The 118227-nt window shown below is 40.2% G+C and overlaps 1 long non-coding RNA gene across 1 annotated transcript; it reads right to left on the bottom strand.

The window, feature by feature from the left end:
- Positions 1–18172: 18172 nt before the first annotated feature.
- LOC122917660 lies at positions 18173–72997 on the bottom strand. The gene is made up of 3 exons (XR_006386422.1): positions 72832–72997; positions 57374–57542; positions 18173–18215 (listed from the first exon to the last, which is right to left on the bottom strand). It is a non-coding gene; the product is annotated as an uncharacterized LOC122917660 (long non-coding RNA).
- Positions 72998–118227: the final 45230 nt, after the last annotated feature.

The following is a 118227-nucleotide window of genomic DNA, read 5'->3' as shown; positions in this document are numbered from 1 at the left end:
ATCCTTCTGTTCCTACCAACGTTTCCGCAATTTTATTGTGACCTGTCACAAAGACGTTACTTAGTATGAATTATGTCACCTCAAGTAAACAAGCCACAGGAATGCTCTTTTTTTTTTATGGATTTACTTTTCATGTTAAAGTTCTATTCTGTCTGGAATTTGGTTCATGTCTGGTATGAGTTGTAGAATTAACTTTACTATTTTTCTAGTTGTTCTAACACTGGTTATTCAACTATCCCTCCACCATGGATTTAAATGTCACTTTTGGCATATACTCAATTCCTCTCTGTATTTGGATTTATTTCTGGACATTCTAGTCAATTCTATTAAGGAATCACATTTTGAAGGAACTCCTGAGTTTATAAAAAGATTCCTGAAGTTCCTAGTGGGTTGCCTTTCATAATTTAAGTGTTTTTTTGTATACTTTGTACGGAAAAGGAGGTAATGAAGCTTAAGACTAATTCATTAGGCACAAGTACAAATTGACAACCATCTGAAATTGTCATGTAAATCAGTGAAAAAATAATTGATTTATAGAAAGAGTAAGGAACCTACAGTTTATCTAAAACATGAGATGCTTCTGCAAAGCCAGTCACAAGTTGCTGAAGAATGCTTTTGAATATCTTCAGCAATATACTCAGGGGAAGGCCAGGGTTATATAATCTGTCTCTAATTTTTTCAAGAACGAGGGAGAAGAAAGAAATAGGAAGCATTTCTTTTCTGTTCTAGCATCCAGAAATAGCTAGTGAGAAATTGGAGATAACAGAGCAACCTTTGAGAGCCAATGAATTGGTAGGTAAAGAGAGCTTGCCTGTATTTATTAGCATGACTTTGAGAAAGATCAGCTTGCTCTGCGGCTACCAAAGGATTTTAAAAATCAGAGATAATCTTGTTAGAGTGTGTTTCTCAAAACAGTGAAAAGATATTATGTTATCAAATACACTTCTAAAACACAAATAAATTGCAAAAGAACCCTACTCTGCCCCTTCTTGGATAAGATAAAGAACTAAATAAAATATTGGGCATTGCTGTATTACATGAAAAACCATGGTGCATACAATTAAATATGTATAGCATATAAAAGGAAAATATTCTCATATTTTCCTATATTCTATAAAATGACTTGGCGGAGGCGGCGCAGGCGGGAGCTGGTCTCCTCAGGATACTGGCAGCTTCGGAGGTGCAAGCGGCAGCGGCGGCAGCGGGAGCTCGAGGCCCAGCAGCTGAGGTCAGTCTGAGGTCAGGCTGAGGTGGAAGCTAAAGACCACCTTGCTTAAGAATGCTTGGAGGGGCGCCTGGGTGGCTCAGTGGGTTAAGCTGCTGCCTTTGGCTCAGGTCATGATCTCAGGGTCCTGGGATCGAGTCCCGCATCGGGCTCTCTGCTCAGCAGGGAGCCTGCTTCCTCCTCTCTCTCTCTGCCTGCCTCTCTGCCTACTTGTGATCTCTCTCTGTCAAATAAATAAATAAAAAATCTTTAAAAAAAAAAAAAAAGAATGCTTGGATCAATGAGGAGATCAAAGAAGAACTGAAACAATTCAAGGAAACCAATGAGAATAAAGACACTTCTGTCCAAAACCTATGGGTTACAGCAAAGGCAGTCCTAAGGGGGAAATACATAGTCATCTAAGGTTCCCTCAAAAAAAAATTGAAAAATCCAGAATACACCAGCTATCTCTACACCTTAAAGAACTGGAGAATCAACAACAAATTAAACAAACTCCACAGACAAGAAGGGAAATAATCAAGAGTAGAGCAGAGATCAATGAGGTAGAAACCAGAGATACAGTAGAACGTATCAATGAAACCAGAAGCCGGTTTTTTGAAAGAATCAATAAGATCGATAAACCATTGGCCACACTAATCCAAAACAAATGAGAGAAAGCCCAAATTCATAAAATTATGAATGAAAAGGGAGAGATCACAACTAACACCAAGGAAGTAGAAACAATCATCAGAAGCTATTATCAAAATTATATGCCAATAAGCTAAGCAACCTAGATAAAATGGATGCATTCCTGGAAAACCATAACTCCCAAAATTGAAACGGGAAGAAATTGACAACCTGAATACACCGATATCTAGTAATGAGATTGAAGCAGTGATCAAAAACTCCCAAAAAACAAGAGCCCAGGACCGGATGGATTCCCTGGGGAATTCTACCGAACTTTCAGAGAAGAAATAACACCTATTCTCCTGAAGCTGTTTCAAAAAACTGAAGCAAAAGGAAAACTTCCAGACTCTTTTTATGAAGTCAGCATTACCCTGATCCCCAAAAAAGGTAAAGTCCATACCAAAAAGGAGAATTTCAGACCAATATCACTGATGAATATGGATGCTAAGATTCTCAACAAGATCCTAGCAAACAGGATCAACAGTACATTAAAAAGATCATCCACCATGAGCAGGTGGGATTCATTCCTGGGCTACAAGGATGGTTCAACATTTGCAAATCAATCAATGTGATAGAACAAATCAATAAGAGAAGAACCACATGGTCCTCTCAATTGATGCAGGAAAAGCATTTGACAAAATCCAGCATCCATTCCTGATTAAAATGCTTCAAAGTATAGGGATAGAAAGAACATTCCTGAATTTCGTCAAATCTATCTATGAAAGACCCACAGCAAATATCATCCTCAATGGGAAAAAGCTTGCAGCCTTCCTGTTGAGATCAGGAACACGACAAGGATGCCCACTCTCACCACTCTTGTTCAACATAGTATTAGAAGTCCTAGCAACAGCAATCAGACAACAAAGAGAAATAAAAGGTACCCAAATTGGCAATGAAGAAGTCAAACACTCTCTCTTCGCAGATGACATGATTCTTTATATGGAAAACCCAAAAGACATCACCCCCAAACTACTAGAACTCATACAGCAATTCAGCAATGTGGCAGGATACAAAGTCAATGTACAGAAATCAGTGGCTTTCTTATACACTAACAATGAAAATACAGAAAGGGAAATTAGAGAATCGATTCCATTTACTATAGCACCAAGAACGATAAGATCCCTGGGAATAAACCTAACCTAAGGGGTAAAGGATCTGTACTTGAGGAACTACAGAACACTCATGAAAGAAATTGAAGAAGATACAAAAAGATGGAAGACCATCCCATGCTCTTGGATCGGAAGAATAAACATTGTTAAAATGTCTATACTGCCTAGAGCAATCTATACTTTTAATGCTATTCTGATCAAAATTCCACCAGTATTTTTCAAAGAGCTGGAGCAAATAATCCAGAAATTTGTATGGAATCAGAAGAGACCCCGAATTGCTAAGGAAATGTTGAAAAAAATAAAAATAAAACAAGGGGCATCATGCTACCTGATTTCAAGCTTTACTACAAAGCTGTGATCATCAAGACAGCATGGTACTGGCATAAAAACAGACACACAGACCAGTGGAACAGAGTAGAGAGCCCAGATATGGACCCTCAACTCTATGGTCAATTAATCTTCGACAAAACAGGAAAAAATATACAGTGGAAAAAAGACAGTCTCTTCAATAAATGGTGCTGGGAAAACTGGACAGCTATATGTAGAAGAATGAAACTCGACCATTCTCTTACACCGTACACAAAGATAGACTCAAAATGGATAAAAGACCTCAAGGTGAGACAGGAATCCATCAGAATCTTAGAGGAGAACATAGGCACTAACCTCTTCGATATCAGCCACAGCAACTTCATTCAAGATATGTCTCCAAAGGCAAAGGAAACAAAAGCAAAAATGAACTTTTGGGACTTCATCAAAATCCAAAGCTTCTGCACAGCAAAGGAAACAGTCAAGAAAACAAAGAAGCAACCCACGGGATGGGAGAAGATATTTGCAAATGACAGTTCAGACAAAATGTTGATATCCAGGATCTATAAAGAACTTCCTAAACTCAACACACACAAAACAGGTAATCATATCAAAAAATGGGCAGAAGATATGAACAGACTCTTCTCCAATGAAGACGTACAAATGGCTCTCAGACACATGAAAAAATGTTCATCATCACTAGCCATCAGGGAGATTCAAATTAAAACCACATTAAGATACCACCTTACACCAGTTAGAATAACCAAAATTAGCAAGACAAGAAACAACATGTGTTGGAGATGATGTGGACAAGGGGAACCCTCTTATACTGTTGGTGGGAATGCAAGTTGGTTCAACCACTTTGGAGAACAGTGTGGAGATTCCTCAAGAAATTAAAGATTCCTATGACCCTGCAATTGCACTATTGGGTATTTACCCCAAAGATACAGATGTGGTGAAAATAAGGGCCATCTGTACCCCAATGTTTATAGCAGCAATGGCCACGGTTGCCAAACTGAAGATGCCCTTCAATGGACGAATGGATTAGGAAGATGTGGTCCATATGCACTATAGGGTATTATGCCTCTATCAGAAAGGATGAATACTCAACTTTTGTAGCAACATGGACGGGGCTGGAAGAGATAATGCTGAGTGAAATAACTCAAGCAGAGAGAGTCAATTATCATATGGTTTCACTTATTTGTGGAGCATAACAAATAACATGGAGGACATGGGGAGATGGAGAGGAGAAGGGAGTTGAGGGTAACTGGAAGGGGAGGTGAACCATGAGAGACTATGGACTCTGAAAAACAACCTGAGGGTCTTGAAGGGGCAGAGGTTGGAGGTTGGGGGAACAAGGTAGTGGGTATTAGGGAGGGCACATATTGCATGGAGCACTGCGTGCGGTGCAAAAACAATGAATACTGTTACACTGAGAAGAAATTTTTTTAAAAAAAGGAAAATATTCTTCCAGAGTTAATTGACATATTATTCTCTCATAACACACTGAGTGACTCAAAAGTAGATTGCAATTTACCAATTAGGAATCTCAGGTAAAAGTTTAAATACATTATAAACAAATAGTACAATCTGGCAAGAAAATACCAATATTTAAAGTTTTATCATTTTTTATTTTATCATGGGGGTTAGAGATGTTTGACATACAAAAATGGATTATTTTTTATAAGATCTCAACACAGTGCCATGCAATTATTCCTGATAGTCTACCTCTTAAGTCAAAAATAATTTATATCTTGCTTTAATTGGGAATATTTCTGGGCATATTTAACATAGTATATTGTTAATGTCTTTATTACTAGAAATTCTATTTTCCTGAAAACATTAGCATCCTATAATACTTGGACTCTTTTTAAAGTCTCTTTTATTTTGCACAAGTCAGAGGTGACAATGGAGAATCTTCAACCTAAAAAAAAAGTGAAAAGACAAGACCCCCAATTATGTGGAGTGGAGACAGGGGAGCCTGGATTCTAAGCATGGTAAGTGCATGAAAATTATTTATGTTAAGTACTTTATATTTCTCAAGGATAAAGATAGCATCTAACTTGAGAACATCAAGTACATTTTAAAATTTTGTCGCCTTAGTGAGGAATGGTGAGAATATCTGAAGTTGAAGACCAGCTGTATTCTGAAGGAAAGGGTATGTTCTGTGTTACTGTAACACTCACTGTCCATAAATAAAGTTTTATTGGAACACAGTCCTGTGCTTTACTTTCACGCTAGACAGGCACAGCTGAGTAGTTGCAATAGGCACAGCTGACCTGTAAAACCGAAAATATTCATTCTCTGGCCCTTTACAAAAGGATTTTTCCAACCCTACTTTATGTGAAGTAGTGAGGGAAGGAAATGTCTCACATATTCTCATAGCACAAGTTAACAAAATGTTCTAGCAAAGGATCTCCTTGTTTTCAAACTAATCCTCTACCTTGTGCTTTTAAAAATTCTTCAAATCCAATATAAACATAATATTTCAACTTACAGGGAAAGAAGTGCATTCATCTCACAGCAATAGTGGTAGCATGAAGGAAGAATGCGGAAACTCTATCAATGGTGACTCGTTTACCATTTTTTTAAAATAAAGAAATACTGACCAGACAGAATCTTATGCAATCAGCTGATATGTATAACTGCTAAGGTTTTTAGTTTCTTAGTATTGTAGAAGAATCCAGCGATAAATTCTTCTCAGGATGTATTAATTTTGCCATTGGTAAAGAATTGCCAGGCCTAGTTTCAGAAGGTGAAAAGGGCCATGATTTTTATGGTGTTTCCCATTTTGCTTTCCCTGCCAGTAGCTCCAACTTGAGTCTTCACTCACCTTGACCCCAGTTCCATTTCTCCTGTTTCTCTACCTGGTTTCTGAGCAAACATTTTTTTACCATAATTTCAAATTGCTCAGCTGTGTGTGTGTTTGTGTGTCTGCGCGTGTGTGTCTGTGTGAGTGTGTGTTTACCTATTAAAAAAAAAAGTCCTAAAGCCTTTGGAAAGGAGGCAGGATTAAAAATTGGGAATAACTGGGTGCCTGGGTGGCTCAGTGGGTTAAGCCGCTGCCTTCAGCTCAGGTCATGATCTCAGGGTCCTGGGATGGAGTCCCTCATCAGGCTCTTTGCTCAGCAGGGAGCCTGCTTCCCTTCTTTTCTCTCTGCCTGCTCTCTGCCTGCTTGTGATCTCTCTCTGTCAAGTAAATAAATAAAATCTTTAATAAAATAAAATTAGGAATAATTATAAACAACTATTATGCAGTTGTAAGCATTTTAATGTTGATGGTATTGGAACAATAATCATGTCAGTTATTTCCTTATTAGTTTACTACTTGTTTTGTTGTTGTTGTTGTTGTTGTTTTAAGATTTTTTTATTTATTTGATACAAAGAAGGAGAGGGAGAGAGCAAACACAAGTGAGGGAGCAGCAAGCAGAGGGAGAGGAGAAGTAGGCTCCCCTCTGAGCAAGGAACCGGACATGGAACTCGATCCCAGTACCCTAGGATCATGACCTGAGCTAAAGGCAGACATTTAGCAGACTGAGCCATAAGGTGCCCCAATTTACTACTTGTTTGCCTGCTTCCCTCTCTCTCTCTCTCTGCCTGCCTCTCTGTCTACTTGTGATCTCTGTCTGTCAAATGGACAAATAAAATCTTAAAAAAAAAAAACATTATTTAGAACTGTCTAGGACACACTCAACTTTCTCCCAAACTTACTTTCTAACAAAAGACAAATCATGTCTAAGATCACAATGGATTTCTTCTTAGGAAATCCTATAAATTTGATCTCAAATGCTCAAAAATTACTTTTAGCCTCAGGGAATGCAATGTGTGCATTGTTAGATCAGAGACACATTTATATTCATCAAAAATAATGGAGAAATGTACATTTCTATGTGGCATGGAAGTTCCCAATTCTATAACATGAGAAGATGTTAAAATATTAATCCTTTTTTTAGACTAACAAAGATTAAAGCTCCTGTTTCCAGAAGTACAAAATGAGACAAACTAGATCAGTCAGACTGAGATCTATAAAACTCTAAAACCCTTCCTATTCCTCTGGAAACTATTCTATAATTCAGTATTCAAAGGATGAGATATTCAAATAAGGCTCTTTCACCAATACCCCAGAGTCTCAGCTTAGCAATGAACTAGGACACTAATTTTTTACTGATGTAGTAATTGGAAATACAGAATCAGGATTTCTAACCCTCTTACATGTATTCTTTATTTTATTTTATTTTTGCAAATCTTTAATGTTAAAGAAGATGGATGAATAAAGTGAAATCTAGCTTTAAAAAAAAAAAGTTAGAGGTCACATTTGCACCATGCAATGAGATATTAGAATAACACAGAATTCTTTGCCCACTAACACATTTGTGGAGGAATGCCATACCTTCAGGATTTTGAAAAATAATGTAAATTCCATTATGTCTTCTAAGTTCTCAATTCATATTTTTAGTAATAAACAAATTATTGGTTAATTTTTATAAGACATAGAAAATCAGCAAACTGAATTTCCTCAGACTGTTCCATTATTTTGATTGTTTTGAAACCTAAAAAGTTCCAGGGTTCCATACAGAAGTATTTGTTCTATGGATTCCTCTATTTCTTGAAAGATTAACTCATTACAGAAATCTCAGATTTCCTCCAAAAAATTCAGATTTCACAGAGGAGACTAGGATTAATCAAATAGTTCTTGAAATATGGGACATCTGAAATAGTAGTTTCAACTCCCAAAACTCCTCAAATGTTTTTATTTCCCTGGTTTGTATATCACTCAGGTAAATGATATCCCAAGGACAGAGACCAACATAACTGAAAAGTATCTAATGTCCCCCAAGTATTTTTTTCCTGAACTTTTCAATGAATTTCAAAGTACCAAGGAACTAATAAGATTTTTGTGCTATATGAGAAGTCATGAAAACTTGGTTTGGTCTTAAATGAAGTTACCAGAAGCTATTTTCTGGGAAATATTTAATGATAGCTAGAACTCTGTGTTGATAAAATGGAAACAACACTGAGAATTTATAAATAATAGTAATATAAACATTAAATAATAAACCAATGCACAGCTGATATCAAGTTTTCATTTTGTGATGACATTTAGGACTGAAAGAGAAACAAGTGGACAAAAACAATGTTCTCTTACCATCTACAGTTTTCACAGATTTTGAACCACATCCAGGGTGACATTCTTACAGAGACTGAGTATCACATGTTCCAAACTAATGTGACAATAATTAGCCAATGAACAAACTCTGGAAAGGAGAAAGAGAACAAAAAGTTATGAGGATAGATAGTGAAGTGTACTTTTTTACGAAGTTTTCAAAAACTCAGCCCCCAAATTTACCTTGGCCTTGCATGTTCATTAACCCCACACTACCCCTCCTCCCTTACCAGTCCTGCCCTCCCATCCAGACAGAGACTGCAAATATAGTTCCCTAAAAGAAGCACATGCAAAAAATGGGCAGAAGATATGAACAGACACTTCTCCAATCAAGACATACAAATGGCTCTCAGACACGTGAAAAAATGCTCACCATCATTAGCCCTCAGGGAGATTCAAATTAAAACTACATTGAGATATCACCTTACGCCAGTTAGAATGGCCAAAATTAACAAAACAGGAAACAACATGTGTTGGAGAGGATGTGGAGAAAGGGGAACCCTCTTACACTGTTGGTGGGAATGCAAGTTGGTGCAGCCTCTTTGGAGAACAGTGTGGAGATTCCTCAAGAAATTAAAAATAGAGCTTCCCTATGACCCTGCAATTGCACTCCTGGGTATTTACCCGAAAGATACAGATGTCGTGAAAAGAAGGGCCATCTGTACCCCAATGTTTATAGCAGCAATGGCCACAGTCGCCAAACTATGGAAAGAACCAAGATGCCCTTCAACGGATGAATGGATAAGGAAGATGTGGTCCATATACACTATGGAGTATTATGCCTCCATCAGAAAGGATGAATATCCAACTTTTGTAGCAAAATGGACGGGACTGGAAGAGATTATGCTGAGTGAAATAAGTCAAACAGAGAGAGTCAATTATCATATCGTTTCACTTATTTGTGGAGCATAACAAATAGCATGGAGGACAAGGGGCGTTAGAGAGGAATAGGGAATTTGGGTAAATTGGAAGGGGAGGTGAACCATGAGAGACTATGGACTCTGAAAAACAGTCCGAGGGGTTTGAAGTGGCGGGGGGGTGGGAGGTTGGGGTACCAGGTGGTGGGTATTATAGAGGGCACGGCTTGCATGGAGCACTGGGTGTGGTGAAAAAATAATGAATACTGTTTTTCTGAAAATAAATAAATTGGAAAATAAAATAAAATAAAATAAAGAAGCACATGCAATGAACACACCTAATAAAATTTCCAGACCAAAAAACAAAACAAAAAAGTAAAGATGACAGGGGCTATGATCTAAGATGTTAGATTCTATTTGGAGATACTTAGAGAAAGGGTAATAGTAGATAGATCCAGAGGGTTATTACGGTGTTGCCATTTTGATGGATATTTAGTTATAATGAAGTAAAAGTGATCGTTATCTTAACGTCTGGCACCAGACTTACTCCCAGAAGGAACCTGTCTTTGTTTGGGCTAATACTGTGCTAGACGTTTGTAGGAGGAAAGGGCCTGCAGAACAACACGTGATAGTTCTGCCACTCTTCGTGGACAGGGATGGGTTTTTCTTCCTCCTGACAGCTGGGTAAAGACTGTGGAGTGGGGAGAGACAAAAGCAGAAAATAGGGCGAGGCCAGAGCCGGCAAGGTGAAGTTGACGGGACACTTGAGGATGAGAGAAGGTGTTCTCTTTTGTGATGTAGGCCTTTCTTTGGGTTCCCTGAAACATTTCTACTGAGGTTTATTTCACTCACAACTGAGATAGAAGAAGAGGATGAGTCACCATTGCATGTAAGAGGGAACAGGACCCCAAGAAGCACAAGACAGGAGGGGACCTAAGAGTGTAAGTCCCACTCCAGGATTTGTCAGAATCATGAGCATGGAATTTTGGTAACTTTGGAGAGGTTACCTAGATCTCGGGAGTAAAATGTCTTCTCCCAGGACAAGGGATCCATGTATAACCTAAATTGTTAGTCCTCACAGGATGACTCCTGGACCAGCAGATTCAGCATCACCTAAGAAATTGTTAGAAAATTTGGGGGAGAGGGGCTTCACTCCTGATCCACTGAATCAGAAACTACAGGGTTGGGGCTCACCAGTCTGTGTATATAGGGGTGTGTGTGTGTGTGTGTGTGTGTGTGTGTGTGTGTGTGTGTTTGTTTTTAAGATTTTGTATATTTAATTGAGAGAGAAAGGGAGAGAGAGAGAGCAGGAGCACATGGAAGGAGGGACAGAGGGAGAGGGAGAACATCTCCAGCAGACTCTGCTCTGAGCACAGAGCAAGACGTGGGGCTCAATCTCATGGCCCCAAGATCATGACCTGAGCTGAAATCAAGAGGTGGATGCTCACCTAAGTGCCCCACACCAGTCTGTGTTTTAACAAGTCTTCTGAGTGATCCTGATGTACATAAAAATTGAGAATTACTGATCTTAATGATGGTTCACAGCCTTGGCCACACAGCAGATCCACCTGTGATCCAATGATTAGCAAATATGGATGTCAGAGAATCATTGTCAGTGATTCTACCAATCTAAACAAATTGTATTTCTAAGAAACAGATTACTGAAAATAAATCTATAGGTTAAAGTAAAAAATCTCTGGGAAGCAGGATTTTTTACTGACCTTCTAGTTGGGCTCCCTAAAAATCGTAATTCTGCTTTAACAGAATCCATATTCAGTATTTGTGCCTTCTGTAAGCATTAATTCTTCTGTCCATTTCAGACTCTTCTGTTAGGCTAGTTACCAGGTCTCCATTTAAAATTGGGGGACTGTGGGAAGGCAGGTAAGAATGAGGAATAGCAAGAAGGGGGGAAAGTTAGGGCAAGTAGGTCTGTAGCAAACATATTCCCACTATCCCCAGAACTGTTGGGAAATGGGACAGTCATCAGTGTCAGAAACATGAGATGGTCCCATGGAGATAAAGCCATGCCAACGTTAAAGGCAAAGGAACTTTCAAACTTAAATGCTAAGTATTATCATCTTTGCTCTCCAGATGTAGACCCAGATAGTATATGTGGCCTGTACTCACTATCAAAGATGATCTGGTTGGGGATATTGAATATTTCACATAGCATACCATGGAGAGGTCTCCTAATGTTAACAAGGGCAAGGGGTAAAGCTTCCTTAGACAGTCCCTGAAATAATTCCCCATGTTTCATACTGGTGAAAGCACATATCTGTAGTAAGAAATCTATGCTTTTCAATGTTAAAAGAACATTATACATACAAAAAACTCCACAATTTCTGTCCTCATCTTTAAAATGGACATTATCTTAGGGCACCTGGGTGGCTCAGTCAGTTAAGCCTCTGCCTTCTGCTCAGGTCATGATCCCAGGGTCCTGGGATCAAGTCCCACATCGGGCTTCACTGCTCGGCTAGGAGATTCCTTCTCCCTCTCCCTTTGCCCCTCCCCCCCCAACTCATGCGCTCTCTCTCTCTCTCTCTCTCAAGTAAATAAGTAAAATCTTAAAAAAAAAATGGACACTTTCTCTACTTTTCAGTTAATAACAGAAAAATCAGAGGACTTTAAATGTCTTGATAATATCCATAAATATTGAAATTCTGGTATCTCTTTGGGTTCCAGTGAATGATTAGGCCAGTGCTCACAAGTCTTCCCTATAATAATTATGAAAATTCAAAGTTCTTTACAATGGGTTTATTCAAACTCAGTAATAATGATCATTTTTACTTTCTAAGAAATAACCACCTTAAATAAGTAGCATGAGTGTATGCATAGTGAATAATACTTATGATTTGAATAAAAACAATTTAAATGGTATTTATAAACAAATAATAATACCTAACACAGAGTGCTTTTCATATTCCGGGCCCCTAAATGTTTTCCTGAGTTAAGTCACTTAGTCTCCACGAAGACCCTAAGGCAGGACCTATCATTTTCATCTTCATGTTACTGATGAGGAAAGTGAGGCACAGAGAGGTTTAGTATCTCATCCAAGGTCACCCAGCTAATAAAAGAGCTGGGGTTGGGGCCAGGGAATTGGGCTCCAAAGTCCATGCTAAATCAATCTTTCCTCTCAAATGAAACAAATGATTTAGACTACTTGCCCAAGAAGAATTAAATGAGTGTTTTCCTGAACGTTTTAGAGATCTTATCACTTCACAGAAAAAAAAAAAAAAAGAAAAAGAAAAGTAATCTGCTTCTCATTCCTGAGAGTCTATTAGTAAATGAGTGGGCAAGACTCTGTTTTTTTTTTTTAAAAAAGATTTTATTTATTTATTTGACAGAGCGAGATCACAAGCAGGCAGAGAGGCAGGCAGAGAGAGAGGAGGAAGCAGGCTCCCTGCTGAGCAGAGAGCCCGATGCAGGGCTCGATCCCAGGACCCTGAGATCATGACCTGAGCCAAAGGCAGCAGCTTAACCCACTGAGCCACCCAGGCACCCGGCAAGACTCTGTTTGATAATTGTTCCTGTTCATTTCTGGTCCAAACCTCAATGATAATATAAAAACCACAGACGCAAACCCAGGTTTCTGTTGCGTGTTTTCATGAGCATGAAAACAGTGTTTCATGTTTTCCTCTAAGAAAACAAGTTCACTAACGTGAGGAAGGCAATGTAAGGACAGGTTTCACATTGCTATAAATGTTTCTCTCAGGCTATTCAACCACTTTCGGAAGTCCCCATCGCTTTCAGAATAGAAAATTCCTTTCTCTTACAATCGAATAAATCCTGCTCAGATAGGCTCTGCTGTAGAGGTACCCGTGCTCTGAGAGATGCAATAAAATAATAAGACACCCACTCATGTCGTATATTTGCCTACTTGATCACCTCTCTCTAAATTAAGCTACTGAATGGCTGGCTTGGGGGCAGTAAACAAGGCAACATAACTGGTTTTGAATTCACATTTGAATTAACTGGATGTTTTATTGGAGACAAAGTAAAATAGAAAAGGAAGATCCTGAGGCGGCATGAAGCAGGTAATCCAGTAAAAGTGCCAGGAGAGCCAACAAAAATGGGGGTGTTGTCAGAGTTACCAATAAACACACACACACACACACACACACACACACAGCCTACAATCTCCATGTCGGTAAGATAGTGAAAACCAGCAAAATAAGCTCTCAAATCTGGGGTTGTTCTCTCCTCTGTACTTTAATTAGTATGATCCAGCCTTTGGAGACAAGCCAGAATGAAAAAAAAGAAGTCTGTAATTCTGCCTGTTAGTAGGTTCTAGCCTTATGAAGCCCTCTCTGAAGTGAAGCCTCTGGTACATATCAGTGTAATTAGGGACACAGCACCCTTCTGCCGTGAAGGTAGTCTCCTAATTAGGGAACTGACCTGAGCTGTGTATCATTCATGCAGGCCCCCCGCCAACAGTAACACAGGAAAGACTTGGGTTCCAGTCAAGTCACACTTTTGTTAGTTCTGTATTACCCAGATGAGCGACTTTTGTCTCAGAGACAAAATCAGTAAAAGCTAACAGTGGCTTATCATTAGCCCAGCTCAGTGTATATTCACTTTTTTCTTTGTTATATTTCAGCCAGAAGTTTATAAGTGAAATCCAAACATGTATAGTAAGCTGATTAGTGGTATCATAAGCACAGTCTTTATTCAGGTACAGATAAAAGGCAAAATGAAAGAAAGGTCAGTGGGGGGTGTGTTTCCATCTGTACTGTGGCTTAAGCATAAATAACAAATTGGGCCTGAAGGAAAAGCAGCCTCAAGGCTATAATGAAGTACACTTATGATGTCTTCCTCTCTATTCTATTCTACTGCTTTTTCCCACGTAGAGATCTGTAGGATCTGACAAGCGTCCTCTGTCTACCAACTGCGGCATCCATTATGACGATCATAGACAGACGTGATTAGCAAGAGGGATGATATTGGTGAAGTTGCAAAGAGGAGAGGAAGCATGTCGGTTCTGTAAATCTAGCAGAAGTGTGTGTGGGCCCAGTGGTCTGCTAACCCAAGGGCATAGATCTGCGGTAAATACTGTCGTAAATGAATGGAAAAGACCAGGGTAGTTTGAATTCATGTCTATTTTACTTGCCCCTCTTATTTCCATTTGGACCCATTTCCAGACCCTGCATCTAGTATATAGATGCGGTTCCACAGGAGGAAACCAAGTATAACCTTTATATTTTTTGTAGACCAACAGGGGGTCACACCCTAAAATACCACCGCAGAACAAATGAATTCGATAAAAAGGGCTTCGTGTGTGACTCTTCCAAACTGATAAATGATTGTCTCATATATTATCTTTAATCAGAGATTTTAAAATTCAACAGATGTTAACTAGACTTACTGTGGTGATAATTTTGCAGTACATACAAATACTGAATTTTTATGTTGTATGCCTGAAACTCATATAATCTTAGTTATCAGTTAAATTCCAATAAAAATAATAAGTAAATCAAGCAGTTTAGCTCTAGAAAAATAGGACAGTATGTATTTATCATTGTAACACATTGTAAAGTATGTATATTTTATACATACTTATGTATTCTACTTTAAAATGTATTCAGTGTATCAAGAAAACCTGAGAATCACCTGGAAAACTTTTCATGAAATGGTATACTGGAACAAATACTTACAAAATTTTTTAAAAAGTGATCATCAATGCCATAATATCTATAAAGAATATTACAAATCTATAAGCTACACATATATATGTTTCTCTTTGTTTAAGATTTTATTTTTTTTTTGAGAGAGAGAGAGAGAGCGCGCAAGAGTAGGGAAAGGGGCAGAGTAAAAGGTAGAAGCTGGCTCCTCGGTGAGCAGGAAGCCTGAAGCAGGTCTCAGTCCCAGGTCCCCAACATCACAACTCTAGCAGAAAGCAGCCGCTTAACTGACTGAGCCACCCAGGCACCCCCCAAGATATATGTTTCAATAGTACAAAGGGAAATCCCCCAACACAGAAATAAATAAATGCAAAATACCATTTAAAAAAGGGGGAGCCTGCTTTTCCCTCTTCCTCTGCTGCTCCCCCTGATGGTGCTCTCCCTCTCTCTCAAATAAATAAAAATCTTTAAAAAATATATTAAAAAATTTAATGTCAAGAAGCATCAGCAAATCAAATCAAAATAAGATACGCTGTCCATAACATTGGCTCTGTATGTACCAGGGCACTGAGGTCTCCACTGGTGAGGCAAGGCAGGGAGGTCCACACACCGCTGTAGGAAGAATGCACTGTACAGCCTTTCCGAGAGCACTTTAGCAATATTAATTTGAAAGCCTTAAAAATGTTAATTTCCTGATTTTTTGAACTAGTAATTCTATTTTTTAGGGCTTCCTATATATGAAATAATCAAAAATGCAAATATTTGCATACGAGAATATATTTTACTATGTTATTTTTTATAAAAAAAAAATCAGAAGCGGGCGCCTGGGTGGCTCAGTGGGTTAAAGCCTCTGCCTTCGGCTGGGGTCATAATCCCAGGGTCCTGGGATCGAGCCCCACATCAGGCTCTCCTCTCCGCGGAGAGCCTGCTTCCTCCTTTCTCTCTCTGCCTGCCTCTCTGCCTCCTTGTGATCTCTCTCTGTCAAATAAATAAATAAAAATCTTAAAAAAAAAAAATCAGAAGCAATCTCTATGCTCAACAATAAGACAATTTTTAAATTAAGTATATCATATTTATATAATGGGATATCAAGCAAACATCAGAATAATATTTTTGAAAATTAATGGTTCATTAGGAGAACATGGCATAAGTTTAGATGGAAAAGGGACAAACAAGACTATATTTATGGGATGTTTCATATTTAAGTATTTTAAGTGATTTGTAAGGAAGCTTTTGGCAAATATAACCTCTTTTTTAAAAAATCACAATATGAAAGAATTTGTTCTTGACTAGACTTCCTTTTCCTCTCCTCTGCCCACCTGAATCCTACCAATCCTTCAAGGATTATCTGAGGTTAAACCATTCTCCAGAAGTCTCCCCCCTCTTAAAGGATGTGTATGCTATTTAGATTTTTGCATGTGTGTGTGTGTGAGAGAGAGAGAGACTTTTCTTAAATTAGGTGATAAGTACCTTGAAGAAGTACTTCTCTGGAATATTGTTTTCTATTCCTTACTGCAAACAACTCACCTAATTATTTTGAATTTATTATCTATTTAAAGTATGCCAATTAAACTCGATGGCAGGAGTTTGTTGCGTCTACTCCCGGAATAGTCAGCTCTTGTGATTCTAAGGAGTAAAGACTTAACCACAAAGCAATCACTTATCTGAAAAATTTTAAAGATATGTACCAGTAAGAGCAAATAGGTACAAGAACATTATTTGATGTCTCCAGGAAAATAAAATGCTTCCAGTAAACCATTACCCTGTCCTACGACTTCCCTGCAAACGAAAAATAGTGATAGTAATAACATCTAGAAGCTGGAGAATCTGTTGACTTCTTATAATCATTAAAAAGTTGATTCTCTGTAAGTTTGATTATTCTAAATCATTTTATAGATATAAAATCTCCATTTTCATGAGATGAAATAATTTAAGCATCCTTTACAATGTTGTAAAACTTCAGACAGTAATTATTAAAGTGCGTGTGACCTTTCATATTTGTACACATTCCAAGCCAATATCCCCTCTATGTTTATTTTATTGTTTTTAATTTTTTTAAATGTTTTCAGGTATCTTTGGCAAAGAAGATGCTTTAAGTAACCAACCCTGATTTGGAGCTAACCCACTAATGACCCTGTGGTGTACTAAATGTGTTAGGTGTTATGAGAGATGGAATGAAGTACAATTAATTCCTTAAAATCTTTGTTTGATGAGATGGCCCATTCAGAGCTCAAGAATATATCTGTTCAAATATACAGCTATAAAAGCAACCAGATGTGATATATGGGCTTAGGCAACAACTGTCATCAGTGTCTTACTCAGAAAGTGGAAATAATGCCAGCTCTGAACACTTCTCCATGAGTTTTAGTTACATGGTGTATACCAAGTTATCCCCAAACTTAGCTTAAAATAATAATCACATAATACCTCTGTTTCTCTGCCTCGGGAATCTAAGTACAACTTAGTTGAGTGGTTCTGGCTCAAGGTGCCTCATGAGATTGTAGTCAGACTGTTGGGAGGGCTGAGTCTCATCCACAGGCTTGGCTGTGGGAAGATTTCCTTCCAAGCTCACTCACATGGTTATTGTTCCTTTCTGGCTGTTGCCCAGAGAATTTAGTTCCTCACAGTGTGGACTTCTTCCCAGATTGCCTGAGTAACTGCTGGCTCTCCCACAAGAAATAATGAGAGAGAGAGAGAGAGAAAGAAGAAAGCTGCCCTAGATGGAAGGCTCAGTCTTTTATCACCTTGTCTCAGATGTGAGATGCTATCACTTCTGCTGTGTTCTGTTGGTCTCCGAGATTAATGCTAATACAGTGTTGGAAGGACCTACACAGGGCATGAATTCTAGGAGCTGGGAATCATCGGGAGCTAGTTTGGGAGCTAGCTACCACAATGATAGAATATCATGTATCTGTTATTAACTGTGATCAAATATTAAGAGTCACCGAAATAGGCATTTTGTCACATCCCTTGACTTGCTTGGGGCCCAGGAATGCCATAAGCAGATTCAGATTCCTTTTGGCCTACCACATCATAGTCTACATTATAGGCTGCATTTAAGGTGCCCTTAAAATGACGAACTGAAGTGGATAATTAACTCATGATTCATTTTTGTAAAGCAACTGGATAAAAAAGGGCAATCTCATTTCCCTACCCTCTTTTGCTTATTCCTGTAGAGCTGAGGTCTAGATATTTGGGCTGGCGGCAGCTTCTTGCCAACACGTGGATTCCTGCATTGTAATCTGTCGGTTTTCACTCACATCGAGATACCTGTAGAGTTTGAGTAAAAAGGATTTAGTAGGGGCTTTTCATAAATGGGCACACTCAGTTTCCCCTTTCTTAGCTAGCAGATCAGGAGTTGGTGTTTCTATATGGGGAAACATTAGTGTCATATTTAACTGAGTCACTGAGAGGAAAGGACACTTCACTGGAATTTGCCGTTACAGAGAAGGCACACATCGACGCAATTCAGATCACATTGTCCTTTGCCCGAGTCTTACTTTCCTAGAGATAGAGGTCTGTCTACACTGCCCCCCACATCTACTTAGTTAACTATCATGAGCTCTAAGTATTTAAACAAGTTTAGTCTTAACCTAGAATTTCATAGATTGATCTGATCATGAGAGTTATTTTAAAAAGCAATAAAGATAATATAAGCAAGATTTCTATGACCAGAGTTCAAATAAAGCTCAAATGTTTTTGCAGCTTTTATTTAAGTATTTTTAAGTGTCAAAATCAAGACATAGAATAAAGAGGTTTCTAATCAAAAAGCTATTTGAAAAATCATTGTCAAATTTTTGCAAGAGCAAGAACAGCTTCAGCTTTCATAACAGGGAAGGGCTTGTAATATAAACATCTACTCAGATATGACAGTAACTAAATTTTAACATTTTATTATTTGTATTATTTATATTCTTTGTTCTTAATCTCTTTTTTTGTTGTTTAATGTCAAAAGTCACCTTGGAGAGTCAGTTTACAACCCTTTAAGCTCATGAGACAAAAATCACTTCCAGGGTCTTCTCTTCTAGAGTCTTACTTCCAGAAACCACCACAGGTTCCCTGCCTGGCTTCTCCAAGGAAGCAAACAAGCATTTCAGAATGCCTTTGCTTGATTTGCATGAAAGCCAGCAATAGGTGCCCATAAAAAGGGGTGCATTTCTAGCAGCAAGAATGGCATTGTTTGCCTTTTACTCCCTTTTCCCTCTTCTAAAGGAAACAGGTCATTCTTAAGAAATGAAAGTCTTGGGGCACCTGGGTGGCTCAGTGGGTTAAAGCCTCTGCCTTTGGCTCACGCCATGATCCAGGGCCCTGGGATCGAGCACTGCATTGGGCTTTCTACTTGGCAGGGAGCCTGCTTCCCTTTCGCTCTCTCTGCCTGCCTCTCTGCGTGCTTGTGATCTATGTCTGTCAAATAAATAAATAAAATCTTAAAAAAAAAGGAAATGAAAGGCTCATTAGACAGGTACAGGGGCTGGAGTCAAAAGTGTGGGTTTTGTGTCCTTGTCCTCTGATGCATCCCATGACACTCAACCCATCCCCTCGCAGCAGAAGGCAAATTTCCATAGAATTAGGGTACCCTTATCTACTTATGTTGCAAATGAAAGATTAAAACCAGTTTCCTGTTGGGGAAAATACAACATAGGATGTGTAGCCAGATGACTTGGTGTGGAATCCCACAGCGCCATTTACTAATTATGCAAATCTGGACAAGTTACTTAATTCTTTTAAACCCCTGTTTCCCTTGGGGAAAAAAATAATGGGAGTAATTGTTTATCATTTAGTTATTATGGCGATCAGTGTATGTGTTTATGAAAGTGCTACTCTGATGGAAGGCAGTATTATTAAAGAGGTGACATATTGCTGGATTTCCCAGCTCTTCCTCTGTCCCCCATGTTTTCAGTAGCAGTGGCAGTCCCTATTCAGTGCAACTGTTCCTGCTGGTGGTGTCATCGCCCCTTCCAAAGCTCTCTTTCGTCAGAGAGAGTAGTTTGTAGTGAGCGACGCTCAGTTGCTAATACTCATTCGTTCTGATGGAGAGAGCACTTGGTGGTCAGATGACTTGGGATCTGATCCCAGTCCTGCCGTTGCCTGGCCGTGTGAGCTTGGGCAAGTCACAGCACCCTCTCTGGGTCTTGATACTATCCTTATTATTTAAAGAAGTGTTTGGATTAGGGGAATCTTTAAGGTTTTCTTTGGCTCAAAAATTCAAAATCTATAATTATCGTAGACGTTATATCATAAGTTATTAATATTTCCTTAAGTGCTTCAACTATACAATGGCCATTTTTTTTAATGACTGTAAAACTTTTTGACATTCCTTCAGCTGAGAGGTGAGCCTTCCCTATAAAAGTGGGCACAGTCATTATGTACGTGTATCAGTAGAGCACAGAGGAAATGATACTATGTGAATTCCAAGGCTACGTCATACAGAGGGATACAGCTGCCTCCTTGCTTCCTAGGTACTCCTGCTAGAGCCGTGAGCTTCCATGTAGAAAGCTGCACTGTCCTGGGCAGCCATGCCATGAGGAAGGAAGGCCAAACCATAGGGAAAGGCCATGTGTAAGCTCTTCGGAGGACAGTATCCATTCAGTCCAGAGTTCAAGTCATCCCTATCCAGAAGCCAAACATGTGAGTGAGAGATTATTCTAGACCCTCTCAGTCTTCCCAGTTGAGGCCCCAGATATTACAGAACAGAGATAAGCAATCATTTCCATACACAAACCACAGAATCTGGGAATTTAATAAAATGGTTATTTTTGTACCGCTTGATTCCAGGGGCGGCTGTTATACAGAAATGGTAACTGGAAGAAAGGCTAATAATACCATATAAAATAAAGATAGGAGGTTGTCCTCCATGTCCTTTGCAGCTGTGGCATTCTGAGTTAAAAGAATATAGAGAAACTGGTCATGAGATGGGAATCAGTTAAGCACACAGTGCTGTGGCTCAGACCTTTCGAGCATCAGCTTTAACACCGTGCCTCTCCCTAGTGAACACTCTTGGCTAAGTGGGCTTCTGTTATAGATGGTATTTTGCCTGACTGCTCTGCCTTCCCTTGACTTCTTGTCACCATCACCATTATTGCTTACATTTGAGGGTAAAAGGACAAAGAGGTTAGAACTATTTACTGCTGTTGTTAAGACAGGCCTGTTAAGGATATAGAATGGCCACTGTGCTGTTGTTGGAATCCTACCCTAAATTTGCCCTTCAAAAAACCTTTGATTAGACCAAATCTCACACTTCCTCAAACTAAGCATCCAGTCCTTTCTGTTTCGTTCCATTCCAGTCAGTGTTGATGGGTCAAATCCCTTCACAGAATGATGATCCTTAAAACAACAACCCTCCCAAAATTAAAAAAAAAAAAACCATAAACCATAATTCTAAGCCAATCAACAGAAGAAATTAAAAAGGAGGCAATCCTTGGAGAGTCTTCTTTTCACAATATCTGTAAAGCTACTGAAAAAGATTGAAGAAACACTGAGTCCGTCTGTGCAATAAAAGGAGATGACCAACATAAGAGATCCTTTAATCAAAAAGCTATATGTAGTGACAAAGCACTTGATAATCAAGGTCTGTTAGAGAAAAGGAGAGAGGATGAATCTGTACAAATATACTTGGTGGTATTAGTCCATTCAAACTGCAAGAAATTACTTCCTTTATCTTCCCATAGCAACAAAACCTCAGTGACAAATCCTGGAAAATTATTTGCTTCATCTGATGAGTCAATTCTGTTTTCCAAACAATTATATTCTTGGTAGATGGCATCAACTGTCAAACCTCTCACTTAACGCTGTATACTTTTTTTTTCTTTAGCTAGCTAAAAGCTTTATTTCAAACAAAAAATAAAAACAAAAGGTTGAGAGTTATTTCCCTGGGTGCCAGAGCAGGGAGGGATCAGGCCAAGGAATTCTCTGTGGCTGGCTGATATCCTCACACACTGAAGAGGTTGTGATCATTCCCTTCCTTGCCCCTGGGATGGGGATCCCTCTGCAAGCATGAGACCCTGCACCAGAGCCCACCTAGCAAGAGGAACTCGGCCTGGGCCAGTCGTTGGGTGGAGACAGAGCCGGGGAGCAGGTAGGCCATGGCCAACCACAAGATCAGTCCTGATCAGTCCTGAGTACCAAGGACTCTCCCCACCCTCCCCACCCTCCCCACCTCCTGGGACCCCAACAGAGTAAGGTTGGCCTGTGGGAAGGAACGTCATGGACCCTGGCCAGTAGAAGAAAGAGAAGATAGTCCCAGTGCCCCTCACATCGATTACCTCTGCTCTCTAGAGGGCAGTGAGCCCTGTCTGGGTACTTTAATACAGCTGACAATGACATTAAAATATTGTCCACTCTCTAAAACCAGCTAAATGTTCAAATTAGTATCGGGACACCCAAGTAGTATAAAATAAAACAGGTCACATTATTTAATACTTGCCCACAACCAAAGCTAGCTTGCCCTGGACAGAAGACCTCCACACCCTTCCTGTACTTTCAAACACCAATTTAGTGCTGAGTGTAAACAACAGTTCAGCTAAGAGGAAGAAATGAAAGCTTCACATTTATGGACTGTCTACCTTGTTCCAGGTAAATGAGTTTCATAACTTATATTGTTAATAGGGAGGAATATGGGGTTCAAGAGCTGTTTTGTATCTGACTCAAGCTTGAGCATTAAAAGCGTCTGTAAGAGGGTAAGTTTCCACCTTTCATGCTCTGTTTCTTTTTGCTACTTCCAAGGCCACGCTGAGCTTTACTTTACCAGCCAGATAGTCAAAGTATCGGCCACTTCCCTCCAATCTTGAAGAGTCATAAAAAAGAAATTAGTCTCGAGCCCTGAGGACCATTATGTTAAAAGTGAAAAAATAAAAAGTGAAAGACACCACCAAGCCTGGAGAACAACATGAAGATGCACCAGCTGAAACTAGCTTCAACTTGACCCATCCAAGGTCACTGAGAACTGAGAAGGCATACACCTTGCCCCTCTCTCCTCAAGCTTATTTTTCAAATCTTAATCCCCCTCAATGTGTTTTTTTCATTTCCACTTGATAAAACAATTAATCTAACTGAAAATATTAACCCAAAATAAAATTCTCCTTTCTCACCCCGAATTTACCGTATAATTGTGAATAAACTGTAAGAGAAAAGCTTTGTGTTTTTAAAAAGAAAATTCAAGGCATTATATGGCATCATGTAATTGAAAGTACCTTGAAAACTGTTTCAAGGCCTGTAAACATTATGAAAGTATATGATTACATTATTATAGATCCCGGGCAATTTATGGCAAGCAAGTGTGCTGCTAGGGTATAAAACCTGAACCTAATCATAGACGGGAATTTTGATGATAAGACTGCATAACAGTAAGGACCAACAGAGTCTTGCTAGTGAAGCAAGTGGGATCTTGAGCAACAACACTATAAAGAACCAGAATATCTATATTAAAAATCTGTGTGTTCAAAAACACAGGTGAACCTCAAAGCATTAGGTTGAGGGAGAGAAGCGAAACGCACACAAAAAATACACACTGCTCTTTAATTGCATTTAAATGAAGTTCAAGAAAAGGTAAAACTAAGCTATGGTGATAGAAGAATAAAGAATGATTACTTCCAGGGAGAGAGATGGTAGCTAAAGAGAAACATTAGGGAGCTTTCTGGAGTGATAGAATATATCTTAATGTGGGTGGTGGTTATATGGATGTAGACACATACTTTCAGTAGTACACTTAAAGCTTTGTTCATTTTACTCCATGTAAATTATACTTCAGGAAGACAAAAATAAATAAATAAAAATCATTGCATTAAATCTGAGTTTCATAAAAGGGATAAACTTACTTCAGCACAGTATTTCGAAAGTTCATGCTACCAAGTCATGGCTTAAGCCAGAGGTCGGAGAACCAGAGCCTACAGTCACCATATTTATTTCAAAAACAACAACAACAACAAAAAGTTGAATTGGAACATGGACACACCCATTTGTTTATAGAGACTATATATTCTTCCAAGCCTAAAATATTTACTATCTGGTGCTTTCCATAAAAAAATTTGCCAGTGGGGCACCTGGTGACTCAGTGGGTTAAGCCTTTGCCTTTGGCTCATGTCATGATCTCAGGGTCCTGGGATCGAGACCGGTCCTGGGATCAAGTCCCGCGTCGGGCTCTCTGCTCAGCAGGGAGCCTACTTCCCCCTCTCTCTCTGCCTGCCTCTCTGAATACTTGTGATCTCTCTGTCAAATAAATAGTCTTTAAAAAAACAAACATTGCCAAGTACTGACCTGGGCCAATAGTTTGTAACTTCTGGGGGATTCATTTTTGTCTCAGAGAATCCAGTGAAAGCCATAGATCATCTCCAAAGGAAAATATACAGGTTCTTAAATATAAAATATTACTTATAATCTTGGGAAGTTCTACCCTCGGAAGCACAATCATCATCCCCAACTTGAGACCTCCTGTTTGAGGTTTCCATCACCATCTACTAAACCACTGTACTGAGAAGAGTCCACAGGTTGGCTCTATGAACCACAAACGATTGAACTTCCTCTTCACATTCTCATTCTCTCCATGGAACTACGCAGGGTATAGCCAATAATAAAATAAAATTGCCATATCTAGTCCTGCATCAGTCAGCGTATTTTGTTCTCCTTTTAGGTGACAGTCTATATACTAATTAGCCTTAAAATTTTTTTCTAAAAATGTCTAGTTTGATACCAAATTAGACCAACAACACCAGAAGTGATGAACTGGTGGTCCTTAGCCTCAATACTAGAAAAAAGCACAAAGTGATAGCTTACAGACAAGGGGTGAGCAATCTCACATTCACATGTGAAGATATTGTCATGCTTATTCAATAGACCAAGGATAGAGAGGAAGTAAAAACATGGGGACCAAACAATGGCATGTATGTGGATACCCTGAGCTCTCTCACAGCAGGGCCATCCCCACACATCTGTTCAGCCCCTGCAGCACCTTGAATGTTGCAGGAAACTCATAGGCAATAAAGAAATGGATAAATTATACTAATTTATAAAAACAAAAGTCATTATTTTATAAGTGTTTCAGGCTTCCTGGGAGCAACACGATAGTTTAATTCATTTTGCATTGCATAAAAAGACAATTATGAGTGAGGAACAGCCCTTGTGTTTCTGTAATGCTTATTTCATATTAATGTGCTCACACAACATATATCAAAGGTCTAGTTGGTGGGAGGTCTGCCAACTTATTAGCACTACTTACTATCCTAAAAGAAAGCACTCACAGAGTCATTTGAGGAGGACATGGCATGTTTTGAGCAATTCCTAACTAATAATAATATTATTATTATTATAAAGGATCTTCACACAAAATAAAAACACTCCAGTCAACATGATCTCTGATCTAATGCTAGTTCTACAGTTTTTCATTACTGCCTTGATAGCGGCTATACCAACAGTGGGTGGCATTCTACAAAAGCTGATTAATGCTAGGATTTCAAACTGCTGAATATTGAAGGAATGTGCCCCATGCTGATAATTTGCTAATCAAAAAATCGTCATTTCTATCATTGTGCAAGGCTTTAGCCTATCTTATTTTCTTCTCAAATGCCATGTTATATATTCTCCCTTCAATGAAATTGAATGTTTTCCTAACAGTAAAAAGGCTTTATGGGTTCATCAGGAGGCTAAATCTGTCTCATTCCAATGAATCAAATACCAAAATGGAAGGAATATATTTCTGAATACATTTGCTATTTTTGGTATCAGGTCAATAACAATCCACAGATCTGTGATGACACAGACCTCTTAAGTTTATCAAAAAGGCATTTTATTACCCACGCAATTATATTTTTATAGAAAATTAAATGTGCCAGTTCATTTGTGGTCATTAGAATTGTTAAGGCTTCAGAGGTATAGATCATCCTATGCAAAGTGGCCATCTCAGTGTGGACAAATGATGACTATCAGAACTACCATATTTAGAAGCCAAAATGGCTTCTTTAAGACTGACACTAGTCCCTGTGGCTCTTAAGCCACAGGGGACATGGGCCAAACTCTCAAAGTGACTCTCCATCCCTTCCCCCATGGCTTGAAGTCAAGGTGCACTTCCCTCTTTCATTAGAGTATACTGCTAACTTCCTCCTCAAAATCCCTTCTCCAGCTCTACAACCTTTACTTCTCCTACAGACTGAGAGTAACTGCCAATCCTGCAGAACTAACCTTACACTCTCTTAGCACGTCCTCTATGGGTGGTCTGGCATCTTAATTTAGAATGAAAATGGGGGTATTTTCTCAAACCTTGTATTTTAATGGCAACTCAGAGGACAGGATCTAACACCCTAGCAAACATAAGAAGAAAGGAGTCAGAACAGAAATGGGCACATAGAACCAGGATCTTAAATGTCTCTACCTTCAGTAAATGAATAAACTGGGCTCACCCCCAAAAAAGGAGACACCACAGAAAGTCTCCATTTGCCCTTCAGTTTATAATCACAAGTTGGCCCTCACACTCCTTGGTGCCCTAAATTTGTACCACTTGTTTGATCTGAAAAACCCCAAGTCCAGATTTTTTTAAAGTGATTCTGATTTAGAACCAGGAAAAAGAAAGGGCAAATTCTTACTGGAGAAATGTACATTTACCCTGTCCTCCTGGTGTTCTGAAAGGAGCTTGAAACATGAGCTGACATTAAAAACTCAGAAGCCACATGAGAAACAAGGCACCATGAGCAAGAATTGCCAGAAACAACAAGTGGCAAAGTCAGATGCACAGAACCTGAAGATATTGGAATTTTTAGTTACAGAATATAAAATAAGAATATATGATTTTTCTAAAGAAATTCCAGAAAATATTAGAAGTATGTGCAAATAATGAAAAACTATCAAACTTGGATAGGCAGATTTGAAGAGAAAAAAGAAAAGAAGAAAAGCGAGAAGGAGGAAGAGAAGGAAAAATGAAAAAGGAAGGAAAGAAGGAAAGAAATCTAAGCATGAAAATGTAATAATTAAAATGTAGAATTCAGGGATGCCTGGGTGGCTCAATAGGTTAAGTGTGTGCCTTCAGCTTGGGTCATGATCCCAGGGTCCTGGCATCCAGCCCCTCATCTAGCTCCTTGCCCAATGGGGAGCCTGCTTCTCCCTCTGCTTGCTGCTCCCCGTTTGTGCTCTCTCTCCCTTTCCCTCTGACAAATAAATAAATAAAATCTTTTTTTTTAATGTAGAATTCAATTGATGGATTATATGGCAGGCAGTGGGAGAGTTAATGAGCTAGAAATCGAGATGATGGTTATATGCAGAATGCAAATGTTTACAAATTTGACAAGACATTGATCTTCCCAAGTAACATAACATTTAAAAAAATTTTAATAAGAAAATTTCAGAGAGAATTTTTGAAGGAAATTGAGAAAACATTCTAAATATAGTCCAGAAAAATGGAACAGGAAAGAATGGAGAATAAACTGTTTAAAAATAAAATGAAGCACTTCTCCTTTAATTTAATAGAAATATAATAGAGAAACGTGATGTTAACACAAGAATTGGCAGACACATTAATGTAATAGAATGGGTAGACTTTCTATGCATTCTGATGAGGAGGAAAGCTTACTATCTAATAAAGCTTCTAACCCAACAAGATACGATTTAGAAACATATCTAATACTACCCAGCGAATGGTATTAGAAGACTGGCCCCTCTCACAGAAGTCATTCCAAATCATCACTTTCCACTAGTGACTGGATTTTTCCTTCTTGCATCTTTAACATTGAATCTCTTTTCCTAGTAGCCAATGAAACAAATGACCAAAACCTGAGAAAAGTGAAAACATCCACAGCTCTTCAACAACAAATCCCCAAAAAGCAAAAGTCATTGAAGGTAATACACTTAAAACACCTTTAAAAGGAAATAAATAGATTCAGGAGGCAAGAAGGGTCACTATGACTTGGTTCCCAGTCCCACCTGCAGCTCCAGGATTGGTGCTGGCAACAAAATGCTGAGAATTCTCAGCAATTCCTAAGAATTTGAAGAGCAAAATGATTTCTGCACAATGAGTTTGCAAATAAGATGACTTTTTCTTTGAAAAGATAAGAAAAAGGAAGGCAAAAAACAACACTAACAGCAGATAGTTTGGGGTGTTAAGAATACAGGAAATTGTATTTTCTTAGTACATTTTTAGTTTCCTGAAAATAAAATCATAAGAGTTAATTGGGAAACACATTTTAAAATAGAAAAAGTGGACAAATATTAAGTTCAGGGCTTTTGATGCCTTTTTAAAACTAAAAACAATGGAAGAAAGCATAAAGGAGATTAGTATAACTAAATAGTTTTTATAAATCTGAACATAGAAGTTTTTAAATGTGAATGGCAACCTGGAAAAATGCTTACAATAGCTGTAATGGAAAGTTAGTGCCCCTATATCGAGAGCTCTTAAAGAGAAATAAAACCTCTGAAATATGAACATATATTTCACAGAATAGAGGCATATAATAAACTCGGGATAAACAAATGTTCTATTGGAGCCCCTGGGTGGGTCAGTCTGAAGGCTTAGCCTTCAGCTAAAATCATGATCCTGGGGTCTTGGGATCTAGCCCTGCTTTAGGCTCCCTGCTCAGCAGGAAGCCTGCTTCTCTCCCTCTGCCCTTCCCCCTGCTCATGCTGTCTCTCACTCTCTCAAATAAATAAATAAATATTTTAAAATTTTTTCTATTAATTGTTTAACTGCTATCAAAGAGCAGCAAATCAAAATGGTGAAATTAACCTAACTCTATCTGAGAAGCAAAAAATTTTATTTAAAATTATAATAATGCTCAATGCCAGTAAAATGAGGTTTGATTGATATTTTTACATTCTGCTGGGATACATACTGTTACCACTTTCTAGAAAGCTATTTTACAATATTTATGTTCATGCCCTTGATCCAGTAATTCCACCTCTAAGTCTCTATGCTAAGATTTTTCATCATATTACATACAATAACAAACATCCAGAAATCATCCAAATATCTATTAGTGAGTTTGTACATAAATTTCATGCAACCATTAAAAGTTATTCTTTCAAGGGATATTTAATGAATTGAGAATATTCTTTCAATGCAGTCAATGAAAGTAAAAACTACAAAACTATCCTTGTGATCATGGTTCCATTTCAATTATTTTTTTTAATATATAGAAAAAAGGCTGAAAGAAATAGATCACATGTGAACAGTGCTTCTCACAGGGTAGTAGAATTAAGGGCCATTTTTACTTTTTTAAATCTAATTCTATAAGTTTTAATTTTTTAAAATATACATTATTTTATATTTTAAAAATAAGCATTGTGGGGCACTTGGGTGGCGCAGTCAGTTAAACGTCTGACTCTTGGTTTCAGCTAAGATCGTGAACCCAAGGTCCTGAGATTGAACCCTGCATTGGACTCCATGTTCAATGTGGAGTCTTCTTGTCCCTCCCCCTCCCTCTGCTGCTCTTGCTTTCTCTGTCTCTCAAATAAATAAATAAAACCTTTTAGAATAAATAAAATAAAGTAAGTGTTGTATTTAAAAATCCCTCTGGGGGGGCGCCTGGGTGGCTCAGTGGATTGAGCCGCTGCCTTTGGCTCAGGTCATGATCTCAGTGTCCTGGGATCGAGCCCCGCATCGGGCTCTTTGCTTGGCGGGAGCCTGCTTCTCTCTCTCTCTCTCTGCCTGACTCTCCGCCTGCTTGTGATCTCTCTCTCTGTCAAATAAATAAATAAAATCTTTAAAAAAAAATAAAAATAAAAAAAAAATAAAAATCCCTCTGGGTTTAAGAGTCAGTTTTCAATAAATATAGAAGAAATAAAATAAAATATAGATATAATAATCTAATATCTACAGAGAAAAGAACTGTGTTATCTTAAAAGAATAAAATCTTTGTTATTAAAAAACACTATGCCTTCAGTAGAACTTGAATGGAAAATGTCCACATGAAGAAATGCAAAGAGCTAACATATGAATCAAGATAAAACCAAGTAATGAAAAACAGGAGTATTAAAGGAATCATGCAACATCTTTTTCTCCCTATCAAATCAGTGATGCTCAATTTGTCCTCAGCCCTCAACTCTCCACCCCATCCCAAACAACAGAGTGACTGGCCAGAGTATCATGAGCAGGCATTCTGTTCTACCATTGATGGAGTATAACTTGATGGAATCCTTGAAATCATCTGGAAATGTGAATCAAGATTTCACGGTATTTTCCTGTAGTTGCTTAGACCCAGAAATCTCCCTTTGGATATTCTAGCCTAAATACATAGTCGAAGAAGGGGAGGTAGGAATCTCCATGCAGAAACATCATTGGAGCTGTATTTACTTCCAAATATTAGAAACTGTTAACTGTTCAACATTTGAGAGATGGATAATAAATTTTGGAAACACTAAACTGATTTTAATCACAAGTTTTCAATAATGTAGGAAATTGTTTTCTAAAATGTTAAAGGCAAGAAAGTTAAAACTATTAAAAAAACCTGTGTATTAAAAACAGTTAGAAGCAAATATATGCAAATAGTAATACCTAAAACAAAGGAAGAAGGAAAATACACTGGAATTTTTCTAAACTGAAGGATTAATATTATAGAGTGAGTGAAGGTGAAATTCGAAACCAGCAACGGGCAACATTTTGGAAATCCCTGCCAAGACTTCATTTCTAGTTTTATCTTTCCACTTAATGTTGACATATGTCAAAATTATCCAAGGACAAGGACTCAAAAAAATGAGATAATTCAGAGAAACCACAGCCTGCAGCGAACTTATTCAAGAAATGTTGGCCTTCTTAATTTACTCATACACTTGCTAATCAGAATTCAATTTGATGAGGTTTTTATTGGCCAGCTGCAACCCTTTTTTTTTTTTTTTGGTTTGTTTGTTCGTTTTGCTTTATTTGTTTGTTTTTTTAATCACAAAGGGCCATGCTCCTTGGTGTGTTTTTCTACCAAACAAGCTATTACACAATCCACAGCCTGTTGACCTTGGGAGGATTCAGGGTATTCCCCCAAATTATCCTGTGTATTGTGCCAGATCCTGCAAGTGCAAAAGGTAGTCTTGCTTTAAAAGTTGCTTATGGAGACAAGGTTATCATTGTAGAAATACTGGGAAATAAGCAGTGTATGCTACAGGCATTCAGAGAAGGGGATAATCAGTGTAGGCTGAAACAAAGGGGCATTTATTGAGCACCTACTAAATACCAGTCACTGAGAGTTGTGTTTTTTTTTAAATAAACTTTCTCTTAATTTTCATAACAGCTCTCCCCAATAATCACTATGACCCATATTTTATAAGTAAGGTAACTGGGGCTCAGAAAATATATGTAACTTTCCTAAATCCACATAACTAATGAGCAGGCTTATGATTCCATTTTTTCTCCTGCTACTTAAAGAATGCTTCACAGAGAAAGTTTGGCGGGGACGGGGAATAACATGTCAATATGTAAAAGGAGAGATATTCTGTAAATAAATTATAACCCATCCATTACTCCCTCCTCACAATAAGTTGACCAATGACTAGAGTCAATTTAGTAGAATATTTTTCTCCTTATAAAGTAGAAAGGCTAAGGTATCAAAAACAACCACAGTTTTAATTAAGCAAATATCTAGTTTCTCAATTACTCTTTCCAAAACACAATATTAAACTGATTCATATGCCTTGTGGTTTATGAAATTATAAGGAAGAGAGTGAATTGAAGTGATGTTTCAAACAGATCCTTGAGAAAATATCAAACGCCCAATTCACATCACACTCCTTATTTGCCATGTTTTTAATACATTTTCATATCTAAGTACTATTCAGTTAGACTTTCCCAGGCTGGTAACATTGGGAAAATTTATTTTTTTTTATGGACACTGAAATACAAATTGAATAAAATGTGCATGTATCTCAATAAATTGTTCTTATTTTGATTTTTCCTCCCATTTTATTTTCCAGCTATAATCCTTTATTAAACTTCAGAGAACAACCTACTTTAATATTAAATGTGTATGGGAAACTTTGTTTAAAAAGCAAATAAAAAGTTGAAGAAAAAGCAACAGGTTCTCTCCACAGGGAGTGGTCGAGATAAAATCCTGTTTATCCAGAAGTTGTTCATGCCTGGACTTCAGTGCCCTCTGGTCCCCACACTGGGCAAGACTCACCAGACTCCCTTGGCATGTCCACAAATCAGAATCAGACTCAAACTCGAGGGGAAAAATGTGTCGCCCTCCAAATCATCTCACCTCAGAAATAGGAAAACCCTGCTCTCCATGAAGCTTCTTTCTAAATGTTTCCCATAGGGTGTGGAAGCAGCAGCTGCTGCGCAGAGAGAACAGTCACTGTATCTGAAGCCCGCCCCCCTCCCCCAGTTTGAGCCTTCACATTACTGAAGTCAAACCCCCTCTGTCCCAATGGAATCCTGTGAGTCTGAGCCCCTTCCCACAGTGCCATTGGCTACTGGTCACCCTACCGTGGTGCATGGGCAGTTCCTCCCCCAAAGTGTGGGGGAATGACAGCTACTGAAAAGACAGTCATTTGATTTTTCCAGAATGGTGGGATAAATGCATGGTATTAACTCCTTCCATTTGATTTCATCAAATCATGATGGGAAAAGTCTCTAGTTATTTGTGATTGGCCTTGAGGTTCTGAAGGAGGGAGGGAAAATGTTTTCCACATCTTTCCTTGAATTGTGCTAGAACACGCTATGCTTGAAAACTGGAAAGTCTAGCTTCTATAACTTACTGTGTGCCGGTTAGCAGGTCACTTAATGGCTCTGGGCCTCAGTTTATTCAACAGACACATGTGGATAATCAGTTCTTCATGAAACACCAAATAATATAATACAAAAGCCATAGAATGCACTGTGTAAACTGATTTATGTATCACTGATAGGTGATACATAAATGAAAAGTATATGTAAATGAGAAGCTTATCATTATTACCTGTTTCCATGCTTTTTAACTAAAGCTTTAATGGCTTTATCTGTAATCTCCCATCCATTGACAGAGAGTCCTTAAAAGCTGGAAGTATACCAAAAAAAAAAAAAAAAAGAATTGCCTCTTAATAATATCTCTATTTTATTTCTTAAAAGATTTTATTTATTTATTTGAGAGAGAGAGAATGAGAGAGAGAGAGAGAGAGAGAGAGAAGGAGAAGAGGATGGTCAGAGGGAGAAGCAGACCCCGCTGAGCAGAGAGCCTGATGCAGGACTAGATCCCAGGACTCCAGGATCAAGACCTGAGCTGAAGGAAGTTGCTTAACCAACTGAGCCACTCAGACGCCCTATTATCTCTATTTTAAAAAAAGAATTTCAGGGGTGCCTGGTGGCTCAGTGGGTTCAGCCTCTGCCTTTGGCTCAGGTCATGATCTCAGAGTCCTGGGATCGAGCCCTGTGTGGGGCTCTCTGCTCAGCAGAGAGCCTGCTTCCTGCCTCTCTGTCTACTTGTGATCTCTCTCTCTCTCTGTCAAATAAATAAATAAATAAAAATCTTTAAAAAAAAAAAAAAGAATTTCATACCAAAAGCCTGTGGTTCTTTAGTTTTTCAAATAGCCTCAAAATATCCAAAGAGGAATTTTGGTAAAAAGTGCACTTTAATTTTGGCTTATCAGCTTTGGGGAACATCTCAATAAGTCAGGCACAAATACTTATCTTTATTTCTTGGATTTCTTTTCTCTAAGTTTTTCTTTATAAAAAATATATTTTCATTTCAAATTATTTTATCAAGGCTTCAGTTATGTCCAAGGAACATGGTTGTATAAAGGTTGTGGAATATTCCTGGGTGTGGTCATTTAAAATATAGTTTCTATCATCACCTCCATGTTCTTAAGCCAAGAATAATTTCCTATATATTAAAGAAAGCATATAATGACATCATGATCCTTATAAAGATTCTTCTATGCTCAACGCTAGGCCAGGCTTCAGCTAGAAACTAACAAAGAAATGAAATACAGTGAGTCTTACATAGCCTTTGATTTTAGATTTACCACCACGTTTAATGGGACACAAAAGCAACAGTGCTGTTTATATGACACATTCCTTCCCACTGGGTGCACAAAATAAAAAAAGCTAAAAGATCATACCCGGTACCAGATTACACTAGCAGTAGGGATTCTTTCTGAAAACAAGGCTCAATATAAAGTCCTTATCTTAAACTGTCCTATAAGGAAAGTTTTCATGTTGAGAAGCATGACTGAAGAACCCTTACTAAAGTTACAAGTCATAGAAATGTGTATCTTACATAATTACTTGGAGCAAAAGAAGACGACTAAGGCAATAGCCATGGAGATGGAGACTTCCCTCCCTATCAGGCATGCCACCTGCAATTTTGAAGCAGGCCATGAGGGAGTTGAAAATTATGTCATTTTCTTTACACAGGCAACTGGAAGAAATTAGTGATATTGCTCAGTGCAGCCATTTCCTGGTTTTCATCTGTTATATACATATGGAAACATATAACAGTGGATTCCTGTATTACTTCCCCTTTTAGGAAACCAGTAAAGACACTGATAACTTCAAAATGACACTAAATGTATTTTGCAAAAGTTCTTATGGACCCTGTATACAGACATTATATTTGTGATGATTGACAACACACCTGATTTTGCTGCTTGGGATGGAAAAGCCATTAATGCTTCATTGCCTTCTGCATCTGACATAGACTGGCATCAAAGATTCTATTCAAAATTCTGAAAGAAGCCTTGCATACTGTTAGGAGAGTCAACTTCGTTAGAGCTAGGGATTGGGTGGTTAAAGGGGCAGGTGGAAAACTAAAACTACTCTGGCCATAATTCTACTCTAGAAAAAGAGATTAAGAGCAGATCAATTATGATATCAGAATGGCTGTGTGAAGTTGTCTTGTTTTCTCTTTCCTTCTAGAAACGTGCTAGGATTACAATGCCCCATTCGGCGGAGCTTGTTGCTTTGACCATGAAATGGAATCAGTTGCTTTAGATTCCAGTGCAAGATTCGCTACCTTCCCTTTCCTTCTGACAGTTGCCAGTACTCCACACAGTGCTTGCTCTTTGAGTCCAGGCCCTGGTCTGAGCCAGCTGAAGCTGTGGACTGGAGCTTCCAACCCACGCAAGATGGACATGAGCATCTTGTCCTCTGCTGTTTTAAGCTACTGAGATCGAGAAGTTCTTTGTTATGATGTAACCTATTTTTCTCAGGACTGATTCAAGGAATCTGGCAACTTTCTACCACTAGAGTATTTCAGCAAGTAGAATTCTGCAGATAATCAGAAACTCTGCAGAGCTCTTTTCCATGTTTCTTAAACTCAGATGACCCTTAAAATTTAGATGTAGATCTTTAATCCTTTCCTCACTGTCATAAACAGCCCCAGTGATGAAAAGCTTGCCAGGGTGACCTCTTGCTTTAGGAACAAAGGAGGGGATACAGTATCAGTTCCACTGAAAAGCCTCTGGGAAATCCAGAATGCCGTGATCTTGATATCCATCAACCATTACCTGATAAAGAGACCTTCTAGAGTTCTGATTCCATTTATGCATCTCTCTAAGTCAGGCCTCTCAACTCTCAGCTTCTGTTACCATCAAAACAAAAAGTCACAACCATTAGGGTGTTAAAGATGATCTTTGCATTCAGGAAGAACCTTTATGTTAAAGTTGCTTTGGAGCAGATTTAATTTTTGCTTATGCTTTAATTATAGTTTGGAACTATTTCAGTTTCTTGGGGATGGAATTAAATTTTGCATGAAAATATGAGATAAACTATTTGTAAAGATAATGTTCTGATTTTTCTGAAGAGAATAAAATTTCAAGGCAATATATCAATAGGTGTAAAAATATCATACCAATTAATATGCTTATATATACATCAGTTGGTAATATACATATATATACCATAGACATACATGTATTTGTATATATTAATATACTTATCAATATACGCAAAAGGCTTGATGCATGTGTTTAGGTGACTCATTATGGGTGAGGAATCCATTGCTTTCATCTGATTCTCAAAGAAGTTGTTACTTATAATATTGTAACTACTTCTCTACACTAGGGGTCAACAACCATGGCCCACAGGCCAAATATAGCCTGCCACTGATTTTGTAAATGAAGTTTTACTGGAACATGACTAGGTTCATTTATTTACATATTATCTATGGCTGCCACAAAGTCAGAGTCGAGTAGTTATGATAGACTGTATGGCCTGCAAGCCTAAAATATAAACTACCTTTATAAAATATAAACTACCTGCTTGAGAGAGAAAGTCTTCTGACTCCTGCTCTGGACTCTGCTCCGTCTACAACCAGACACTCCTGGCCGTGAACTGAGACTGGCAGGTCTGACTCTACAAAAATCATTGCTCGATTAGAGCCAAACATTAAACCCAGAAAAAAAATCCTCACTGTTTATTTCTGCAGGAAACAGATAGAAGGCAGAGGGCAATGAGACTCTGGGTTCCAAAACAGACTCTACTACTTAGCAGATGTGTGAAGTTAGACCAGTTACTGAATCTCACTGTGCCTCAGTTTACTCCTCAGCAAAATGAAGAAAATAATAAGAATTCCTACCTCATAGGGATTAATATAATGCATAAGTAGCACTTAGAACAGTGGCTTGCATATAATAAGAACAAGAAATGTTATTTCAAAAAAACGTATTATCAATGAATTAATTGGAGGAACGGCAGGGGAATTATTGGTGTGTTACCCTGAAGCTGCTTGTGTGCAAGCCATCACGCCCACATCTGTGGCTCGGAGCCAATTTACATCCACAGCTGTAAGTCTGCGGCAAAGGGCCCCTGTGTGGAGCAGGACCTTGTCTCCTGTAAGCCCAGGACCACTGCAGCTTGTCACATTCAGCTCCTGCCTGATTAAAACCAAGGGAGCATTCATTAGAAATGCTTCAGAATCCCTTGAGAACAGGGCATGATCCGAAAGAGATGTCAGAAACTAGCAGAGAGGGTTAGGGAGTGAGAGAAATCACCATAGAAGCCAGCAGCTGAGGTATAAACAGCTTGGCAAAGGGGGGAGGAGAATATGATGAAAGGAATCAAAACTAGAATGTTTCCGGGAACCTGGTGGGGGGCTAAGTTAAGCGTCTGGCTCTCAATTTTGGCTCAGGTCATGATCTCAGGGTCGTGGGTTCTAGCCCCAATTCAGACTCTGTGCTCAGCGGGCAGTCTACTTGAGATTCTCTCCCTTTGTCCCTCCCCCCCAAAATAAATTAATAAATCTTTAAGAAACAAAACTAGAATGTTTCTCTTCTAGCCAGCCCGCCTTTCAGCAGGCCTATTTACTGAATCTGCCATGCATTCTTTCTAATAGCAAAGGATTACACTACAGGAGAGAAGGAGCTCAAGAGCCATGGTGGGATGATAGGAACTCATTCAAAGGGCCAACATTGTGTGGCCATTCAAAGCTATTTTTACGAAGAGCTTTCAATCAACTGAGAAAATGTTTGAGTGAAAATGAGAACTACAGAATGTTTTATATATTTTATAATCTCCATTATGTTCTTTAAACATTATTTTAAAATGCTCTTTAGTAAATATAGATTGGGGTGCCTGGAATGGCTCAGTTGGTTAAGCATCTAACTCTTGATTTGGACTCAGGTCATGATCTCAAGGTTGTGGGATTGAGCCCCGCATCAGGCTCTGCACTCAGCGGGGAGCTTTCTTTCCCTCTCCTTCTGCCCCTCCCCTTGTACTCTCTCTCTCTCTAACAAATAAATAAATCTATAAATAAATAATATTAATTTTGCATCAAGGCAAATCTAATTGCTAGTGGACAGCTCAGAACAGTGATTCGCACTGGGGAAGTTGGCATGGAGATTCTTACCACTAACATCAAATCATCATGTGCAACATTATTTTTTTTTTAAGATTTTATTTATTTATTTGACAGATAGAGATCACAAGTAGACAGCGAGGCAGGCAGAGAGAAAGGAAGGGAAGCAGACTCCCTGCTGAGCAGAGAGCCCAATGCGGGGCTCGATCCCAGAAACCCAAGAACATGACCTGAGCCGAAGGCAGAGGCTTAGCCCACCGAGCCACCCAGGTGCCCCATGCAACATTGTTCTAATTAAATATTATCAAAATTAATTTTTTACTACATTGTGCTTAAAAAAAAAAAATAACTGGGGCTGTCCTGGGACACCAAAGAAACAGGCCTGGATTTCTAGCCCTGCCTATTTGTTTACAGAAGGGTTTTCCCCCTTTTTGTGCCCTGGACTCCACTGACAGACAGGAAAACTTATGAACCTGCATCAGAATAATGGCTGCAAATGAATAAAGTACAACATACAGCATTACCAAGGAAGCCAATTATATAGAAATACAGTTAGCAAAATTTTTAAAAATTTGTGATACAGTAACACATTTGCTTCTTTATTAATACAGCATATAATATGGTGTAGCCGCTGATCCAGTAACGGCTGTGATTTTGAAGTAGTGACAGACACAGCCTGCATTTTGGGATTCTGCGGTAACTTTAATGTAAAATGAAAATAAGTATGTCTTCTGCTGGTGACCAAGTCACAGGTGTTACTAATACTAGGTGATTAGTTGCCATTAGTCATAATAGAAGGAGATGCTAAGTCTCCTCCTAGGGGTAGAAGTGGAAGTAGACATGTAATCTCTTTTCCAAGTTCACAAGCCCTTTGGATTTCCAAGGTCACAAGAGCCCCAGGTTAAGAGCCGCTGAGACTTACCTGTCCTTTTGTTAGGACAAACTGGGAAAGGAAACGTGGTAGGGGAGGACACGGGAGAAAGCAAAGAAAAAGACTGAGAGCGAGAGACAGTGAGAGATTGAGAGTCTAAGATGTGGAATGGAACAATTCCAGCAACGTGAATGAAAGGCTGGTGTGTGTGTTGGCAGGAACAGTGGAGAAGCAAAAAGCAGGAACAAAAACGAAATGAGAGCCTGGAAGGAGAAGGTGAGCTTCATTTCCCAGGGACCACAGGTGGGGGTGAGTTACGGGGTGTCCTAATCTAGGGATGTCACCGCTTTCACAGGCAATCCTTTGTCTGTGAGCAGCCCTGAAACCAGACATCCACAGGAAGGAGGTGGGAAGCCCAGCAAGCCTACCGAAACGCACACCCCGGAGACTGCCATGGCCATGACTCAGAGAAACAAATTTAGAAATGATTTCCCTAATTTTTGTGCCTTCCAACAAGAATCAACCCTGCTTGTGATGGGCAATATTTCTCACAATATTTCTTGGATGAATTCATATTTGCTCCTATTTATTGACCTGAAACTCAACCAATGGAGTGCCTACTCCCACAAAGAGGATTTTTTGCAAAAACTAATGGAATTATTTCTGACATTTCCACTTCTCCTACTCCATAACTTATATAAAGACCATGGTTTCATTATGAAGCATTTCGGCAATTCTGAAACTCTAAAAACAGTGATGATGGCTTCAATATAATAGTTTTTATTCCATATTATTAGTTTTTATTCCATATTATTTTGTTCATGTAAGTCCATATTCTGGTATTCATCAATCACTGAGCAAAGAAAGAGAAAAATAATTCAAATCGATGGATTTTATCCCCAAACAGGTCAGTTATCTTTAAACAAAAACAAGAAAACAACATCCAGGGATGTTCTATGTTACAGACTATATACTATTAACTCTTGTTGGGTGACTTTCAAATAGCGCCTTTGGGGCCAAGACAGCTCTGTGATAAAATCAATAAAAATGCATCATTAGTGTGGGAATGAATTTTAGTACCTTGATTTAGTCAATTAAAATTTAACAGTTAGTGCTTCAAATTCAAATATTTTGTTATTACTCTGGAGTATTTATTTCGAAGAGCAGAGGCACCCTCTTGTCATGTAAACCAACAATTCACGTAAAAGTGAGATATTAAGCGGAAGGTTGTTCCTTATTTTTTAAATATGTGGATCTTCCTTAGACCAGGTTTAGCTTCACTGCCAGGAAGCCATTCGGGTTGATAACAGCCCATCTTACTTGGAGAAGATGTCTCAGGACCATTCTAGATTGCAGTGGGTCACTTCTGTACCTGCTCCAGTCTAGACACAGGAAAGCCAAGAGATTCCACACTCTCTGATTCCATTATTGGCACTGAGGTGGAAGGTTACAGGTTTATGCCTCTCTGAACCATAAAAATGAAACATCTATGTGGGTACAGCCTGGACTATGGGATTTAAAATGATGGTGCCTTTTATCATCATCAGGACAAATAATCTCTTCATGCAGCGCATATCTGGACATCTGCAGAATCTGTGAAGACATCTTTTTCGACCTTTTTGCTTAGAAGTCGCTCTGGTGATAACTGCCTAAAGCCACATTCACAAAATATATGTTTCATGGAACCAACATTGAACAGATTCCATGGAGAAAAGAGGGTTCTGGGCTAGAATGTCTTTTCCAAATATGGTAGCAACAATATCTCCTCCTTGTCTACATGCTCTTAATGGAACTCTGCCACTTTCTCATCAAGATGTAGAATTGAATTCCCCTGATTTTGTGGTCTTGGGATCCACTTACACGTAACCAGAGGTAGTTAAAGTCACCCTGCCTTATATCCAAGGTTATAAATCACCGTAGCTTTCACCTGTGGTTGGAAGCTCTGAGCTACCATGAAAGAGTCCTAAGACCGTGGGCAGCCATGCTGTGAGGAAGTGCAATCCAGCCTCCGTGAGACCACAAGGAGATACTCCAAGGTGATGTAAAGAGAAAAATACCCCAGCTGCTCCTGCCACCTGCTGCTCTAGCCCTAGCCACCACCCGACTACACTGCACGACAGCCCCCAAGTCAGAACCTTCCAGGTGTGAGTCCTTCCCAAATTCCTGATCCACAGAAACTAGGAGGTAATAAAATGTTTATTGTTTTAAGTCTCTAAATTTGGGGGGACTTGTTTCATACTAAGAGGAAGAGGTTCTTTCACAAAATTTGGCCCAAACTGGGTTAAACAAGACTCTATAGGTTTTTACTTTCCCAGCAGGATTTCTCAGAGCCTTCATATGCAAATGAACATGTGCGTCTCCAAGACTAACATTTAGTGTGCAGAACTTCCTAATTTGTGTCCCCAAGAAACCGTTATAGCTACACTCAAGGGATAACTTTGGGAAACACTGGGTTAAAGTGATGCATTTTTCTCCCGGGCAGGTTCTCCTTTCTCCCAGTGATCTGAACTCCAGATAATGAGTTTACTTCACTGTGATAATAAATTGAAGAACAAATGGTTATTGGCAGCCTAGAAGGAGTCACCTCTTGGTAACTCCTGTGTGTGATGTAAACTCATCCCAACAATATCACAGAGCAAACAGTATGAACTCTGAATGTCACTCACTATTTGCTATGCCAATAATAGCTCCAGGATATACTGTCCTTCCAACGGGTTCAGCAAACATTTTGATGCGCTGAAATTCTCATAGCCCTCTGGCTCTTCTGACTCTTTCACTTTCAGACTGAAAAGCTCTAAAGGGTTGGTTAGAGAGAGAGAGAGAGGCATTTTGTGCCAAATGTCTTTGAGAGGAATGAAGGAATGATGCAGAAAATTCCACTTAGTAGTATCAGTTCCCCACACGGCTTTAAGATAGAGTGCTTCTCCTGTCCCGAAGATTCTAAAAGGCCAGGAATGAGGATTAAACTGTTAGAGATTGTTGGGAAACTTCTGCCCGCTTTGTAAGTGTTAAAAATTAGAGAAACAATGTTGAAAATTTTAGAAAAATTTCGTTTTTCTAATCAAATATGTGAAATGGGAATTAAGGTAAAAGGATCAAACCTTAATAAATATATAACAAGGGAGTATCGTTTTCTGATTTGATAAAAGAGTAGGAGTTACCCATATGATTCCCAGTTAGTCACTATATGATTACCAATGTATGACATCAAATGCTCTATCCATGACTCAGTTTCTCCATGACTAAATTGCCACTCAGTTTTCAAGCTCTTTTACCTAAGAAACTCTAAATAGAGTCAAAGTTACGGCTGGGACAAAGGTGAGGCCAATGAGACACTCCCTTTGGATGTAAAATTGAAGGAGGTGTTCAAAATCTCAGTTATCAAGACATAAAATATTTAGTGTGATAGTTTTTTATCAGAATTAATGCAGACTAAATCTATAATGAACAAATGTCAAGATTTTCAATAAAAAATCAGGATCAATATTACTGATTTTTCTTTTTGCCTTAAGTTCCAATATGGCAAGATACAGTGCTATTACGAAGCCCTTAAAAGTAAGATAAATTGGACACCGTTTCATCACACATGGTAAGTAAGACAGACTAGTGATCAATACTTACATTGTTTTGGGTTCCCCTCTGCAACTGAGAAACACTATTTTGCATACAGAGCATATTATTTATTTAAGCAAATGACTTTGGGTCTCTGTGCTAGTCAAAACTCTGATAGCCAAATTTAATAGCTATAGATACAGATATGGATATAGAGACAGACATATAGTTACAGATATATAGATACAGCTCTGTATTCCCAATGTACTGAAATGGATTTTTCCATCACACACAGGCTTTCTCATCCCTCTTCTCCCCTCCCTATTCTCAGTCCCCTGAACAGCTAAGGTGGCTTGACTGTAATTTCACAGGTAAGTGTAACAGAGAACACATGGGAGAGGAACTCAAGGACTTACACAGAGAAATCCTGTGAAGAACATGCAGTTTGCATCTCTTCCTAGTGGGAAGAGTCCCTCACTTTGGTCAGACTGATTGGGAGAAGATTCTTTCATCCAACAAAGAATTTGTTCCTTTTCGGGACGCCTGAGTGGCTCAGTCGGTTAAGCCTCAGCCTTCGGCTCAGGTCATGATCTCAGGGTCCTCAGATGGAGCCTCACATTGGGCTCTCTGCTCAGCAGGGAGCCTGTTTTCCCTCTCTCTCTGCCTGCCTCTTGAATCTCTCTCTGTCAAATAAATAAATAAAATTTTTGGGACACCTGGGTGACTCAGTTGGTTAGACAACTGCCTTCAGCTCAGGTCATGATCCCGGAGTCCCCGGATTGAGTCCTGCATCGGGCTCCCAGCTCCTCGGGGAGTCTGCTTCTCCCTCCGACCTTCTCCTCCCTCATGCTCTCTCTCCCTGTCTCTCTCTCAAATAAATAAATAAAATCTTAAAAAAATTGTCCCTCTTTGATCATAGTAGCTTTGAATAGATGAGTGGATAGATAGACAGATAGGAGATAAGGTCTTTGTTAAATTTAAAGACAAAGATGGTACCAAATGGATTAAAAGTTGCAAAATGACTGTGGTGCACAGATTGTCACTCAGATTTTTAAAAAATAACTCTCTTCTTATTATTAAAGTGATATATGCCCACTATAAAAGACTAGGTAAATGAAGGAAGAAAGTAAAAGCAACCTGCAAAAAGGATTGTAAAATACTGTAACTGCTTTGGAAAACCATTTGACAGCACCTCAAAATGTCCAATATGTAGTCACCATGTGACCCAGCAATTTCCTTCCTAGGTATGTAGACAAGAGGATTGGAAATAAATATATGTCCACACAACAACTTATACTTGAATGCTCAGCAGTATTGTTCATAGTAGCAGAAGAGTGGAAACAACCCAAATGTCCATGGATAAACAAAATGTGATATTATCAATAAAATGAAATTATTCAGCCATAAAACAAGAATGAAATAACGATGCATGCTGTAATGTAGACAAACCTTGCAAACATGTTACATGAAAGAAGCCAGATGCTTCTCTAATTCCATTTATATGAAACATCCTGAACAGTGAAATTCATAGACATGGAAGGTAGATGAGTATTGCTAGATCTAGGCTGGAGGAGGGGAGATGGGGATTGATTGCTAGTGGGTACAGGATTTCTTTTTGGGGTACTGAAGACATTCTTAAATTACATAGCAGTGATGGTTGTACAACTCAGTGACTATACTAAAAACTGTTGAATTGTGTGCTTTAAAGGTGGGAATTTTATGGTTTGTAAATCATATCCCAATAAACCAGTTATTCCTTTAAAACCCAACCATAAGTCTAGGACATAAAAATAAGTACAATTAATATTTTCAGTGTTGCAGGTTATTTCCTGGTGATTATCCACCTGTGAGTTCACTCCAAAATAACCCCGTTGTCAATGCAGACACAGCCCAAATGCTTCTAATCCTTTTTTCTCCATAGGCAGGAAACATTACCTGTATTTGTATTTCACAGACATGTTAAGGTAGACAGTGATTCAAGAATATTTCTTCCAAGGTACCCCTCAACCCTTAGTTGAAACTGCCCTATACCTGGCTCATCAGTGTATATCGATACTCAGTGGAGAGTCCTTGGTCAATATGTAATTATTATAATTTCCCTAGAAGACCAACAGCTTCACTACATTCATGAGAATGTAAATTATATGTATGTTACATATATAATATAAATAGTAGAGACATCATCTCATATATTTTAATTAAATAATAGTATATTATATATATTATATATATTATATAGTATATTATAGTATAATATTATAATAATAGTAAGACCACAAGTTCATCACCCTCGTGAAATTGCTTTTATTTCTGTATATATGTCTATTGTCTTCTATGGGCTAAGAGGATATCTTATAATTGAAATCATAATATAATAATAACATGCCTTCTTTTTTATTTAAACAATCTCTATGCATCTTTAGCTTTACTCTTATTTGCATGGTTTTATAACATACACTTGTGCAAAGTGAGAATGCATAGCCATGTCCCTAATATGACACAGTTAGAGTGAACACCTTTAATATAGAAATACATATGAATAAGGAAAAACTAAGTAGTTTTATCTATTTAATATACACATATGACTTATTTAACCTTGAGTACTTCATTAAGATAAATTTCTGCATGGTGGATGATTAGCTGTCATTGCAGATTATCATTTTCCTTTCACAAGGTAACCAATTTATAGAGCCACTACAAAGAATGTGTACTAATTCTACTATAACATTGCTTATATTATATGGTATAATTTTTTTTCTATTTTTTTTCAATTTATTTATTTTCAGAAAAACAGTATTCATTATTTTTTCACCACACCCAGTGCTCCATGCAAGCCATGCCCTCTATAATACCCACCACCTGGTACCCCAACCTCCCACCCCCCGGCCACTTCAAACCCCTCAGATTGTTCAGAGTCCATAGTCTCTCGTGATTCACCTCCTCTTCCAATTTACCCCAACTCCCTTCTCCTCTCTAACACCCCTTGTCCTCCATGATATTTGTTATGCTCCACAAATAAGTGAAACCATATGATAATTGATATGGTATAATTTTTTAAAAGATTTTTCTTTCTTTATTCAACAGACAGAGATCACAAGTAGGCAGAGAGGCAGGCAGAGAAAGAGAGGGGGAATCAGGATCCCCACCATGCAGAGAGCCTGATGCAGGACTTGATGCCAGGAACCTGAAATCATGACTTGAGCTGAAGGCAGAGGCTTAACCCACTGAGCCACCCAGGCGCCCCTATATGGTATAATTTTTAAAAACATTTCAGTTGGCCTATTTTAGTTGTCCAGAGTTGTTTATTTCATGTATTTATTCCTGGAATGATGAGCTCTTCTATTTTATGTGTTCTCCTTTAATTAATTATTCATCCAATATTTAAGACATATGTATTAGGTGTGTAATGTAATATATGGAAATGTCCCTTTCCTTACAGACTTCACAGTCTGGTGAAATGCATCCATATCCTCTTTAGTGAAACTTTGAAGTTTGAATGTCAGCTTCATAAATATGAGTTCTTAAAAATATTGTATATATCAGCACCTTTGGGTTTTTTAATGGTATAGAAATTTTAAATAGTGTTGAAGCTATCAATCATCACTTTACAATTTATCTCCTAAAAAATGAAGTTGCTCCCTGCTGTATATTATTGACTAAAGGTTCTAGTCTTTGTCAATTTTTATTGTAAACTGATAAGACTTTTATATTTTTATTCTGAATGGATTGATTTTGAAACACGATAAAGCAGGCCTTCACCTTAATTTTACTGAAATGTTATCCTGTTTCTATAATACCCTCTATTAAACAACACTTGCTTAACCTTTTCAAACACAGGCACAGTTTGGCACATATATATTCATGTATCTATCACCTTATGTTGCTCTCTAATGTGTTGTGTTTATTGATATTACCATTTTTATTGTAGCAAAATACTGTCTGGGGAATTGTTGGTTTATGGACTAAGACTGATAGTACACATGATAAAAGAACATAGTCCCTGGATGCAAAATTAATAAGATAGTAAGTACGTAATGAAGATTATAATCATAAAACTGGAGCAAATTGGATTCGGGAATTAAGTGTGGTAAAATATTCGTATTAAGAAGTCAGTTTTGAAAAATGTTACTGTTTGGTCTGTCTCGAAGTGACATTTCCTGTAATAGTGGGACATCACTCAGTAGACAGAAAACAGGACAATGGTGAATGTCGAGAAGGATTAAAGAGCTAGAGGCAGCAAGACAGTAACAGACCGGCTCACGCTGGGAAGAAGAAAAAGCGAGTGGTCCAGATAGATACCGCAAAGCTTGCTGACTGAAGTCAGAAGCTAGATCAGCTGGGGCAGGGGCCCAGTGCATGTCACTTGATTTGAATGCTATGGAAAGGCACAAAAAGTTTATTTAAGCACAGTTTGCAGCCAGGCAGGGTGAGAAGGCTGGAAATTCAGGAGCAGCCGTGGAGCAGCCACAAGGGATTTTTATGTATGAAAAGAATAAGAAGGAATGCACGTCAAACAGAAAAAACGCTAAGAGGCAGGGAGGGAGGCCAGGGAAGCGGAAGAAAGGGCCAGATGGATGGATGCAGGTTAAACTAGCAACATGCTGTTGCCTTTCTAAAAAAGAAAGATAAAAGATACTTAGAAGACTGTCTTGAACATTATCCATGCAAGGAGCTGCCCTATTTGAAAATATAAATGCAATTTAATTGTTAGTTACTTTACAAAAACCACACAGCATAAGAAATTAAATAGTACCAGCAGTGATTTGTCCAAAGCTACAGAACCTGGGTCAGTGGTACTTGCATTAACCTGTTTTTCCAAACATCTAAGACCCTTAAAGCTTCCCAGGCACATTGTTTTCATACCTGCGTCTGTTGAGCAAACACTCCCAGCGGGCTAGTTTCAGAAGGCACCACCTTTGAAAATGCTACCACTATTGGTCCTTTCTGTTAGGTCTCAAGTGGGCCAGTTACGCCTTTATGGCTATGTGCCTCGCAGTTCTTAGCGGCAGCATTACCCATAAACTGCCAATGGTGAAGATGGTCCTCTAAGGAAAATATAAGAATAAGGAAGTAATTAATGTCAGAGGAGAAGTCTGGAAAATAATGGACGTCAAGCACGCAGTGGGGAAAAAAGCAGTGGTATCCTGAAAATTAACTCTGACTTAGGTTTGACATCCTAAAAAGGTCCAAAGGGGCAGACAAAGGACTACAGTGGAATCTATTTGGAGGTTCTCCCACAACATTTCTTCTAGATCAATAGGAGTAATTATTGTCATTAAATGTGATGTACAGCTCAGTTCTTCTAGAGTAGAGTCAACCTTTTTCAACATGGCTCTTTTTCCCATTGCTCCAAAGACACCCTGGCTATTTTTCTAGGAAGACTGCATTCCCTTCAAAAATCTCCTGCAGAGCTATGTGACCTCTGGTTCTATGTGACCTTTATCCATTCCTCCAAGAAAGGTCTGAATTTCTATGACATCAACTGTTGTCCAACAAACCCTACTTCAAACTCTTAGAAGCTTTTTTAAAATTATTTTATTATTATTTTTTAAAGATTTTATTTATTTATTTGACAGGCAGAGATCACAAGTAGGCAAAGAGGCAGGCAGAGAGAGAAGGGGAAGACTCCCTGCTGAGCATTGAGCCCAATGCGGGGCTCGATCCCAGGACCCTGAGGTCATGACCTGAGCCGAAGGCAGAGACTCAACCCACTGAGCCACGCAGGCACCCCTCCCCCCTTTTAAAAATAAAAACGTATGAATGGTCATGAAAATGATAAGACTTATCTGTGGTTGCCACCTCCTTTCCAAATAGTCTCTACCCAGATAAAAAGGCCATGAGTATTTGAACATGAAATGGAGCACAGTTATTAACAGAGCAACTACTTGGTAACAACTTCCGTTTGGGGGCGGCAAAGGTCATAGAGCACCAGGCCCTCAGTGAGTCTGGAAATGTGACATTGCAGAATTGTCCCTGTTTGTGTCTTCCTGAATGGTAATCAAAATACGAGTGATGGGGGCTCCAAATCACGAGCAGACCAGCTCGTCTGGCACCTTACTGCTCTGAACGGCAGTGTCGACATTACCCATGACCTTGTTACCAGTGCAGAACCTGCATTTTAACTGGATCCCCAGGGGATTTACATGCATGTTCAAGTTTTAGAAGCACTGTATATTTAAAAAAAAAAATGCTGCTCTAGCACACACCCCTCCAAAATATTTCTTGGTATATAAACTAGAGCAAAAATTGTATAAACTAGAACAGAAAATGTAGAGTGTATTAATGGATTTGGGCTAAAAATCTTAAGGGTCATAGAAATAAAAGCCCCACTTACCGTGAAAACATCTTATTAGTGTAGCCAATATTAGGATATTTTTAGCATATGGTAACAGGCTGCTAATTTCCTCTTCACACTTTAAAATACCAATATATTGGGGAAATTACATCAGCGGTGGAAACTAAAGATATAAATCAATAATATTAATGATGGTTTTCAATCACTGGGAGGAATTAGTCCTAAGTGCAGTGTAGATGGGTCATACTGAAACATGATGGCCAGGGAGCTCATGTATGGGTTTCTTAAGAATGCAAACACAGCCATAAAAATTCATTATTATACTAGACACCTAATTCCTGAAAAGTTCTTCCTCCCTAAGATAATTATTTCCTGGGAATTCTTCAGTCCATCATTGTTGGGTTGACTTCAGAGTCTATAATGCCCAGTAATTCAACTTGGCCATGAGGTCATGAGTCCAGCAGTAGGGCATTGCATCCGGTCTTATCACATGATGAGTAACTGGGGGCATAAAAAGGAAGCGGTCACTGGGAGACCGAACTTACCCATGTTCTACCTCTAACAAAGCAGGAGCTACACACTGATTCAAATTTTTCAGGAGTAAATACAAAACCTCATAGAAAACCAGGCAACAGGAACAAAATGACCTGCCTCATTAAAGTAATACTGAGCAGGATAAATGTCTTCTGTTTGACCTCCGGCTTACATCCTGAAAGAGAATTCTGATGTTGGTAGACAGTGAGAGAATCCAAATAAAATATGGGAGTCCTATCGGCTACCAAGCATCAGATTGGAAGCAATCTTCCTCACTCAAAGTTCAGAAATCAGAGAAAACAATCTGAGGGTTTTGAAGGGGCAGGAGATGGGGGGTTGGGGGACCCAAGTGGAGTGTATTAAGGAGGGCACGTATTGCATGGAGCACTGGGTATGGTGAAAAACAATGAATTCTGTTATGCTGAAAAGAAATTTTTAAAAAAGGAATTGGAAAGAAACTTAAAAAAAAAGAAATCAGAAAAGAAAAGTATGTAAGAGGTAGTTTTTGAAGATCAAAGAAGGATTAATTATTGCTCCACATGGGCAGGGGAAAATTATTCTTTTTTTTAAGATTTTATTTTTTTATTAAACAGAGAGAGAGAGAGCACAAGCAGGAAAAGCAGCAGGCAGAGGGAGAAACAAATTCCCCGCTGACCAAGGAGACCAATGCAGGACTCGATTCTAGGACCCCAGGATCATGAATTGAGCTGAAGGTGGTCACTTTACCAACTGAGCCACCCAGGTATTCCAGGAAAAACTATTCTTATTAGTACTGAGGAATCAGATAAAAATGTTAATAATTAAGAAAAAAATAATGAAAAAAGAATTTACTGAGATGCACGGCTCCTGTAAAAAGGTAAATTGCAAGGACATGTAAGAAACGTAGAGGAAGGAATATGGCAGTAGCTAACTAAAACACAGCTCGGGTCAGCGCAGAGCAGAAAACAGAACTAGTGTGATGGCACCAATTACAAAACAGAATCAGTGGGACCAAAGACCAACTAGAAAAGCTCCAGAAGGAAAAAGAGATGAAAATGATTGGACAAACAGAAAGCAGTGAATCACAGAGCACGGAGATCTGCATGAGCTGAAGTTCAAGAAGGAATAGTGAGAGTCTGAGACATGATTGCATGAGACAGCCCCAATCACTCCCCCAGCTTCTTCCAGCTCTGTAGGCATGCGGCTCTGCCAAGCAGGGTGCATGCTGTGCTTCCAGGAAAATGTTTCAGTCCCTTTGGGGTGGTGGTGACCTCCATACCCAGTGGCATTGGGTTTTGTTTTTTGTTTTGCTTCGTTTTTTTAAGATTTCACTTATTTGAGAGAGAGAGCACAAGCAGCAGGGAGAGGCAGAAGGAGAAGCCGACTTTCCACTGAGCACAGATCCCAGTGCAGGGCTCCATGGGGGGGCTTCATGGGAGGCTCCATCCCAGGACCCAAGGATCATGACCTGAGCTGAAGGTAGACACCTAACTGACAGCCACGCAGGCACTACAGACGACTAGTAGTGACACCCATGTCCAATGGCATTGTTGATGACAGTGATGAAAGAGGTGATTGAATGAATTGGGGGTGGGGGTAGCAGTCACTCTACTGCCTGAGGTTGAGGTCCTGATGGAGCAAGCACATTCCTGGCCCAAGACTGGCTAGGGCTGGGGAGTAAGAGCAAAGATTAGCCACAAGGGAACATGTAGGAACTGTCTGGGATCATGAAAATGTTCTGAAATCAAAAATCCCTGAACTGTACTTTTAGCATGCATAAATTTTATATGACATTTATTTATCAATAAAACTTTTTATTTTACTTTTATTATAATTTTTTTAAAAAGATTTTATTTATTTATTTGACAGAGATAGATCACAAATAGGCAGAGAGGCAGGCAGAGAGAGAGAGAGGGAAGCAGGCTCCCTGGCACCCCCATCTCACTTTTATGTGGAATCTAGAAAACAAAGCAAATGAATAAACAGATTCTTAAATACAGGGAACTAGTGATTGCCCAAAGGGAAGGTGGGTGGGGGGATGGGTGAAATAGATGAAGGGGACTAAGGGGTACAAATTTCCACTTATAAAATAGTAAGTCCCCCAGATGAGAAGTATAGCGTAGGAAATACATTCAGTAATATTGCAATAACATTACATGGTGAAAGTTGCTGGATATACTTAAGGTGAGCCCTGACTAATGTGGAGAATTGATGAATCACTATGTCCTACACCTGAAACTAATATAACATTGTATGTCAATTACACTTCAATAAGAACTATAAAAAGAATCACAGACTTTTTTTTCCCCAGAGCTAAAAGGACTCTTAGGGATTATCTACACTGTTCCACCTGCCAGTCATCTTTACTTTTTCAGACTGACCATTACTGAAGTCCACAGAGATTAACTGAATTACTGGTGATTGCTCATATACTTGGCCCACTTTGAGGGATCTTACAAAAAACAGTTGTCTTGCATTTGTACATGAATGTCTTTGAGGACTTAACTTATGAGCCACCATATGGCTCCCTGAGGAGTGTCACCTTCAAGAACTCTATTTTTTGCATTTTTAGCATTTCTTTTGTCCACTTCACATATCATGGATTTTTTTTTCATATCATGGATTATTAAACTTTAGGGCTGAGCATTCTTTATAGCTACATTATCAACTGAACTCTTCATGAGTGCTCATGAAATAAACTTTTCAAAGAACTTGGACTTAGGGTTCATGTCATTGTTGGGGACTTGTCATTGTTCTGAGTAAATGATTTGTGTTTACTTTATGGAAGGTATGGCAATGCTTTCTGCTTTGTCTTAGAAATTCCTTGCTAGGAAACCTAGATTTGGATCTGTGAAATTAGACATCTTCATAGGACATAAGATATTATGACTTAACATTTTGTAAGCTAACCTAAACTTTGGTCTCATTTTATTTTTCTTCCTTTTTTTTCTGTTTATTTCTATTTTTCTTTCTTTCTTATTTTTAATCTTATTGAACTGTGGGTATTTTGAAGTTCCTTTTCAATATTATACTTAACAATCTTCTTTGGATCTATTATTCATTGCACAGCAAAATAGGCTAGGCCCACGTTAGCAGTTGTGATGAGACAGGCTTAAGACATAGAGAATCCGATTAGCTGCCTTTTTAATATTGAATAAAACATTGGGGCCCTGCAAGGTAGAAAGAATATGAAAAGGATTCAGGTTTCCCTCAAGTTCTAAGGTCTCTTCAGCTAACTGGGAAAATAAATGATCATATTTAACATTATACATATATACATATAAATATATATTAAAAATATAGTTTATCTTAAAAATGTAATATATCAAGTGAAATTAACCCAGAATTCTCTCTAGTGGATGGGGTTTATAGACTCAAATCTGACATGAAAACTATATCGTGTTGTGACTTCACCCCAGTGATCAGAATGTTCAATTAGCTTCTATTATAAATTTTATATTCCTTGCTCAATGTTTAAAGAGGGCTCTGTGTCACTGAAGTTTGAACAAAAATTCAGCCTACATTCCAGCCAATCATTCTGGTTGGTAGGGATTTTTAGCAAACTAAGGAGACAGCCCCCAAAATTGCTTGAAAAAGTAGGCTCAAAATTGTTTGGGGTGATTTAAATTGTCTTTTTTATGAGTTCACAGATTGTAATCCTAGAAATTAAGACTAGAAATGTTGATGAGAATCGAACCCATATTATTAATATCTTGCATAAAAATCTGTAAATATTTGTGTTTTAAGTATTTATAAAATTTAAGGGGATTTGGATTATTAGGGTAAAATCCTTGCGATTCTAATTTAAAGAGCATAATTGAGTAAATGATTTATACATGGAAACTAGAATTTGCAGTTATGCCAATCCAAGCCCCAGTTTTTCTCCTCCTCCATGCCAGATACTCTAAGAAAGTAACTGATTAGTGTAACTCAATTGCTCTCCAGTAAATAAGTTAATGCTTCATTTCTGGGTGCTGTTTCCTTTTGTTTACCAGCTGTCTCATTCTGTCTGCCTGTACTGTGTACTTTCTTACCCCCGTGTGTTTCTTCATACTGTTCCAGATAACCACCACCAGGCCTATCTCTGTGTGGAAAAATTCAGCCCAGTCTGTAAGGCACAGCAGAAATGTCCCCCTAGCTGACACATCCCCCCGTCCCTCCTCCCTAAGCAGGAGCAAGATGTTCAGCAGCCTCTGTGGTGTTCTACCTTCCTTGCCCGGGAGGAAGTATGTGTGACTGTCAGCTGTGTGAGCCCACATCCATAAAGGGACAGATCATGACCTGGACACAGTGTCCATCCGCAGAAGTCACTTAATGCCTGTTCAGTTGAGCTAACCAAATGAGTTAAATTGGCATTCAGTATGCTGACCAGCCAGATCCCAGATCATAACTCAGCCAACTCTTATTTAGGGTCCTAAAATCATGGGGATTTGAAATATAATCTAGTTCTCTCTGTTTCAAATTGTTCTGTTCTTCAGAGAATTTAACTCGAAGACAGACTTCTGTAGCATGAATTAGCACGATAGCCACGGATCCTGGACAAAATCCTTCATTTTCAGATGCAGAAACTGAAGATTCTTTAAAATATAAAAATGTAGATATCAAATTTCTCTTAAACATGAGAAGACTCAGCCAATATGGGTTCCCATTCTTGAAAAGTGTCCATTGACTGGCACGCCCCCCCTAGTGGCCATGGTCCTCAGCACCCCTGCATTTCCCTGATGCGGAGGCTAAGTGCCAAGGGTTAACACTCTAAAAAGAGGACGCTGGCGTACTGTGGTACTGTGGTAATACACCTGGGCTTCTCCCCTTGCATATGTTACTTCCCTGTCCCCGAAGGCAATTAACCTGAGGCCCAGATTTGCAGCAGGTGTGGATCTGTGAGGTGGGAAAAATATTGTTTACAAATCAAACTTCATCTGAACTGCATGTAGTTTGCATGCAATTCAGAGAAATCCACTATAAATGTAAACCAACTCTTTTGTGCATCAAATAAACACACTTGATTATATTCTTTGGCCTTGACAAAGAGCTACATCTTAGCTTGGCATATAATTTTGAGAGCTCAACTTGTTCTATTAAAATTGTGCAAAAATTTCTTCTTTTTATTATGACATTTACATTCACACAGGTGAAGACTAGGTTCAGTGCTTATTTTTCTTCCACAAGTTATCTGTTTTTCTGATTTTCTTTTCCCACACGGATAAGATTGTGTCACTTAAACAATTTTTATCTGAAAATAAAACTGTTGCCAAGACAAGCTGAAGACTGAGCAATATTAATTTTTGCAGCTATCAACTGAGACTCAGAGCTATCAACTGAGACTTATTTTTAATCTTAGAAAGTTTTCCTTTTTAGACTATGAGTCTTAATTCTAAACATTATATGAAGACTTAAATTTCAGATAAAGTTGAAAAGCTCTTCATTGTGGTTTCAATGTCATTATTCAGCCAAGATCTGCTCCTTGGCTTCAACTCTGGCCTCAGCCACTGAAAGTCCAATTACTAAATCATCACTTCAGTGGCATTTCTGGTGTCCTTGGACTTGTGCATGACCAAGTGGTCAGTTTGGTTATGACCATATGTAATCAGTGTAACAAAAACGAAGATCACGTGGATTAGCTGTCAGTATCTGAATATGCAGTTGCAAATACAACATATGTAATTGAGGGTAGAAAAGCTCAGATATTTTATATGTTGAGATATAAGAGCATAATTTTTACTGCAAATGATAAATATTGCAATAGTGGATAGTTGGGGCCATAGTTTTATGTATAAAACTATTATTATAAAATCTTTAAAAAGAGAAAGAAATTGAAAGTTTATATGTGTGTGTGTGTGTGTATAAATATTTTATTTATTTATTTGACACAGAGAGAGAGAGAGTGAGCACAGGAACACAAGCAGGGGGAGTGAGAGAGGGAGAAGCAGACTCCCCGCCAAGCAGACTCCCCAGAACCCAATGTGGGGCTCAATCCCAGGACCCTGGGATCATAACCTGAGCTAAAGGCAGATGTTTAACGACTGAGCCATGCAGGTGCTCTGAAAGTTAATACATAAAGAAAGAATAAATTTGCTGAATGGTTTACGAAGAAAATTTTATCTTTGGGGGGCTTACAACACCTTATTAAATTAAAAAGTAATTAACTTATAAAGTTAAGAAGGTATCACTTCTATGTTTTATTAAATTGTTTGGTATACCAACATTCATAATACTAAATAAAATAATCTTTAAGAATTGTAAAAAAATGGGGTGCCTGGGTGGCTCAGTGGGTTAAAGCCTCTGCCTTCAGCTCAGGTCATGATCCCAGGGTCCTGGGATTGAGCCCTGCATGGGGCTCTCTGCTCAGCAGGGAGCCTGCTCCCCGCCCCTCCCCCCGCTCTCTCTCTCTGCCTGCCTCTCTGCCTACTTGTGCTCTCTGTTTATCAAATAAATAAATAAAATCTTTAAAAAAAAATTGTAAAAAAATGATAATAAGGGGTACCTGGATGGCTCAGTGAGTTAAGCCGCTCCTTTCGGCTCAAGTCATGATCTCAGGGTCCTGGGATCGAGCCCCGCATCAGGCTCTCTGCTCGGCGGGGAGCCTGCTTCCTCCTCTCTCTCTCTGCCTGCCTCTCTGCCTACTTGTGATCCCTCTCTCTGTCAAATAAATAAATAAAATCTTTTCAAAAAAAAGTGAGATGGATTTTGTCTTTCTCTGACTTCTTTCACTTGTCATAATACGTTCTAGGTCCATTTACATCATGGCGAAATGCAAGATTTCACTCTTTTTTATGGCTGAGTAATGGGATTCTTGGTGAAATTTTTTACTGAGCCCCTATTATGTGCTATAACCTTGGATTAAAAGGAATTCTAAACCCGCGCACATACAGGTGCACACACCCCTTTGAGTATTTCGTAATTGTGCTTTTCTGGAGAGTAGATGTGCTGCTATTTGCCTGTTATTATAGCAGGAAAGAATCCAATATTTGCACACCAATTGATCCATGAATGTCAACAGAGAGCGGGCACCTTCTGTCCTCCTAAATTGTTAGTCTTTGAACCCAGATGAAGGTTAGAAGCTCTCCCTGAGTGTTTAAAATTCCTTTTGAATGCTTCTGTCAGACTGAAATTTTCAAACAAATATGTAACTGGGTACATATACTAAATGAGGCACTCAGCACCTCACTGTCTTAAAATCTGTGTATTCGAAATCGCAGGAATGTTTCCCACTATTAAAAAACACAACTAGAAATATTGGGCTTTTGAAAACTTGGAGACAAAACAGTGCAGGAAAGACAGAGCCCCCAGCAATTGGATGAAATTAAAGAAGTGAGACCAACAACAACTAATAATCTTTAAGAAAATTTTAAATTGGGGCACCTGGGTGGCTCAGTGGGTTAAAGCCTCTGCCTTTGGCTCAGGTCATGAGTCCAGGGTCCTGGGATGGAGCCCCACATCGGGCTCCCTGCTCAGCAGTGAGCCTCCCTTCCCCCTTTCTCTCTCTGCCTGCCTCTCTGTGATCTCTATCAAATAAATAAATAAAATCTTTAAAAAAAATGTCTAAATCTTCAACATATTGTACAAAACCATTATGTTCTGAACCTCCCCAATGCTACAAATATTTAACTTTATGCATAAATCATGAATGTGTCATATATATGTATGTGTGCATGTGTGTGTGCGCACATCTCTTTGTGTATTTTTCCCATAATATTCTTGGGCTATTTTGGGAATATCTGTAAATCTGTCTTAGAACATTTTGCAATCCCATTCTTCCCACCTCAAAAGAAGAAAACTGTGTAACAAAATGAAAAGCACACTCTAGATCATTTTTACAGTTGCAGGATCCTGATATTTTTCTGTAAATGAAGCGTGTTTTCAGTGTGTTATCTTGGTGATCCCAGTTTTCCAAAGACATGAGCAACTCCTTGAAATTTCCAAATAAAACAAACTCTGTAAGTATGGTAGTTGCATTTCTGAGAAATTCAGCACATACTAAAACTGTGCAAAAATTACTTTGAGTGTCTATGTAAAGTCATCTATGCTCAGATAATTATCAAGTGCTTTTTTACCAGCATGAAAGTCCAATCAGACAATAAAATATCATAGGGGCTATGTGTTATGGGTTGAAGTGTGATTCCCAAAACTTTACATTTTGAAGCCCCATCCCCAGTGCCTCAGAATGTGACCTTATTTGGGAATAGGTTCATTGCAGATGCAATTAGTGACGATGAGGTCGAACTGGTGTAGGGCGGGCCTATAATCCCATAAGCCTGTTGGTGGTACCCTGCTATGACCATCCTCCCCAGCTAATACAACATGGATCTGGGCGCAGTCTCAGAGGATAGCTCTTCATACTCTTTTCACTTTTTACACCAAGCAAATGTAGTACCCATCCAACAGATTACATTTTTGTGCAGTCTTATGCCAAAGAGATAATGTTTTATGGGGAGTGAGGGGAAAGGGAGGGAGAAAGCCATCAGAACCCAATCCATACTATTCCCCCCGGGGGGAAAATCATCAAGCATGCAGCCAGTACTGATACCTGAAAAGCAGCCCCACAGCTCTGGAGAAGTCCTTCGGCCCTTGCTCCATCATGGCCTGGACAACATGGCGGCAGCAGTGCAGAGAGAGAGAACAGGGCCGGTGGCCAGCTGCAGCCACTAGCTAGTCATCCTCTAGGATGCAGCAGTCTGTGATCCATACCTGCTTTCCTGGGAGTTAAAAATAATAACAATAAATAAAACCAAAGACCTTAAGGAGCTCCCCTCCAATAGCACCCTCAGGATAAGTCCCATTCCAGGTGTCCTCTCTTGTGCCATCAAGGTTACTGAGCACCAGCAAGTACCAGGTACTGTGGTGCACGTGGAGATGTAACCACACAGACATGTCCCTGCTCTCAGGCTGCTCAGCTGGGAGAGGAAGACCTCCAAGGGAGGGTCATGTGTGCAAGGTCACCAGCAGCCCTGACCAATGCTCGAGTAAAGATGCTGGAAGATTGTATGAAGGATAACGTCGGAGTTAGAAAAGCCTTCCCAGGGAAGAGACATTTGTGCTGATGTGAGAATCCACATGGAAGGGAGAAGGGAAAGAGCTTGGTACAGGGAAGGGAAGAAAGGCTGGTGTGACCTGCATTTGCACAGTGGAGGGGTGCGGTGACCCAAGATGAGGTGGAAAAGGGTCACACTATATGCAACCTTGTGGCCTAGGATGAGGGTCGGAACCCAGTGATTTTAAGCAAGGATCCATCTTGAGTTTTTAAAAAAGATCACTCTGGGGCGCCTGTGTGGCTCAGTGGGTTAAGCCGCTGCCTTCGGCTCAGGTCATGATCTCAGAGTCCTGGGATCGAGTCCCACATCGGGCTCTCTGCTCAGCAGGGAGCCTGCTTCCCTCTCTCTTTCTCTGCCTGCCTCTCTGCCTACTTGTGATTTCTCTCTGTCAAATAAATAAATAAAATCTTTAAAAAAAAAAATAGATCACTCTGGCCACCTCGTGGAGATGTGATAGGTCATTTTTAACACTCCCCATTCTCTATAGAGCAAAATGATTTCCAACAATTATTTTTTCCTGGAGCTGTTCAGGTTTAGTGCAATACCTTTAAATGTATTTTCTTAAGACATTATCTAAAATCAGCAAATCTCTTCGTGTATGAGCAAAAAGTGGACATAACAAACTTTTGCTGTTGAAAATTTTAAACATATGAATTCTCTATGTGGTTACATGAAATAATGGAAACCAAGTAACTCTTTATATTCCCTGTGCTATGATTGTGTAATTTGGATCAGCCATTTAAATGCTTGAATGTGAAGCTCGAGAAGACACACAGTCATGAACTTAACGCTCAAAAGATGTGGATTGATGAAGCCATGTGAGTCAGGGGCCCGCTGTGTTACTGAGCACTCAAGGATCCATTTCCACATAGAAAACAATGTTTATCAAAGTGTAAGTATTGCAAATGGATTCATTTAAAGCTCATATATTAATTATTAGAATTCCAGAGCAACTGCAACAGTTCTATACAACTTAGGTTAAGATTTTCTTCTCCACGGCCATCTGGGTGGCTCAGTGGGTTAAGCCTCTGCCTTTGGCGCTCGTCCTGGAATCGAGCCCTGCATCGGGTTCCCTGCACCGCAGGGAGCCTGCTTCCCCCTCTCTCTCTGCCTGCCTCTCTGCCTACTTGTGATCTCTCTCTCTCAAATAAATAAATAAATAAATCTTAAAAAAATATATTTTCTTTTCCAGCAATGAGTCTTCATTGCTGAAACCATTTAGAATTGCCTTTGCATGGTGATACAGGTTTAGTAGGTAACTTTTAGTAGGTTTTCTTACTGCTCTTAAACTCTTTATAGTCAATGTACCTCCTTCCTAATGCACCCATGGCACATCTCCACCCTCTGCCCCCAGCCCTCAGGACACCACTGGTGTGGAGAATGCTTTGAAGGAGAGCAAGACATCTGGAGAAGGGCAGTAGGAGGGAAGCCAGTGGCAGAGAAAATGGAGGCTTGTTAGGGCTTTGTGACTGATTGGACATTCAGACGGGGAAAGGAATGAGGCCCCGCCCAGCAGTCTGCTGGGTACCCAGGGGAATGGAGTCATTGGTATGTAGATGGGGACTGATGCCGCAAGAATGGCCTGGGAAGGGAGGGTTGCACAGTAGTGCTGAACCTTGATGAGCTCTAACATGGAGAAAGGAGTATGTTTGCAAATATTATTTCCATTTTGCAACTGGAAAACCACGGCACTGGGCAATTACATCACTTTTCCAAAAGCAACTTAGGAGATACCAGGGTTGATTTTTGGTCTCATCTTGCGGACCCAATTACTTGGTCAAACTGTGTTTTGAGAAAGAACCATCTCTGGGAGATGCTGAAAAGAAACACAAGGTCTATCACTCTGCATTGCAGTGAGGAGTTGTCTACAGACGTTACCAGTGTCTGGCGCAGTTGGAACTTAGAGCTAAAGAGGACATGATATGAAGAGAGCAACACAGACTTGCTTCTCTCTGAAAATAGGTTTGTTTTATGTGACATGTGGTTTCAGAAGTCCAGGAAGGCTACCAAAGACGTAGAAGAAAGCCCACAGAGCCTGGCATCACCAAAACCAAGAGGAGAGGACATTTCAGGGAGAAAGACCTCTTCTGATATCCCTGGTACCTAAGCCTGGGGTCTTCCCATGTGGTAGGGGCTCAATACTTGCAAGATGGCAGGAAATCAGATAGACCAGAAGTCTCACTAGGCTAAGGATCCATCCCCTCGATCTAGATCCAGCTCTAAGGAAACTTAATGTGCAGCCTTTTTAAAAAAATTTTTTTCAGTGTTCCAAAATTCATTGTTTATGCACCACACCCAGCAATCCATGCAACAGATGCCTTCCTTAATACCCACCACCAGGATCACCCAACCTCCCCACTCCCACCCCTACAAAACCCTCAGTTTGTTTCTCAGAGTTCAGTCTCTAGTGGTTTGTCTCCCTCTCCTGTTTCCCCCAACTCACTTCTCCTCTCCTTCTCCCAATGTCCTCCATGTTATTCCTTATGCTCCACAAGTGAAACCATATAATAATTGACTCTCTCTGCTTGACTTACTTCACTCAGCATAATCTCCTCCAGTCCTGTCCACACTGATACAAAAGTTGGGTATTCACCCTTTCTGATTGAGGTGTAATACTCCGTAGTATATATGGGCCATATCTTCTTTATCCATTCATTCGTTGAAGGGCATCTTGGTTCTTTCCAGAGTTCGGCGACTATTGCCATTGCTGCTACGAACACTGAGGTACAGATGGCCCTTCCTTTCACTACATCTATATCTCTGCGGTAAATACCCAATAGTGCAATTGCAGAGTCATAGGGTAGCTCTATTTTTAATTTCTTAAGGAATCTCCACATTGATTTCCAAAGTGGCTGCACCAACTTGCATTCCCACCAACAATGTAAAAGGGTTTCCCTTTCTCCACATCTTCTCCAACACTTGTTGTTTACTGTCTTATTGATTTTGGCCATTCTAACTGGTATAAGGTGGTATCTCAGTGTGGTTTTGATTTGAATCTCCCTGATGGCTAATGATGATAAACATTTTGTCATGAGTCTACTAGCCTAAATGTGCAGCCTTAATCAAATAATTTAACTCATGTCAGATTGGACGACTTCCAGGATAATTAACATTGCCTTCATTCATCAGATTGAATCGCAAATTCCAAAAGCAGAGCTGGAAGGGAACTTACACACCATCTTCCTTCTTTGGGCCCTTCAATCTAAGGAAGCCCAGGCTAAGAAAGAGCCTCCCCTTCATAAAGGTCACCATTCCATATTACAGGTCCATTGTCTTTCTTCATGTGTGGAAGAAAATGAAGAAAGCCACCAGACTCTCGGAATACCTTTGTGTACATGTACACACATACACAAATACTGAAAATTGTAACTGAGGCCTAAGTCAGAAACCTTACCTATCTTTTCCCATCAATCTCTCCGACCTCTTGTACAGTACTAATAGGGCCTGTTATAACAAAGAGATAATTAAAATATCAGGCATGGTTGACAAGACTAAATCTTGCTAACCACATAAACCCCTTCTATGCAGTTATTGACACTGCACTCAGAATAAAGTGAGCATACCATTGGAGAATTTGGACAACCAGTGTTTTCTCCTCCGGCCCAATGAAATATTCCATGCTGCTTGATTCTGCCAAAAGAATACCTTCAGAAAATTGTTTTGCAGAGAGTAACATAAAATACATAGTCAAGCCTTGAATAACACAGATATGAACTACATGGGTCCACTTACACACAGAATTTTTTAATAAATACAGTACAGGACTAAAAGTGTTTTATCTTTTTTTTTTTGATTTTTCTTCTCTACCTTACTTTATTGTAAGAATACTGTATAAAAAACATATAGCATACACAACATGTGTTAATCAACTGTTTATGTTATCAGTAAGTATTTTGGTCAATAGTGAGCTACTAGGAGTTTGGGGGAATCAAGTTACGCAAGATATTCTCCTGCATGAGGGGTCAACCCTCACCACCCCCATATCAGTCAAGGGTCAATTGCAGTAGAAATTAGAAATAAGTTTGATCAATTCCAACTCAACTGCTATGACTTTAGTGAAGACAAAGGTTACCAGGTCTCCTCAATTCTCTCTTATTACTGCTTATAGAAATGTGCTGCCCTCTGCATATTCAACGCACTATTTACTGTAAATGTTCCAAGGCACTACGAATCACTCCAGGGTTTAAGAAGACCATCTCTAATGCTATGGAAACCACAGGAAGGTGTATGTCAATTTCATGTCACAAGGCAGTCTTTCATTTTGTCTCTCCATCACAGGGACCCTGAGCTGCCTTCTGTACTTTCCCTGGAATGACTGTGCCCTTTCTTCTGTAACCTAGTAATTCAGCTGTCTAAGACTTTCAAATTCCACCCCATGCCATAGAAGTCTCATACAGACCCATTGTGTGATACTATTTAATGATATTTTATTCCTTTTGATTTTATCTTCTAGTCCTTGGCACCAGTGGGCCTGAAGGGAAATAAAAAGACAAAACTTCAGAAGCGACACCTAAAAAAAAAAAAAAGGCCTCTCCTGCCAATATAGTGAAGAGTCTGTGCCACATTCTCAGGCAGGTATGGCAGACCCAGGTGTGTCCCACATGGTCATGGAATACCACTTCACTCAGGCCTCTCCCTGACACCTGCTTAGTGCCCAGCAGTTGTCAAATAACCTTCCCACAGCTCCTTAGGAAGGCTACATAGAATAGTGGAGAATGCATAGGATACAGAGTCAGGGTGCCTTGTTTAAAGTCCTGGATCTGCTATTTATTGCTGTGTGACCTTTTAAGAGTTACTTAATCTCTCCAGGCCCCAGCAACTATGAACCATGGATGGCTTTGGGGTAAAGAGTAGGCAATACAACAGCTCACATCCTGGTCTACATTCGGCCACTTGCCAGCTCTCAGTCAATATGGCCTCAAATACCTTATTATAAAACAAGGACAATAATATCTTCCCTGTTTGCACAGTGTTTCTGTTATAAGGAAAGGAGAGAGGGGCTATAGAAAGCCCTGTGAACTACACAATCTTCAAAGGTTGAAGGGACACCCTCCTTGGGCCTCTTTACCTTATCCATTTGCCTATTAAGGTCTCGTTTAAAAGTCCAAACCCTTTTAGAACCCTTTCTCCCCAGCACGAAAAGTACCATCCACAGTCCTATGTGCACTACTGTGATTCCAGATGGGTCAGGAACTCCAGAACACTGGGTCTCTGCTGCCTTACAGTCACAGCGAGAGAACTGACAGCTGGGCAGAAAGCTGATCCCCTCCCCCTTCCCTGCCCTCACTCCCTGAGTACACAGGTTTGCCTTTGAAATATGAAAAAAAATCAGGAACTTTCACAGCACCATAAGTTGGAACATGATTTCTATAAGTTCTTGATCAAGGTTGGCTGACCTTCTTTCTACCTTATGGCAGTTCCCTTGCTCACAATCTGATTTTTTTTTTTAAGCTTGCCTTTTCCTTTCTTCACTCCAGCAGACACCTTTCCTCCTGCTTATGTTTTTAAAAAAGAATATTTATATCCACAGACTTAATAAAGTGTTCTACAAAGATGAAATTACAAATACTATATTTTAGGTTCTCCACTATCTAAGGAAGTAATGGCAGAAGATGCTTTGATCCCTGTTTTAGAATTAAAAAAATAAAAAGGCAAGAGTCAGAAAGGCTGGGTGATGTTCTCCAAGGCCACATAGATAGTATGTGGCCAAGCCTGGCCCCACACGCCAGCTTGAAGGAACATTCTAGTCACCTATAATAAACAGACAGCCTGAATCCTGAAGTAAACCAGAAAGTTAAAAAAGGTAAAGGTCATTGACTCCAAGAATAACAGGCAGCATTTTGGGGTCATTCAGTCTCCCAGAGTCATGTTCAGAGGGCCAAAAACACACTTCAGGGACCTTAGGATTCCTGGACGTCTCTGTCTCTTTTTCCCTCTATGGTGCCTGAATTCCATACATTTTCTTCCAGTGAAAAATGCAAACAAGTGCCTCCATTTTCTTTTTAGAAGTAGGATGGTGTGGAGGTAGAAATACTTCAAAGTACCAATGAGAATACTCTGGAAGAAAAATGCATATAATTTTCTCCACTTTTTGCAATCACTCCAGCATACAGACAGACAGAGCCAGCTTGTCACTTAGATTTGTCAGTCAGCTTCCAGCAAGGTTTGCTTTCAGAAATTTCAGGGCAGCAGTTTGGTGCAGTGAAAAGAACCCCAACTTTGTTGCCAGCAAACTTGAGCTTCCATCCCAGAATCTGCCACTTAATAGCTATGTGGCCCTGCGATGCATTTATCCTGCCTGGAATCATGGGAGTATCTGCTGGAAAGTTATAGCCGGTATCACAAACTTTTTTTTTTTAAGATTTATTTATTTGACAGAGAGAGGTCACAATTAGGCAGAGGCAGGTGGAGGGTGGGGGAAGCATAGCAGAGAGCCCAATGTGGAGCTCGATCCCAGGACCCTGAGATCATGACCTGAGCCGAAGGCAGAGGCTTAACCCACTGAGCTACACAGGCACCTTCCAAGTATCCCAAACTTATGACTCAGTGTCCACAGACACAATTTCCTTGACTCCCAAGACTGTGAAATGTACTTTATAAATTCCTTTAGAAGAAGCCTGTCTTCTCCTATTTGGCACACTCTGTTCTCCCCTCCGGTCTTATACTGACCTGCATTAGGGTTTGTGTTCTGTGCCCAGGCCCATGGGCACTCCCTTCAGGAGTCCCATGAGGGTGTAAAATCTCCTAGCATAGAGCAAACCCTGAGGCAATATTCTGAGTGATCTCTGAAACCTGAGAAGTAGCATTCTGCAATTTGAGTTTCAACTTCCAGTCTCTGTTGCTGGCCCCTCCACTTCTCCCCTTTTCCCATGATGGAGTGCCCAGGGCATAGTACTTGGGCCTCTCCTGTTTCTTATTCCCATTGGCGACCCCATCCAATCTCATGGCTTCAAATACGATCTACATACTGATGATTTCCAAATGTGTAGATTTTACCCAATGTGTTCCAGAACAGACACATCAGGAACCCAAGTCTCATTTATCTAACTGCATGCATGACTCTCTCCCCTTGACTATCGAAAGGTGGGATAATCATACATTTGTTTCTCTAGAACCTTTCTGGTTTGCATAGGAGAGTCTTGGATTATGCCTGTGGTCCCAACAGCATCCCATCTGATCTAGCTTGTGTCCTCAGTTTTCCATTTTTTTATTAGATTTATTTCCTTTATTTTAAAGTAGATTTTATTTATTTATTTGAGGGAGAGAGAGCATGACCAGGGGGAGTGATGGAGTGAGAGGGAGAAGCAGGCTTCCCACTGAGCAAGGAGCCGGAATCTAGACTCGATGCCAGGACCCTGAGGTCATGACCTGAGCTCAAGGCAGACGGTTAACAGAATGAGCCAACCAGGCACCCCAAGATTTTTCATTTTTAATGAAATATTATCATTATTATTTTATTACAGTGAGCTGAGATGGGTTTGTGAGGTCTCCACTTTGTACTTCCAACTCCTACCTTGGTCTTGCTTAATAATATGGAAGATGCATGGGCAGTAAACAGAGTTTTCACATTAACATGTGGTTCCATTTAAAATAACCCATCTCTCTTTTCCCAACCATTTCAAGATGAAACCTAATCCTCCCTCTCAAATACAGCATCAAAGACACTTACTGCTTTAAAGAAAGTCTGGACAGAAGAGAAGGTTAAGTTAGGGAGCCTGGGTGGCTCAGTCGGTTAAGCATCCAACTCTTGACTTCAGCTCAGCTCATGGTCTCAGGGTTGTAAGATCGAGTTCCATATCCAGCTCTGTGCTGGGTGTGGAGCACCTCCCTCACCTCAATTGAGCAATCAATTAATCAGTCAATGAAGTAAGAGTTGGCTAACTCCTGGTATCAGGTGACGAAAGGAAAAACACTGGAAGCTCCTACAGCAACCAGCTGCTTGGTGCACCAGCCAGTGTTGCTCTGGAGGCTTCCGTGGCCTAAAATGAAGACACAGCTGCCAATCAGTGAGGTCAGGGGTCAGCGCAGGAATTACAGGTCAGGTGGACATAAAAAATACGCAGGAAATAGAGTAAGCACAGGCCTACGAGTAGTCTTAGTAGTTTAGTGAACTTGGTTACAGAGGTCTTGTCTTTTATATGGTATTAATCTATAACTACCGATTTATTTTATTGTTCGAGAACAGTTTTTGAGTTTTTATCATTTTTTTGGATTCATTTTTATTATTATTATTTTTTTCCAATTTATTTATTTTCAGAAAAACAGTATTCATTATTTTTTCACCACACCCAGTGCTCCATGCAAGCCGTGCCCTCTATAATACCCACAACCTGCTACCCCAACCTCCCACCCACCCCCCGCCACTTCAAACCCCTCAGACTGTTTTTCAGAGTCCATAGTCTCTCATGGTTCACCTCCCCTTCCAATTTACCCAAATTCCCTACTCCTCTCTAACGCCCCTTGTCCTCCATGCTATTGGTTATGCTCCACAAATAAGTGAAACCATATGATAATTGACTCTCTCTGCTTGACTTATTTCACTCAGCATAATCTCTTCCAGTCCCGTCCATGTTGCTACAAAAGTTGGATATTCATCCTTTCTGATGGAGGCATAATACTCCATAGTGTATATGGACCACATCTTCCTTATCCATTCATCCGTTGAAGGGCATCTTGGTTCTTTCCATAGTTTGGCGACTGTGGCCATTGCTGCTATAAACATTGGGGTACAGATGGCCCTTCTTTTCACGACATCTGTATCTTTGGGGTAAATACCCAGGAGTGCAATTGCAGGGTCGTAGGGAAGCTCTATTTTTAATTTCTTGAGGAATCTCCACACTGTTTTCCAAAGAGGCTGCACCAACTTGCATTCCCACCAACAGTGTAAGAGGGTTCCCCTTTCTCCACATCCTCTCCAACACATGTTGTTTCCTGTTTTGTTAATTTTGGCCATTCTAACTGGTGTAAGGTGATATGTCAATGTGGTTTTAATTTGAATCTCCCTGAGGGCTAATGATGATGAGCATTTTTTCATGTGTCTGATAGCCATTTGTATGTCTTGATTGGAGAAGTGTCTGTTCATATCTTCTGCCCATTTTTTTAATGTGTTTATTATTATTTTTAAATTTTTATTTTATTTTTTCAGTGTTCCAAGATTCATTGTTTATATGATATTTTAAAATGTTTATAAATATTTACAAATATTAATGGGAATCATTATAAATTTTTACAAATATACCTAATATTTGTAAGTGATATTTGTAAGCTTTATATACACATATATAAATTACAAAACATGTATGTTTTATCATGTATGTATCATGTATGGTGTATGTATACATGTATCATGTATGTATCATGTATGAATAGATGTTAAGATTTATATGCAAGGCAAAAATGTGCTTTCTCTCTTCAATGCATAACCTCCAGCAAATTTAGAAAGGTCTGAGCTTTTAAAAAGTGCTTTGTAAGTTAACCTTAATGTTCTACACTTACACTGAACATTTTATAAGTAAGACCTCTAAATTGTTGGTACCCCCTTGTTCTGCATCACTTGAAAATTTTTAATAAAATGTTCAATGAATGGAGTATCAAAAATTTCAGCTTTTGCAATTTGCTTTTAAAAGTTTCAGTGACAAAAACTAATGCTTAAAAGCAGAAATTTCATGAACTATAGTCTATAAAAACAAAGAAGGAAGGAATTGAAAAAATTTAATAGTCAGAATTCACACAGGAATTAATATTTAGCTTTGAAATTCCCTAACTGTGACATCCTGATGTATAGCAATCCTCTTTTCATGGTGCTCCTATTTTTAATTGGATAATTTTATATTCTATATTGAAATAAAACAGAATTGAGAAAGTGCATAGATTTTCACCATTTACATTTGAAAAAACATTGAAAATAATCATAAACAACTTATTTGATGAATTTTATCTTATAAAATATTTGTTGAATAAACACAAAACTTATGAAAATATTATAGCTGCTATATTTACAAATTTCAATATGGAATAATTAGAATTCAGACTATTCTTCACTCTAAAGGACTTACTATAAGCTCACTAGGTATCCAGACATCTATAAAGAGCACTGATTTAAAATATGATGGCCTACAGATGAAAATCAATAGAAAGTATCAGTAATTTCAAAATTGTAATCATAGAATGTAACCACTTTCTCAAGCAAAAACTAAGGAAGTGTGTTGCCAGAAGATTTGCCTTGACAGATATGTTAAAAGAAATTATTTAGAGAGAAGGAAAATCATATAGATCAGAAATTCAGATCTGCATAAAGAAAAGAGCATCAGTAAAAGAATAAGTGAAGGTAAAATAAAACTTCTCTTTTTCTTATTTTTAATTGTTCTAACTATTACAGTTTGTTCAAAATATTAAAAGCAACAACGTGTTTGATTATGTAGGCATATGTATATGAAATGAATGGAAGCAATGATAAATGGAACAGGAAGGAAGGATTAGAATTACTTTGTTATAATGCACTGTAATGTACTCACACCACCTGTGAAGCAGTACAGTGTGAGTTGAACATGGACTTGGATTAGTTGTAAGTGTATATTGCTAACCCTAGGACAATCACCAAAAAAAGTTATGAAAATAAATATAACTTACATGCTAAGAAAGGAGAAAAATGAAATCATATAAAATACTCAATGAAACCCACAAAAGGCAGAAAAGAGAGCAGAAGACAAAAATAGGAGCAAAGATCTAGGACAACAAATAGAAAACAGTAAGGAATGTGGCAAATATTAATCCAACTATGTCACTTGCAACAGTGCAACTGTACCAGTGAAAAGACAGAGATTGTCATAATGCATCATAATACAAGACCCAACTACATGCTGTCTATAAGAAATCCACTCTAAGTATAAAGACACATATAGATAAAAAGTAAATGAATGGAGATATGCTATGATAACACTAATCATAAGAAAGCAGGAGTAGTTATACTAATTTCAGACAGACTTTAGAGAAAGGAATATCATCAGGGGATAAGATGGTAATTACATAATTATGAAAGGGTCAATTCTCTAAGAATACCTAATAATCCTTAACACATCTGTTCCTAACAACAGAGCACCAAGCTTATGAGGCAAAAACTGATAGAATTGCAAGGAGAAATAGATGAATCCGCTATTCTAACTGGAGACTTCAACAACCCTCTGCCAGAACTGGAAAGATCCAGCCAGAAAATCACTACAGACACAGTTGAACTCAACACCACTGACAATCAACTGTACACAATGGACGTCCATAGACTATGTCACCCAAAAACAGCAGAATACACATTCTTCTCAAGCGCACGTGGAATATGAACCAACACAGACCACATTCTGGGCCATAAAATATACCTTAACAAATAAATTTAAAAGAACAGAAATCATATAATATCTGTTCTGATACCATAGGGAACCTCAACTGGAAATTAATAACAGAAAAGTAGTTTGAAAATCCCCAAATGCTCAGAAATTTAAAAATATACTTCTGAATAACACACTCAGAATATCCAATATGATATTAAAGGAGAACAAGGGTGGATGATTGATACTACCTAACTTCGAGTCTCACTGTAAATCTACAGTAATTAAGATATTGTGCTATTGTTGAAAGAATAAACGAATAGATCATTGGAACAGAATAGAGAACCCAGCAAAATACCTCCATAAATAGAGTCAACTTATCTTTTTTTTTTTTTAAGAAAAAGGACAAAAGGCAATACAAAGAAGTGAAGATAGTTTGTTCATGAAATGATGCTAGAACAACTGGACAGCCATGTAAAAACAAAAATGAATGTTGATATAGACTTTACACCATTCACAAAAATTAACACAGAATGCATCACAAACTGAAATGTAACAGGCTAAAGTATAAAGCTTCCAGAAGATAACATAGGAGAAAACCTAGATGACCTGGGGTGTGGTTTTGCCTTTATAGATAGAACACCAAAGATAGGATCCATGAAATGCATAACTGAGAAGTTGTATTTCATCAAGTTTAAAATTTTTGCTCTGCAAAAGACCTATCAAAAGAATAAGAAGACAAGCCACAGACTGGGAGAAAATATTTGCAAACAATACCTCTGATAGAGGTCTGTTATCCAAAACATACAAAGAATTCTTAAAACTCAACAACAAGAAAACAAACATCAGCATTAAAAAATGGGTCAAAGACCTTCACAGGCACTTCACATCCAAGAAGATATACAGGTAACAAGCATATGGAAAAAATGCTCTACACCATAAGTCATCAGGGAAATAAATATTAAAACAACAAGATACCATTGCACACCTATCTGAATGACCGAAATATGGAGCACTGACAACACCAAGGCTGACCAGGGTGTGGAACAACAGGGACTCTCACTTGCTGCTGGTGGAAATGTACAATCATTTTGGAAGGCAGCTTGGCATTTTCTTACAAAAGTAAATACGCTCTTATCATCCAATCCAGCAGTTGAGTTCCTTGGTATCTACCCTAAGGAGTTAAAAACTTATGTCCAAAAAAAAAAAAAAAAAAAAAAAACACTTATGTCCATACAAAAGCCTGCACAGAGATGTTTACCGCACTTCACCTCTGTTCATAATTGCCCAAACTCAGAAGCAAATAAAACGTCCAGGAGATGAATGGGACAACTGTAGTACATCCAGACAATGGGATATTATTGAGCATTAAACATTAAACATTAATGAGCTACCCAGCTCATTAGGTGCAAATTACTAAGTCACTGAAGCCAATCTGAAAAGACTGCTCACTTGGATGATTAACTCCTCCTTCATCTGCCCCAAGCTATTTTCAAGCCCGAGCAAAATATTTTATTTTTACAAGTACTAGACTTTGAATATTACCACTTTGCAATACCTAAGGGATTAATAAATGTAAGCATTGAACATCAACAGGTGCTAACACCACACTGAAAAAGCAACATCTAGACATTTTACTTCCTGATGGAAGAACACAATGCCATTTGAAAGGTATCTGACAGGGGTGCCTGGGTGGCTCAGTGGGTTAAAGCCTCTGCCTTCAGCTCAGGTCATGATCTCAAGGTCCTGGGATTGAGCCCTGCATCGGGCTCTCTGCTTAGTGGGGAGCCTGCTTCTGCCCCCACCCCCACTGCCTGCCTCTCTGCCTACTTGTGATCTCTATCGAATAAATAAGTAAATAAAAATCTTTTAAAAAATAAGTATAATAAAAGGTATCTGACAAAAATAAAACCTGAATCTGAGTAGACCTCTAAGCCTAATCAATAATGTATAGGAAGTACTGGGGCAGAGAGGCATGTTGGAGAACTCCAGAAGATACCATCAGCAAATCCAGAATGTGGAAGTCTCCACAACATCAGCAACAGTAATCTGGATTTTTCCACAAATAAACTAAAGAGTTAAAAAAACAAACTAAGGGGAGAGGGGAGAACTTACAGATTAAAACAGACTAAAAGATACCTCAACCAGTTGAACGTGTGTCCCTTATTTGGATCCTGCTTTTTTTTAAAAAAAAAGACTAAAATATGACATTTATGGGAGAAATAGAAGGATAAATATTGGTTTGGTATGTGATGATATTGTCATGTTATTATTAATTGTGTGGGGCATAATGGTATTGCAATTATGCTTTTTAAGTGTCTGCTCAATGAACTCCAATGCTTTCTCCTCTTCCTCAGGATTAAGGGCTACAGTTCTTACAATAGCTGTGTGGTAAAACCTACACAGACTGGCTCTTTTTCCTGTCACTTTATCTCCTATTACTCTTCCTCTTAGCTAGTAGGTAATTAAGAGCAAGAGAGGTTCCTGTGGGTGGTGGAAGCCAGAGCACTAGATGGTATTAACCAGAACAAACTAGAAGTCATCTAAACCTGAATAGTCCTAATATCCTAACATGTCTCAGCTGCTCTTCAACTTCCAATACAGAAGCATATATAAACTCTTTCCCTAAAATAAAATCATAATTTAGATTTAAGTTGTACTTGAAATAAATAAAGAGTTAAATAGGACATCGAGAGGAAGATATGCCTGAGTATATTAAAGGAAGGATAAATTGCAGAAGCTCCAGATTATGAACAAATTAAGGCTCGTCCCTAGCAGATGCACGGTCATCACTCCCCCTCCCTGCAGTGACACACCGTCTCCCTCCCCTCACCCACAATAAAGTGCACAGCCCTTGATTTAATTACGGGTGAACATCACATGACAGCTCAAGGTACAGGTCAGGTCGGTGCAGCCCTCCCCTCCCAAGTCAGCGCTAGGAAGACTGCATATTCCTCCACTCCAGCCCGAAAGCTGACTGTTGAACTCTCGGAACGGCTCAACATAATTGTGAAACGAAGCAACCTGGCCCTTGTCCACAGAGCAAATACAAGAGTGACTGTGCCTCCCCCAAGGTGGCCAGGCACAGACACCGCTGGGGAGGGCAGTCTGCGTGACCTGGTAGGAACTCTTAATTATACTTGACACACACGGTTGCAAATAGGGACGGGAAGTCACAAGGAAAACACTGTTGCACCCGTAAGCTTTCTCTAAACAACCAACCAGAAAGACAAGACCAGGAACTGGCTGCGGACGCCCATTGATGCAAAACCCGGGAGCCACGGTATAAAGTAATAGGCAACCCTGTGGCCACGTTAGCAGTAAGACGCTGTGGGGAGTGTGGTGTGGCCATACGCACAATGCATGTGTGTGTGGGTGTGTACGCACAGTGAGTCTTCTCGAATCCCACAGCTCTTGTTCCAGATCCTTCTTTAGTGGCATTATGGTTTCCAGGCGGATTTGCATGGGCCTGGGGTTACAAACAATGGGCAGCTCCTCCTCTCCCCTGCCTTACCCCACCCCCACTCCAGCCGGATCACCTGATGGATGAAGGATTCCTCTAGTTACTGCAAAGTAAGCTCTGCTCCCAGCTGAGCTCTGAGCCCGGAAGTCATCAGTTTCCTGATGCCATTCACCTTGGGCTCCAGTGTGGGAAACTCAAAACCATGTCGGAACTCAGCACAACTACACAGAGAGAGCAGGTTCTTTTCACGTCTTCCTGCAATTGAGGTTGAGGTCCAAGATCCCAGCATCCAAAGAAGAGAAGCTCTTTGCCAGGTACAGAAGTTCAAGAGCAACAGGGCCTGGAGCCAGACTCCCTGGATTCAAATCCCAGTTTTGCCACTGCCCAGCTCTGTGGTCTGGGGAAGTTCATCCCCATGCTTCTATTTCCTAATCAGCGAATGGGGTCAAAGTAGCAGTTTCTTCAGAAGGTCCTAAAAAGGATTTAATTAGTTAATATTGTTGAGGGTCTTAGAACAGTGCCAGGCACAAAAGTGAGACCTATTTATGAGTCCCTAAATAAGAGGTAAATAAGTAAGGAGTAAGCAGAAAATGCCTTGGGAAAAAACTCGTGTGATGGAAATAACACTGGAATTCGTCTCAGGGATAGTGGGTGGCATCTCCTTGCTCTACCACAAACTAGCAAATATCTTAGGTAAATCGCTTAGAGTTTTTAGAGCTTACTTTCTGGCAATACCAGTCTCTTCCGGGGATTGCTGTGGAAGCCTAGGAGACGTTCAAGACAGTAACACTTTGTAAATACATATTCTACAAATGCTGGGGATATGCCTCTTGCATTTTCTTTCTCTTGCAACAGCTCTATTGACACAGAATTCACATACCATACAACTCACCCATTTAAAGTGTACAATTCAGAGACTTTTTGTATTTTCACAGTTTTGCAGCCATCACTATAATCAACTGTAGAACATTTTTAACATCCCCCACAAGAAATCCCATTGGCTTTAGCAGTCACCCCCCATTACTCACTCTCCCTCCCCCAGAGCTAGGTAACTGCTAATCTACTTTCTGTCTATATAAATTTGCCTACTATAGACATTTCATAGAAATTGAATAACATAATGTATGGTGTTTTGTGTTAGGGTTCTTGGACTTGACATAATGTTTTCATGGTTCATCCAAGTGGTATTAGTACTTTATTTCTTTATATGGCTGAATAATACTCTATTATATAGATATATCATGTTTTATTATCCTCAGTTGATGACCATTTAGGTTGTTTCTACTTTTTGGCCATTATGACTAATGCTGCTCTGAACATTGCAGTATGGATTTTTGTGTGGACCTATATTTTCAGTTCTCCTGGGCATGTATCTAAAAGTGAAATTGCTATGTTATATGGCTAATTTGATACTTAACATTTTGAGGGACAGCTAAATGTTTTCCAAAGAGCCTGCTCCAGCAGTCCTACCAGTTTCTGTACATCCCTGTCAACACTTGTTATTATGTCTTTTTTTTTAAACCATTTTGTAGGTGTGATGAAGTGGCTTTGACTTGCATTTCCCTGATGGCTAATGGTGTTGAGCATCTTTTAATGTGCTTCTTGGCCATTTGAGTATCTTCTTTGGAGAAATGTCTATTCAAATCCTTTGCTCATTTTTAATTGGATTATCTGTCTTCCTATTATTGAATGGTTGGAGTTCTTTATATATTCTAGACACAAATCCCTTACTTCAGTATTCCTTATTCCCACCACCTCCTTTGTACCATTATTGGCAAACATATTACATTTCTGTATGTGATAGATCCACAGTGCAATTAAATACATATCATTTTGTATGGTTGCTTTTTAAATCCATTAATACAAGAAAGAAGAAATGCGCATTCATCCTGTCTTTCTATAATAAGAACTTTTACCAGTGTTCTTCGTTTTTGTCTGTATGGATTTAAATTACTTTCTGAATGGTTTGAAGAACTTCCTTTAGTATTTCTTGTAGGGTAGGTTGGCTGGCAACAAATTCTTTATCTTTGCTTATCTGGGAATGTCTGCATATCATTTTCATTTTTGAAAGATGGTTTCACTAAATATAAGATTCTTGGTTGACAGATTTTCTTACTTTTCAGATTTTGACTAGGACATCCAACTGCCTTCTGGCCTCCATTGTTTCTGGTGAGAAGTTTCAGGTAAGACGTTACTCTTATTGCAATTTCTTTGTATGTCATTTGTCATTCTTCTCTTGACACTTTCAAGATTTTCTCTTTATTTTTGGCTTCCAATATTTTTACTACAACATGTCCTCATGTGGATCACTTTGCATTTATCTATGTAGAGTTTGTTGAGCTTCTTGATGTACATTGTTTTCTCATCAGTTTTCTTTCTCTCTTCTCCACTGGGGACTTTCATTATGTGTGTGGTGGTGCGTTTACTGGTTTTCTTCATTCTCTCCTTTTTCTCTCTGTTGGTTTCATGACTTCTGTCTTCAAGCTTGTTAATATGTTCTTTTGTCGGTTCAGATCTACTGCTGAACTCCTGTAGTGACAATTTCCAGGAACTTTAAATGGTTGTTTTTAAATAATTTTCACAAGGTGTGGTTGTTTCATTGGGGAGTAAGTCTTCAGAGCTCCTCAGGCTGTCATTGCAGAAGTGGAAGTCCCTCCTGTGTTCTTTATTGTTCACCTCCTCAAAGGCATTAAATTTGAAAACGTTTTTCTCCCCATTAGTCCACTTTACTGTTAAAAAAAAAAAAACAACACCATATCAGGGTCCCTGGGTGGCTCAGTCAGTTAGGGATCTTGGTTTCAGCTCAGATCCTGATCTCAGGGTTGTAGGATCGAGCCCCTCGTTGGGTTCCACACTCAGCAGAGAGTCTGCTTGGGATTCTCTCTCTCTCCCTCAACCCTTCTCCTATACACACTCTCTCTTTATCTCTCTCTCTAAAATAAATAAATAAATCTTAAAAAAATATATCTTAAACTGAGGCACCACTCAAGCCCTTGCTAGTTAACAACTCTTGTAAGCAGTTCTTGCCTCATCCTTCTGCACCATTATTCACTCCCTCCTGGAGATTTTCTTCTCCCCTGGTTTTGTTATTCATGTTACCCCAAAACATAAAATGACTAGGTTTCCTGAAGCAAGTCCTTTCCTTCTATCTATGTTTAAATGCTGGTGTAACTGGTAGAGGGTGTTTACACTGTCTCTCTTCCCTTAGTACCTGGATGCCCTGGCAGCCTGATCCATGGTGATGGCTTATACTCTCACTCATGTCTTCTAACCACCAATTCATGTCAGCCAAAACTTTTCCTTGAGCCCCAGGACCCAATTGCCTACTGGACATTTCTGTTGTGACCCACAGACACCTCAAATTTAATAAACACAGCTAAGATTGTACTCTCCCTTTTCTCCAAAGCTTATTTCTCTTTCTTTTATATTTCATATTCTGCTTAATTATATGCAACGTCTAATCACTTGAACCAGGAAGCTGGGAGCTTTCCTCATGTCCTTCTCTCTTCTCACATTCTACTGTTCTGAGAGCTGGGCTTTTTCCACAAAGTCTCTGCCTTAACTCAAGGTTTCATTGTTTGCAAACCAAACCTTCCATTCTTCCCCACTGCCAGTCCATTCTCTACATGGCAACCAAGGTGCTCTTCCTAAATCACAAATCTGATTATGTGATTCCTTGCCAAAACATTTTTATTACCACTGCTATTGTCTACAATCATGTTCCCTAATTGCAGTGATCTGAGTATGGCTTTCACAATTTTTTGCCATAACTATTATCATTGTCATCAAGCATTTATTTGCATGGCATATTTATCATTGTTTGTTTACCTAGATTTATTTCAAGAGGAAATTTGATCTTTATATTAGAAAAATCAGTATCATTGGTCATAAGAGAATTAGAAAAATAAATCCATAGCTATTAAAACAAAAAATACTTGTCTAAGTAGCCTTTAAACCTTCTTGCTTCACAGCATTAATACACTTACCACTGAGAAACCCAGTCTTAGAACCAAATCATTGTCACCATACAGAAAGCAAAGACTGTCAAACCTCAGATAAGGGTAAAGCAGAAGATGGCTTATTCCAAGGGATGAATATTATTGTGGGTTTTGTTTCTTCAGTATCTACAGTGCCAACCCAGTCCAATGAGAAGGGGTAACCAACATTAGATAAGTTGCATCAAAGCAAGGACCATGTCTCTTTCATTTACCACCTGTCATTCATAGCCTGTCAAACACTAGAGTACCTAGAGTGTGGGAGGTGCTTACTGGATATTTCCTGAATAAATGTACCTTAAAAAACCTACCTTAATTGCAAAGAAATTTCTCTGACAAGTTCATATTTTTTTAAATTAAATTTATTTCTTTTCAGCATAACAGTATTCATTATTTATTCACCACACCCAGTGTTCCATGCAATCCATGCCCTCTATAATACCCACAACCTGCTACCCCAACCTCCCATTCCCCTGCCACTTCAAACCCCTCAGACTGTTTTTCAGAGTCCATAGTCTCTCATGATTCACCTCCCCTTCCAATTTCTCCTAACTCCCTTCTCCTCTCTAACTCCCCATGTCCTCCATGGTATTTGTTATGCTCCACAAATAAGTGAAACCATATGATAATTGACTCTCTCTGCTTGACTTATTTCACTCAGCATAATCTCTTCCAGCCCCATCCATGTTGCTACAAAAGTTGGGTATTCATCCTTTCTGATGGAAGCATAATATTGCATAGTGTATATGGACCACATTTTCCTTATCCATTCGTCCGTTGAAGGGCATCTTGGTTCTTTCCATAGTTTGGCAACCGTGGCCATTGCTGCTATAAACATTGGGGTACAGATGGCCCTTCTTTTCACTACATCTGTATCTTTGGGGTAAATACCCAGGAGTGCAATTGCAGGGTCATAGGAAAGTTCTATTTTTAATTTCTTGAGGAATCTCCACATTGTTTTCCAAAGAGGCTGCACCAACCTGCATTCCCACCAATAGTGTAAGAGGGTTCCCCTTTCTCCACATCCCCTGCAACACATGTTGTTTCCTGTCTTGTTAATTTTGGATTGGAAGAATAAACATTGTTAAAATGTCTATACTGCCTAGAGCAATCTATACTTTTAATGCCATTCCGATCAAAATTCCACCAGTATTCTTCAAAGAGCTGAAGCAAATAATCCAGAAATTTGTATGGAATCAGAAGAGACCCCGAATCGCTAAGGAAATGTTGAAAAACAAAAATAAAACTGGGGGCATCACGTTACCTGATTTCAAGCTTTACTACAAAGCTGTGATCACCAAGACAGCATGGTACTGGCATAAAAACAGACACATAGACCAGTGGAACAGAGTAGAGAGTCCAGATATAGACCCTCAACTCTATGGTCACATAGTCTTCGACAAAACAGGAAAAAATATACAGTGGAAAAAAGACAGTCTCTTCAATAAATGGTGCTGGGAAAACTGGGCAGCTATATGTAGAAGAATGAAACTCGGCGATTCTCTTACACTGTACACAAAGATCAACTCAAAATGGATAAAAGACCTCAACGTGAGACAAGAATCCATCAGAATCCTGGAGGAGAACATAGGCAGTAATCTCTTTGATATCAGCCACAGCAACTTCTTTCAAGATATGTCTTCAAAGGCAAAGGAAACAAAAGCGAAAACTTTCACTTCATCAAAATCAAAAGCTTCTGCACAGCAAAGGAAACAGTCAAGAAAACGAAGAGGCAACCCACGGAATGGGAGAAGATATTTGCATATGACAGTACAGACAAAAGGTTGATAGTCAGGATCTATAATGAACACCTCAAACTCAACACACACAAGACAGACAATCATATAAAAAAAATGGGCAGAAGATATGAACAGTGACTTCTCCAATGAAGACATACAAATGGCTATCAGACACATGAAAAAATGTTCATCATCACTAGCCCTCTGGGAGATTCAAATTAAAACCACATTGAGATATCACCTTACATCAGTTAAAATGGCCAAAATTGACAAGTTCATATTTTATCAAAAAACAAGTAACTTGATATTTTGCTAAATAAACAAAGAGAGCATAGTGTGAATAATATGTTGCCATTTGCATCACACATGCACACGCATGTGTGCACAGGCACGCATGCATACACACACACACACACACACACACACGAATGACGCAATGACAACCTTTTAAAAGATAGGGTTGGCTCCAAGTAAAAAAATTGAAAAATAGAGAATGAAAATCTTTTTCACTATATTCCACTTGATAGTGCTTGAATTTTATTCTATAGGTACATGTATTACTTAAAAAAAAAATGTTTTTAAGTCAAGTGCAAAATAGAAGAACCAAAACCAAGAGGAAAATTTTTTAAAGTCGTATAACATGCACCTCTATATCAGGATGGTTAAAAATTACACTAACCTGCATCTTGCAAAAATGAAAAGCAAGCATGATTAAAGAAGAAATTTGAACCTATAAGAATGAAGCAGATACAGAATAAGATACAGATACAGAAGAATAAGTAACCAGCCACTTTAAATGCAACCGCGTGTCTAGGTCTGAAAAATCTGTATTTTACAGAAGTCACTATCTTTGCCAATTATGAATAAGGAAACCAGGAATGGACCAATGGATAAATGTAACTCTTGTTTCCAAAACATGGTGAAAGAGAAAGTTTTTAAAATATTTAATCAATAAATATGACACAAATCACAGTAAAACTTCTAAAACACATAATCTAAGAAAAAGAAGATCATTAGATCTAAGGAAAAGAAGAGAACTACTATTTGTTGTGTTGCTGCATCAGGTAATGTGGTAGGTGTTTTACCCAATGTTCTTCTCAGTTTAAAATAATTGCTGTAGGGGGGCACCTGGGTGGCTCGGTGGGCTAAGCCTCTGCCTTCGGCTCAGGTCATGATCTCAGGGTCCTGGGATCGAGGCCCGCATGGGGCTCTCTGCTCAGCAGGGAGCCTGCTTCCTCCTCTCTCTCTGCCTGCCTCTCTGCCTACTTGTGATCTCTCTCTCTTTCTCTCTCTGTCAAATAAATAAATAAAATATTAAAAAAATAATAATCGTTGTAGAGATGCTTACAGGGAAATGTTGCTCTGATTGGCCAGATCTGTGTTCCTGTGTTCTTGGAAATCATGATGAACCCAATTGAGGGAAGACTGCTTCCTCAGAGGGAACTGGGATGCCATTACCAAAATGAAGATAGAGGCTAGAAATTCAAGAGGGACATGCACCTACAACAAATTGTAGCCTTAACTCCACTAATAGAAGCAAAGCACAGATCTCGGGATGTGAAAATGCATGTGGAGTTCTGTCAGAATTTATCTGCTTAGTTTTGTGATACATTTTTAAGTGAGACTTTGTTAAGAAGACCATACATCTCGGATTTCCCTGGACAGTCCCTGTTTACATTCTTTTGTCTCCCTTTAATTATTAGGCACCCCTGTTATTCTCAAATGTGCCCCAATAACAGAGAAGTAAATTAGAAGATGATGTTAGATCTTGGCAAATAAGAGAGCATCAGGAGGTGATGTGTGTTCAAAATGGTGAAAGTCTGAACTGAAAAAAAAAAAAAGAAAGAAAGAAAAGAAAAAAGAAAGTGCTGGAGAAATCAGGGGTGTTTATCCAAGAGAAAGCTATTATGAGATATGAGAGTTGACTTCAAATATTTGAAGGACAGCCACTTAAAGAGAAGGGCTAGGATGGAATTGTTTTGTGTGATTCCAGAAGACAGCCATACCATGGGCAGAGCTTCAGGGAGTAGGTTTTATCTTTACATAAGAAAAATTTCTGAGCTGGATGGAAGAACCAGAATGGAAGACAGCCTCAGATTCCTGAGAAGGGTTTGTGCCCAAGCATCAGAGACTATAATGATATGATTGCCATCAGACCACAGATCTTCAAGACCAAACACGATCAAACCTAAAAGAAAAATTAGGATAAAGCAGGGATGAAGAAGGGATGGATTTTTGTGTAATTACAAGATTTGGAGGAGGCACAAATGGTCCCCAGAGGTAAGCATCCTCTCCAGCTGAACCCTTGTGATCCAGCCTGTGACACTGGTATCATGGAAGGATTGACAGAGCGTTTCCTTAAAGAGTTATTACCTCAGGTGTGACAGCAGCGTGGTAATCAGTGTAATCAGTCATTTTTTCGTGTAAGATAATTTCCTGAACACAGTAAATGTGTTCATTCAGGGGGGAGACCCTGCTGAGCAGAGAGACTGACAGTGCTTCATCCCAGGACCCTGCGATCATGACCTGAGCTGGAGGCAGTTACTTAACTGACCAAGCCACCCAGGTGCCCCAAGTATTGTTTTTCAAAAAACCTTCATTCAGTCATACATGTTTGCTGAGAAATGATATAAAATGTATTTCTTTGAGGGGCACCTGGATGGCTCAGTCTTTAAGCATTTTCCTTGGCTCAGGTCATGACCCCAGGGTCCTGGAATCGAGTCCTGCATTAGGCTCCCTGCTCAGCCGGCAATCTGCTTCTCTCTCTCTCACCCCCACCCCCAACCCCCACTTGTGTTCCCTCTATCACTGTCTCTCTCTCTCTCTTCTCTCTCCTCTCTCTGTGTCAAATAAATAAATAAATAAAATTTTTTAAAAAGTGTATTTCTGTGAGTCACAATCAATACAATTTGTAAGCACTACATCAATATCTTTAAAATCTGTTTCTAGACCAAAGTGGCCATAAACAAAACTTTGCAGGGTGGTGGGAGTTTTTTCTTTGGGGAGAAGGGTAGGGATAGTTAAAATGAGGGGAAATGGGAGTCTGTGCTTGGTGGTATATGTGAACGCAGTGGCCCAAGGTGAGCATTTCCTAGATAGGAGATGAGGAAAGGGCTCCCTCTCAAAAAATGAACTAGACACATGTGGACCATATACAAAATTTTGCACTGCATAATTCTAGAAAGCCTTTAAATTGAATACCCTTGGCAGAAGTAACACATCAACACATAATAGTTCCATGACAGGTGAGAGAGATTTTTCTGGGGTATTTTTGAGAAGGCAAAAGAGGTAGAAGAAGGTAGAAGGTTATATCTGGCAAACTTGCTCTGTTTCATAGTCTTGCCCGGATCCCACAGAATGGGACTCTTTGTGGATCCGGGGCCTTCTATTGTTGGACTGATGTTAACCTGGCTTCTCTCCCTAGCACCTGGGCATAAACACTAAGGCAAAATTCTGAGATCAGGGAATTCAAATACCCAGGGATCTTTATCTTTGTTATTCAGCCTAACTTGGGTCCACCCGGTGGCATCTATGCAGACAAGAACGTTCTCATCACTGACAGCTGGAAGTGCCAGTATTAATTACACTGGTGGGCTTTATGTTCATCCTGTCCCTCTGCCTGGAAAGACTCTCTTCTTCCTCTTGGGCTGCTAAACTCATAGATGTTACTCTGGCCAGCTCAGTAAACCTGCTTCTTACAATTTCAAGCTTAATCCTCTGCTCCTAATCCTGCTGTTGTACTAATGAAATTGTACCTTAAAATTGTTCTCTGTTAATGCCTGTTTGCCCAGCTAGTTTTCCTTGTGAGTGGCAAGTGGTGTTATCTTTTCATCTCTTAGCACCAAGCAATACTAGGCACATAAAAGGCACTTCATAAATGATTAATATATATGGATTGGAGACAATGTCTATGAAATTGGCTGTTGGGTGCATTCATCACATAAGATACAATTTATTTATAAAACACAGGACCTAAACAGCATTAAGAAAAGTAACATGAAACATCACTGCCTAAAAAAGAAAAAAACAAGAACAAAAACCCCAACACTGCAGAAGTATTTCTCCTACTAAGAATTTATTCCCGTGAAAAGCCTTTTCTCTGAGCAGCTGGCTTGTTTTTCTTTCCTGGAGCAATGAGAATTTTGTGATTCCTCATGCTCACCTCGTTCGAGGCCTGAGAGTCAATTATGCAGTGACTTTACAATTATGAAAAGATTTTAAAAGAGCACCAAATTATATGTATTTATTTCCCCTTCCCTTTATTTTTTTATGTGACCCTTATTTTTGTTTTGCGCTGATATCATTATAAAAGGAAATTTATATTTCTTATTGCTATACATTTTTTCTAAATACTTCAAAAATCTTTTAGGAAAAAGTATGGAGTACATAGGTAAATAATAACACAAGACAAATGTTTTTAACTATCTACAAAACTACTTTTTTACCTAATCTGGTAAAAAAAAAATAAAAATTCCATGGTAATACTGTGCAAACTCTTCCTCAATACTTACCCACTCCTGGAAACAAAAAAAGCAAACTAGTTTGGATCATTCTCCAGAGTAAGTGTCCACTCTTACTCACAGCAAGTTGGACTCTAGTCAGATGAAGGAGTCTGGTGTGGCTCAAAGATGTGTGCACATTGCCCTTGGCTGCCCAACAATCACACAACCACTCAAAACATCCAGCTTCATTTGCAGGATCCCTGCCTAGGAGTCCTGCTCGCTCTAAACAACACGCCTGATGTCGAAAATACTAAGGCACGGTGTCTGAGACACAAGAGTCTGCTGCTTCCAGCCATTCAGTGTTGTTAACACTGCCCGTTGCCATTAGCCTCAAGTTGTACTGTGAGAATGTCACAGAAGCCAAAATCTCTGACTAGTAGCAGGGGAAAAGCAGACCAATAGACATCAGCACCTTCTCAGATATATTTGTTTATGGCCTGAAAGCTCCTGTTGACTAAATCATGGAAAGCAGGAGTTTCCTACACCTATACTGTGACTGTCACTGAACAACCAAAGATTTATGCTATACTTCAAAGCGAATCTGTGATTCAATTTTTTAAAATTTCAATTTAAATGTAATTCCTTTGAATCATCTTCAGTAAGGCTATTTAATTCAAAAACAATTGTTTCTAATAAAGAATTACATCATCAGGATTAGTGTAAACACTTAGGCAAATAAACTCATATTTTGGGTTCAATTAGTCAATTACATTATCATTAGCAGAATGGTCAGATAGACCAAATGGAACAGAATATAAAAGCCTAGGGGAAAACAATGTAAGTATATAAGTATTTGGGCAATTTATCATTTGAGGAAAAAAAAAAAACTTTAGATTCCAAAACTTGCCAAATGTCAGATGGGTGAAATACTTAAATATACGAGAGGAATTCATAAAAAGAGCAGAATAAATAAGTAAATATTTGAGTAAATATTTAACAACCTCTAAAGTATAAAGGTGTGGTTTTTTTTAAAAAAAAGAACACAAAATTAGAAACCATAAAAAGGTTTCATTATATTAACATTTCACACTGGCACATCAAAACAAGACTATAGAAAAAAGGCAGATGACAAACTGGAGAAACATTTTGTAAGATACATACTAGGACACCGAAACATTTCTACTTCAGCACCCAAGGCATGGTGTGCCAATTACCTGGATTCTAAATGTTGATACAGGGAGTTTGTGAAAACCAATTTTGCAGCCCTTAGCCACTCTTCTGCTTCGACAGGATCAAAGGGTTTAAGCTGGAGAGGCTAGAAGGTGGAGTTGAGAGAATCTCTTTGGAGAGCGCTATTGATGTGCTCTGGGTAACAGCCACGAGTGGCGTACCAGTTGGTCCTTCTCTGAAGCCTTGAGATGGATCATCTAAGACTTCTCAAGGAACTTGTTGTGTACTTTCTGAAGTGTGCAGTGCGGGATGCACCTGTATCTGACTCAACTCTGAATTTAAAGAAAACAATGCCCACAGGTGGGAGGCCGGCTGAAACAAGTGTGTGAGCAAAGTAGAGAAATATGTTTGGGAAGTCACAGCAGGTCAAGGTATGCAATCTGGGGAACAGATGTGGAATCCACAGTATGAATATCAGTGGGGGGAGCAGGCTCATGGAGGCAACATCAGGGTATCTGCTTTGGGTCATTAAAACCAAATCTCCTACTGAAGACAACTGAAGAAACTGATGTAAAATTTATTTTTTAAATCATCTTGAATGTACTAAAAAGATAATGGTAAGGAACAACCTAGCTGAAAGCCTGGAAAAGCTATAACCCATTATGGTTAGTCTAGAACCTTCTTTTCCCTAGGGTGTGTTCCTCTCTAACAAAGGCAGCAGAGAGACCAGACAGTGGTTTTCACAGGGCTCTTGGGGATAAAGGAAATCAAAAGAAAGAATCTAGTCCCTGCAAGGCCAAGGACACAAGGCAACCACCCATGGGTTTGACTCAAACCCTAGGATTAAGAATGAATGAAGACTAAACTAGTCCTGGGACCTGGACTGTCCTAGGGGGTCAGGAAAACCTCAAGCACTAAAACTGGAAAAAGCTGATAACCATGTTAATAGTGCCCCCAGAGGCCAAGCAGAATCAAATTCTGGAGGAATGTAAAACCATCTTAGGGCTCAAATTTTCCCACAAATAACTTTTCAAAAACAATGTTCCATATATAATCAAAGAAAACAAAGCACAAATAAGAAACAACAGAAAGGGACTCAGAGGGCTATAAATTACCAGACATGGGCTTTAAAACAAGTGGTTACTATATTCCAGAAAATAAAATCTTAGAATAAATCTGCAAACTCTAAAGAGTAGCAAGTTTAATGAAGAAAGAAAAATTCTAGAACTGAAAGATAAGAAGAAAAAAAATCTAAGAACTTAACAAACAGAATAACACTCAATGATGTGCTTGAGTTTAATATTTAAATGAAGGATTGGTTTAATATTCCAAAATCAATCAATGCAATTCACCATGTTAACAGAATAAAGGAGAAAAAGTATATCATTTTACTAATTAAATTAAAAACATGTCATCAAATGCAATATCAATTCATGACAAAAACTCTCAGCAAAGTAGGAGTCAAAAATACCCACAATCTGATAAATGTCATCTACTTAAAACCAATAACCAACATCAATCTCAAGGATGAAATATTAAACTATTTCCCCCAAGACTGGGAAAAAAGGCAGGAATGACTGCTCCATCATTTCTGCCCAACATCATCCTACAGGTCCTAGACACTGTATGAAGACCAGAAGACAAAAAGCAAAAATAATGGAAAGGAAGATGTAGAACTGTTTCTATATTTAAGTAACATTATTATTTATATCTTCATAAATCTAGAAACAAATATTAAATATAAGAATTGAACTTAGCAAGCTAAAGGGACACAATGTTGAGATTGAGAGATAGGTAGATAGATATATAATTTTTAAAAGATTTTATTTATTTATTTGAGGGATGAGAGCACAAGCAGAAGAGGGTTTTGAGGGGCAGCGGGAGAGGAGAAGCAGACCCCCTGCTGAGCAGGAAGTCCAAAGCCTGGATCCCTGTGGGGTTCAATCCCAAGACCCCAAGATCATGACCTCAGAGCCAAAAGCAGATGATGCTTAACTAACTGAGCGACCCAGGTGTTTTATAAGTGAAAGAAAAGGAGATGGAGACCATCTTTATGGATCAGAAAACAATATAGAATTAGCGTAAGGATAAACATAGATCAATGGGACAAAATAGAGACTGTGAAAAAGACACACTTTATATAGTCAATTGGAGTTTTATAAAGATATCGAGGCTATTCAGTAGGGCAAGGATAACCTTTCAACACATGGTACTAGAGGAATCAGATATCCATATGGGAAAAGAAAAAACATCACTCAAATAGTAATTCAAAATGATAAACAAAATAATAAACCTAAATCTAAAAGCTAAAATGATAAAAATCCAATAAGGAAACATGCCTACCTAGCGATAGGCAGCAATTTCTTAGATAGGATATAAAAAGCACACACTATAGAAAAAATTGTTAAAGTGGGCTTTATCAATATGAATGAAATTTGCTGCTTGAAAGACAACTTTAAGAAAAGGAAAAGTCACAGACTGGAAGAAAGTACTTGCAAATACATGTATCTGATAAAGGCCTTATATCCCAAATACATAAAGACCTTTCACAATTTAATAAGAAAAATAACTTTTAAAAAAAGGTAAGCTATTTGAACAGACATTTTACAAAAGAAAATATACAAATGGCCAATAAGCACATAAAAAAGAATATCGGTACCATTAGTCATCAGGGAAATGCAAATTCAAACACAACGAGCGCTCACCCTACACACATCAGAGTGACCAAAAATAAGACCCATGATACCAACTATTGGTGAGGATGTACAACGACCCTAAGTCTTATACACTGATGATGGGAACCTTAAATTGTACAACTGTTGGGGCACCTGGGTGGCTCAGTGGGTTAAGCCTCTGCCTTCAGCCCAGGTCATGATCCCAGGATCCTGGGATCAAGCCCTGTATTGGGCTCTCTGCTCAGCGGGGAGCCTGCCTCCCCCCCTGCCCCGCTCTGCCTGCCTCTCTGCCTACTTGTGATCTCTGTCTGTCAAATGAATAAATAAAATCTTTAAAAAAAAATTGTACAACTGTTTTGGAAATCGGCATTTTGGAAAAAAAAAAATGTTAACATTTAGCATGCAGCATATGACCCAGCCCTTCTTTACTAGGCCTCTACCCAAGATAAACAAAAATATATGTCCACACAAAGGCTTGTACATGAATGTTCATTGCTGAATACTTCATAATCGCCAAAAGCTCAAAATGTCCAAGTGAATAAACAAAATGTGCCATATTTGTACTATGAAATACTACCCAGCAATGAAAAAAGAGTGGGTTACTGATGTATGCAGTAACAGGGATGAATCTCGAAATCCTTGTGCTGAGTTCAAGAAGCCAGACACAAACAGAATAAATATGTATGATTCTATTTATATAGAATGCTAATTAATACATTATAACAAAAAGTTGTCTGAGGCCAGGCACTCCTCCTCCTGAAGGTGGGATAGATTGGAAGGGAACACAAGGAAAATCTGAAATGGAAATGTTCTATATCTTGACTGTGATGTTAATTTTGTAAGTGTAACCATCAAAACTTATCAAATTGTATACTTTCAATGGGTAGAGTTTTATATCATGAATTGTACCTAAATAACGTTAAAGGAGAAAAAAACTTGTAAAAGGAACATCACTTGGATCATTTTGATATACTTAGACTATTTACAAATGTGTGTTTGCATGGAAAATCATTCTTATAAACTCTGTACATGGCCAAGCAGTTACAATTTCACTTGGCAATAAGCAGTATATTGTGAATCCTTGAACATTTAGCAGAACATTATCTAGCAGTGTTTTCTAGATAGGATTCCTCATTATTTTTTCCATTCTTCCAGTGTGAAAGAATATAATCTAGACACAGATTAAGCAAGGCGCTTGAAGATTTTAGGTATGAATGCAGTTTACTTTAAATGAACATGATTTTTTAAAAAATGAATTTAATCAGCGGGGTTTTTCTTCTTACTGTTAGATAGCTTGACTTCTATTAAATCATTGTTATTATCCAATTTGTTACAGGACTCCAAAGCATTCATCATCTATGGTTGAATTATAATCATTTAAAAACAGCAGTCAGGGCATTTGTACTACATAATAAAATCAGTGAAATGTTAAACTTATGGAGAAAACATTCTCATTTTGTTTCTAAAGTAAACTGCTTGAGGAAATTAAAACTCTTCATCTTAAAAGAAATGCAAATTCTCAATGCTTAACATGGACTGTGAGTAATTAGAGAGTGGGGATTTCCTCTGGGAGGAAACAACTCTCTGGGAGGACTTCGGGGCCACTTTTTGAAAAAAAGGGAGCTTTCCTCCCAGAGCAGAATTTCTCAGAATCACCTGTGGGCTTGCGACAGCTCAGATGGCTGGACCCCCTGGAGAGCCTCCCAGAAGGCCTGCAGAGGGGTTGGAGTATTTGCATTTCCAAGTCCCCAGGTAAGGGGGACCACACTTTGAGAACAAGGGTCATCCCAGAGGAAGAGGAGGGAAACTGGAATGGACAGATGATGAGTAAAACTTGGACACAAGTAAATGGGGGACGGAACGATATCATCAGTTCAAGTTTTTCACTAATCACTACAATTGCGTTTGGGGAGCGACTAGGGACATTTTGAGGCATGGGTGGCACCTGAGCTGTGCCGCACGGGACTGGTAGAGATGGGAGAAAAGGAGATGTTGGGTGAAGGAGGTATCAGGAACAAAGGATCAGGAATGGCCTCGGGACGCATACAAAGTCCTCCAAGAACAGTGTGGGCTCTAATCAAATGGAAGGTAGGGAAAGATGCGCGGGAGGGTGGTGCCGGCTGGCGGGGTATGTTCTCTTCCACAGGAGCAAGGCACACTGCTTTCGGGGTCAGAGGTCCTATGCTTGGCGTCATGCAACCAGATGTGATTTTATAGGGGCTTTTCTAGCACTGGCCCTTTGCGCATGCTCGTGGGTCCTTAATGACAAGATTCCCCCTCCCCCATCCTTTATCCCCCACTCAAACCCTATTCTCATTTCAGAGACCAGCTCAAGCTCTATTTCACCCGATGTTCCTTCCTAAAGACAAAATTCCACATTGAATTATCCCACCCCTGCTCTACACTTGGCTAGACCTTACTCTTTTCTCCTGTTTCTAAGTATTCTTTATCTCTTCAGCCAATCAGAAAAATCCCTCAGGATAAGAACCAGGATCTCACAACACCTAGTATAACGCCAGCTGTATCATAAGAATTAAAAATAAAACAAAACAAAAAACACACACAACCCCCCCCAAATCTCATTGCTTGATTGGCAGGTTGCTAACATATTAAATCATCAACATTAATTGTTTTTATTGCTTGTTTTCTCCGTGACGGCGGTACTCAAAAGATGGTTCCTAGACCAGCAGCATCGACGACTGGGAAGTGTTGGAAAAGCACAGACTCAGCTCTGCCCAGAGCCACCAGTTACTGACTGTGGGGGGAGGGCGGCCACCTGTGTTTTAACAAGACCTTCAGGAGATTCAGAGGCACACTTGAGATTGAGAACCACTGTTTTCTACAAGGCTTGAATCCCAAAATAAGTCCAGCCGGCTTATAAAGGCTTGGAAACAGTACCGTGCATAATTTAAAATCTATTTTAAATTATAAAATTCCATCTTATAATTCTGTTTTATGCAATTAAATAAGATATATACTCTATCTAATATATATTATTAGATAATATATGATAAGATGCATAATTAGATTTTATACAATACAATTCTATTTTAAATTATAAAGATAATTTAAGTAGGAACAAAAGATAGTATGATGAGAAAGCAAGGATAGGAGAACTTACCAGAGCCAGCCCTGTTCTTGCTCAGCAAAGCCAGTACCCCCTCACCCATCCTTTAGACGTGTTAGCAGTGAGCCACGGACGGAGCCCCCAGCCTGCTGTGTGCTGGGGTGCAGCCTCGCCCACCTGAAAGCCCTGGGTGGGGGAGATCTTATTTATTCCTGAATTCCTCCCCCCTCAACTTAGTGAATGCGAAGCTACAGTGGTAATTAGACAGGCTGCCTTCACAATTTTTTGCAGAACAAAGTTCTCCAGAAAGAATCATTCTGTCACCCCACTGATGAGCTACCCTGCTTGTCACCACCCTCCTTCTAAACCTATGCCCCAGTGTTGAAAGGCACGACACCTAAAACCCTAATCTTCAGAGGACCTTTCCTTAACATTAGCCATAAAAATAACTAAGTGGCTTGTTTTTATTATTTGCTCTACAGGAGGGTAATTTAAATTTGAGGACTTGGTATTCACACTTGAGATTGCAATGACAAATACATATTCAATGTGACACATAAGAAAAGTCCTGTCAGAGGCTCCTAACTGATTTCCAACATTTTTCTCCAGCCACATCATTTACAGAATTCCTTGGGAGAACAGGTAAATAGAACACAATTTTATTTCATTTTGTATTGTTTTCATGTGGGGTTTTTTTGGTTTTATAAATAAATAAATAAATAAACCCTTTTGTCAAGAAAGCTTAAACCTTATAAAAAGTACTATGTAAGCTCCTAAATCCCAGGCCCAAGAGCAAAAATATCCATAGTTTTTTTTTTTTTTCCCTCCACAGAAATTATCCTGGAAAAAGAGGAATCAGGTGGAATCAAATGTTTTAGGCAGGAGGAAGCAAAGTTTCCCTTTTAAAGTTTGAAGGAAACTAAATAGTAAATACGTTAGGCTTGGAGGTTCTTACGGTCTTTGTGGCATCTACTCACCCCTGCCATCACAGCAAGAGAGCAGACATAGGGGATGTGTGAGCAAACGGGCATGGGTGCGTTCCCAAATAATTTTATTTACAAAACCAGGTGGCCAGAGTTTATGACTGCATGGTTTAGGGAATCCTAGAACTGTCCTGATGCCTAGCAGGAAAGTACACCACAAGCACAACTGAGTAAGTGACCCAAGTTAGGAAATTCCTTCTTCACGAATCCCCCCGTGTCTTGTTAGAAACTCATCCCCGCCTTTGAAACAACAGAGCGAGTCTGCGGAGAGCCATTCTCAAGATATCATCAAGCACTGTCTGTCTAGTGACGGAATGAAGCCGGGATAAGAGGGTTAGGGAACCCATCACATTCTCCCTGCCCCTCAGACCAGAACCCTCAGTCACGGTGAACGCCCAAGCCTCCACTTCCAAACAGCTACCCTCCGATGGCAGAACAAAAGGAGGTATCTGGCTTTTTGATGATGTTCCAGGACAGTTAAATCCATCCTAGATGACCTACCTGTAGATTTCATGTCACGTGAGAAAAAATAAAATGCTTTCTGAAAGTCTAAGCCACCATTACTGCAAGTCTCCGTAGCCAGTCTCCAAATGGAATCCCTACCTTCTACAAAGTCTCTTTGCTCTCTTCTTGCTATTCAGTCTCTTCAGAATGTCCTTCTTTCCTCCACCTTCTATTAAATAACTATGTTTAAAAAATATATCTGGGGGCGCCTGGGTGGCTCAGTGGGTTAAAGCCTCTGCCTTCGGCTCAGGTCCTGATCTCAGAGTCCTGGAATCAAGCCCCACATCGTGCTCTCTGTCAGCGGGAAGCCTGCTTCCCCTCTCTCTGCCTGCCTCTCTGCCTACTTATGATCTCGGTCTCTGTCAAATAAGTAAAAAAACGTTTAAATATATATATATGTATATATATATATCTGTAAATCATAAAAATGAACGGAAAGTTACCCACTAATTCTAATGGGACAATAGGCATCTATCTACACATACAACACAAAAGAAAAACAACTGTTCGTTGATGAGCTTGCCTCTCATTTATGGGACACATCAGGTCTTTGAGGATTCAGGTTAATAACCCTCAGCTTTTTATTTTACTTATGATTGTGGATTTCACAGCCCTCAATATTTTTATTCTGTGAATGCTGCATTTATCTTGTGCTTAATGACGTCAACATTGTATATTAGGCGGGGAAGAGATGCCTAACTAAGAGAACAGGAACACCTGGAAAAGGACTGGTTCTTGGCCAAGGTTCCCACTTCACTAAATCCTTTGTTAAGACACGTGATTACTGACTACCCAAATTGAAAGGCATTTTCACTCGAATTGCCACAACTGTGCTACAGCAGTGATCGTCAGGAAAAGCCTGAAACCCTCACCTGGCTTTAGGCAAAGCCATTATTCAAGCCTCATCAGCCTCTCCCATCCACCATGGCCTACTCCCATCTAGTCACCAAATGACATTCCTACTAGAGCAAGGTTTGTCCCATTTGGGGTTTTTTCGAACTTAAGTAACAATGAGACTAGCATGTTGATCATTCGTGCGGTGCGTGGGCTGGCTACCTTGTTTTCCGTCTCCGCATCTCGAAGCACAGTCTTACAAATGACTCTTTCAACAGATCCTAGAAGAAGAAAAGAAATTTAGCACATGAGACCCATGGGAGGAAACCAGTGACATAGCCCCCTAGTCAATGGACATAGTCCCCAACCGCCCCAAGGAGGCTGTAAGTCATCACGCTCAACTCACAGAGAGGAAAGCTCAGCCTGGGAAGTTGTGATGCTTCTGTGGGTTTTGAACTTTCCGTCACCAGGAAAACCAGTGGGCTAACAAAGGCTCCAGCAATGACGAAGGTCTTTCCCTGGACAGAGGGCACCTTAGTCTGATCATAGTTTTCTGTTAGAGAGTGATGAACTGGCAGGCACCAACCACAAGACCCTGTGGAAACAGCGCCATTCACGTCACAGCTTCCCCTTTATTACTTCTTGACAGGACAAGACTAAAAGACTATCAGGTGAGGAAAGCAGCATGGTCATCAGTTGGATTCACTCGTTGCATCTGAACAATTTTCAGCCATCTTTTTTTTTTCATTTTTTTAAAGATTTTTATTTATTTATTTGACAGACAGAGATCACAAGCAGGCAGAGAGGCAGGCAGAGAGAGAGGAGGAAGCAGGCTCCCCCCGCCGAGCAGAGAGCCAGATGTGGGGTTCGACCCCAGGACCCTGGGATCACCACCTGAGCCGAAGGCAGAGGCTTAACCAACTGAGCCACCCAGACACCCCCAGGCATCATTTTTTTAACACTTGGAATCTATGGAAAAGAACCCCGTGGCAGGTGAGGGCTTCAGACCCTTACAAACTATCCATTGGAGCTTCCACTTGGAAGCCCACAATACTGAGAAGACTTAAGCTTGATCGTTCTCCCTCTTTGATGAATTACTGACTTCAAAGTATCAAACCTTTATCTGCCTCTTCCCACCCTCCCTCACTCCTATAAAAAAAATGTTTTCTTTGGCAATGACTTGGATTAAAACATTATTCAGAGATGGTAACATTAGGGAAAGTTGGTTGAACGGTATATGAGACGTTTGTACTTTGCAACTTTTCTGGAAATATAAAATTATTCCAAAACCAAAAGGGATTCAAAGAGGAATGGGTTGGGGGCAACTGGGTGGCCCAGTCAGTTGAGTGTCTGACTCTTCATCTCAGCTCAGGTCTTGATCCTGGGGTCCTGAGTTCAAGTCCTGCACTGGGCTCCATGCTGGTCATGGGGCCTACTTAAAATAAATAAATAATAAAATAAAATAAAATAAAAGGTACTGGGTTAGATAAGGACAACAGTGGTAAACACAGCTGACTACATCTGGAGCAAGTAAGGTCAATTATTCCAGGTTAACGGGAGCAATGAAGAGTGCAATTTTATCACCATGAAAGAGTAAGTAGTGACATCATCTGAAAATGCAAGCTGTTTCATTCCTATTTCTTATTTTTTTTAATACTTTATTTATTTATTTGTCAGAGAGAGAGAGAGAACACGAGTAGGGGCAGAGGCAGAGGGAGAAGCAGGCTCCCCACTGAGCAAGGAGCCCAGTGTGGGTCTGGAACCTGATATGGGGCTCGATCCCAGGACCTGGGATCATGACCTGAGCCAAAGGAAGATGCTTAACCAACAGAGCCACCCAGGCATCCCTCATGACTATTTCTTATATAAATGTCTTTAGTTTTGAGAACCCATAAGAAACCACATTGGATAATGTGCCCAGGCTCCTAGCAAGAGACGGGTTATAATGTCCAGCAGTTAAATGGACACATCCACCCCTATGCAAGGCCTTTTTGAGGTGCAGAGTACAGAATATGGAATGGGTTTGCTGTGTGGAGATGCGGGATTCTCTGCTGCTGGGACCCAAATGCAAGCAGAAGTAGTGGACAACACTGCAAAGTGAGATAAAGAGGAAATGCCAAAACCCATGTGCGTGCCCATCAAATGGGGCTCCCACCTCCCTCGGGGCAGCCCCCACGTACCTTAACCAGGACCACACTCCACAGCCAGACCTACAGGAGGGCAATACAGAAACCCGGTCTGGTGCTATAAGCTGAGAGAGAATGGAGAGTGGGTTTATTCCCTTGTCCGCAGTGTAATTACCTACAGGTATATAAGATCAGAGAAAATTCAAGTACTACGAATACTCACCCTATAGAATGTCTTCCTTTCACCCTCACTATGATGAACGGACTTCTTCGCACAAAATTTGTATGCCAATAATTCTAAGCATTTCGATGAGCCCTAGAGAGAAAAATCCATTCTTGAGGTAGGCAGAATGCAACCCCCCTGCATTATTTTGCTTGAATGAAACCGCATCCAACGCAGTGCTTGGTACCTCGGAAGTATCCGATAAATGCTAATTTCCTCCTCCTAACTGGTCTCATACATATGGAATTACATATTAAAATCGAAATTGACATTTCTTTATGGTAGTGCATGTGATAAATGAGACAAGAAGAACCCTACATGTCTAAAATCAAAAATAAAGATAGAGAATGTAAATTAGGCAGGAGGTGGCAGAAGAGCATCCTGGGGGTCAAAGGGAGAGCACATGTGTATAAACAGGTCGAACAATTATACTGAAGCCTGATGACATCAAAGGCATTTTTTTATGTTGGTCTCTTTGGTCATGTCTCCAAGCATCAAGGAAGATCAGCCTACAAGGTTCTAGGCTGCAAGATCTTGGGTGGCAGCAGACAGAAGTGCTTACTAACTCCTCATCGCTTTTTAGAATAGTTTTAGATGTACAGAAAAGCCACAAAGGCAATAAAATAAAAAAGGAACTCTGTAGTTCCTATATCCCCTCCCCTTTGTTTTGTCTGTCAATGTCTTATATTACCATGGAATATTTGTCACTAGTAAGAAACGAACACTGGCAAATTATTATTAAAAAACTCCATACTTGATTCTGAGTTTAATAGTTTCTCCATTAAGGCCCTTTTTCTGTCGCAGGATCCCATCCAAGACACCACGTACGTTCAGTCATCAGATCTCCTTAGGCTCTTCTCACCTGCGAAGGATCGAGGGATTCTCAGACTTCCCTTGTTCATGACCTTGACAGTTTTAAGGACTACTGGTCAAGCGTTTTATACAATGTTCATTGATTTGCGTTTATCTGATATTTTCCTCACAGTTAACCTGAGTTTCTGGCCTTCAGAGAAGAAGACTATAGAGTTGCAGGGCTTTTTTTTTTTTTTTTTTAAGATATATTTATTTATTTGAGGTGGAAGATGGGCAGAGGGAGAGCATCTTCAAGCAGATTCCTGCTAAGCACGGAGCCTAGTTCTGGGCTTGATCTTATGACTCATGAAATCATGCCTGAGCTGAAATCAAGAGTCAGATGCTTAACTGTCTGAGCCACCCAGGCGCGCCAGTGAAGTGCCCTTCTTAAACACCTTGGACCACCGGCTATCACCATGACTTATCACTGATAATGCTGATCTTGACCACCTGGTCAAGGTTGAGCTTGCCAGTTCTGCTACTGTAAGATTACTTTCCCCCGCCCCTTCCATACTCTAAAGTCACTAAGTATAGCCCAGTCTTGAAATGGGGGAGAGGAGCTTACTCTACACCTGCATATTATATAAATTATTAATACCTAAATTATTTGCAATTCTTCTGTAAGGAAGATGTAATCTCTTCTCCACCACTGATTTATTTATTCATTCATTTCTATCAGCATGGACTCATGGGTATTTTATACTTTCAGTTCTAACTCAAGGTTATTGATTTTCATGCTCAAATTGTTCCCGCTTTGGTCGCTCTAGTGGGATGGCTCCTGTATTCCTTTAAAGTGTCCACCCTTTTGTTTCTTGAACAATTCCTTACCCTCTGGTGCTGCAGGATGTTCCTGACCCCCCTTCCCTTCTGTGCCCAGCCCTACAAACAGTCATCTCTCCACGGAGACTGGCTTCCTTTGATCAGAGAACGGTGTCAGACAAGAAGAGCCATGCACTGGGTTCCCCATTGGTTGGGTGCTCAGAGATCACACTCCAACTGTCTGTGACAGGCCTGGCCTCCCCTGGAGGCTTATTCTGGAGCATGGACTTGGTCCACCAGCATCTTCTTACTGAATTATGGTTGTCCCATGTCTGGACCTCACACTTCTGTGTGTTGGGACTTCAGTTTGAGGAATTTTTCTGCCCTGGACATGAGTAAGAGCCAAGGTGTATGGGCTCACCTGGACCCTGAACCATTCATTCTACCACTCAGAGGCAGAATGAATTATCTGGTGATTTTGAAAGAGGGAACTAAGTTTCCTCAGCCCTGTCAGGGTTCTCTCTTTCCAACATGTCTGACAGAAGAGCAGAGGCAGCAGTCCCTGATGCCTTCAGGAGGGTGTGGGGTGGGGACAGCTGGTCTCAGGATGAGGAGGCGCACCCTGGCCATGCTGCTAAGTTGTGTCAATCAGTCATTCATGCATTTGTTTGTTCCTTGGGTAACAAGTATGTATTTACCTCATATACAAGTTGTTCCAGGCCCTGGTGATACAGCAGTGGAAAAACAGGCACACAAAAAGCAGACTTCCTTCCCTCATCGAGCTAACATACTTGCAGGGGAATAAGGATCACAAGCAGGAACCAATATGTAAAGATCAGAGGTCCAGCAGTGCTAGGAACACACAAGGCAGGCTACGTAGAGAGAGCCAGCAAGGAGGGAAGGGGGTCCAGGAGAGGACAACCCTCCGAATGAGGGGGAGCTCATTAGTGGGCTTTGAATGGAGGAATAGTTCCTCTCCTTTCTCTTTTTTCTTAGGGGCCACTCTATCTGTCAAGTTTAAAGTGGCCTATTGATAGGAGTCTTGGGCAGTAGGAAGGTAAAGGGCAAAGCAGGAAGGCTAGCTGGGTGGCTCCCACAGTCACCGAGGCCAGAGATGATGATGGCTTGGACTAGGTGGTGGCAGAAGAGCGTACACGGAAGAGAGAAGGACCCATGGATTCCCAGGAGTTTGGTCTGCACCACTGGCTCGCAGAATTGGACTTGACCGAGACGGGGACAGGTGCAGGATCAGTTGGGGTGGAGAGGATCAGGAGTTCAATCAGAGACATGATCCTTTATAGTAATGGTGAAGAAAGAATGAATGTCAGTGTCGGAAAGCGCCACACAGATCTGGCCCCCTCAGAACTACCTGACAAACAGCTACGATCAGTGGGAACTCCTTTCCCAGTCCTGTGACTCTGCACCTGGATCAGACTGTAAGTCTCAGCCTGCACAGCTAGAATGATCTAAGTCACCCACGGCTTCTGTGGGTCCCGGTGAGCCCCCACGCCCTGCTCCCATTCACGTCCATCTCAGCCTTACACAAGTCCTGTGGGAGAGAGGGCAGAGAGCAGTCCTTGGCCTGCTGCCGGCCTCTCGAGAACGTGGAGACGCTGTACCTCCTGTACCTCCCATTTTGTACCTTTCTGTAAAGCCCCCTAAATACGATATGGGATTAAAGCCTGTCTCTGTCTTGAGTCTGAGGCCAGCTCGTACCCATAACCACAGCTGCGCTACTGCATAATAAAGATGGTTTTTTTCATCTCTCTCTGACTCCTGTCCTCCCATAATTGGGATGGGAAAAAAGCGGTGTTAATTATTGCCTCCCTGGATCTCTGACATCCCAGTGGGAGTTTCCTCGAGGTGGTGATATGTGCTAATCAGTCTTTATCATAGCTGAGAGGCCAAAAAGCAAACCGCAGACCTGGAAATCTAATCTGCTACATCAATTAAATCTTCACCAGTTCTTGGAATGACGAAAATTCTCAAGAGTTGCTCCTCCGGTGAAGAACAGGTTGTTCCCCAGACAGGAAGGGGTGAGCTACTGTTCTGTGACGCTGTCACTGAAAACTGAGCAAAATGATCCCAGTCGGCCTCTGGGACCCAACACTCCCTGGTCACAAGAGTCCTTCTACCTCTTCACGAAGCATCTCCTGATACCGAGTAAATGCAGCCCTTTGGAGTCACAGAAAGACCAACCTGGAGAGGGGTCTTTGGCAAGGTTCTGATGGGCACAGGGAGCAGCTGGTGTGAGCCTGTCCTTTGTTCCCTCGAGTGGTGGCAAGAGGAAGAAAAGCGACAGAGAGTATCCAAGTGATGCTGGTGGTGTTCAATGGTGATTCCCTAATAAGGAATTTCTGAAGGAAAGTTTTGGAAATCATTTTTGAGACCACAGAGTTAACGAGTGCTTCTCTGAACACTATGTTAACATGCGAGCAGTTTGCATGTCATGGACCCAGCTCCCCTTTTTTCACCCCTTCCTATCAGCGCCCTTGGTTTTTCCATTTTAATTGGGTCTGGCACATGCAATTTCTCTCTTTATTCCCATCTGGCAGATCTGACCACTTGGCATATTCACTACTTGGCCATCTACCAACCGCATAAGCACTGGCGGGGCGGGGGGTCCCGGTGGAAAGTCTCTCCTCTGCTTCAGCCCAGCTGGGTCTGGAAATACTTTGAGATCTTCAGCAACAAAAGGACAGGGAAACAATTCAGCCGGTTGATGGGGGCACTTCTTTGTTCTTGTGTAAGAGAGAGAATTGTAGTTTGCAAGTTCACGTGTATACCTTGAAGTCATTGCACCCACGCCAACCTCACAAAATCTCTCTCTCATCTCTTAGATGCCCCAGGAACAAATGACCTCTTGGACCTATTTATTTATTTATAATGAAGTGATAATGACCTATTTATTTATTTATAATGAAGTGATCACAGTTCATCATTCCTTTCCTACGTAATGTCAGGACTCCGCAGAAAACATATTCTTCGCTAAATCCTTCAGACATATAATTTGGAAATAAGGAGCCACCTGAAATCTATGAGTACACAACACTTATTTTTTTTTTAAAGATTTTATTTATTTGACAGACAGATATTACAAGTAGGCAGAGAGGCAGTCAGAGAGAGGAGGAAGCAGGCTCCCTGCTGAGCAGAGAGCCCCATGTGGGGCTCGATCCCAGGACCCTGGGATCATGACCTGAGCCGAAGGCAGAGGCTTTAAGCCACTGAGCCACCCAGGTGCCCCAATGACACTTATATTCAAAGCAAACAGGTAACCTAACACACAATTTAGGAAAAGATAATGTAAGGGACTTCACCCCTTCCTCTCTACTGTCTAAAAAACGCAATGCCAACAGTTTCTGCTCCTTTTATTATGCACAGGGAAAGCTCTTTCCTATGCAAATTTGGAAGGTTTTCACTTTCCACACCCTGCACATTTTTATAGGGGATGGACCCCCCATGCCAGGCGTCCTGCTGGCAGACCCCAGCCAGTGGCCCCATTTCATTAGCCCACTGAACCAGTTAATGTGACACCATAGAGATCTGGAGGCCAATTAGTGGATCTCAGGTTCCATCTGGCTCCTACCACCCACCACTCACCTCAATCCAGTGTCTCAGGCAGAGTAAACCTGCTTGCCAGGCCTGGGAGCTAAAGCCATGCCCCCCTCAGCACGCCCCTCCCTGAGCCCACTGTAGTTACATGTGTTTGGGGGCCCTATGGCCTCTTGTGTAGACAGGGATGGAGAAAGAAAAGTCCAAAGGATGAGAAAAGGCAGAAGGAGTAGCTCTCTATTCCTCTACAATTTAAAAACCTACAGATAGGCAGAGGAAAGGGATAAACAGAAAACACTTTGCCATGGAAATAAACACCTAAAGTATTTAGACAATGAAAGAAGGAAAGAGGATTGTCACAGGGAGGGGTCAGCACACAAAGAACTCATCCAAAAGTTACAAAGGTCAAACACCTGGTCTGAGCCCTGAGAGGCTTTCATCTCAAATTACTCTGCTTGCTGACTCCCCAACTATTTCCAAGACCTTTGCAAGAGAAAAAAGATCCAACCCTCTTCCAAAGTTTGGCAGGATTTTAGGTCAGGAAACAAAATCACGTTATACTTTTGCGAGTTGGGGCTGGGAAGTTATCATCCCCCCTCACCCCCACCCCATACATTTTGGAGACACCTGGATAGACTAAACAAAACAAAACAAAAACAAAACCCAAAACAAAATAGCACTTGACCCCTGAAAACTTATTAGGGCAAAGTCAGTTTTATTTTCCTGTTAGAGATCTGCTCTAGAGAGTTCTGCACTGGGGTACCTGGGTGGCTCAGTCAGTTGAGTGTCTGCTTTTGGCTCAGATCATGATCCCCAGGTCCTGGAATCAAGTCCTGCATGGGGATCCTTGCTCATGGGAGAGCCTACTTCTCCCTCTCCCTCTGCTGCTCCCCCTTCTTGTCTCTCTCTCTCTCTCTCTCTGAGACAAATAAATAAATAAACAATATCTTTTAAAAAGAGAGAGGGAGAGTTACGCACTTTCAGCAAAAGCAAGCATGCACGCAGCTACTGACTGAGGCCGCCTGTCTAGCAGGAAATCGCTCACCAACATGGGCAGCCTGCGTGTTGAAACAGCGTCATCCACTGGAGGTCAGGACGAGACTGTCGTGTTCAGTGCTGCTGAGGCCCCACTGAGATTCCGGGTGAGTACAGACTCAGGGAGAAATGAAGCCCAAGACGTCAGAGAGTGACACCCACAGCCATGGGTGACAGGTCGGCACAAGGCACTTCTGAATCCTCTTACAAAGAGTTTGCTTCCACGTCTAAAGATAATGTAAGGGACTTCACCTGACAGGACAGCACCTGCCAGCAAAAGTTGACACAGAATAAAGGACTCAGAAGGTAGCAGGACGGAGGACAGGTCTTTCCTGAACCGAAGGTCAGAAGGAAGGATGAGAGCAGGTAGGACCCCGGAGTTGGCAAGAGAGACGCCAAGATACGCCACGTGGCCAGTAGGGATGACAGAAAAGGAGAACAAAGAAATGGGCAGGGAAAGTGCCCCTCTAGTTCTCAGACCCGGAGGTGGGCTGGGAACCAGCCCCAGCCTAGTGCATTCATGGGGAACTGATTAACTACAGATATCACACATGCGACGCGGAACACGGTAGAGCCGCCAAAGACTGAGCCGTACCTGTCTGTTGGTAAGGAAGGACCTCTAAGATGTGCTTAAGTAAGAAATAGGAGACAGTATGCTCTTTAATGGTGGCATTTGTGTACATGTGTTAAGGATACACACACGCACACATACGTACCCACATGGATGCAGGAAAGTCTTCCAAAAAGATTCACGCACACCCAACCAAACAGGAGGTTCCTGATCAGGGCCTTCGCGCTTGTGGTAGCCCTTGTTCAGCTCCTCCCCAGAGCCTCCTCTCAGTTCTACAGTCAATCCTCATTGCAGTAGGACACCCCTGGCCGCCATATTTAAAATCCCAACCCCTCCAGCACTCTCTATCCCCTTTTGCTGCTTTATTTTCCTCTCAAACACTTACTGTCAGCTGCCACATTTCATGGTTTACTTATTTGTGTGTGTTATTTTTGCCTCACTCCCTAGATTATCATCTTCATGAGGGGAGGGATGTTTTTATCTGTTTTGTTGTGTGTCCCCAGTGCCTGAGGCAGTGTCTGCTCATAACAAGGACTCAATGTTTGTTACATGAATTAGTTAAGATAAAATGTTCCCCTTATTGATGTTCCCTGAAGTAAAAAGACCTCGAAATTACTTAAGGGCTACCAAGGCAATGAGACAGGGACGAAGCCGCCCTGGACGTGATCTCTAGCTGACTTCACACTAGAAGTGGGTCCAAGGAATCTGGGACTCTGTCCTTTAAGGCTTTCACTGGAACATGTTTGAGGCCAAGTTCTAACAGGGAAATGCAGCTACTCATAGACTTTTGATGAAAGGATGGCCCTCCTTTTCCTAGAAGGTCATTGACTTCCATTAGTTGCACAGGTTTGGGACCATCCTGGAGAAGCTGGGGAAGAAAGACACCTGCCTGCTAAGTTAAACCAGCTGACTGTACCCTGACTTTGATGGGATGGCCACCGGCCTCAGGTCTCTGTCTGGAATGAGGTTCTTCTCCACATAGCGTACTTCCTTCAGCCTCAAACTGCACCAAAAACACGAAGCAGAATGCTAAGAAATGGCCCGTTCAAGAGTCACAGCAGGGAAGAATGTATCTTCCTAGCATCATATCTTGCTGAAATAATTGTAAATCTTCATAGCTTGGGTATTCTCTTTGCAGAGGTCTTGCTAAGGGTAGTATTTGCTACCTCCAAATGCTAATCAGATTCCAGGGCAACAGGGTGGGGTGCAATTCCTTAAGCAATCTAGCTCCATTTCATAATTTAAAAAAAACAGAATTCTGAGAAATGTTTTTGGAATAAAATGTGAGTTGTCATGTGGGCCAACATATAGCAGTTGGGTAACTGTAGATATTAATGGGATGTTTTTTCTACTTCCTCATTCCTAACTACAAATTAGTTACCTCCTGAAGATCTAGCTCTACTTAGTATGTAGATAGGGAAAATTACTTGGTGCAATTTCATGCTTGGTTTGTGTTCTCTTCAATTCCATTTTTCAAGTGATTTGCATTCTATTTTAAATACTCTAGCTTCTAAATGCATGAATAAATATGGTAATATCTCTCTTCCCAGATTATCAGACCTCGAACTATTCTGGGCATCCGAAAGCCAGCCCAGGACATACACGGAGGAAGCTAAAATCACTCTGCCGCATAGAACCACGCACTTTGCTCCTTAGGTTTTCACTCAAAGCTTTATTAACTCTTATTTAATGCACAAGCTTAACAAGTATGTTTAATTAATTTCTAGATCTAAAGCAGATTGGAAGAAAAATAAGGCTAGGAAAAAGACATAATAGTAAGACTGTTAAAATGATTCAGTGGTAAGAAAGATGATAATAATAAAAGGGCAAACAGAACCATAGGTAATAATGAAGATTAATTGTCAAGTATTTAACTATGACCAGCATATGTTGAAATGACAGAGAGCTTTTGTAATGTATTTTAGAAAAATTTTAAACAGAAATTGCTTTAAAAAGAAGCAGTATTTTAAAAAGGAAGATATTGTTATCTGGATTATTTCTTCAAAGGACCCAACTTTTAATTCTTTAAGATAGCAAAAATGGAAATGTATATAGAGCTGTATATGTATATATAGTCATGTGTGTATATATTACACATATAATACATAGATATATTAGAGATGATAGATCACAGCAATCCACTAAAAATGAGGTCAGCTTTCCACAAACATTACATTTATTTATGCAGTTATTCAATAAATAAATACTGAGCTTTTTTTAAATTTTTTTTTCGAAGACTTTATTTATTTATTTGACAGACAGAGATCACAAGTAGGCAGAGAGGCAGTGGGAGAGAGGGGAAAGCAGGCTCATGCTGAGCAGAGTGACCGGTGTGGGGCTCTATCCCAGGACCCTGAGATCATGACCTGAGCGGAACACAGAGGCTTCAACCCACTAAGCCACCCAGGCACCCAATTATTATCTAAGTAAGCTCCACATGGAGCCCAACACGGAGCCCAACACGGAGCCTGCACTCATGACCCTGAGTTCAAGACCTGAGTCCAAATCAAGAGTCAGATGCTTAATTGACTAAGCCATCCAGGCACTCCTTGAGCTCTTACGAAGTGCTAAGCACAGTGCTAGTTCCAAGTGAGCTGGACAGACTTGACCTTGGCCTTGTAGACTCTCCTTACATTCTATTTCATTCTGTTTTAGATAAGTTCCTAGAAAGAAGAAAACTTCTTTCTAGGGTGCCTTGAGAGCAAAGAGACTAATAGACCTGATCTAGTCGGGGTGGTGGGGTGGGGAGCGGCCCTGGGGCTTTAAGCTCAGCTATAGAGTGGTCATCCCTTAAGTAGGTGAGTTGCTCGTGGTACAGAGGGAAGTGGAAAGGCCTGGGGGTGGAAGAGCACTGTGGCCAAGGGACTGAATGCACCCAGCTCGCACTGTGGCTGCAGTGAAGAGGGCAAGAGGCAGGGATGGGGCCATGCTGAGCCCAGAGGATGTGTTAGCAAAGGTCACCTTCAATCTAAGGACAATGGCAGTCCACGGCAGAGTGACCTTTTAAGATGTTTGAAAAAAGAAATCACTCTGATGGCAGTAGGAGGAATAGATCAAAGTGAGAGTCGGAGTGTTTATGGGGAACAAGGTAGGAGGTTACTATAGTCCTCCAGGGAGAGCAGAGGGTCAAAGTATGAGCGGAAGAACAATAGCCAGAATCAACAATATTCAGGAGGCAAAGACTCCCGGGATTTGGAAGGCACCACAATGGAGGGTAAAGAAAGGGGCGGAGTCAGGACGGCCGTCAGGGTTCTGACGCGGACAGCTGGGTGTGCAGGGGTGCCAGGCACTAATGGAAGACACTACAGAGGGGCAGGTCTATTATGGGATGGGGAACAGGGACACATGGTTGTAGTTTTAGACTTGCCTAATATGGAATTCCAGTGAAACATTTGGATGGCCGTGTCAGTCAGAAGGATGTAGGCCTGTGTCTGGAGTCCAGAGACCACATCTGAGGGTAAGATATAATGTTCAAGCCCTGTGCTTCCACTGGTTGTGGAACATAAGAGCTGAGGGGGACAACAGATTTTATTGGAAAGAACTAAAACTTCCCAAGGGAAAAATTTGGGGGGTTTTGATACATTTGATTTCAGGAATTAAATCACTTGCACTCTCCAAAGACATTGGATGAAGCAAGAAAAATGGATTCTACATCAGGAAGCTCAAACCAACCATGGGAACATACAATCTAATGGAGAACAGTGGCTGTAATTTAACCTAAGGATACGTCAACATGGCACAACATACAGCTGCTTTCATATCAAGTTATATTCAACCGAAAGTTCACTGTCACATTCTGGGGGTGGCATTCAGGACAACTGGAAACCAGAAGAGATTACTGCAGGCTCCTTCACATAGGAGTTTAAAGCTGTGGTGGCATGGGCGTACACAGGAAACGGTTAAGAAATGTGGTGTTAATGGGGGCGCCTGGGTGGCTCAGTGGGATGGGCCGCTGCCTTCGGCTCGGGTCATGATCTCAGAGTCCTGGGATCGAGTCCCGCGTCAGGCTCTCTGCTCAGCGGGGAGCCTGCTTCCCTTCCTCTCTCTCTCTGCCTGCCTCTCCGTCTACTTGTGATTTCTCTCTGTCAAATAAATAAATAAAATCTTTAAAAAAAAAAAAAAGAAATGTGGTGTTAATGACCTACAGGACTATAGAAAATCAGTCTGCAGAGAAAGTAGACTGGAGGGATTCAAAGCAAGAGTTCTCAGATGGGGCTGGACACTGGCTCTGCCATGTATTAACCAGGGGAACCTGGATGAGATCCTCACCTCCCTAATCTCAGTGACCTCTTCTGTAAAATGGACTGCTGGAAGGAATAAATGAAACACTGCATGAAACATGCTTAGCACATACAAAGTAAGTACTTTGTAAACATTCACTGTTTTCAGGAAGAGGAGGAGGACTGTTAAGATAGTCATGGGGCTATTTTATAAAAGGGGTATAAACATATACTAAAAAGATAAGACAGTTCTAGAAGTTGGGATTTATCAAATACACATAGTATTAATATTGCTTTTACTAATCCTATCTTACATGTACACAGCACTTGGTAATGTTCAAAGTACTTCCATACACTTTATTCAGTTAACTTTTACAATAACCCTTTAAATAGACAAGATAATTATCATACCCATTTTACAAGTGATGAAACTGACTCTCAGAGAGTTTTAGTAATTCAACCAAAGGCACTCAGTCAAGAAATGGCAGGGCCATAGTTCCTACTCAAGTCTTTGACTTCAAGCTTCTGTATTCCGGCACTGGTTCAAGGTCACAAAACAAGTGAGGAACTCTTTGGAGAAGTCTGCTTTAGGAGACAGCTCTACACAGTTTTGCCCCATAGCCAAATGTAATAGTAAAGATGGATGAGGGCTCTTGCCATCTTGGAAGCAAAGCCAAGAAATGGAAAGAAGCTGAATGCTGATGTTGTTGTGTTGAATTGCTAGATGAAACCATAACAAATCTTCAAATAAGCAAACCAATACATTTTTTGTTATCTCAGTATTCTGAGCATTGTCTCCATCACTTGCAAATGAAATAATCCAAATATAGCCAGTGCATTAGAAAACTCACTGCTCCTTCAAAATAAATCCAAGTATCTTACATCTTTGACTACAGTCAGGCTATTTCCACCAAATGATACTCCTTTTTTTCCTTTTCTTTTTTCTTTTTAGAGAGGGAGAGAAAAGGCGGGGCAGGGGCCTGAGGGAGAGAGAGAAAGAGCATCTTAAGCAGACTCTGCATGGGGGATGCAGGTTTCGATCTCACAATTCTGAGATCATGAAATGAACCAAAATCAAGAGTCAGACACTTGACTGACTGAGCCACCCAGGCACCCATGGAATTCCTTTTCTTACCTGTTAAACTCCTACCCATCCTTCAAAACCTCACTTACCATCAACTAAATGAAGCCTTTTCTGATTCCACCAGCATAACAACTTCTCCTTTTGCTCTCCAAGCATTTTATTTGCTCTTCTCTTAGAGAACTTCATATTCTAGAGTAACTATATCTTCTTCCCTTCTGTGTCCATTATAACACCCTGTATCTTGCCATGGTAGACGTCCAATACATAACTGATTTTACCACATTGTATAAGCTAGAGTATGAACTAATTTCTCAGAAGATTGCCCGTATTGATACTTAGCTATTTAAAATGATAATATTATGTGAGAGAAGGGAAGTCAAACCTTGGCTTCACATGTCCACATTTATGGCTGAACGTGCAATATTGGACCGTTTCCTGATCTCTCCCTTAGCTGACCATTCTGGATGTCATTTTGAAGGAAGTAGAACATAGCCTTCCTAAAAGTACAAAATAAAAAGTTACAAATCCATCACATTTCATATTAAGTACATGGATTGGATTTTACAGGTGTCCTCTAGAATCTGCAGTGCTGGAAGTCATGCCACTCAGCTTCCCAGATCTTATAAGAATATTGTAAGTCTACTTTAATATGTATCTTCTCCCATTTCAGCTGTATCTCAAAATAGCTTTCAAGTGTTCTATATTATTACTGTTTATAACCAATCATGTAACCTTGTTCCAAAAAAAAACCAAAAAAGAATGAATTCTAATAAGAATTTTTTTTAGCATAAAGATCTAGCAAATTGTGAATTCCTAATCTGAGTTATTCTATGAAATGAAAATGCATTAATCATTTTCTGTCTATCAGCCCTCAAATTGGAGAGGCAAATTCTATTTTCTAATGCTAGGTTATTAAAATGTATTTTACATCAAACGCATAAAAATGTTTATTTCCACACAAACTACTCGATAGCAGAATGAATAGAGTCATCCTGCTCATAAAAAATGCAGGCACCTGAGAGAAAGATCTCTTCAGCCAAAAAGAATGCTGTTGCTTTGCTCTTTCCAAATAACTATTTTCTGAGATTATTTTTTAATTAGCTAATGGTTTTCGTCTGCCAAAATAAAGCTAATATTTGCATAATATCTCGATAGTTTATACTTCGAGTTATCCCTGGTATGGACTGAGAGCTTGTGTCCCCCCAAAGTTCCTATGTTGAGACCCACCTGCCATGTGATGGTATCAGGAAGTGGGCCTTTGAGAGGTCATTAGGGTTACATGAGGTCATGGGGGTCATTAGAGTTAGATGAGGTCATGCGGGGGGTGGTTCATGTTGGGATTCGTGCCCTTAGAGGAGTCATGAGAGAGCTTGCTTCCCTTTCTGCTTCTGCGATGTTGAGGACATAGCACAGATATAGGAGCAGACCCTCACTAGACACTGGATTTGCTGAAACCTTGGTCTTGGACTTCCCAGCCTCCAGGTCTGTGAGAGATAAGTTTGTTGTTTAAACCCCACAGTCGACAGAATTTTTGTTACAGCAGCTCAGAGGGACCAAAACAATCCCCATTTTATATCTATGGAAAATGAAGTGAAGAATTAATACATTAATACATCAAGCACATGATGAAGCCAGAACATTGTGGCTTATCCCCAGCGGCCACGTGATAGGTGAGACAAGTGTCAACAAACGTGATGCTCATGAAACCCTTTCCCCCGCTTTGATTTTATACCATAGATGCCTTGAGGTTCTCTCTTCCAGATCTCCTCCAGAGCTGCCTGTTTGGCACAGCCTTGTCCTTGGGGCTGGGGGCCCCCTCACCTTCTACAGCTGCATGCTGACACCCCCATCTCTCCACTCCTTGGGCTTTCTGTCCAGGATGACCCTTCTGGACCTGCCCTTCCCTCCTGAAGGTGTGATTACTGACTCTGATTCATATATTCTAGGCCCCTGAAAGGCAAAGAGGAGTTCCTCTATTCTGAAGAGACATTCCTGATCTGTTCAACATGCGTAAGTAATAGAAATATGTCTCCAGCACATTGGCCTCTAGCTCTGGTGTACACAGTTGCTCATCACCATCACCTTGGAAAGGAAAGGATCCTTTCAAACCAGTTATAGAAATACCTCTGGAAATAGGGTAAGGTTGAAGGCAGTATCTTTTCCATTTGTTCATGAGTTGTTTGTCTGGTGACCACTCAGGGCGCCTGTACTGATCTGCCCTCTGTCCTGGGGGGCTGCAGTTGGTCAAACCAAGTGCTGCCACGGGCACCATGTGCATCTGTGGTAGGTCCATGGAAGACAATGACACCTGAACATCCATGAAAAGCAACATTCTCCAAGGAGCCCTCTGCCACATTCATTGAAAGGCAGTCAACTTCAGGGTCCAAATAACTTTCAGGATGTTAGATCAAATTGCTTCTGAGTTATCAAAGAAGGACTGTTTTTAGTAGAACTCTGCATGCCTCTGTTCTGACCTCCTCTTGGCATTCTCCCCATAATAGTCTCTTCTACTCTCTCTCTGGTGGCATGTTTCCATTCATTTTGTGGTTAATATCAGTTTGGGGGACCCTAAAGTGAACCCCACATTATCTGATTCCTTCCTCTTTCCACTGGAGCTGTGACTGGGGTTATACTGGGACCCCCAGGAAGTTTCTGGATGGGCTCTTCGCCTCTGGAATTGTCAGCCTTGAATTGCACTGTGACACCCTTTGTGGTCCTCAGAAAGGACTCTTCTGGTCCTCTGCATACCTTCCTGACTTTAGCCTGCAGGATGCACCCCCAGGGCAGGGGAACCACTTAGCCCTATGGTTCTCGAATATAAGGTCCTGTGGTCACTTATAAGTATGTGGTCACTTATGGGAGACAAGGCAATTTCTGAGAACCCTCTACACTGCCTGCCTAGAACATACATTCTAGGTGTCCCTTTACTTTCTCCAGGTTCATCCAAACATTCCTCCTCTAAGCTATCAGTCAGTGGAGTCCAGAAGTAACTCTTTCTGGGTGAGCTCTATCTGCTTTCCTCTAAAATCTTACATCCTTCAGAACTGTCGCGGAGTTGTGGCCTCTCAGGAAATGTCTCATCCTCACTGCTCTCTGAATACGACTATTTCCCAGTCAATAGAGGCTACCCCTCCATCTGTCCCCATGCAGAACATTATCCCAGCTAACCATAGGAGCTCAAGATGCTGGGGTGTCATTGGAGAGGCATTATCAACAGACTTCTGGAGAGATAATATCTCAGCTGAGACCTGAATTTCATACCAAGTTAGCCCAGCCAAGAGAACGGAGGAAAGAATGTTTCAAGCAGACAGAACAGCAGGTGGGGAGGCTTCCAGATAAGAGAAAATTTAGCCAGAAGACTCTTGGCCCAAGCAGACCACACACAAACACACCCCAGAAGTGGGGTGAATCAGTTACTACAAGTAGTTGAAGAATCTTTATGTGAGCTTATGGGACAATGGCCTGGGCAATAAACAAATGACCCTGGAATTCAGGGTCACATAAAAACAACTTCTGAGCCCAGAGAAGTATTTTGACATTGTGAATTTTCTCAATCATTATCCTAAAAGTATAATGGCTGTCAGGTTGTTATTAGAATAAAAAATTTCAGATTGGGACCAGGACCTTATATTCAAATAGTCATGTTCCATTGACCTAGACTTCACCTCTACCCCCCCCCTTTCTCCAATCCCATTAAGTGTCTGCAGGCTGATCTGACTCTCCACCCAATAGAAAATCAATCTCATAAATAAATGCATTCCCAGGTGTTACTGACAAATTATAGTGTCATACAAATAATGCTGATACTAAATAGTATTAAATGGACACTTTCTCTTAAACATGCATGTATGCACTTTGAGAAATGATTCCTGAAGATACCATGTCTGTCCTGAAAGTAACAGATAGTTGCATCATGGAATTTTCTAAGGAAAAGGGACCCATCCATCTTAGGAGGCAAGGGAACCTCCCTACTGTTTTCCATAGTGGCTGCACAAATTTACATTCCCAACAGCAGTGCACAAAGGTTCTTTTTTCTTCACACCTTTTGTCTTTTGTTTTTTAATAACTGCCATCTGAACAGCTGTGAGATGTTATGTCTTGTGGTTTTGATTTTCATTTCCCTGATGATGAGTGGTATTGAGCATCTTTTCATATATTGGCCATTGTATGTCTTCTTTGAAGAGATGTCTATTCAGGTCCTCTGTCCATTTTTTAAAAAAGATTTTATTTACTTATTTGACAAAGATCACAAGTAGGCAGAGAGAGAGAGGAAGAGAAGCAGGCTTCCTGTCAAGCAGAGTCTGATGCGGGGCTTGATCCTAGGACCCTGGGATTTTGACATGAGCGGAAGGCAGAGGCTTTAACCCACTGAACCACCCAGGTGCCCCTTCTGTCCATTTTTAAGTAGGTTATTTTTATTTTATTTTTTGCTGTTGACTTATATGAGTTCCTTACATATTTTGGATATTAACTTTAATCAGATACATGATCTGCAAATATTTTTTCCCACTGCATAGTTTCCCTTTTTGTTTTTTGTTTGTTTCCTCTCAAAAAAATAAAAGTAGAAGTGCTGTAGCTGTAGGTTCCAGTAATCCCACTTCTGGATCTAAATCCAAAGGAAATGAAATCAGTATCTTAAAAAAAAATAATCTGTGCTCTCATGTTCATTGCAGTATTATTCACAATAGCCAGGATATGGAAACAGCCTAGGTGTTGATGGATAAATGGATAAGAAAAAAGGAATTTTAATATATATATAATTCATATATATATTCATATAGTCACATATATATATATAAAATTCAGCCATAAAAAGAAGGTGATCCTGCCATTTGCAACATGGATGAACCTAGAGGACATGATGTTGAGTGAAATAAGACAGACACAGAAAGACAGACACCAAATGAAATCACTTAGGCATGGGTTCCAAAAAAGTCAAATTCACAGAAAAAGAGAGGAGCTGTGGTTGCCAAGGGCTGGGAGGTAGGAAAATGGAGAGGCATTGGTCAAGGGGTAGAAACTTCCAGCTATAAGATTAACAAATTCCAGAGATCTAATTTATAGTACAGTGACTATAATTAATAATACTGAATTGTATACTTGCTACTTGCTAAGAATGTAGATCTTAAGTATTCTTACCACACACACAAACACACACACATACAAAATAGTAACTATGTGAAGAGAAAAAAAGGTGATCATAAATAACAAAGAAATATTTTCCCGCCCAGTGCCTTCTGTTACATTTCCTCCAGCCCCAGGGTGTCAGGGAAGATAAGAGTACAAGGTAGCAGGCTCGGGTGAGGCCAGTGCTTTGGCAGGACCGCACACGCGTCATACACTTCAACTAGAGCAGTTCCATTGCCTCGGAAATAGTAAGATTGCCTTTCCGGAAAGGGTTCTGCCTCTCAGAATGTTGGAAACCCACATTCTATAGCATTCTTATTTTATAGACGAGGAGACTGAAGAATGGAATAACTAAGCAACAAGGTCAAGGTCAGCTGGATTCAGACCACGGGGTGCAGGATCCACCGCACACAATGGTGCAGAGTGGAAGGGTGGGGCACCATGAGGAGCTCACAGATGGCACACGGGCCCTCACCTGCCCCTGGTGGGTCCAATGACTATGATCACTTCTGCCCACTACACCGCTTCTATCTGTGCTATTGCTTGGAAATGAATCACTTACTGCTTCTTTAACCACGCTTGCAGGAGTCACTTGAATTATTATTACTCGAATTATTTTACTTTTCACCAAAACATTTATTTTGAAACAACTGAAATTTCCAGAACTGTTGCTGGCACAGTAAAAACAGGGTGACCAATCATTTTCCTGGGACAGAGGGGTTTCCCAAACACAGGACTGTCAATGCCAAAACTGGGACTGTCCCAAGCACACAAGAGTGGCTGTTACTTCAATTCAAAGACACCTCCCCTCCCCCTGTACGTTGCCCACCTGGTACTCCCCCACCTCTGAATACTTTGGTATAGATTTTCTATAAGAACATTTCCTTCATGGGCGCCTGGGTGGCTCAGTGGGTTAAGCCGCTGCCTTTGGCTCAGGTCATGATCTCAGGGTCCTGGGATCGAGCCCCGCATCGGGCTCTCTGCTCGGCAGGGAGCCTGCTTCCTCCTCTCTCTCTCTGCCTGCCTCTCTGCCTACTTGTGATCTGTCTCTGTCAAATAAATAAATAAAATCTTTAAAAAAAAAAAAAAAAAGAACATTTCCTTCATAACTTACAACCATCAAAAGCAGGAAAGTAACATTGACACCTTATGACTCTCATTCCCAGACCCCATTCATGTGTAGTAACTGTCCCAACAATGTCCTTTCTAAGAAAGAAATTCACTTCTGATTCTCATGTTGCATTTAATTCTCATATTTCTCTGGTCCCCTTCAATCTGGAACAGTTCCTCCGTCTCTCCTTGGCTTCAGTGATGTTTTAAGATAGCCACAGGTCGTTTCTCTGACTGTAAGGGCCTACTTAGCCAGAGGGAGCCATTTTGTTGTTTATGCAGTAAACTTAGATTGACCCTGCCCCTCCCAGAGGAACTTACTTAAAAACAAGTCGGGGAAACCAGTCCCAGGTAACACAGCCCAGATACAAGGGCGGGTCAGGCCAGGACATTCAATCAGTGGGGCACGCATACTGTTTCCCTAGCTACCAAGAAGAGTAGGCCCCACCTTTTGGGTGCCAATTCTGACCAAGGTGATAGGCTAGTTCAAATATCTACTAGGGTAAATTGAAATTCAATTGGCCCCCGTGTGTGACCTAGCATGACTCTGCAATTTTCTCTGTGTGTTGCAATCTCATTGGCCACCACATGGTGTGTGGCCAGGCTCAACCACATGGCCTTTGCTCTATAAAAGTTAGTCTGTGAGGCTGGGAGGGGTCACCTCTTTGTAAGAGACGGCCCCGACTGGTCAGTTTGATTCTCGATGCTTACCACGAAATAAAGCATTGCTTGACCTTCACTTTATATCAGTCTCGTTCTTTTGATTACGGACCTAACACTGATAAGCTAGGGGCCAAGTTCCTTTGGGACACACACTGTATGCTAAAAGCATAGAGCACCAAGAACATGTTTATCCTCATGGAAGTTGCCCCATAAATAACTGGTCAACCAACAGGAGCGAGCAGGTAAAGGTAGCCATGATTCTACTGGGGTACTGAACTAGTTGTTCTCAGCAACAACCAAAAGTCCCCCAAAGCCTGTTGGTCCTATGCTAGCAGAGCTGAAGAATGGAAAGACTCTGTCTCTTTCACAGTCCCTTACCCCTCTCCATTCTCTTTGAGGTCAAGAACATACTCATTCTAGGCTGGCCCCACAAACACTAGCAGCACTGGACTAACCCAACAAGGAGTGAGATACTGGGACTATGGAAATGAGCCTGTGTATTGCCTTGCCTTGACCTTATTTTTGTGGTGATGCACATTGAGCATTATTAGGGCCACAGTGGGGTAAGAGGGCTTGGCTCTTGCCTAGGCCAGTGGTGCCTGTTGCTTGTTAGAGATGGACACTCAGATCTGGAGAGAGGAGGACCACAGCTATGCCCAGAGGCAGTAGTGGCCGAGTTTTAAGGGAACCTGTAGATTCTGGAAGCCCAGTGCTCTTTCCACAAGTTTTTGACCATAAATAACGATGGCATGAGCACAACTATCAGGAAATTATATGTTGATTATATTAGAAATCCCAAATCCAGTAACTTAAAAGTAAAAAACAAACAAACAAACAAACAAACACCCCAAACCCTTAGGTGTGTGGGCTGTCTATCTCTATACCTATGTCATGATCAATCCTAGGCATCTATGGACCACCATGTAATCACAATAACAATAATTGCTAACACAGGGCACTTAATGCTTTAAAAATAAAGAGCATTAAAAATGCTCTTTAACTCTTGGATAATAACTTAATGATTTAGTTGGCTCACGCACTGACATAACCAATGAATAGCCCAAAATGACAAGTGACTAATTTAAATACAAACAGGACGGACTGCCCATGGAAAAAAACATCTGAAGCCAAATTGAAAAAAACAAATGTTTTAAAATCAAAGCTGGCAATGACTTCAGAGCAGGGTGCAGAACTCACAGTGGCAGTCTCCACAGATAACAGATGTCTACTTAATAGGTCTGTTTCTCATTCCTTGGTAAATGTCAAGCTTTCTTTCAAGACCCCAGTGCGTCATTGTTTTAATCCTGTTTCTTGCAATCCACTGAAATCTTCCAAGAACTCAGCCCTACTGCCCAGCCCCTCCACGGACTGCAATCTGCAGTCTGCACATGCCATCTACAGGTATAAGAGGATGCTGGTTTTCTCCAAGGCAGCCAACAGGATTGCTTAATGGACTGCCATCCCCAAAGCCCCAAGAGGCAGAGCGGAAGGAAGTCAAGGTAAGGCAACGGCAGGGAGGAGATGGTTAGCACAAAAACTAGCAACATTAAGAGAGCCGGCAGAGGGGAATAAAGGAAATGACAATCAAATGGGAGAGAAGAAAACATAAATGTTAACCATATTAAATGAACAGCTGGGAAAAGTAGAAAGGGTTTCAATTACAGACTGGAAATGGAATTTGGCTTCACCTCAACCCAAACCATGAGTACCCTGATAAATGATTAGAACACACAAGAGAATCTTCTAGGAAGATAAAGCTGGAAACACAACACAAACTTTAAAGGCACTATAGACTCCACAGCAAACTGTATCCCCCACAAATCCATCAGAACCCACTGTTCCATTTCGGTGCTTACACAATATCTTTTTAGTTTAAAACAAAACAAAATAATCTGCAATTTCATCTCAGGCCAGCCTGTGGTGGAAGGAGCTGATAGAGAAAATGCTTCTATTCCCAGCCCCCAACATAGAAGTTGAAGGATTGTCTAAGCCAGGACCCAAGTGAAACAACAGTAAAGGAGGGGTTCTCTTGGCCACAGCACGTTTGCTCTTATGTACATGTTTTCCCTCTCTCAGCATTCATGTGCTTATTGACTGGCTAAAGAAAAACACGATCACAGTCCAATTTTCACTTTTCAGTTGTCACTTAGAAAAAAATTCTACCTTCTCCTTAGCCACTACTACATCATTCTAGATGTTCCAGCAGGCAATGTGGTATGTGGGAAAATTGTGGATTTGGGATTCTGGCAAAAAATCCATACTTTAAATTCTAGCTCCACAAGTGATCAGTGCCTCTTAGCCCTAGTTACTTCATTCATTAAAAAAAAGGGGGGGGGGTAGAAAAACAGTTACCTCCCTATCTCATGATGTAGAAATAAATAGGGATATTTGCTCCAGATTCCTGGTCCAGAAGAGGTAATTTTAAAGCTCAGTTGTGTTTCCTGTTCCTCTTAATTTATACAACAAGTGCAAAAACTCTGAAGCACTTGTTCTCTTTTTTGTTTATTCATTTGTCAAACGTTCCTGGGAGACTTCTGTAGGACAGAATGGATGTGGTTGTCTCTGTCCCCATAGAACTACAGTGAAGGGGTGGAGACAACAATGAAACAGCTCACTGTTGAATGAGTGGATGAATTTGCTTAAATTAATGAGGGGGTGGGGCTTGAATAAAGGTCCATTATGAACAAAGAAAATGAACTTAAATTTAGAATACTGAGTGTGAGCTCATAAGCCAGACCCCGCGTGGATTTAATTCTGGACTCCACCACTGGGCAAGTTTCTGAAATTCTCTGTGCCTCCCTTTTGTTGCAGGGTTCTTGTCTCATGGAGTTAAAGAATGATTCTCAGGGGAAAAAAGAATGAAGTGAAGTGAAAGTTTACTAAGTGAAGATAAGAACTCAAAGGAAAGGAGCTCTCTAGAGTGAGAGGAATCCCGAATGGGTTGCCCCTAAGGGTTTTTATGGTCAGTCTTTTGTAGAAAATGGACCAAGGAACTTGGTAAATATCTTGTCTATAACATTAAGGACAAAAACAGTAGATGTTATGTTCCCTTTTCTCTGGTTAATATCTTGTCTACAACATTTCTCCAAATCTGGGATTTCTGTGAGCCAGGTTACTTACCCTCTCCTTGACCCTAGTCACCTAGCCCTGCCTGTCCCTTATTCTCATCTTTGCTAAGCCAGAGATAATAATTCCCCACTAGGTTACTGAGAAAAGGAAAAAGCAACACTTCTTCCTAGAGTTCCCCACTTCTCCTCTGAGGCACTTACTCTATAACACTATTGGTTTCGTGAGATGCCTAGATTTCCATGTAGTCTCCAGGCATCTCGGACTGCCCTAAAGAAGCATTTCAGAAGTGGTCCAATGGTTTATATCAATAACCAAAAATAAGAGATGACACCCAACCCAGCCCCCAGCCGGAAGGTAGGACCCACTAGCTAAAATGTACATACCAGCAAGCTACTTTGGCAGATTTTAAGGGTTTGCTCAAGCCTAAGGGTTGACAACAGAAAACCCAGCACTCTTTGAGGCTATGGCCCTCTTCTAAAGGAAACTGACTGGAATGAGCTGGGGCTCATTGATTAGAATTACCAGGCTCAACCCAGATGTATCTGATCGCACAGTTTTCATTCCCACTTTACCTCCTGAGAACCTGACCGCCATCTGGGGCAACTGAAGCAGCAGCCCTTGAAAAGAAAGGCAGGACTGAAAGGGACAAAAAGTCCAGGTTCTGGAAATCTCCTTGGTGTGGCCGCTTACTGGCACAAATGCATAAGCCACAGGCCTGAGTGCCCTCGTGCATCACCGGAAGACCGTGCAAAGGTAAATCGCTAAGGCAAGTAAAAATTCCAGATTCTCACAGCTGGGGGTGGGGGTGGGGGGTCGGGGGTCAGTTTGTCCCAAGCATCTTAACTGAAGGTAAAAATGCTACATAAAGCTACTAGGAAAGCGTGTATTCCTCTTCTCCCCCACCTCACCCCCCCCAAAAAAACCCCAAAAAACTCTTAACGCTTATTTTAAATAAGGCACAAAAATACTCAAATCAATAATAATAGTAGTGGCAATAATAATAGTAAGATATTTCTTAGCCTGACTGTCCTGGACCCGAATCTCCTTCTCTGGAGGGTGGTGGGCGCTGGGACAGACAGGTGAAAGGGGCTGGGTCTTAAGCAGGCCGCACTGGGCGCGGCTTGGGTCGCCATGGAAACCGCCGGCGGAGGGGCTGATCCGGGGCGGGTGGGAGGGTCCGGCAGTGGCTGCCAGGAGCCGCCAAGGGAATAAAGCTACTGACTTACTTTGACCCTCAAGAGCTGGGCCTTTCCCGGGGACCGGAAACAGAAAGTTGCTTCTCAACTCAGAATCACACTGGTTGGAAACCCAGACCCCAGGCCTCCACTCCCGACCTGCTGAATCACAATCTCCGCAGCGAGGACCCGGAATCTGGATTTAACCAGGTGCTACATAGGGTAGGGAGGTTGGGGGAACACCGGGTTCGCTTGTTCTTTTTTTCTCAACGCCCCCCCCAACACACCGCCTCGTAGTGGTAAAAGACTCTGCACCCACTTTCCTCACCAGCGGCTCTCTAGCTTGGGGGAGTCCTTGGAGCTGGAAAGGCAGGAACACTTCAGTTCCTTAACCTGAAGTGTAACCGATTGGAAGTGTCGCTGCTCTTTGTGGGTTCCCCACTAGGGGGCAGCCTCGTCCTTTGCTCCTGTTTGTTCCGCCAAGCGGGTCCACGTGTTTTTAAATCCAGTTTATTTCTGCCGCAGTCTCATTAATATCAGCTGTTCTAGAAAGCGGAGTTTGGATGCAGAGAGAAATGTCTCCTTAGGAGGAA

The sequence above is a fragment of the Neovison vison genome, chromosome 9, assembly GCF_020171115.1.
Source record: "Neovison vison isolate M4711 chromosome 9, ASM_NN_V1, whole genome shotgun sequence".
Classification (NCBI taxonomy): domain Eukaryota; kingdom Metazoa; phylum Chordata; class Mammalia; order Carnivora; family Mustelidae; genus Neogale; species Neogale vison.
Note: the sequence above shows the minus strand (reverse complement) of the source record. Positions and strands in the feature narration are given on the sequence as shown.